Source organism: Lytechinus variegatus, chromosome 4 (genome assembly GCF_018143015.1).
Source record: "Lytechinus variegatus isolate NC3 chromosome 4, Lvar_3.0, whole genome shotgun sequence".
NCBI classification, from domain to species: Eukaryota; Metazoa; Echinodermata; class Echinoidea; order Temnopleuroida; family Toxopneustidae; genus Lytechinus; species Lytechinus variegatus.
The window spans coordinates 57,752,702-57,896,880 of record NC_054743.1 but is presented as its reverse complement, the minus strand read 5'-3'; the positions used below and the strand labels follow the sequence as shown (position 1 = coordinate 57,896,880).

Here is a 144,179-nt window from a genome sequence, read left to right as displayed (position 1 = left end):
GATTTATTTGTAGTAAGAACGGACAATTTGTTGAGTTAAAGGAAAAGTCCACCCCAACAAAAAATGATTTAAATAAAAAGAGAAAATCCAACAAGCACAACACTGAAAATTTCATCAAAATCGGAAGTAAAATAAGAAAGTTAAGACATTTTAAAATTTCGCTTAATTTCACAAAACAGTTATATGCACATCCTAATAGGTATGCAAATGAGGAGACCGATGACGTCTTCCACTCACTATTTCTTTTGTTTTATTATATGAAATATTCTAATTTTCCCTTCATTGACAAGTGAAACAGTGAATAATTCCTCCCTGACCATGTGGAATAAGCAATGTTTAATACTATTATGGTTCAGTCAAGTTGGTCCCTATGGTAAAATCTGTAAAAAATAAAATATTTTATAATTGAAACAAAAGAAAAAACAAAAGAAATAGTGAGTGATGGACATCATCAGTGGCGTACCGTGGGTCACGGCATGGGGGGGGGGGGCCGGGGCACCAGCAAAATCCTGAGTCACCAAGTGAGTTCGCGAAGCGCGCTCAGTTGCTAATTGTGCTGACCTAAGGGATATGTATGTCACTGATCACATAATGCGAGCGCGAAGCGCGAGCTGAAAATTTTTTATATTCAGACCTAAAAGGGGAAATTCTAAGCAAATTTTTGTAATCATAATATGTACCTATTTCGCTAAACAAACAATGCGAGCGCGAAGCGCGAGCTGAAAGTTTTGTATATATTGATCCCAATCAGACATTTTAAGGACTATATTTTAGGAATCTATTAAGAGTATACATATCTCACCAAAGTATTCTAATGCGAGTGCCAAGCGCTTGCTGATTTTGTTAGAATTATATGCATCCAAACACATAAAGCAATTGTCATTGTAATCATGATTAAAATGCGCATCTCACTAATCAAATATTGCGAGTGCGAATCGCGAGCTGAAATTTGTGTATATATTGACCCCAAACATGGATATTTTAAGGACTATTTTTAAAAGAATCCATTAAGAATACACATATCTCTCCATAGTCATCTAATGCGAGTGCAAAGCGCATGCTGATTTTGTTAGAACTACACCTAAAGACATACTCTTCGTAGTCATTGTAGTCATGATTATCATACGCATCTCACTAGTCAAATATTGCGAGCGCGAGCTGAAAAATTTGGAAATTCACACCTGAAGAGGGGCATTCTAGTAAGGCTTGTTTGTAGGAATTCACGTAGACCACTGACCAAATGATGCGAGCGCAAGCTGAAGTCTTTGATATTCAGATTAAAAAAATTGACATTTTAAGGACTGATTTTAGGAAATCATGAAGAGCAGACATATTATCTCACTAATCCACTAATGCGAACGTAAGCACGGACGTGGAGTGTTTTGTATTAAGACCTTAAAATGATATGTCACTACATAAAACAATAATAATTCGAAGTGCGAGGAGATATATTTGGTGTATATTGACTTGAAAACGGGAGGTTTTAGTACAACAGGATTATATATCTCGTTAAACGGACAATGCGAGTATCAGGAACTATGAAGACATAGGCCCTGAGCAAATTATATTTCATAAAGTTACACTCTAAAAAATGAAGTGCTAATTCAGCTCTTAAAGAGCGTGTATAGTGACTGCACTTCGGAGTGCTGATTTTCCTCGTTCAAATTTGAACGAGACAAAACAGCACTCCGAAGTGCAGTCACTATACACGCTCTTTAAGAGCTGAATTAGCACTTCATTTTTTAGAGTGTATATATATTTTTTTATATTTATGTAATATAACATAATTATAATATAATATAACATAATTAACAACAATTTCTTCCTTCCCACTATGTTTCTTTCACTTTCTCCCTCTTTTTTCTCTTTTTCCCCGTTTTTTTTTTGGCCAGCCGATTGGGGGGGGGGGGGGGCACGTGACCCCATGCCCCCCTGTAGTTACGCCACTGGACATCATCGACTAACTCATTTGCATGTCACTCAGTTGTGCATATCACTGTTTTGTGAAAAATAATCGAAACTTTAAAATGCCATACCTTTTTTATTTTACATCCGAATTTGATGAAATTTTCAGTGTTTTTTTTTTATTTTTCTCTATTTATTCAAATCAACATTTTGCTGGGATGGACTTGACCTTTAGATATTCAGATGTTTAATAACATTTTAGTCACAATATGAGAGTATTCGCGACTTAAAGGGATGGTCCGGGCTGAAAATATTTATATCTAATAAATAGAGTAAAATTCACAAAGCAAAATGCTGAAATTTAATCAAAATCGGAAAATAAATAACAAAGTTATTAAATTTTAAAGTTTATCAATATTTTTTAAACAGTCATAATTATGTACATCGACATGAATATTTATTAGGTGGGCTGATGATGTCACATCCCCACTTGAATTTTACTTATTTTATTACACGAAATAATAAATGTTTTATTTTTTAATACATGTGTAAATGCTGCATCTCCATTTTGATGAAATATGTATCGGCAATAAATAATTAAAGCACTTAATCAGTTGTCAATCCAATTGTTTTAGTTCTTGGTATTTTTTTTAATAAGCTAATTTCATATGAAGAGCTCACTTGCAAAAGGGGATAGGTCCATTTTTCATCCAATTTGACCTTTTTGTCTTAATGAATAGATTTTTAGTAGCTCTATATAAGATGATACCAAAGAAAGTTTAAATTCCCATTAAAATGATGTAAAATGGCAAAGAAAAATACCTTTTTTTTTCAAAAGGGGATAGGTCCATTTCAGTTTAGTTGCAAAAGAGATTAGGTCCACACAGATTTTTTTTGGAAATGAATTTTTTTCAAAAATATGAAGGCAGGTAGATTTCTTTTATACCCAATTTCATGTTCTCATGGTAGAGTATCATGAAAATTAAGTTTCGCATAAGAATATTGCAATATAGGAGAATAAAAGAAATGATTTTCTTAGAGTGGACCTAACCCCCTTTGCAAACAAACTCTCCCGAAGAGCTCATTTTGTCAAAAGGGTTTAGGTTCATTGTACATTAATTTTATTGTTTTCTGTCTCAAACCTCTAAATTTTTAGTCGCTCTAATGAAAACAAAGAAAATTTGAAATTCACATGAAAACGTGAATATAAGTGGCAAAGAAAAATCACTTTTTTAATAAAAATAGATTGGATTCATTTAAGTTTACTTGCATAATGGGTTAGGTCCACAATGACAATTTTTAAAAGAATACATAGAAAAAAAATTGAAGACGGGTAGATATCTTTTATACCCAATTTTATGTTCACATGATAGGGTATATCATGACAATTTAGTTTCTCATAAGAATATTGCAGTAAGTGAGAATAAAAAAAGTTTTTTCTCGGAATGGTCCAAAGTGGACCTAACCCCTTTTGCAACTAAACTCTTCATATATAAATACAAAAGAACAAGTTGGGATATGACATCATCAGCCCACCTAATGAATATTCATAAAGACATGCCTGGAACTGTTTATCCGGAAATTGATTGCAGTGTAAAAAGTCTTGCAAGAAAGTAATTAGAAAAATCTTTCTATTTGAAAGTGAAAATAAAGAAAATGTGTGCATGAAAACCAGAAAGAAAACGATCAAATTAGTATTTGGCGACCATTAAAAAAAAAATGCTAATTAATATGCAAATGAACCTTTAATCAAACTGTAAGCTTTATAATGCCTCATATTTATCCGGCCTTATAACTTCAAATTAAACAAATAAGGTATTTTAAACTCTCTAATGTTTTGGCGGCCATGTTAGATTTATCCAAATTATAATACTTTCCCCTTATTCAGATTGGGGGACCTTTAGTATGATCTTCTGTGGAATACAGAGAAATGTTCTTTAGTTCTTCAAATAAAAGTTGGAATTCCTTCAGTAGAATGGGGGCTCCAAAATAATAATAGAGTATTTAACGTCTCGTCTATCTGTTCGGACATGCCCAAGAAGTAAAACAAATTAGAAGCAGCTTTTCGATGTACCAGAAATGCCCTTTCTCTCATGGGGAATCCAGTACATTCCAAAATACGATAAAGGGGTTTTGGGCGTCATGTCGACATGCTGACATGAAATGAAAGAAAATAGAACGTTATAAAAAATAAAGAAAGACAGAAAAGAGGATTAACAGTAAAAAAAAATCCAAGAGTACCCATCATTAGGGAACGCCATTTAGCAAAGTAGACCTGCATGTGAATATTTTCATTATTTCCCAAAAGATAGCTAGACATGCACCTTTTTATTCAATGGTCATCTCTTTACATACATTAATTGGACATTTCCAATTTATTTTATAATCATATATTTATATACATTTCAAATTTAACGACATATTGAAATACTTTTATGAAGCTGATTTTCAATCTTTACTGTGTTATAAGCAACATGGCAATTATTGATATTTTATTTGGCAAGTCACCATAACATATTAAACAGTAGCATTAAAAAAACCCCCAGACTTGCAGAGGATGACCCACGAAAGCTCGAAAGCTTAATTCCAGTGGGGTCTTCGACATATAGAATTAAGATAATAAAATTGTAAAATTATACTCTTTACATATTGAAAAAAATGAAGAAAAAAAAATCAGAATCTACTATTACCAATAAATAAGATATAGATAGAATATAACGATGAAGAAGAAAAACAGAAGGAGGAGGAATAGAAGAAGAAAGGTGGGGTGGAGGAAAAGGAGAATTCGGAAGAAAAAGGATGAAGAAGAAAAGGAATAAGGAGAAGAACAACAGCAAAAACAGCGACAACAATAACAATACGAAAAGGAGAATAGAAGAAAGAGAGAAAAGAAATGGAAAGAATAGAAGAAAGGACATATCGAAACTTCAATCAAACTATGTAAAATAAATAATGATACCTGGTAGAGAAAAGAACGTGTTCAATATTCAGACTAAATCAATCCTTTAACATATCATTTGCATCTTCTCTTTGACTCTTGAAAGATATTCTTTCAATTTCCTCTCGAAATGCTAAAAGTTTCCTATTCCCTTTATATCATTGGGAAGAGAATTCCAATGTTTTATAGCATTGTAATAAAATGAGTTACCAATACTACCTACCCTTTCTGGTAAGCAAAACTTGAAATGCCCGTTTTTTGTATTATAGTTACGTAATTCGGTAACTAGATTAAAGTTGGCAATACAAATGATTCGATCTATTGTGATAGATTTTATGCACGTGGTGCACAATAAGCTGTTTTGATCTTTTGTTGACTTCAAGAAAACCTGTTTCAGAGAGTTCAGTTTAGTCAACATGGGTTCTGTGACCAGCCAGAACACTTAATGAATCTTACCGTTTTATTCTGTATATTTTTTAACTTCTTTTTATCGAGTTCGCTTATGCCACTAAACCAAGCAGGGTTAGCATAGTTAAATAAACTCTGAATGAGAGCAAAACAGAGAATACGCCTTGCTTTCTGATCCATACAAGTTTGATATCTGTACAGAAATTTCAAACGGGCATTCGCCTTTTTACGATTGATTCTACTAAAGATGAAAATGAAAGGGAGCTGGTCAGCTCAATGCCTAAATACTTTACAGATTCTTTCCTATGAATCATTTTATTATTGTATGTCACTTCAAATTCAAATGACGTTTTATAACTACTATAAGAACAAAACAGAATGCTCTCGGATTTGTCTAAGTGTAACGATAATCTATTATCAGTCACCCAATCGACAGTCATGTAGACAGCTGTTCACTAAGTTTTTCTTCAACAAATTTTGGGTTAGAATTTGAACAAAGTAGTACGCTATCATATGCATACAATAATAATTGACAGTCAGCTTTTATACAAATAGACATGTCATTGATATAAGTTGAAAATAGAATTGGCCTAAAATACTTCCCTGTGGAACTCCACGCGTTATAGGCATCATTTGGGAACGAATATCGCCACTACTTGATGTCGATTCGACAAGTGGATTTGAACCATACTACAGTTTCCTGGTTAAAACCCATTATTTGTCATTTTTTTTCAATAAGATGCCATGATTAACTGTATCAAATTCTTTTTGAAGATCTAAAACAGCCACATGATGTATTCACAATTAAACAATATATATTAGTGAGGTTTCCATATATAAAGGAATTTAATTTTTATCCGGTTTGTATTGGATCTCTATATATCTACATTTCCTATTCACGTAATGATAACAGGGAGCACCGAAAAGGGATCTTGAGACGAAATAGTTTTTATAACCTACACCTTTTATTTCATAATATCGTTCAAGTTACATAATCATAATGACGAAATATAACATAGGACACTTTAAACGTAATATAAGCAACTACACAACAAATACTATAATCAGAACACTACAAATAATTCTACTGCAAAATAATGCTATCCCTTATGCTATCAATTGATACATGTTTTTAATATTCTAGATAAGTACTTATACTAAGCGCAGCGATTCAAGCTCAACATGATATTTTTCAACAGTGGAATATTAATGTGCTTTTTGCATTTATTGGAATTATGCGAAAAAATCAAATTCATTTTTCCGTTCCTGCATGACATAACAATATACACAGTATAACCATCATAAAAGTAAAAGCAATCAATATTACATGAAAGACCTATTATAATTTACCATCAATGGTATAAGAACAAACATGCAGCAGTATGACACTATATGCTTGAGAAGATATCACACTTTCAAAAATATATTAATGAGAAAATGCATATAAAATCACACGTGCTAATGACAATATAGAAAAAACAAACAAACAAATCATTGTGTTCCACAGTTATAATTACAAATATGTAGAAAATACATGTATGTGAGGCAGTTACTTGAAATCATATAAATCTTTTAGCTTAAAACATATGTCCAGTACAACTATTACGGGTATGGGAGAGAATTACGTATTGATTACCACTTTCACACCGAGGTACGATCGTTGGGTATGGTCGCAGCGACCGTACCCAGCGACCAACTAGCTTGTGACGTCAAATTTCGATCGGTTACTGATTACGTTGAAATGCTTTCAAATCATGAACAAAGTAGTACGCTATCATCTGCATACAATAATAATTGAGAGTCAGCATTTATACAAATAGACATGTCATTGATATAAGTTGAAAATAGAATTGGGCCTAAAATACTTCCCTGTGGAACTCCACACGTTATAGGCATCATTTGGGAACGAATATCGCCACTACTTGATGTTGATTCGACAAGTGGATTTGAACCATACTACAATAGCCTGGTTAAAACCCATTATTTGTCATTTTTTCAATAAGATGCCATTATTAACTGTATCAAATGCTTTTTGAAGATCTAAACCAGCCACATGATGCAGGGTTGGCGGATTTAAATCACGTTGATTTAAATCGTGATTTAAATCGCGATTTAAATCACCATGATTTTTTTAAAAAATCAGTGATTTAAATCACTTCCATTGAAAAATGTACAAATCATGGACAAAGTATTTGTTCAATGCAGTTTTAATTCTTCAAGTCAACTGAAAAACTTTGAATTAACTTTATATCAATAAAAGATCAACAAAGTCTTCATATCTACTTAAAACAAATTAAAATCAAATTAATAAAATCAGGTAATTCCTTAAAAACTACAGGGGCCCGTTGCATAAAACTTTTTACCTGAGAAAACTCAGGTTGTTTTTACCTGAGTTTTTGGCCTGTGCTAAAGTCAATGGCGGAAATCAGACTAACCTTAGTTTTCAGTTTTTACCAGAGTTTTCTCAGGTAAAAAGTTTTATGCAACAGGCTTCAGATGTATGTTGTCAATAGGTACTCATTTTTGTAAATTATGTAGAGTTTTTCTTCTGAAATTTTAAATTCTTTGTCAGTTATTATTATTCAATTTCTTTCTTAACATAAAGTTTTCACATAATCCAAAGACTTTTCAGAGAGCAGTTTGTAAAAAAAAATACATAATATATAAAAGTCAATGAGAAAAGGTTTGTTGGCAGTTTTCCAGTTTTGATCCTTCGCCTACACATAACTACTTCTGTCATGTAAAATAAAAAATGATACCTGCATGTAATCAACATATTTAACATGCCTCTTATTTCGTATTGTTACATTTATCATACATTTGATGTTTTAAATAACATAATTATAAAAATCACAACATAATGTAGTACAGTCATAATTTGACTGTTGAGTAAAGCTTTCTCTTATAAACCTTTTAAGTCACTGCAGCCCATTTTATGTTCAGTGCTACAAATAATGGAAGTTTTGTATCTGCATGTAATAATGGAAAGAGCTCTATAACAACAATTTGCAAAACTCAGAATAAACATTTAACACTGCATTTTAATGTTAAGATGCAGGTACTTCAGTTACAATCATTGGCAGTTGTAAGCTGTGTCTCATTTAAAATAAAATACTTCTTTTTGTAATACATATGTTGTAATTTAAGCAGTTTTGCAGTTTTTATCCTTTAAGTTAAAAGTAGGTAGATTTTTTTTCATACTTCATGGATCAAAGAGATTTCTTGTAGAGAATATGGGAATAAAAATTGTAGATTAATGTAAAAAAAATCACAGTAACAGAATGTAGTATAGTCACCCTTTGACTAAGCTATCTCCTATATTGTTCTCCAAAACTGAGAGTTTTGCATGTATATCTGTAGCAAGAGAAGAGCTTTTTATCAAAAAGATCCTAAACATATACAGTTGTAGTCTCTCTTTGACTATTGTAAAGCTGTGACTAATTGAAAAAAATCATTGATTTGAATTATTTCTCTTACAATATACATGAATACTAGTAATTGTCAAAGGGTTTGTTGGCAGTTTTGATAAGGGATTTTTTCTCTTGGATTTTTTAAATATTTGAATGAAAAATCCCAGAGGGGAATTTTCTCTACTCACTGGGAATTCCCTATGGAATATTCCTTCATAGGCCTATGTATGATAGAATTAAGTTCAGATACCTGATTCCTCAAATTTATTTTTAATTGTCCATTTTTACTGGATTTTAATTACAAAATATGTGGTTAAGAACAATATTAGGGGGTGAAATGTATAACATCAATATTGATGTCATTGTAAGAGTAAGGGGGGAGGGATAATTACCCTTTTTTTTCGAAGGAACTTTTAAAAAATAAAAAAAATCTGATTTAAATCAGATACATGATTCCTCAAATTTATTTTTAATTGTCCATTTTTACTGGATTTTAATTACAAAATATGTGGTTAAGAACAATATTAGGGGGTGAAATGTATAACATCAATATTGATGTCATTGTAAGAGTAAGGGGGGAGGGATAATTACCCTTTTTTTTCGAAGGAACTTTTAAAAAATAAAAAAAATCTGATTTAAATCAGATACATGATTCCTCAAATTTATTTTTTAATTGTCCATTTTTACTGGATTTTAATTACAAAATATGTGGTTAAGAACAATATTAGGGGGTGAAATGTATAACATCAATATTGATGTCATTGTAAGAGTAAGGGGGGGGGGATAATTACCCTTTTTTTCGAAGGAACTTTTAAAAAATCAAAAAATAAAAAAAAATCTGATTTAAATAAAAAAAATCTGATTTAAATCAAATAAATCCGATTTTTTGGATTTTTTAAAAAAAATAAAAAAAATCGCCAACCCTGACATGATGTATTCACAATTAAACAATATATATCATTAGTGAGGTTTGAATACAGGAATTTAATCTTTATCCGGTTCGTATTGGATCTCTATATATCTACATTTCCAATCCATGTAATGATAACAGGGAGCACCGAAAAAGGATCTTGAGACGAAATAGTTTTTATAATCTATCACCTTTTATTTCATAATATCGTTCAAGGTACATAATCATAATGACGAAATATAACATAGGACACTATAAACGTAATATAAGCAACTACACAACAAATACTATAATCAGAACACTACAAATAATTCTACTGCAAAATAATGTTATCCCATATGCTATCAATCAATACATGTTTTTAACATTCTAGAGAAGTACTTATACCAAGCGCAGCGATTCAAGCTCAACATGATATATTTCAACAGTGGAATATTAATGTGCTTTTTGCATTTATTGGAAAATATGCGAAAAATCGAATTCATTTTTCAGTTCCTGCATGACATAACAATATACACAGTATGACCATCATCAAAGTAAAAGCAATCAATTTTACATGAAAAGACGTATTATAATTTACCATCAATGGTATAAGCAACAAACATGCAGCGTTATGACACTATATGCTTGAGAAGATATCACACTTTCAAAAATATAAAACAAATAAGAAAATGCCTATAGAAAATCCCACGAGCTAATGACAGTATAGAAAAAAGAAACAACCAAATCATTGTGTTCCACAGTTATAATTACAAATATGTCAAAATACATGTATGTGAGGCGGTTACTTAAAATCATATCAATATGTTTAGCTTAAAACATACGTCCAGTACAACTATTACGGTTATGGGAGAGAATTACGTATTGATTACCGCTTTCACACCGAGGTACGATCGCTGAGTATGGTCGCAGCGGCAGTACCCAGCGACCAACTAGCTTGTGACGTCACAATGGTTTAATATGGCATTTCGATCGGTTACTAATTACGTTGAAATGCTTTCAAATCATGAACAAAGTAGTACGCTATCACGATCTGCATATAATAATAATTGACAGTCAGCTTTTATACAAAGAGACATGTCATTGATATAAGTTGAAAATAGAATTGGGCCTAAAATACTTCCGTGTGGAACTCCACACGTTATAGGCATCATTTGGGAACGAATATCGCGAATAGCCACTACTTGATGTCGATTCGACAAGTGGATTTGAACCATACTACAGTAGCCAGGGGCGGTATTCTGAACATTGTCTTTTCTCCATATTTTATCTTATCTCAGAGATATGACAAAATCGGTATTCTGGTGGATGTCATAACTTTTGTCACAAAAATTGTCATAAATTTTGTCTCTTCTCTTTAGCGCGCACCAAAAATACGCGGCTTTAAATGCGCGTAATCCTTTTATACAAGCAAAAGATATGACAAAAGTTATGACAGGGGGTAGCAGTCATAAATTTTGTCATATCTTTTAGTACCAAATATCCCGATACCCTGCCGACTGAATGTCAAGCAAATAATTATATTATTTAGATTAGATTGTGGTATTAGTTTCACTCATCTTCCATGACAATTTTCAAAATTATTTTTTCATGCTACAATTAGTTAGGCCCTACATATTTATTCCTCCTTTTTTTCTCTGTTTTCCTTACTTTTCTACTTCTCCTCTATAATCCTTCACAGCTCCCTGTCTCTCTTTGTAATTAAGCGCATCAATATACGCGTAGTTGCGCGATGCCAGCAACTGTTTTGGGGATACGCCCTACCTGCCACGGGGCTTTCCTATTGGCTAGAAGGGCTCCAACTGGGAACTAACGATGATTTTGATTGGTTTGCTTCCGAAAAGATGGGTGGGAACTTTGAGAGATATGACAGGGAAAAGACAATGTTCAGAATACCGATTTGTGACAATCATAGCGGTGTCATATCTCGGAGAGAAATGACAAAATTTATGACAAAAGTTATGACAAAGTTCCAGAATACCACCCCTGGTTAAAACCCATTATTTATCGTTCTTTCAATAACATGCTATGATTAATTGTATCAAATGCTTTTTGAAGATCTAAACCAGCCACATGATGTATTCGCAATTAAATGATATATATTGTATATATATATATATATATTGATATATATATCATATCAATACGTTTAGCTTAAAGCATACAGTACAACAACTATTCCGGGTATGGGAGAGAATTATATATTCATTACTGCTTTCACACCGAGGTACGATCGCTGAGTATAATCGTAGCGACCGTACCGAGCGACCAACTCGCTTGTGACGTCACACTGGATGAATATGGCATTTTGATCGGTTACTGATTACGTTGAAATGCTTCCAAATCATGAACAAAGTAGTACGCTATTATCTGCATACAATAATAATTGACAGCTTTTATACAAATAGACATGTCATTGACATAAGCTGAAAATAGAACTGGGCCTAAAATACTTCCCTTTGGAACTCCACACGTTATAGGCATCATTTGGGAACGAATATCGCCACTACTTGATGTCGATTCGACAAGTGGATTTGAACCATATTCTACAGTAGCCTGGTTAAAACCCATTATTTATCTTTTTCAATAAGATGCCATGATTAATTGTATCAAATGCTTTTTGAAGATCTAAACCAGCCACATGATGTATTCGCAAATAAATAATATATAATTACTGAGGTTTGAATACAGGAATATATTTTTATCCGGCTCGTATTGGATCTATCTACATTTCCTATCCATGTAATGATAACAGGGAGCACCGAAAAAGGATCTTGAGACGAAATAGTTTTTATAACGGCAAAAAATCTTGTCCAGATGAAGTCTAATACTGGTCATATGTTGCAAAGGCGCCAAAAAGACGTCATAGTCGACTATCAATGACGTCATATTCACGTCATTCTGATGTCCAATACTGGTCAGGAAAAGGGCACAAAGACGTCATTAAGACATCATATTCGACCTTTTACGACGTCATGATCACGTCATTTTACGACGTCAATATGACGACATGCGTCAGTGCAAATACTCGTCTCTAAGACGACTCTTTTACAACGTTAATGTGACGTGAGACACGTCGTAAAATGACTTGAATAAGACGTCTTTTTACCCAGTTTTTGCTATCGGGAACTACATTCTATTAGATATACAATGGAGAAAACGAAATTATGTCATGCTGTTGATGTTGAATAAGTAATTGTTAACATATTTCTGCCAGTGCGCTTGCACAGTGAGAACCAATTGTAATAGCTAATTTCAGTTTTTTTCCAAAAATCTAGTTGGTTCAGGTATAAATTAACGCCTTGTAAAATGCATGAAGAGGCCATTGCTATGCAATCGCAGCCGATTAAATGTAAGCGCAAGATTTTCACGCGTTAAGTGTATGTGCGTGCCATGCAATATGTGCGACTGCATGGTAACAAGTTACGTCACAATTGCTTAGCAAAGGTTACTTCGCCAAGTTCGTAAATAATGTGTCTGCTAAATGATTATACTTGATGTCTATAAGGGCTCTCCTCAACTGTTGACGTTCTTTTGATTCAGTTGTTCCTGCCCTCCATCTACGGAGCATATTCCACGTGCCCATGTAATCTCCATCTTTGTTGGCCTGTGTATAGCGCTGTATATCTGCTGGTTCAAAGCCAAGTTTACCACCTAGATCATGAATATCACTGTCTCTGAAGATCTTTCTTGCAATTGTCTTAAGAATTTCATCGAAACCATTCTCACCTTCATCCCTTAACGATCTACAGAGAACATATGAAATAAACCCCGAATAGAATGTAAATAATGCCGTTAAATAGTAAAAAAAAACCTAACACAATGGACACGAGGGCCATAACATATGATTATTTACCAACACCGATATATGCATATCAATGAATATATCATTTAATTCTCTTTAAAATGATACCATACATGGTAAGAATAGTGTTCACATGGGGTTGCAGTGCCTTAAAAGGTGGAGCAAGGTCAACATTGCAAAATGACACAATATTGAATGTCACTGTTCTTTGTTTCCGTGGTGATGAGTGAGTTTCTCAGCGGTTTCTTTTGACTTTGATCGATAATCCCCCTCGGTTTTAGTACATATCAATGTTTATTTAAAATTAATAAATATATCGTTTCATTATCTTTAAAACGATACCCTACATGATATGATTATGGTTCACATGCAGTGCCTTGAAATGTGGGGCAAGGTCAAAGTTCAAAGGTTGCAAAATGACACAATATTGAAAGTCACTGTTCTTTTCTCTGTGGTGATGAGTTTCTCAGCGGTTTCTTTTAATTGTTTTTCGTGCACCTTAACATCAACATTAACATGGAATCAAACACACCTCTGCACAAGCAAACACGTAACAAACAAATATGCATGGTTATTTCAAACCAAGACTCAAGCCATGTTATCTCACAGAACCATTACTACATAAACCACAACAAAACATTAAAATATTAAGAAGCAGGGACTTGATTTGAATGACTTTTCATCTCTATTGACCCTTCATGACTTTTTCTACTCGTTTTGCAGCTTTTCAATTCAGACCTCATCCAACACTTTTGAATCCTGCTCTTTTCATGATGGCATGATCATAACAACCATGGTATCATTCTGAAGAAAATTAAATGATCTTTTGAATGATGTCAAATATGCATAGTGTAAAATTGTGAGCTGTGAGAAATAAATGGCCAAATTTCCATCTTTTTTTTTTTTTTTTTTTTGGGGGGGGGGGGGGGTATATGCATATTTAAATATATGTTTTGCAGCGATGGAAATGCACACCTGAGACTTGACCTCAAGTCAGGATACTTCAGGTCACCTGAACTGAAGCCTTGTTCGTTAACTTATAATTTTTTCGGGGGTACAAATTAGTGAAAATATAGATTCATGCAACTATATCCTGTTATTTGTCAAGTCTACTGTCACACCCGCCCCAGGAGCAACAACTTTTTAAAGAAAAGGAAAAGAACCAAAATGAAGCAATAATAAAAGAGCCCTCTATCGGGGTGGAACAGTGTTGCAAAAAAGATGAATCCTTCGTCATCCACCACACCCGCCCCAGCCGCCACAGAGTTTTGAAGAAAAAAGAGAGAACCAAAATGCATAAATAATGAAACACTTACTGCGCGCACGAAACGGCTTTCGAGGGGGGGGGGGGGGTACAGGGAGGGGTGTTTCCACTACTTACAGTATAAACTTACGTTGCTTAATTTCAATGACACTACTTTATCATTAACTCTACTCATTTAACGTTTATTTGTTTGGTAATTCTGCATTCTCCTTCATGATCTTGTGCATTGAATTTAACAAGATAACTCGAAATGTTATGGAAATACATTCACCTGTAACATTGAACCTTCATTATGGGCAATCTTATCTTAGCATTTTTTTTATTTAAACAGAAAAATAAGAAGAACAATAAGGTGAACGTTCTAAAGAAAAGAACGTACATTAATTTGTCACTCAAATAGAAGTGCCGGTTTAAATCAGTTTTCCTCCGGGAAGCATCTCTTCAGGCAATGGTCCTTGGGGGAGTTTTAAATGGGGAGTCGCCCTCCGGAGAAGTCCTCTCGGGGAGTTGTCCTTAAACCCATGTATGTTGTTGTTGTTACTATTGTTTTTACCATGATATCAGCAGCAGAAGTAGAAGTAGACGTCGTAGTCGTAGTAGTTGTAGTAGTCGTAGTAGTAGTAGTTGTAGAAGTTGTAGTAATCGTAGTCGTAGTAACAGGCACAGGACGTATTACGACGAGGGAGAGCAGATGAGGAACAATTCAAAGGAACGTCGGGACTTCCACGCTTCTCGCGGGGGGTACACTCCCCTCCCAGCACACCCCCCCGGAACGCGCTTCCCGTGCTCACTACTGCCCCCTAAACTGAAATTCTAGTTATGCCACTAATTCTATACGGAAATACAGGAAAATATTTGACTCCGCCACCCCCCCTCCCCCGATAACAGGCACCTGTTTCGCTGCTGTAACGACGCACCTTAAACCACTCGACCGCGGCACCCGATGAAGGGGGAAAAGTCGGTCTGGCGGGCTGTCACCGATTTGAATACTTCAAAGAAATTATTATAAGCATCATCTGCATCACCTAATGAAAATGTATGAATCCAGTCAAAAGAGAGTAACATTTTGTTGAGGCTATCAATATTTTCTTTGTTAAAGGAGAATGAAACCTTTGGACCGAGATAGCTTGTTTGAAAACAGAAAAATCAAAGAAACAGATCAACGAAAGTTTGAGAAAAATCGGACAAGTAATAAGAAAGTTATGAGCTTTTGAATATTGCAATCACTAATGCTATGGAGATCCTCACATTGGCAATGCGACAAACATGTGTGATGTCACTCTTGAACAACTCTCCCCATTACTTTAGTATATATTTCACTTAAATTGCCTCTTTTATTACATCTATCAGTAGAACATGTATTCTTTCTATAGGAGGGCATGTAATACAGATTTTTAAAGAATACATCATGGATAAAGAGTTTGTATCACCATACGAAAAAGCAAAAAGACACATTTTCAGGGTATTTCATAGTCCATCAAAGGGAAAGTTGTTCATCAGTGACATCACACATCCTTGTCGCGTTGCCAATGGGAGGATCTCCATAGCATTAGAGATTGCAATATTCAAATGCTCATAACTTTCTCATTATTTGTCCGATTTTTCTCAAACTTTCTTTGTTCTTATTCTTTGATTTTTCTGTTTCGACACAAGCCTACTTGTTCCAAAGGTTTCATTCCCCTTTAATGATTCGTTTCTTAAAAATCATGTTGACATCTGCTTTAGAAAAAGACCTTATATACACAACAAAAAAGTAAGTCTCCCCTAAATCAAATTGCTGTAACTTTTGAACGGAATTATTTTGAGATATGATATTTCGTAGGTGGTTTTTCACACTCATTAGGCAACTCCTGGAAAAATATGAGATTGATCGGTTGAGTCATGCATGAGTAATCAAAGATTGAATTAGAAATGACCATTTTTGAAAGTCACAAGAGTCGTGTTTCAGATTGTGCAAATACAATATTGGACCAAAGTTGTTTTTTAAGTGAATTTTATGGTTTTATACTGGTTTACTATCCATCATTTAGACACTCCACACACAATTTTGATATCGTATGTTCATGGTTGAGTGAGCACATTCTATTGCAGGGGCCACGGAAGCGGGGAGGGGGTTCAGCCCCCCCACATTTTTTTCAAAAAGCATGTACAAAAATGTAAAAATGACCATACGATTGTGATTTTTTGCATGGTCAGCCCCACCCTCCCACTTTTGGCTCAGCTCCCCCCCCCCCATTGAAAACTGTTCCGCGGCCCCTGTATTGTGACGTTTCATCGTAGGGGGTTATGGTAGTATCCTTTACAACTTGTTAGATCATGTTAAAATTTGAAAATGTTGATGGCTCCCCGATTATAGGCTCCTCCCCCATTTTAAAATTATGGGTCCACCACTAATTTGCCCATAAGTTAAACTGATCATGAGAAATTGTTACGAAAAGAATACATTTATGCCGTATAAAGAGTATTCATTCCTAAGTTTTCGAATGTGCTCGCTCAACCATGACAAGGTTTTAAGTTCGGAAAGTGTGTGGCGATAGAAATGCTAGATGATAAAACGGAAACATTTGAAACCGAATTTGCCCTCAATATTCACTTTATTACCCTTTAAAATGATCTTTTGACATTGAAAATACAAATTTTCCCACTTCGATGCGTGCTTACTCATCCATGAATAAACATATCGATTTCATTTTTGCACAGAATCCTGGCCATAGGTTGATAAACATTACTGCCAAATGACATTGCTAAAGACAGCCTTGAAAAAAAGTTCCACCATATTGAATGAGGGGTTACTTATTCTTAAACATATGCACCCATAATGTACACAAGTCTATGAGAGAAGAAGTCAAAATTTTCACAAATATGAAAAGAGGGTTTGTTTCATTGTCGGTTTTTGGCACTTCTGCCAACAGTTATTTCATGAAACTTCGCACATGGCTTCAGAGTAACACTATCCAAAAGGCACGCACACCAAAATAACCATTCAACACGGCACAGAGTGGGGCCAAGGCTTTGAACTTTCTTCTCATTTGCATAATTTTCGAATATTGTGTGCTCACTGATGCATTAAACATCGGGATTTTCATAAAAATCAAATCAAATGAACTATGCAAGGAGGTTTTTAACAGATATTCATAGTTACAAATTGCATTTGTTCCAATAACGTAAAAAAGAGAGCATCACATTCCACATGTTCATTCAAGCGTGAATGTTTAATTAAACGCCTTTGAATCACTGAAGCATGTTAAATGATCGTGAACATAACGAAAAAGTTGAGAAAAGATCATTTTCAGTTGCCAAAATGAAACAATACTTGCCTATGATATTTGAAAATCGTATTTTTTGTTTTATTAAATGTTCATTGAACCGTGAAACGATGAATATTGTTGAAGATACTCTTCCCAAAAATAACTGTCATCATATTCTTTCATTCTTACTGATATGAATGTGTAAAAATCCAATTATTGCAAATTTGGACTTGTGTTTATTCAACCGTGAAATTTAGCCAAAAAAGTTGTATCGTCTTTTAGAAAGTACCTTTTACAAGCCTTCTGACTATTTTTCATGATAAGAATGAGGAATTAGTTCCAGTGAAATGGAATCAAAGTCATGATATTTGGCTTGTGACTTTTGAAAAGTGACATTTTTGCCTTCTGACGGTGCTCACTGAAGCATGACGCAAAATAAGTCCACAACATTTACTCAGAGGGTAGCTTATAAAATTACCTACACGCTCATGTAAAAATATACTAAAAACTCGCATTGGTTCGGAAATTATTGATGTTTGTTTAAGGGGGACTTACTTTTTTTGTTGTGTATATAACGGGTTATTGAAAAAGTGGCAACTGGTAAGTTGTATCATCATAAAACATCCCAGAATATGTATTCTTTTCGCATACATTCGTAAAGTTATTGTCGATTAAAGTTGTTGAGCAATGTGTTATTTTCGTAGGTCGGTTAATCAATGGTCTGAGGGAATTATCATACATTATGTTAAAAAAATGATTGACATTTGCAACTGATGAGCTATTCAACATATTTATATTCCAGTCACCCTTAATATATATATTCTTGTTTTCATTTATAATTGTACTAAGGCATGTATTTAAATCGTTATTAAAATCAGCTACATTTGAACTAGGATCACGATAAATAATTCCAATGATTGTTTTTTGGTATCAGTATATTAATTTCACCATGAAAGATATCGACCACTCCCCTCGAACTGGATGAACTCCGATTTCAGCGCAACCCGGGTCATCGTCAATATCCGGAACTGATGAGCCAAAGCCACGACCAATCATCGTCAAATTGACCAGCTACAGGAAGGAAAGAGAAATCCTTCAAAATCGAAAAGAGCTGACAGGAACAAAGATTGTGATTGCCGAAGATCTTACGATGAAGAATAATTATTACGGATTATCGCTCTGATTGGGTCCACTTCCCATGGTAAAAACATTACAAAACTCATAACATAACATGACTTGTGAAGAGGATTTGAGGAGGATACCTGATACATGAACTAACTTTTTGTCTGATGAATATAACTAGGTGGTCTGTCTCGGAAAGATCACCTCATTTTCGTCCGAAATATCTTTTATTATCTCGGTCATTATTTATCTATTGTGAGCACCATTGTTTGTCGCCAACTTTTCTCCGAATTGGCAACATCAATTTTTTCGTCACATATAAAATCTATCATAGAGACGCTATACTATAAAACTTTTCAAGGTCATCAGGTTATGATGACGTCATCTAGGCGCCATTTTGTAAACTTCTTTATTTTATCATATCTAAATAACGGATAATCCATAATCATAATAAATTTTAGGTAAAAAGTCAAATGTCGAAGTCATCGAAGGTCAAATTGAAAAAAAAATGCTCAAAATCATCTATAATTAATTATGAGTGCGTTTCAGGTCATTTAAAGCATTTCCATATTTTGCGCGCGCGCACGTATGCGCGCGCGTTTTCGTGCGTAACGGCGTTATGCAGCATAAATTTGGTGTTTTTCCTACGTGTATCCATTAAATTAATATAATTCTAATCAAATTGATACCTCGATCAGCTCTCTATACGATCATTAATAAGGGAGTGAGCACCCACTAAGTTTGCAGCGCGCGTGTGCGCGAGCTCATAACATAGGCTCTACATGGGCAAAAACATGCCTATTGAAAATTCAATGTAGCTCTTCAGAATGAACGGGGACCCCCGATTTTTTGTTCATATTTCGATAGAATATGAATCAAAGATATGATGTTGTGTTTCATTTGACCCTTACTTATATTATGGCGTCATCAAAATGGCGTCGGAACTCAAAATTGCCATTTTGCGTAATAATAATAATAATAACAATAATAATGGGTATTTAGAGGCGCTAAAAACAAAAAGTACCATAGCGCGTACAAAATAGGAAACATTTAATATTTGCAATGATTACTATACAATATTCAAGATAAAAAGGAAAATATTAATTATTGAGGAAAAAGGTATGTCTTAAGGGATGATTTGAAGCCAAGAACAATGGAAACATTTCTTATTGAAAGAGGGATAGCATTCCAAGTCTTGGCAGCTGCTACGGCAAACCGTTTTTCGGCAGAGGAGAGTTTTGACAAGGGAATGCAAAGTCTGCATGTGTCAGTGATTGAACGAAGATTACGAGAGGGTGTGTATAATTTGATGGTATTATTAAGATATTCAGGTGCTAATTGATTTAGAGTTTTGTATACATATAAACAGACTTTAAACTGAATGCGTTGGAATAGAGGTAACCAGTGGAGTTCCTTAAGTAGGGGTGTAGTATGAGTTCGGGATCCAAAGCCAAAAATTAAACGAGCGGCACGATTCTGTATAACCTCAAGTTTTCTTCTATCTCTAGTTGACAAAACAGTATATAAACTATTACAGTAATCTAACCGAGAAAGGATAAGTGCTCGCACAGCATGGTGACATGTCTTAAGATCAATAAATCTACGAATCCTCCACAAATTGCTGAGATGATAATTACAATTACGGACAACCTGATTTACTTGAGCAGACAGTGTGAACATGTTATCAATGCATACTCCAAGAACAGTAGTTTTAGTGGAGATGGGGATGCATTGACCATTAACATTAAGTTGAATATGTGATACTGATTGCAGATGGCGGGCAGAAGAACAAAGAGCTATGAATTCAGTTTTGCTATTATTCAGCTGGAGATAATTAGATGACATCCACCTACTAATTTCTGAAATACAAAGATAGGTTTTCGCAAGTGTTTCATTTATATTTTCAAAAGAGCGCGGGTCAAAGGAACAATACAGTTGTATATCATCTGCATAACAAATATACTGTAGACCATGTTTATTAATAATGTCAGAGATGGGGGTGATATACAAACTAAACAGAATCGGCCCGAGAACTGACCCTTGGGGTACCCCAAACTCAGTGACCCACGGGTCAGACAACTCCCCGGCTACGCTTACCCTAGATGACCAACCAGTCAGGTAAGACTTAAACCATTTAAGAGCTAGACCAGATATGTGAAATCGAGATTTTAAGCCACTCAGTAGTATGGTATGATCCACAGTGTCAAAAGCTGCACTTAGGTCCAATGAGACTAAGAAAACACACTTATGCTGATCGAAAAATGACAGAACGTCATTCTGCAATTTCAAAAGGGCTGTCTCAGTGCTGAAATAGGATCTATATGCTGACTGCATTGGATCGTATAAGCCATTATCATTTACGTGTTCTGTTAGTTGAATTGATACTACCTTTTCTATCACTTTAGCAATATGTGAAATATGTGTATTATGACGTTATTATATTTATGCAAATTAGGCTCTTACTCCGTAAATATTGGTCAATTTTCGCCCAATTTTTGATATGTTGTAGCTTTTCATTTAGTAATAAACGAATTATCCCGAAAAATTAGAATTTTTAGAGGCATGTTAATTTTGCTCATTTTGCGTGTGAGAAAGAAATAGAAACTTGAGAAAGCGGGGGAGATTAGGATTGAGTCCATTCATTTATGTACAAGAGTGTTCTCGTCCATTCGTTCAAGTCCATGCGCCTGCACACTTCAGTTTCTTTTTAGCTCAACTTATGAATAATTCATGTATCATGACAGCGTTTCCATATACGGAAAAAAATATTCACGGCCTGGCAGGTCACAGTTGCCCTGTTTGGTAATGGCGGCCGGTTTACATGGTCGACACACGATTTGTCAAAGTTCTAGCTACGCTTTATTAAACTCTAATTTTTTAAATGTGATACATTATTATTCAATTGTTTGTATGTTTTTTTTGTGTTTCTTTTATTTGAATCTAGTCTTGTCATAATCTGTTAGTTTACCTCCATTTTGCTAATGATCCCTGAGTGTTTTGAGTCGGTTCATGGTTTCGTTGGCATGCCTACCAAATTGTGCGCGCGCATTCATTGTATGCGCGTATCGAGTGGACCTTTCTAAAAGCAAAATTACCGTGTGAGTTTAAAGCTTTATTACTCAGTCAAAACCAACGAACGTAGAGGGCAGCAACATACAAGCATGTTGCTCTAAGGAAGGTCAACTCCGCTCGAATTTTGTGACCATCCTAAAAAATAAGGTGGACTTTTCGGAAATTTGTCGAGTTGATTTTTTTTCATTTGTTAATTTTAAATATTTTTAATGAACAATTATTAGATCGATTATGCTGGGTAGAAATATTAAAAAGTTTGCGCGCGAAGCGCGAGCTGATTTTTTATATTCACACCTAAAAAGGGACATTATCAAATTTATGTAATCATGATAGGTACCTGTCTTGCTAAACAATGCGAGCGCGAAGTGCGAGCTGAAATTTTCCTCTATTTTGCCCACAAACAGCGAGATTTTAAGGAATATATTTTAGGAATCCATTAAGAGTATGCATATCTCACCATAGTCCCCTAATGCAAGTGCCAAGCGCTTGCTGATTTTATTAGAATTACATCTGAACACATGAAACACTCTTTGTAGTCATTGCAATCATGATTATCATACGCATCTCACCAATCAAATATTGCGAGCGCGAAGCGCGAGCTGAAAATTTAGATAATTCAGACCTGAAGTGGCCAGGGCATTCTAAGGTTTCTTTGTAGGAATTAACTAGGACCATATTTTAAGGACTGATTTTAGGAATTCACGAAGAGCAGACATATCTCACCAATCTACTAATGCGAACGTAATCACGGACAGGAAATGTTTATATACGGAGACCTTAACATGGGGCAATCACTTTTTGAGTCATGTAAAAGAAGCATATGTCAATATATGATAACTCAAGTGCTAGAAAATATATTTGGTTTATATGGACTTGAAAACGTGATGTTTTAGTACAACAGGATTATTGTTAAACAGACAATGCGAGCACCAGGAACAATGAGGACGTAGGCCCTGGGCAAATTATGTTCCATAAAGTTATGATAAAATGTTTCTTCTGTAATGTAACATAAATAATTATTATATAACATTATAATGAATTATATTTTCGTCTTTCCCACTTCTTCCTTTCTCTCTCATTTCTCCTTTTCCCGGTTTTTTTTGGAGGGGGGGGGGGGAGTTACGCCACTGTATGTCCATGTGGCAAATACCCCTCCGATATAGTTTTTTTACCCCATGATGGTTTAATGGTTTTTATTAGATATTACATTAAAAATGTTTTGACATTCCATCTTAATCCCCCCCAAAACCCCAACATTGATGAATTGTAAGAAAAGGGGGTTTCTCTTCAATGTTATAATAAGGACATAAGTATTTCGTTTGCAAATGGTGAACTGGCTCTTTATTTGCATTTTATGATCCAATTATATTGTTTTATTTGTTAAGCGGTATTTTAGGAAGAATTTTCACCAACAAAACAATCATCTCTTGTGATTTTTTTTCATTTCTTCCGTGAAAAGTGGGGGAGGGGATGTTTGTACAGGCCATCCCCCCTCCTCGAAAAGTGGGAGGGGATATACCCCCCATCCCCCCGGGATTTACACCAGTGCCTGGTCTGATTTGAGGTGCAATTGCTTCAGGGCTGATGTTTATCAAGGATGATTGTTCGGGGACATCCCGATAGACCGCGGGTCCGATAGACCGCGGGTCCGATAGTCCGCTGGTCCGATAGACCGCGGGTCCGTTAGACCGCGGGTCCGATAGTCCGCAGTGCGTGCAAAATTGTGATCAGATATTATCAAATGTCATCGAGAGGTCCAAAGGTCAAATGATACGAGACCATGGGATTCTATCAGGTGCGGATTCATGGGGGCCGAGGGGGAACTGCCCCATCTCCACCCCCAGCTCAAAAAAAGAGGGGGAGAAGGGAAAAGGAGAGAATAAAAAGAGAGAGGAAGATGGGAAAAGAAGATAATACAAAAAAGAGAGTAAGAGGAGGAAAGAAAAGACAAAGAAAAAGGGAGAAGAACAGGGGGAAAGAAGAGAAAAAAGAGAGGAGGGAAAAGGAAGAGAAGAAAAGAAAGGAGAAAGGAAAAGGAGGAAAAAGAAGAAGAAAAAAAAGAGGAAGGAAGAGAAGAATGTTTCAGTAGAGAGGAAGATGGGAAGAAAGATAAGAAAAAAGAGAGGAAGTGGAAGGGGAGAGAAGAAAAAAAGATTAAAAGAGAAAAAAGGGGAAGAAAAGAAAAAGGGAGAAGTAAAGGGGGAAAGAGAAAAAATAGGAAAAGGGAAAAGAAAGGAAAATGGGAAAAGAAGAAGAAAAAATAGGAAGAGAAGAATATTGAAAATAAAAGGAAGATGGGAAAAAAGAAAAGAAAAAGGGGCTAAAATTGTCCAGTTTCAGATCAGAATATCAAAGATTTTCTTCTCGCGCTTTGCGCTCGCATTATTATTGTAGAAAGATACCAAAAATTACCCATCCTTTTTCATGATTGACAAACATGAATCGAATGTCCCATTGGGGGGTTTGAAATCTCATCTTTTTAGGTTGGAATATCAAAAATGTTCGGTTTAATCGTTGAAATATGTATCGTCTTTATGGCTAACTGCAAAATATCTTTACAGGTCCCTTTTCGACCAGTCCATAACGAATATTTAACATTTCTGCTCGCGCTTCGCGCTCGTGGGAATTATCTAGTTACATACGCGTCGTGTTCAGGTTCACAAACATTGCCCAGAATGTTAAATTTTCAGGACAAATATACAAAAAATTTCATTTTTTAGCTTGCATAGGGCTTATGAGATTAAAACACATTTATGTTGCTTATAAAGTAAGTCTAGGAAATGACTGTTAGGACATGGGCGTTTGCCCCCCCCCCCACAAAAAAGAGAGAATCAAGACTAAGAAAAAATAGAGAAAAAAGGAATGGGATTAGGGTGAAATATACTCTTATATTCCAAACATTATGTCAAAATCTATCACAACCTTGTATTTTTGTAATAAAAGTGTCAACATATTTGCTTGCTCGCTTCGCTCACTGCCAACTTCTTATTAATCATATATGCGATACGCCGTACCGAGCCCCCTCGAAATTGTTGGCTCATTACGGCACTTGGACAAATCAACTTTGAGCGGCCGATCGGGGAAAATATGGGTGAAAAAATGGCCCCTCCCACTGACTTGGGCTTTCAGGATGAAATACAGGAAAATTCTTCGCGTTCTCATTATTTATTTAGGCCTTGTGTGATACCTCAATGTGTTTTTCAAGAATAAAATCTCAGATTTTTGTAACGTCTACCCCCCCCCATTTCATTTATTTTTTTTATCTTGGTGCCCTCCCCCCCCCTTCACCCATGCTGAATGAATACGCGAACGATAAGGATAATCAGTCGAGATTGCATATTCCCAAGAGGTTATCATTAATAATATTGAAGGGTATACTAAAACAACACTACAGCTCCCGTTCACAATTTTCTACTGGGGCCTACTCTGGTGAGAAGTTAAACCAAGTTGAAACCCCCAAATCGCTCGTGCTTCGCGCTCCCATAGATATTACATCATGGGCGGAAATCCCAGGGGGGACGTGTCCCACCTACTCAAAATAGTAGGGGGACACAATATCAAATGTCCCCCTACTATTTTGGTCTTTTATGATCATAGAAATACATCATTCTAAATCGAAATAAAACATGTATTTTGGGACGAGATGACCTTACTTTGGCGATGATAACCTTGTTTTTTTTTTTGCTTGTCATATTTACCCGCCCCTTTTCCCCTTAGGCGGATCCAGGGGCCGAGCTCCCCCCCCCGCCCTCTTGGCGGAGCAAAAAAAAGGAAAGAAAGAAGGAAAAATGGAGGAGAAAAGAAAAAGAAGGACGAAGAGTACATAAAATAAGATGAGGGGAAGATTTGGAAAATAAAAAGAATCTTTCGTGCCACTATATAAAACTTTCGCTCGCGCTTCGCGCTCGCATTGTCTGTTAGGTGATTTACATATTTTGTTCAATATGGAGTTCGAATATCAAGTATGGAAGTCAATATACAACACAATCATATATCACCTCGGAAATCGAACTTTCATTATTTTGTGTAATTTACAAATTGGTTTTTAAAAACTGCTCTGTAAAAATGTCAGTTTTATGGTTTGAATGTTAACATTTGCTGCTTGCGCTTCGCGCTCGCAAATTTTGATTTATCAGGTACCTATTTTCGTGTATTCCATAAAGTTTTCAAAATATCCCTTTTCTGGTCTGATTGTTAAGACGCATCAGCTAGCGCGCTGCACGTTCGCATTTTGATTGGCGAGTTATATAAATGTTTCAATAGTGTTTTATACAACAAACTACTTAAAATCCCCCTTTCATGACAGTTTATCAAAAATTATAGCTCGCGATTTGCGCTCGCATTAATGGTTAAAATATATTAACTGATGCATCCTATTCATAATCACAAAAGTGAAATGTCCAGTTTTTATGCCATGATATCAATTTAATAATTAAATTGTCCTTTTTGTATCATATCGCGCTTAGCAAGAGGAATAGGAAGATAGTCATCATTTTCATATGATGGCATGTCATAAGGATGTCCCGGTCCTATGTCAAAACTCAAAGTAATAATAATATCAGCTCTTTTTTAGTGCGATCCATATCCAGCTTACAATTTTTCTACAAAGTGCTTGAAATATAAAGCTGAAATTGCCTCTTTTTTTCAGATCGGACGATCAAAGTTTCATAATTTTTACGATTAAAGTTGTATTTAGAATGCCTAAATTCTAGGTCTAAATATGAAACACGCTCGCGCATGTTTATTCAGATACCCAACTTGTTCTCTAATTCAAATCATTATCCAGTTTCAGTTCACAATATCAAAAATTTTCTGCTCGCGCTTTGTGCTCGCATTATTAATGTGGGAAGACCCCATCCTTTTGATGATTTACAAAACAGAGTGGCCCACTTTTAGGTCTAAATCTCGATTTTTTTCTGCTCGCGCTTCGCGCTCGCATCAATCGTTAAATTACATGGCTATCCTGTTCACGATTACAAAACTTATTGAAATTTTCCATTCTTTCTTTAAAAAAGTTCAAATATGTTCAGTTCGCGCTTCGCGCTCGCATCATATAAATGAGGATTATGATATTATATATTAATTTATAAGAATAAAGCAAAAAAGTGACTAATGAGGACTAACCCGTCAAAGAAACAAACAAAAATTATCTTCGAGCTGCCGATCGGGGAAAATATGGCTGAAACAAATTTCCGCCCACCCCCCCCATTGGCGAAAGCTGGAACCGCCCCTGTGTCCCCCTTACTTTTGGTATTTATGTATTCATGGATTTTTTTTCAAGAACAAATTAAAAAGTGGTCTTTATTATTTTTAATGTGATTATAAGATAATTTAAGTTAGGCTGGCCGGGAGGGAGTGGGTGCAATTTTTCGAAAAGTACACAAAAGCGCCTAACATCAGGTCAAATTTGACCCCGGCCCCCCTCCCTCCCCACGAAATCCTGGATCAGCGCCTGGGTTCTATAACAACCCAATTAGGGCAATCACCCCCTGACAACTAGTTCAAGGAAAATATTATCCCCATATTATTTACCGCCGGGGACTGTTACCCCCCCCCCCGGAAATTTACTCTCCAGACAATTACCCCAGATAATTACCCCTAGTACGGAGCTGTGAAAATGCCATCAACGTGACGATATGGCGTGGTAATTTATTTTACCATGTCTTAATTAATCATTGGCGGCGGAAGGCAAAACATTTAGGGGGATCCACCTGAAATCTTGGGATGGACACAGGTAAAAATGTGACGAGCAAATCAACCAAAATTTGAGGAGGGACCACCAAAAATTTTTGACAAGGAAAAAAAAAGGTTATCAACCAAAATTAGGGGGGACAAAAATATTTTAGACGGGTCTACCTCAATTTACGGGGGGACGTAGAAAACAAATTGACAAGCAAAAAAAAAAGGTTCTCAACTAAAAATTTAGGGGGGGACCGTCCCCCCACCTCAAATTTAGGGGGAAAGGTCCCCCCTGCTTCCGCCGCCTAAGTAATTAATAAGGTTATTATTTCGACATCATATGTTCTATCTTGTCAAGTCGATATGTCCACATGGCGAGATATGAAGTGTACAATTCCCGGTAAGAATCCCGATATATCGCCATGTTGACATGTAACATAATTATTTAAGTCGACTTGGCAAGATAAAATATCTCGCCATGTTGACATATAACTTTTTATAAGTGGACTGACTTGGCAGGATAACGTATGGATCTCGCCATGCGGACATAATAAGCTTATTTAGTCGACATGGCAAGATAAAGTATCTCGCCATGTCGTCAAGTCGATGGCATTTTAGAGGCTCCGTATGGCGTCTAGAGGGTAAATTTCCGGGGGGGGGGTAACAGTCCCCGCCGATAAAAATATGGGGATAATATTTTCCTTGAAGTAGATGTCAGGGGGCGATTGTCCTGTGGGTCATCGTTATAGAACCCCATGGACTCGTATCATTGACCTTTTGACCTCTTGATGACATGGATTTCACTATATTGTCCTGATCATAATTTTACACACACCGCGGACTATCGGACCCGCGGTCTATCGGGCCCGCGGTCTATCGGACCCGCGGTCTATCGGACCCGCGGTCTAACGGACCCGCGGTCTATCGGACCCGCGGTCTATCGGGCTGTAACCGATTCTTCAAGGTCAGATTTCAAATTTTAAATTGCATTTGACTTTTAAGTATATAAATCTTAATACAAGGCGCTGAATCCCCGAAATCCGGGTCTAAATTTCAACTTGGAGTCCGAGACTATCTGACTATGGACGGCGAAACAAACCATGCATTGGATGCATTGCATTGGCTGCGCGCTGCGCTGCAGCTGCACAACCATGCCAGGCGCTGCGTCGCGTCGAAAGTCGATTATCATTGAGCAACCAAGCTTCCAAAACCAAATTAAAGCTTGAATAAACGACCACCTATTCACATTTTCCCTGGTTTTCTTCAATAATTTCTAAAAAAATCAGCCAATTGAGGGAAAGTTGAGTGATGTTCCAGCTGGAGCTTTTCAACATACCTACCGTGAAACCGTCAAATCATTCAAGCAGAGTGCCATCATCGTTTTGCGTTAGACTTAACCTCAGTTAGTTTATAAATTATAGTTATAGATCTAGGCCTAGACTAGAAATGGGGGCTAGAAAGATTAGACCATCTTAATTTCTGATTTTGGGCAGAAAGTAGATTTGATAGGCATTTAACGGACTAAAAAAAACCATAACTTCCTAGCGGCTAGCCCATGCAGGCTGGCCTAGGCTTAATTGAACCAAACTTAGCTTGCATGGACCAACCCTCGAATGGTCTAGATTTAGGCGTCCTATACTATAAAGACAATGTGGAATTCGTCTGTTTTGAGTTTATTATTATTTTAGTATTTTTTTAATTTTTGCATGGACTATCTATACCAACAAGTCGTGCTAGATCTATTCTAGATCTACTTAGATATCCAGTGTGGAACAACATCTTCAACAAACAGATCGAGACTGGTCAAAGCAGTGGCGTAGATAGCGGGGGGGGGGATGGGGGGATGCATCCCCCCAGAATTTTAGGTGGGGGGGATGGTGTGTACAATCATCCCCCAGGTTTCTGTGGGGGAAGAAGCAAAACTATACAGTAATAAAGCAATGAATGCTAGTTAAAATCAATCAATAATAATAGCAGTAATAATCATAACATACAGCAATGACAAACATGATCAAAATTGGACTTTTATTCAGAGTCAATCATCTTATATGCATTTACAACTTGCAAGTTTTAAGTAATAACAACTGTCTTGCGTCGTCATATACATTTAAGGATCGTTATTCAGAGTTTCACCAAGTACATTTCCTTATAATAATTATGTATTTGCAAAGGAGATAAGTTCAAAATATTTCATTACAGATTTAAGAAAGTGTCGCTTAATCACTCCCTTTCAGAGCAATTGCTTTCATAACACATTAACACTGTTCAAACGAATTAATAAGAAATTACCTATACACATACACTGACCCTTTTCCCTGCTGGCCATGTCCTTAACCCCTACTTTGCAAAGGAAAGGTGAAAATTTTCAGTCTAAACAGTTTAAACAGAGTGTGCTTATCATTTTAGTGTCCGCATATCTGCACGTGGATAAGAAATATAATGTTGAGCTTTTTTATTTTACCCCTATTACTATAATTGTAATTGATATTTTTTTAGTTATTTGGCTGTTTATTTGTTTATTCCTTTAGTTGTTGATTCATTCGTTTGATCATTAACAATATCGCTACTTTTAAAAGAGTATACTACTATACTAGTAAAATAAGGAATACTAGTTATTCTAGATCATGTTTAGCAGGACTGTCATGACCAAGATGATAACTAGACATGAAAAATGTGCAAGGAAGTTTGTTTATTACTGGATGCCCTGTTTATTGCTGAAAGCAAAGTGATTAAAAGACACACGAGATAATCCATGAGGCAGATCGTGTTATTTTGTTATCTTTAACTCGTCTGCTTTGGCCCATGATATTTTGTTTTTATCGAGTACGTTATCTCCTTCATTCTTTATATTTATATATTAATTATATATATATATATATACATATATATATATATATATATATATATATATAAAGTATGACCCAGCTAGGGATCATCCCCCCCTGGTCTAAGGACCTGTCTACGCCACTGGGTCAAAGCATTTGGCTAGTTAGAAAAATAAAGTTAGATCTTTAGACTTGGGTCTATCGATCAACTAGGCAGGAATAACCGTCGTTTCTGGGGATTTATTCAACAATTTCTGACATTTTACTATAATCGCTGAACTGAGCCAGCGCAGTTCAGCAGAACAACCAAAATACAGAGACTGTAAAGCTTTTGGTCTATCGATCAACATGATCAAGATCTAGGTTAGATGTAGACTTCACTTATAACTAATTGGAATGTATTTCTAAATTCATAAGTTTTGGGGGAAATGGTGAAAAGAAATGATAACATACGACTGATAGATACGTGAATAATTTTTTAATACCCATTTGCATTGCTGCCGGCTCTAGTAAATAAATAAATGAGTCACGGTGCCTATGGACTGCAGATAAATGCTAATCGACGCCTAGTAGAACAAGTACCAGTGCTAGACTAGGGGGTTGAAATCTAAGCAGACGACGGAGCAAAATGTAGCTTAAGCCCAGAGAAAATAAGGTGGCTATGTTCAATCCCGAAATGCTTTGCGAGTGGTCACAAAATCGTCTCGGCGCAAATCACCTAATACAGCCGTCTGGTGAAATCGCTGATAACAACAATCACCGATTTGGTAATGATTTTAGTTTCCTGAAACTTGCATTTGTAAAGTTTTAAATATCAAAATATGTTTTCATATTTATGAATATCCTTCAACATATTTTTAATGTTATCTTTGATATCGTTGTAGTCATATTCTTTCATATTCGTTTCGTGATCACTATTAATTTGTTGTTGTATTGGATCGGCATTTGATTTCGTTGTCATGAACAATAAAATATGCGCGCAGCTCAGTTGAATGCGGGTTTCGAGTTGACCTTCCTTAGAGCATCACTATTTCGGCTGGTGTGTTGCTGCCCTCTACGTTCGTTGGTCAAAACCCATGAAAATTTTAATCAAATTTCGCAATATAATTAATAATTGTATCCTTAAGATGGATAATGTACAATCATTGATGGAACTATAAATATTCAAAGTAATGTTGTGCATGAACAGTTAAGATATTCAGGTCACCACCTGGTGCCCGTTTCATAAAAGAGTTACAACTGTTGTAACTGTGTCATTATGGCAACTAACATGGCAACAGGGCTCAGCAGCCAATCATAATCAAGGTTACCATGGTTGTTGCCATAATGGCAAAGTTACAACAGTTGCAAATCTTTTATGAAACGGGTCCCTGGTGTAGTTACTGCATACATTGTAATCTTACATGTTTAAGTTGAGCTATTGAACATGCTGAATTGCACTATCGTGCTTGAGTTAAGCCACACCTAAATGTACAACATTGAATTGGACATTAAACTGTACTCAGAGAGTCAAGATTGAATCTCATTATACCTGCTGTCTACATTGGCTCTTATGTTTCTTCAACAACACTACATATTTTGGCGACGAGGATTTTGGATTTCGGATCTAGTAAACTGACTTCAAAATGTCAATTCCACCACCTTCATTCTTTTTGCCCTCACCCGGCCCTCCAGCAACTCCATGGAACTTGTGGAAACAGAAATTTGAAAACTATATGTTAGCGACAGGTAGCAATGAATTTCACCCAGAAAGAAAGAAGACACTGTTGCTACACTGTTTGGGGTCAGAAGGCCAGGGAGTGTTTTATTCTCTACACTCCTCCACAGAGTCGTCAACAGAGACGTCAACTGCATCTGGCTCGAAAACCTCGATTGATGTTTACAAAAAGGCTATGACAGACATCAAAGCGTATTTTGTTCCTAGAGTGAATGTGGTAGCTGAACGATATAGGTTCAGAAAAAGAAAACAGAGATCTGATGAAACAGTGCTGCAGTTCGTCACAGCATTACATGAACTTGTAGCACATTATTCTTTCGGGGAGCTAAAGGAGGCGATGATTCGTGATCAGGTTGTTGAAGGTGGATGTAGCAAAAGAATACGTGAGCGACTTCTAATTGAACCTGACTTAACTTTAAAGAAGGTTCTCGATCTTAGTAGCTGTATTGAGGATGCGAGAAACAAGAGCTATATCTCAGAGAAGTGAAAGCACCAGTGAAAGCGTGTACGAGCTACGGAAGCAAGAGAAGGAAGGACAAGTAAAGGAGCAGAACCGTAGTTTCAAAGATAGAAAGCAGAGTTTCAGAAATTCTGGGTCTTTTAATCACACCACTTTTGACGACAGTTGCGAAGCTACTGGAACAAAGTGCCACAATTGTGGGAAGTCAGGCCATTGGGCAAGCGAATGTCGTAGTAAGAGGTCAGTTCGTGGATCGGTCTCATCCATTAATGTTTTCAACGTGTACACTCCTACTCTTAATCGGAAGATTAGATGTGATGTAATGCTCGCAGGTCAGTCAATTTCGATGATGGTCGACACAGGATCAAGCGTTTCCATCGTACCACTGAGCTTTTACAGGAAGCATGTTGTGATGGAAGCATTACAGCCGTCAACAGTTACGCTTAGAGCATATTCTCGAGGGAATATTCCGGTGGCTGGAGTGGTGCATACCAAAGTTAAGGTCGGAACACGATCTACGGATGCAACTCTATATGTTGTCTACAAGGGGTCTGCATTGTTAGGGCTTGGTTTAATTGAAGACTTAGATCTTACAATCAAGGGTAGAAGTGCTTACGTCGATAGCGTAGATGATGTTGCTCCATCGACACCACCAGCGGAGGCTAGTGCAGGTAGATCCGTGGAGACGGAATTTCAAGATCTCTTTTCGCCGGGTCTTTGCTTCGCGAAAAACTACCAGCATCGTATCAAGGTCAAGCCTGATTATCCACCTGTTCAGCAAAAGCTGCGTCGATTGCCGTTAGCAGTGAGGGATCGGGTCTCTCAGGAGTTAAAACGTCTCGAAGAAGCGGGTGTAGTTGAGAAAATTGATGCTAGTTAGTGGGTGTCACCCATTGTCGTGAGCACAAAAAAATCTGGAGAGATTCTATTTTGCTTAGATTTACGAGAAGTAAATAAAGCAATTGTCGTAGATCGTTTTCCATTGCCAGATATCGAAGAATTGTTTTGTGAATTGGAAGGATCATCAGTTTTCTCTAAGCTGGATCTTGCATCAGCTTATCATCAGTTGGAGTTAGCTGAAGAGTCGTGATTTGACCGCATTCATTACTCACGACGGGTTGTTCAGATACAAGAGAGTTTGTTCCGGATTAGCATCCGCTCCATCGACCTTCCAGAAGATAATTACTTCTATCCTAGCAGGTTTACCTGGTGTACAGTGCTACTTGGACGATGTCACTATATATGGGAAAGTCAAGACAGATCATGCCAAATGCTTGACAGATGTTCTCACTCGGATGCAAAATGTTGGACTTCGTCTGAACAATAAGAAATGTAAGTTTCACCTAACTGAGTTAAGTTAGTTAGGTCATTCAATCAGTAGTAAGGGAATATCGCCCGATGATGACCAATTTGCTGCCATTCTGAAGGCACCAGCACCCACAGACGTGGGGGCGCTTAGATCTGCTCTAGGGTTGACAAGTTACTATGCTAAATTTGTTGAGAATTATGCCACAGTAGTAGAACCTTTGAGATATTTATTACGTAAGGATGTTCCATTTGTATGGGGTGCAGAGCAACAGAATGCATACGATAAGATTAAGGAAGTGATTGCTCAGAAAGTAGTACTCAAGTTTTTCAATCCTAACCGTCCAACTGTTGTAACAACTGAGGCTTCAGATTATGGTCTAGGAGCGGTACTGAGTCAAGTAAGGAATGGTAGAGAAATACCCGTCGCATTTGCATCAAGGTCATTGACACCTGCAGAAAGAAAATACTCTACAGGTGAGAAAGAAGCTCTTGCTTGTACCTGGGCATGTCTGAAGTGGTATACTTACCTTTGGGGTCGACATTTCACATTAATGACAGATCATAAGGCTTTAGTGACATTGTTAAATGCTAGGGGTACTGGAAAACAACTTATGCGAATAGCAGGATGGTATGCCAAATTGTTGCACTTTGACTATCATGTTGAGCATAAGATGGGCAAAGAGAACTTTGTAGCAGATGCATCGTCAAGACTGCCTCAAAATCAGGCTTCAGTAGATCATGTAGATGGGGAAGATGATGAAGAGGAGGAAGTGGTTCTTAGTTTAGATGTAGAGTGCCCAATTTCGATCTTAAAATTAAAGAAAGCTACTAAGGAGGATCCAAGTTTGGTTCAGGTTAGGAAGTTTGTAGAAGAGGGTTGGCCTGCAAAACACACCTTATCTCAGGAGTTGAGACCATTGTATGTACTCAGAGATGAATTTTCCATTGTTGATGAGGTTGTCATGAGGGGTGATAGAATAGTTGTTCCTGCCACACTACAAGGCAAACTAGTTCAATTGGCACACTCAGCCCACCGGGGCATTGTACGTACCAAGTCAAGATTACGGGATGATTATTGGTTTCAAGGAATGGATAGAGTAGTAGAAGAAGCTATCAAAACCTGTTCACTTTGTAGAGAAAATGACAAGTCACAGCGCACATATAATGCACCCATGCAATCTGTGCCATTCGCCTTGGGAAAAGATTTGTATAGACCTCACATGGCCATTTGAGAAGGCTCCTCCAGATCAAAAATTTGCAATTGTAGTGGATTATCACAGTAAATGGTCAGAAGTTGCATGTTGTAACACAGTTACAAGTAGAGTGGTTATCAGTATGTTAGAGTCACTATTTGCAAGAGAAGGGATTTCTACTCATCTTGTATCAGATAATGGTACTCAGTTTGTTTCTCATGAGTTTACTGACTTCTAGAGAAGTATGGTATCAAACACTGCCGATCATCTCTCTACTACCCCCGGGCAAATGGAGAAGTAGACAGGTTTAATCGTGTTCTGAAATCAACCATCCAAAATGCTCTGATTGCTGGGAAGAGATGTATGAAGGAAACTGTCCTAGACTTGTTGTTGGCTTACAGGGCAACTCCTCATCAAACAACAGGGTGTTCACCCTCCGAATTGTTGCATGGTAGAAAAATGAGAACTGAGTTACAGGTTCAAAACAAAATGCCAAACAAAACTGACAAACAAACTGAAGAGGTAAAAGAAAGAGTTGAAATGAAACAAAAGAAATCAAGACAGTATACCGATACAAAGAGAGGTGCAAGGCAACATCACTTTAAGGTGGGGGACTATGTCCGGGTCCGCAAACAAAGACATGTTCATAAGGGGCAAGTACACTTTGGTTCACCTATGAAGATTGTCAAACAAAAGAACAATGCAACATATCAGTTAGAAGATAGGAGTACATGGAATGCATTTCATTTGTCTCCTTGCCAAGAAATTCCAGAAAAACAAGAAGCGAGGCAAAATGCTGTAGAAGTGAAAGAGGAGGCAGTGCACCAAGAATTGAGACGTAGTTCTCGTAATAGAAGAGAACCTGAGTACTATGGAAATTATGTGAAGTATTGAAAATTGAATTGAGAAACTAGTACTCAGAAAGAAATTGCATGACGTATAATAGACATTTTAGACAACCCCTTTTTGCAAAATTGTATGAGGTATAATGTCAAGATTGTTGCTTAAAGGTAAGCGCTAGTTTTGGTAACGAGTTCGAAATGAGTTCGTACAAAATCCAATGAAATGACCACCAAAGTGTCTGTTGGTATAAATAAAACGCATGTGCCAAAGGATTCTGGAAGAAATTGTGTAATTTCTGAGAAATCCGCAAATAAGCACAGGATTCGGGTAGAGCGTCGGGCCTGACGCCCTAAAGGCGCTGTCACACCTTGGCGTTTTAGACAGCGTATGCCCGACGTATCAAAATTTCTCTAAAACGTCGGCATACGCTGAACTTTGATTTGTTATTTCAACTCTGGGCGTATACTTAGCGTATTCATAACGAGTTGGACGTATACATAACGTATTAGTAACTTATATCGAACGCTTCGTTAACTTATAAGTAACGTATTCCAACGAATGCTTAGCGTATTGCTGGCGTACACAACTTATGCCCTACGATAGCCTAACTTACGCATAGCGCGCGGCAGCGTATCGCTGACGAACACGTGTCGTAGCCTATAAAAAGGCTGCCGCTCGACTATTCAAATCATAACCGCACGATACATCACCGTATCAACACCACCGCCATGCAGAAGAAATTCCTGTGAACCCCACCTTTATATACCAATTCCTATAAACGTTGTCAATACGCCATTATACGGTAGCTGTAAGTTATAAACACGTTCAGTAAGTTTTGTGGTCGTCCGGAGCACGTCTTCATACGTCAATATACGTTGGAGTTAAGTTACACATACGTTCAAAGCACGTTACTCATAGGTTAGAAGTTTTAGGGTACGCTGTCTAAACGCCAAGGTGTGACAGCGCCTTAAGCAATAATCATACATTGTCCAACGTGCGCTTATCTGTGTTGGGGATCTTCGGTGAGAACATTTTTCAGCGTAGATTTCAAGATTTCGCAAAGTTCAGTTAATGTAACTGTACCAGATCTAGATCCTCGATGATATGCTGACAATTAAGCCTTGTTACAGACTTTCTCATGAAATCAGTGTTTACTGCAACTACTGGAATTTCTCTTTAAATGCAAATTATTAATTTCGTTCATTACAAACATTGAAAAACTACTAATTGTAGTAAGTTTGAAAGGAGTGTATTGTAAAAAGCTAAAGAACGTGTATAAATTGGAATAACCAGATGTATTAATCAGATAGGATAAATGTTATTTTTTGGAGAGATTTACATTTGGATAAATTGAAGAAAAACAAACAAACAAATGTCTAATAGTTTGGAGATATATCACAGGTATATAGAATAATCAGTTTTAAAGTTTCTTGTGTTGTTATGGTCACCACAGACTACACTCTGTTAAAGTTTGACAAGGGGGAGAATGTTGTGTATACAATCATTGATGCAACTATAATTTATTCAAAGTAATGTTGTGTATGAACAGTTAAGATATTCAGGTCACCACCTGGTGTAGTTTATTGTAATCTTACATATTTAAGTTGAGCTATTGACCATGCTGAATTGCACTATCGTGATTGAGTGAAGCCACACCTAAATGTACAACACTGAATTAGACATTAAACTGTACTCAGAGAGTCAAGATTGAATCTCACTATTCCTGCTGTCTACATTGGCTCTTGTGTTTCTTCAACAACACTACAATATTGCTATTATTGTTTGCTATTTTAAATCGAACAGAACTCTCAGTTCTTAGAAATTGTGCAAAAGATAACAAAAACCCAACCTCAAAAACGTGAAAATTCAATTAAAACTTGAGAAGTACAAGAAATGCTGCGCTTTATTCAAAACCCATGGCATTTTCACCAAAATTTGCAAAGTTGTAGAGAAAGGTATATGTAAGAGGTGTAAACATGAACAAATATTGGTTCATGTGGTTATTTTAGAACTATCAGCTCTTGCACTTTTACTAGAGCAATTGTGCTTTTTAAAACACCCCAAAACGTGTCAAAAGCCTTGTATCTATGTGAGGAAAGATTCCAAACCACTCTACTATTTATTAAAACTCGGAGTCATATTCGTCATACTTTGCAGCACTACAGAGTAAAGTATTTTGAAACTGTAGAGGAATAAAAAACGGACCATGGAATAATTCCAGTTTATGAGCTTTACATCGGACCTGTAGTTAGAGCAGATAGGGAGAAAAGTCAGCTCGTACCTACAGCTGATTAACCACCTGTTCATTTATTGTGACGTCAGCACGCAGTGTATAACTGTGGAACGTCCTTTACATTTAATTGAACCTATAGGGGGTATCTCACTGGGCTTGAAACTAGTCCGCGACTACAAATTTGGCTAGTTGCAGAGACGTCTCCGCGACATCTCTGAGACGTCTCATGAAAATTACAGAGTCTCCGAGGAGTCGCAAGAAGATTAAACATGTTTAATATTTTTGGAGACTGTTTCTAGTCTCCGCGAAGTCTCCGCGACGTCTCCGAGAAGTCTCCATCAGTTGCTGCGACGTCTCGGAGACTAATGATATCCGCGACTGCTGAGACGTCGCCGCGATGTCTCCGCGATGTCTCAGAGACGTCTCAGAGACATCGCGAAGACCTGCTGGAGACCAAAAAAGATTATAATACATTGCGGAGACGTCTCCGCGACACTTCTTCACACTGTTTGACCCACTTCAGAAACCACGTGACTTATCAACATCATTGCAGATGTCCATGGTGAGAGTTCTTGACTGTCTGGTGTCAGAAATACCGTATATATATATATATATAGCTGTAGACCTAAGTGTATATAGGCAGGAGGAAGTCTCGGATACGTCTCAGCGACGTCTCAGCAACCTTTCGGAGACCCTGGCAAACTACCAGCCAAGTCACCGCGACTGCCCGGAAACATCTCGGAGACGTTGCCGAGACTGCCTGAAACGTCTCGGAGACTCGCTTGCAATTAAGAAATATCTCAAGGACGTCGCAGCGACTACTTGAAGACTTTCCCGCAACATCGCCGTGACTGTCGGGCTAGTGCTTGTCACCTGCTCTGGAGACGTCTCTGAGACAACGCAGAGACGTCTCCTTGGTGAGAGCGCAAGCCATTTTTGTCTCCGAGACGTCTCCGCGACTGCAGCGACTGATAAGTTGGAGACTGTCGCGGCGACGTCTCCGTTGGTGAGATAGGGCCTTATACTAAAAAAGGCTTCGGTTGTGTGATTAAATTCCTTCATAAAAATGGACAAATCATTGCTTGGTTTTAAAGGATGACCTAAGCTCAATGTGGCTGCTATTATCAATCAATTCAATTTCTATCAATATTGTATTTATTTATTTATGTATTATCATTATTTTTTTTTTTTGGGGGGGGGGTGGGGTGGGTTGTTAGAACATATTCAAATTCACTCTGGAGGTAAAGACAAAGCACACTTATATAATCAATTGTAAGTCATGATGTTTTAAAATAAGGCTTGAGGTAATTGCTGCTGGTGTTTTCTGAACTTCTGCTAGTATTTTCTGAACTCGAAGTGCTATGGCTCACTAAATGGGCTTTCACGAGTAACAAGTATTACCTTATCTCACCGATCTTCTTGTTTTGATTTTGATGTTTTTTTCCTCCTTTTTTTTTGGGGGGGGGCAGTGAAATGTTCAAAAGCCGTAAAAGGAAAAGTAAGCAACGATTGCCATATGAATAAAGTCTGTCCAAAGGTCCACTTCAAGTCATAATTTGGTTTTACTATGTAGAGGTAAATATGACCAACGGATTTAATTTCCAACAATCCACCAATAATCCACGTTACATTAAAAATCGATTCGATGGATTGTAATGATATATACCTAAGCCTTAATTCAGTAAGTTTTTCCTCACTTGATATGTACTCTCTAAAAAAACACTTTCTTTCTCGTGACATCTCTAGCCCAGCGCCGCAGTCAGAGTAAAGTCCCGGGGCAGGCGGGCAGGCTGTGATGAGCAGTCGTACGTGCATGAAAGCAAGGAATTTTTTAATTTCACAACATAAATAAAAGAGGGCATAAAATATTAGAAAAAAGTGTAATATATACTCCACGAAATTAAAGCTACGGCTGCTATTACATTGCTCTGAATTCGAATTGGTCTATATATCTCACATCAATCACACGAACACTCGCACTGGTTTCATTCAAACGTACGAGCAATCGCATTGTCGTACATGTACGTCGACTTTAACGACTATGCAATCAGTCGTGCAACTATTGAGACTGATATGATACCACTCGCAATCCCTCGTGCGTCACTTGCATGTGATCGCACGCTCACAGTACGAGCATAAGCGATTTACTCGTGTAACGGGGTTTACTGGTGTTTTTTGTTGTACGACAGCTGTTTGTGAAAGCCTATGTGCGATCTTATGAGATGACTAGCGATTGATGTCTGTTGCAGCCTGTCGCACGACCAAAATGTTGCAAACTGTCGTACGTCAATTGTGAAAGGTGCTTAAAATGGAAAGAACATAAATGAAAACAAAAAGATAGGCACAGCTGACCCTTTGTAGCTGCAACAATAATTGTAAGCGGGGTATTTAAAAGAAAATACAGGTATTGTACTTATTCATTATGGACGCAAAAGGACGAGATCGTCCTGCCACTCACGTAAGAAAATAAGGAAATTAATATAAAAAAAACCACGTAATCATTATTAATCAAACATTCACTGGTCTGTGAATGAGACTCCATAAGCTATTCTGATATGTGCCAGCCGTCATGCAATTACCATGATTACGGCTGCATATTATACTGCCACACTGCGCGCACTACGTTACAAGTGCATTGCTAAATTCCGTTTAAAAAAGTGTAAGGTCGAGGTCAGGTGAGTTGAAGTGTCCTGACTTGAAGTCAACTCACAGGTGTGCTTTTCCTTTACTGCAAATATTCGTGTGTGAGAGTGGTGAGTATGTCAAGGTGTGTGTGCATAATTATCTAAGTGGATTTTACTCCTCTCTCACGGTCTATTTTATCAAGTATATAAATGTATTAAACTTGGCTTGGGTGGTAGTATGGGTTGGGGGTTGGGTACTCAGTCAGGACAACCATAGACAAGAAGTAGGGGTGGGTCAGCCATTTATTGACATCCGGGTAGATCATGCAAAAACAGGGAAAACAAACCCCTGTAAATAAGGGAACAATGAATAAAATAATTAGTCAATACAGATCCAACATCAAATGATTATCATATCATATCTTGATAAATGGTATTTCATTAATCGTTAAATTCTATTTCATTAATCAATTGCATGATTATGGATTTAATTTAATAACAATTTAACTCAAGTATCCGTAGAAATTATACAACAAAAATTGCATGTACGTATACATAATTCATTTCTTGCTCATAAGGCTATCACATACAAGAAGAATTATTGATCACTTTTCAATGAAGTCTTATGTTTATAAAAATATACTCCAATTAACCAATGATAATGATAACAATAATGCAGCACTGATTTTAAGTCATTTTTTAAGCACATTATATCATAACACCTGAACAGTTATTGCCTTAATTATTATACAGTGCGTCCCAGAAAAAACGAAACCGAGATTTATCGATGATTTATCATAACTTAATCATAAATAAAATAGGCAAATGACCTACCATTGTAAAGCTTAGAATCTCCTCTTTCATCTAGTATTACTTAGATTATTCCTCATTCACACATGAGTGAGCAAAAACAATTCGAAGAAAGGATGCCAAAAACTCATTTGGCGGGGGGTATCTGAATTTCAAAAAGAAAATCACATGACTAAAAAGTTCAATATCTGCTCTTTTCTTTGGTACCTTGATCACAGAAAATGGTCAAGAAGTAAGAAAGTTATGATCCCTCGAAACAATGCTTGTATTTCCATAATTTCATCAAATAAACGTGTTTTCACCGGTTTCTCACAGAAGCTATCGCACGGTAACAAAAGACTTAATGCATGGCTGATCGTCAACAAAACGGAGTGTCGAGTGAGTTTGAACGCTAGCCTGTAAAACCTCTTCATTTTATGAAATTATTGAAATTCAAGCCTTATTTCAATCAACCAGAACTTTGTTATTTCTTGGCCATTTTCTGTAATTGAGGTATCACATTAAAGAGCAGATATTGAACTTTTTAGAAATGTGGTTTTCTTTTTAAACCCCAGATACGGCCCGCCAAGTGACTTTTTGGTATCCCCTTTTCAAATTATTTTTGCTCACTCATGCGTGAATAAGAAATAATCTAAGTAATATCAGATGAAAGAGGAGATTCTAAGCTTTAAGATGGTAGGTCATTTGTCTATTTTATTTGTGATTAAGTTATGATAAATCATCGATAAATCTCGGTTTCGTTTTTTCTGGGACGCACTGTACATGTAAATCATAATAAAATAACCATAACTTGGCCAACCTAACTAACTCACCCTACTATAGGCCAATAGAGAACAAGGGTACATCCACCAAGTCACCCTCCGGAGATTTCACTCGGCATCACTCATATATGGTAGTACGTCAAATGAAATTCCATGCCTCCTTGTCGAACTTGACTTGGAAGAACGAACATATGTAGAACTCCCCGCTAAATGCGGGGCTCCTGGCTGAAAGCCGGGAAAACATTGCTATGTATAAAACATTGCTCTTGTTATCATGGGTGATCTGAACATTCATTTTGACACTCCTACCAAATCAGACGTGGCTCATGTGGTATCTTCTTTATCTGCAAATGGTCTTATCCAGATTGTCTCAGAGCCAACGCACAGATTGGGACACACAGTTGATCCTATTATCACTCGCATTGACAGTGGAAGCTTGATCAGCTGTAAAGTTCATGACAACCCTATTTCTGATCACCATAGTATGTGCTTTCATTAGAGCAAGTCATCCAGAGTTAGCTTCTTCATATTTAACATATAGGAACTTCAAGGACATGGACCATAAGAAATTTGCCTCTTAGCTTGTGGCTAAGTTAAGTGCTCCTGAAGATAATGATGAGGCTGGAAGTGAAATTCATGTGGATCAAGTTGTATCAAGATTTGACTCCGCAGTTCTTGCAGCTCTCGACTCTACGGCTTGTATGAGGACAGTTGATGTGAAGGCACGACGCAGGCCCCTGTGGTACAACTCAACCATTGCGGATTGTGATGATCCTGATACTGATCCAGACCAGATGATACCATCTTGTGGTATTCAGGGGGTTGCTCATCACTTTCTTGAGTTTCTTGAGTTTGCCGAAGTAAGCGAAAATGAAGGGGAGAATATTATCAAGAGTTCGTCTTCAAAGAGTTGTTCCCTTGACCCACTACCAACATGGCTGTTGAAGAAGCACCTCGGTATTGTACTTCCTGAACTTGTGCACCTTATTAACTGTGTTTTGACCAGTGGTGTGTTTCCTACTGACCTTAAAGAAGCAATAGTGTTGCCAGTCATCAAGAAGGCATCATTAGATAAGAATGCCTTGCAGAGTTATCGCCCAGTCTCTAACATACAGTTTAGGTCGAAGATTATTGAGCGGGTTATGCTCAGACAACTAACAGAGCATATTCAGGACAATGGCCTGGCTGAGCCTCTTCAGTCAGCTTACAAGGAAAATCACAGCACAGAAACAGCACTACTCAAGATCCAGACCGACATCCTTCTAGCTATTGACAACCAGAATGGGGTAATGATGGTGCTGCTTGACTTATCAGCTGCGTTCGACACAGTTGACCACATAATTCTGCTGAATCGTCTCCAGGACGACATTGGAGTTGGAGGAATTGCCCTTGAACTTGTGAAATCTTATCTGGAGAATCGAAATAGCCGCGTTCTTGTGTCGGGTCAGTTTTCTAGACCACATTCATTGCACTACGGCATTCCGCAAGGTTCCGTCATCTGGCCACTGTTGTTTACACTCTATGTTCGTCCAATTGGAGTTATCCTTCGATCTCATTATGTTTCCTTCCACATGTATGCAGATGACATTCAGATCTACACCATGTTTGTTCCAACGGATCCAGTGGCAGTTGATACTGCTATTCACAAACTTAGCTGCTGTATCACTGAAATCCATGACTGGATGAAGGCAAACAAGCTCAAACTCAATGATGCAAAGACTGAATTCTTTGTCTCTGCTTCGCCACATCATTTATTATCTGATCTCACGAATGATGTCAGACTGACAATTAACGAGAAATCTTTCCAGCCTTGTAAGTCTGTTCGCAATCTTGGTATAACATTTGAGCCTTCTGCAAATCTCAGCCATCACGTCACCTTGGTCTGCAGAAACGTCAAGTTTCATCTTCGTAACCTCTGGAGAGTGAGACGTTTTATTGACAAGCAAACATGTCATGCTGCTGTCAGGGCTCTTGTTCTTTCCAGACTGGACTACTGCAATAGTCTCTTCAGCGTTCTTAGCCAGAAGGACTTAGACCGACTTCAGAGACTACAGAACTCTGCCGCTAGGCTTGTCTTCTCTGCTCCCCTTCGGACTCGCACAGAACCTCTCCGACTGGAACTCCATTGGTTGCCTGTGAGACAGAGGATAGCCTTCAAAATTTTGCTGCTAGTCTTCAAGTCGCTCAACCACAGAAGCCCAGAGTACATCGAGAACATTCTCATTCGTCGTTCTGAAGTCCGTACTACTCGTTCATCTTCGTCAATCTGGCTCACTCAACGCCTTTCCAAGAGACGTGCGGGTGAAACTTCCTTTCCTGTGATTGCTGCAAAACTATGGAATCGCCTACCAGCTGCAGTGAAGATGGCCTCCTCTGTTGAACAATTAAAGAAGGCCATTGAATCCCATCTATTCTGCTAAGTGGACAATTAATTGCATGGACTAGACCGATCATTCCGAGGTGTAGAACAGTTGTTTTAGTGGTCAAAACAAATATGGAGTAGTGTGTGTGCAGCGCTTTGTAACCGAAATGAAAAGGCGCAATATCAAATGACTTTCGGATTGGATATGTACCCCCTAACGTACACTGTCGTCACAAATCGCTTTCTCATTTATCCTACCGCCGTAACAACATAAACGCTTATTCTTTCGCTCCACCTACACTTGAACGCTATCTGATGTAAATATCCTTCCACGACATCACAAATATTAATGACATATCACTAGATTTAGTATAAATGAAAACTAAAATGAAAACAACTATGGATTTAACATAAACATCATTCACATCATAAATTTATGAGAACAATCAGCTATAAGTCTAAGGAACTACTTTCACTTCTTTGAGTAATAACATCAGTGACGTTACGTAACAGGTGAGTAACCAACGGAACATATCGACCAAAAAGAAATACACTTTCGCTTTAAATTCTCGTACAATGTCTCTGCTAAGAAAAATGATTTTGCAATAAAATTCAATTTACCACAATCCATCCTGACAGAATAACATTTTTTCCATATTACAAATAATATTCATTCTATTAGAATTATTTTTTTCAATTCTTCAAATAGACATACAAATTTTTACAAAATTGCATCTTTAACAGATATATCATGCAAAATGCTCATATCATTAAATATTTAAATCTATACCTATACTTCAAGCAAAAAGTCCTTATCTAAGTAGTTAATATCTCCAAAATGAAAAATGTAAATATCAAACATTATGGAAAGAAAAATGACAGAAAGGAAATCGGAAAAATCATCTCACTGCCGTCCTGGGCAGGTTATAAGGGTTACAATGCATTCCCCTGGTTACTCTCGTCGAGCGTCATAGTTGCTTCTGACCTACTTCCTCCCGAGCTGGAAGTCTATCACTGAAGTTAGGGAGCATGATATGGTTTTCGTCATCTTCATCATTACTAGAGGTGTCTGACATTTCATCATCTTCTACTTGAGGCCATAATTCTGGTGGATCCCCTTCTTCTTCAGGTTCTCTCGGATACTCCAATAGATATTTCTTGTTTACTGTCTGTACTTTGCCTCCATGTAAAGGTCTGATGCTACACACATCCTCTTCAGGATTGATCCAAACTACGACGTACTTGTCTCTATGATAATGATCAGCTAGTTAATGTCTTCCCTTGAACGCGGTCCTTCGCAATAATACATGTTGCCCAATCGTGATCTTCTTTTCCTTCAGCCCAAGATCATGCCTACTCTTGTTATACTCTGCTACCTTCTTCGTGTTGCTTTCTACTATTGCATTCATCTTAGTAAGAGCATCAGCTTGAGCTGCAACATAGTCTTGATCCCAGTCCCCTTGCTGCTGAGATAAGAGTTGATCAAGAGGTATTGATGGGACCCTCCCATACATCAGTCGGTAAGGTGAGTAACCAGTAACTCGGTGTGGTGTACTATTATATATGTACACCAAATGGAATAACATCTCTGGCCAGTGTCTGCGCTCACTAGGTTCCATCGACCTAATCATAGTACACAAGGTGCGGTTGAAACGCTCAATTTGCCCGTTTCCCTCTGGGTGATAGGGGGTGGTTCTGGACTTGCTGATATTGTACAACTTACATAACTCCTGTATCAATTTCCCTTCAAAGTCCCTGCCTTGGTCAGAGTGTATTCTCTGTGGTATACCATAATGTGAGAACCATGAGTCACGGAGCACTCTTGCTACTGTCACCGCTGTTTGGTCCTTACACGCAACAGCTTGGGCGTACTTCGTGTAAACATCAGACATGACTAAGATATCTTCATAGCCTCCTCTCCCCTTGTCAACCTTCAAGAAATCTATGGCCAACACTTCCAATGGTCTGAAAGCTATAAGATGCCTCATGGGTGTCTTCACTGTTGGTGATGGAGCTTTGGCCACATTACAATTCAAGCAGTTCCTCACATGACGTCTAACATCACCATGTAGACCAGGCCAGAAGCACCGTTCTCGCAACAGGCTCAAGGTTCGTGTCACTCCCCCATCACTTGGACCTGTCGATATAGTACTCCTTTCTTCTCAGTCAAACTTGTCCACTCTTTCAGCCAACTTCGCACCTCTATTATCCTCAGAGATCACTTGACCTGGTTGCCATCCTCTCCGATAACAGTCCCAAATCACCAAGTGATTCATCCTGCTCTTGGAGTTTCTTCAGTTCTTCGAGGCTGAACAAAGGGAAGATTCCAGGGCCAATTGCTTGCAATGGCTCTCCCTGTAGCTCTTTCCTCTTGATTTGAGGTTCAGTCGACAACTCCACTGGAAGAACTGAACACCTGCTAAGTGCATCAGCACACCTATTGGAACGTCCTGACCTATATCTGATTTCCAAGTCAAAGGGAGCTAGTTGGGCGATCCACCTCTGCTCCGTTGCTCCTAACTTGGCTGTCTGTAGATGGGCTTTAGGATTGTGATCCGTAAGTATACAGTGTGGCTCCCAATCAGATAGTCCTTAAACTTCTCTGTGACTGCCCACTTTAGCCCTAACAACTCAATCTTAAAACTAGAACAATCTGAATAATTCTTCTCGGCCTTTCTCAAGCCTCTACTAGCAAATGCTAATGGGTGTAACTTCCAATCATCGCCCTGTTGAGAAAGACAGGCTCCTAAGCCCTTCAGAGAAGCGTCGATCTCTACAACAAATTCACGCCCAAATACTGGATAGCTCAAAACTGGCGTCGATGTCAACAATCTTTTGAGTGTGGCAAGTGATTTCTCTGCTTCATCTGTCCATTCAAACATTGCTGATACGTCACCTTTCTTCTTCTGATACCGCCTGGACTTCTTCGATGACTTCTGTGTCTTTCCGACTAAGGCATGTAGAGGGGAGGCAATCTGTGCAAAACCTGTGATAAATCTACGGTAATATGATGCCAAGCCCAAAAATGAACGAAGTTCCTCAGGTGAGCTGGGGGTTGGCCAGTCCCTTATTCGTTCTATCTTCCCTGGATCTACAGATATGCCTTCCGCCGTCACCACATGACACAGATGGTTCACCCTTTTCTGAAGGAACTTGCACTTCTTCCCCTTGAGCTTAAGACCATTGTTAGTCAATCTGGTGAAAACAGCTTGAAGTCTCTCAATATGTTCCTCAAACGTGATTGAATAGATAAGTATGTCATCTAAGTATATGATTACTTGTGTCATATTCAAATCTCCAAGGACCAATTCCATCACCCTCTGGAAAGTACTGGGACTATTAACTAAGCCTTGTGGCATCCTCTTGAACTCAAACAGGCCCCAAGGAACACGAAACGCCGTCTTGTCTATGGAATCCTTGTCCATGGCTACCTGAAAATATCCGTTAGCCAAATCTAGGGAGGAGAAATATGAAGCTCCTCCTAGGGCTTCAAGGGTTTCCTCTATACGTGGTAAGGAAAGGAATCCCGAATTGTACGAGCATTCAACTGTCTGTAATCTATACAAAGCCTTAGAGAGCAATCTTTCTTTCGCACTGGAACTACCGGACTTGCATACGGACTCCTGGAGCGTTGGATTATCCATTTATCTAACTTTTCTTGCAGTAACTTCTTCATCTCCGCAGCCTGATTAGGAGGAACACGACGGTATGGCAAATGGATAGGTGGACCTTCTGACGTCTGGATTTGATGCGGAATGACTGTACAGCAACCCAAGTCCATCTCCGATTCAGAAAATGCAGCCGCATTCTTGACCAAAAGTGAAGCAATAACATCGGCTTTTCCAGCTTCCAGTCCATCTAAGTTAACCCCCATAGGTAGTTTGAGATTGCGACCATCCAGGCAAGTGTGTACTCGAATATCAGTTGGGACCTTTCGCAATCATCACGGACGCTAGTATTAGGGTCCCCTATCACAAAAGATAACGCTTAATCATACACTTGATTCTTAAGATTGATTGTGCATTACAGTCAATAGAATCAAAAGTAGAAAACTGCTCTACGATCAATGCTAAGCTTTGTGTAACAGGGGGGTTACAGGCCCTACAAATCTGCTTTTCGTGTGCAAAATCCCTTTCCGCGACACCCTTACCGCATACATGCATGTATATTACGACTGATGGCTGGAGATATTCAAAATGCAGGACCTAAAATAGATTTATGACATGGATAAGAAAGTGGTTTTTCAAACAAATCGAGAACATATTGAGTGAGGAAAAACTTACTGAATGAAGGCTTAAATATAGATCATTACAGTCCATCGAATCGATATTACATTTAATGTGGATTATTGGTGGATCACTGGCAATTGATTTCATGGATAAGATCAACCTCTCCAGCCGAACATTTCGCATGCGTTGATATGTACACATATTATGCGATACCTTTGAACTCGTTTCCTTTTGTTTCTTTTGTTTACTCCTTATACACAAACGATATGCCTCTCGCACACGATGTGAGGGGCATTATGTTTTACATTCCCCAGAAATGGGGATTAGATTCAAATTCCGGGGGGACCACTTCCATTGATGAGTGGATACCAGGCACGACCATGGGGTTTCGAAAAGTACCCTAAACATGCTAAACAAGGGAAGCAATTCTTTTCCAGATTATGAAAATGCATCTCTTAACAAGTATTTGGCTTGTGAAACCCTACAAATATTGAATATATATCCCTTTTTTCAGCATTTTAAACATCGTTTTGTAACGTTACATAGGCCTATATACGTAACGTACCTGCCCACTCTGTCCCCTTTTACGGGTGGTCGCTACTGGTATCCACTAATCAATGGAAGTGGGCCCCCCGGGCGGCCTCTCGAGCTCTAGGAGGAGTCAAATGTGGCTTTGGAAAGTCGTCCTCAATCGGATAAATCGCTGTTACCATAGTAGCAACCAGAATTTTGCACACGAAACGCATGTTGAATGTTTCCGTCGCAGATGCGAAATGAAAAAAAAATCTCGTGTCACACAATTTGCATTGCAGGACTGAGTTTTATGACCATGATGACGGGCCCAAAAAGTCCCTTCCAAAGTCAACTACCGTTGTAAATAAGCGTCCGCGTCCTCAAACGAAAGGTCGGGAGTATCTGGTCCGTCAACCGCATTACTCACTGGAGCATCATTATTAACTGCGCCAGGCTCAACTTCTATATCAGTGACCATGACTTCCACTGTATTGTTCTGTTCTTGTAGTACTATTTCACTCTTTCTTTCAATCCTTGTAGCAGATGCCAGTGTCGTATTGGGCTCAATGACAAGTTGCTGCTCACTCCGATTGGCTACTGTCACATGAAGTCTTTCTCCCTTCACCTGAGTGCAACCATCAAAAAGGTCAATCAAATTCAGGTTTGAACTGTCCTCTGACTCATCGCGTATAACTCGGACGAGAACATCTCGACCATCCCACTGGGCAGCATTGTCCACGTGACACTCTAATCTCCTGACAGTGAGCGGTGTTATCACCTCATCGTTATCTCTTGTCTTCAGCACAGTTGAAGTCTCCGGGTTCAACACAGGCTTAAGAAATGCCTTTAAGACCTCCGCAACCATCTGCCAGGCAGTTTTTCCACTCTGAGACTCATCTCCCACAAAGCTGTAAAGAGCATTGGAGCCTAATAAAACTGGGTATTCCTTTCTCTTACAAGGGACTACATCCTTAATCACGAGAAATCCTACCTTGTCTGTCTTCCCATTGGCTGTAACTGGTGCCCTGAAGTAACCTACGATTGGGACGGCTCCTGAGATGCCAGTCACTCTTAAACCGCTATCAGTGCCTTCGAGATCCCCAATGATCCCCTCTAAATATCTCTCGTAGTAACTCAGTGGAACCAGACTCGATTCGGCACCTGTGTCTAGAATACATCCAGTCTCGACTCCAGCTATCTTGACTATGGCCTTTGGACTTTCTGATACCAGCGATGAAAGATAATTTGAAGGATTGGATACTGCGAGGACTTCAGCGGATCCTTCACTAGTTGATTTCCAGGATTACCCCTCACCGTTTCCATAACCTCTGGACAATCTTTCTTGAAGTGACCTGGCTTGTCACAGCCATAACATCTAGGTGGTTTAACACAATTTTTCTGTACATGGCCCTTCTGTTTGCAATTAAAGCAATGTAACTCTTTCTTCTTTGGTTTTTGTCGAAGATGAGGGGGGAGCTGTAGGGACTCAATTTCCTTGACAACTTCACTAAGTCCCTCTTTAAGAAGAGATATTTCCTCCTTCATTGTTTTTATCTCAGCTGTTTCAGAGGATGCTTCGACCCTAGCAGTCTCTACCTCACATTCTCTCACCCTAGGTCTTGGGACCGTATCTGTGTCTTGAAATAAATTCAGGACTTCTTCTCTCATCGTCAGGAATGTCCCAGATCCGCTAGAAATTAGGATCCTCCTCAGCTCTCTCTGGATCTGTTTGTCCCGCACCCCTCTCACGAATTTTTCCTTGAGGTTCATGTCTCTCAATCTTTCCAGAGCTTCCTTCTCAGGTATGGAAGCGGCTGCTTCCATCCTATCATGCAAACGGATGAGAACACTACTGAAATCCGCAAGTGATTCTCCGTCAAGTTGAACACGGTGGTGAAGTTCACTACTCAAGCTTTGGACACTCTCTCTTAAGCCAAACCGAGTCATCAGAACCCTTCTCAGGCCGGTCGGATCATCACGTAGGCTTGCCTCCATACACATGATTTCATCCTTGGCAGGACCACTTAGATGAGTCACAAGAACTTGTGCTTTCTCTCTCTCCGATAACTGGTAATATTGGCAGTATTCATCGAATTCATCAAACCATTCACGTACAGTCAAATCACCAGGCTTCTGTGGAGTGCCCTTAAACTTAGGCAACTTCATCGAGGGCATTGACCTAGCCATAGACATACTTCGAAACGCACCAGTCATAGAAGCAATCATGTCTTCGAGGCTAGTGCTAGGGGTCGCACCAGCCCCAGTCCCAACATTACCTCCAGGCATTCTGCTGGTTTATTTAGGGAAAGAAATCTATGACAATTCTGAAACAATACAACTTCTTACAGAATATAGTTACTATTTCTTAACTTTTTTCAATTATTTCCACCAAATTACCTTTCAACCTTAATATAGCTTATATCTAATTGCGTCTTATTATCCTCTTGACCTGCTGGCGTCCTCTGACGTAGTAGGGGGTTGCATCAATCTCAAACCGGTGATCCCACTCCTGATACCATTGTAGTAAACTTGGCTTGGGTGGTAATATGGGTTGGGGGTTGGGTACTCAGTCAGGACAACCATAGACAAGAAGTAAGGGTGGGTCAGCCATTTATTGACATCCGGGTAGATCATGCAAAAACAGGGAAAACAAACCCCTGTAAGTAAGGGAATGAATAAAATAATTAATCAATACAGATCCAAGATCAAATTATTATCATATCATATCTTGATAAATAGTATTTCATTACTCGTTAAATTGTATTTCATTAATCAATTGCATGATTATGGATATAATTCAATAACAATTTAATTCAATTATCCGTAGAAATTATGCAACAAAAATTCCATGTACGTATACATAATTCATTTGTTGCTCATAAGGCTATCACATACAAGAAGAATAATTGATCGCTTTTCAATGAAGTCTTATGTTTATAAAAATATACTCCAATTAACCAATGATAATGATAACAATAATGCAGCACTGATTTTAAATCATTCTTTTTAAGCACATTATATCATAATACCTGAACAGTTATTGCCTTAATTATTATACATGTAAATCATAATAAAATAACCATAACTTGGCCAACCTAACTAACTCACCCTACTATAGGCCAATAGAGAACAAGGGTACATCCACCAAGTCACCCTCCGGAGATTTCACTCGGCATCACTCATACATGGTAGTACGTCAAATGAAATTCCATGCCTCCTTGTCGATCTTGACTTGGAAGAACGAACATATGTACCCCTAACGTACGCTCTTGTCACAAATCGCTTTCTCATTTATCCTACCGCCGTAACAACATAAACGCTTATTCTTTCGCGCCACCTACACTTGAACGCTATCTGATGTAAATATCCTTCCACAACATCACAAATATTTATGACATATCACTAGATTTAGTATAAATGATAACTATAATGACAACAACTATGGATTTAACATAAACATCATTCACATCATAAATTTATGAGAACAATTAGCTATAAGTCTGAGGAACTACTTTCACTTCTTTGAGTAATAACATCATTGACGTTACGTAACAGGTGAGTAACCAACGGAACATATCGACCAAAAAGAAATACACTTTCGCTTCAAATTCTCGTACGGTGTCTCCGCTAAGAAAAATGATTTTGCAATAAAATTCAATTTAATTACCACATAAAGCATTAGATGAGTTATGACGACGTTTGAAAAGAAAAATGAAAACCCGTTAAAGCCTTTTTAAAGGACTAATATAAAAACATATTTGATTGTCATATTTTTAAGGACTCGTACCTAGCCGTTGATTGTTTTTTTTTCGACTGCCTCTTAATTCCATTCAAATATCCAATTGATAGATATACTTATATACGTTATTACGTGTTTTTCTCTCCGAGGAGGGTTTTCAAGCAATCTTATAAAAATTTAATACTTGGATGTCGGAATGTTATTAACAAAAGAGAAAAATTCAATACATTTCACGTTTTGGAAATTGATTTATGTAAGAAAAATTACAAATACTCGATCAAAATGGATTTATACGTAAAATACACAGTGTAAACTTTATCCTGCAAAGGACATTTTCATATCACATGGTGTCCACATTATCATTGTCTTTAGTGCATACTCATATTTACAGCTCGCAATTATTAACCTTCATTTCATTCTATACTGAGTTACTTTATTTCATTTTGGGTACAGTTCTTTGTTACAACGGATATTGGATTTTATATCGATATTGGATATGGAAGGATATATGCCTACATCCCTTTTTATTTGATCGTGTTCCACAATATGTAAACAGGTCAGCTCTTTTCGTTTACGTGCTTGAAATTTAAACCATTGAAATATTGCATTTGGTTAAGTTTTGCTTATTTTTCAATACGAATTTACTGTCAGAATCTCACTTTGTTTCAGAAGAACCAGAACAGATGGTTTCTTCAAGATGAGTGCCTTCTGAAAGGGGTGATATCGGTATCGTTGATGGTGAAATAGCTCCTCCCTCTGATATCACCATAGCTGCATATTATCAAGAGAATGACACATTATCAACCTTTTAACAAAATTTGACTTGCTCTGATTAAATGAATGATACATTATAAGGGCGATTCACGGTCATTCGCAATAACACATGCATGCGATTCATTGGTGCCGTCAGTTTTAGGCGGCTTTAAATGTGCATAATCCTCCTATACAAGCAAAGGATATGACACAATTTATGACAGGGGGATAGCAGTCATAAGTTTTTGTCATATCTTTAAGTATCAAATATCCCGATACCCTGGCGACTAAATGTCAAGCATATCGTCGCCGATTCCTCGAAGTGGCACACGCGACCGTTGACGCGCGAAATCACTTTTCGAGATAAACGCGATTAAAGATTTTTACATTTCCAATTGCCAGTTGCTGTATCACTGTGAAGTTTAACATAATAAAGAATGCACATACCACTAGCCAGGTATTTACTCCTGCTTCCCTTATAAAAGAAAATTTGAATGAACATCGAATCTTGACATAGCAGTGATTCAAACAGAAGCATGGCAAGTGTCGTTTTGTGGAAAATATTACTTCAGCGTGCGTAGTAATGGCGCGCAACTGCGTGCCATTTCGTGGATTATTTAACAACGGATTTTGAGGCTAGTGTCGTTTTTTCACTTTGATTATCTCATTGATTACAGAGAATTTGGTTCTAAAATTTCGGTGAAATGATAGACCATAGCCAAGGCATACTAAAGCTGAAAGACACTTGAATTTGAATACTAAAACAGAAAGATACTCAAACTATACTTTTCACATGATTTTGGGACGTTTAGCCACTTCGTGGATTCAGCGACGTCAAAGAATCCACGAAGTGGCACACGCGATAGTTGATGCGCGTAATCAATAATCGAGATAAACGCGAATAAAGATTTTCACATTTTCAACTGCCCATTGCTTTATGATTGTGAAGTTTAACAGAATGAAGAATGCACATACCAAAGCCAGGTATCTACTGCTGCATTCCATGTTAAAATGTATCAAATGAACATCAAATCTTAACGTAGCAGTGATTCAAACACAAGTGTCGTTTTGTGCGTAGAATTGGCGCGCACCTGTGTGCCACTTCGTGGATTTTTTTTCCAATAGATTTTAAGGCTTGTGTCGCCTTTTCACTTTAATTATCTCATTAATTAGAGAGAATTGGGTTCTAAATTTCGGTGAAATAATAGACCATGACTAGAGAATACTAAAATTGAAAGAAACTAAAAATTGACTTTTCACGTGATTTTGGGACGTTGTGCCACTTCGTGGATTCAGCGACGATATAATGATATTGTTTAGATTAGATTGTGGCATTAGTTTCACACATCGTCCATAACAATTTGAAGAAAAAAATCATGCTACAATTAGTTAGGCCCTATATATTAATTCCTCCTTTTTTCCCACCTGTTTTCCTTCTCTTTCTATTTCTCTTCGAAAATCGTTCACAGCTCCGTGCCGCTCTTTGTAATCAAGCGCACCAATAATGTGTGCTGCCAGCATTTGTATTGCGGATACGCCTTACCTGCCACTGGGCCCTTCCTATAGGCTAGAAGGCTTATTATAATCACTCGGGTTGCGTTCGAAATCACTCGGGTTTTGGATTTTGGGCAATTTTTTTTTATTTTGATGCGATTTTTTTTCTAACGGTGTCTTCAATTGGACAAACACGCTGGGAAAATAAAAGGAAATTGAAATTCGAGTTTCGTTTTAAGCCGGCAAGTGCCCTAAATAAAATGTACTTGACTACTATTTTAGCATAACAAACAAGCAAATTAGCCATGTGGCTCAACAAACTTAGAACAGATCCGGACTTCTACTGTGTCCTATACGAGGACTCCGAGTCGGAACTTGCCATATTTGCCACATCGATATTACATCGCATCATTCCCATAGGCGGACATGCATGCATGCAATGGCCCCAAGGCGGGACCCGGCCGCGGTCGGACACGACATGCATCGGTAGCATGGAGCAAGCTAATGTGAGTCTAGCCGAGGTAGATCCAACTTACGTTATACAGTGCCAGTCAGTCCGCAGCCAGTACGAAAGTATTTTATTCAGCGGCATAGCCATCCGTGGGTGAATGCATATACGTAATGAGCTGTGAAAACGATCTTTCCGTTCGGCGTTTTAAAATGTTTCTCTTAGAATTGTCGATTTCTCATAAAATATATCTTATTTTATAAATAAAAGGGCCATATCGTGTTTAAGCGCAGGACAAATAATGCTCTGACAACCAAACTAACTTCTCATCAGCATCAGTAAAAATGTGAATGGGCTTTTAAAACTAATACTAAAACAGACCTAAAATTGATTTCAAAATCGTAATTATACCTGTCCTAATTATTCCATAAACCCCTCTTTTCCCTCCTCTTCAAAACCACTCTGCCACTTTTAGACAGTTATAATTCTAAAATCGATTTTAAAATCGTATCTTTAATTGATTTTTAGAGCGTAAACATTTTTTTAAGACACTAGGCTAGCCACGAAAACACCTTGTCAATCCCTATTATTTTGTCCTCAAGGTTCTCCCTGTATTAAAAACCATTAAAATACCATAGACGGAGCCCTAAAGGAGGACTAAATAATAAGGATTGACAAGGCGATATCATGGCTAGCCAACTCTCTTAGAAAATGTTTGAGCTTTTAAAACCAATTTGAAATTTCGATTTCACAATCGATTGTATAATTCATAATCAATAAAAAAATAATCAACCAAATTATTCCATCAACCCCTGTTTTCCCTCCTCTTCAAAAGTACTCTGCCACTTTCAGACAGTTGGCTAGCCACGATATCGCCTTGTCAATTCATATTATTCACTCCTCCTTTAGGGCTCCGTCTATGGGATTTTAATGTTTTTTTAATACAGGGAGAGCCCTAAAGGAGGAGTAAATAATAGGGATCAATCAATCAATAAGGCGATATCATGGCTAGCCAACTGTCTTCAATATGTTTGAGCTTTTAAAATCGATTTTAAAATTATAAATGTCTAAAAGTGGCAGAGTGGTTTTGAAGATGAGGGAAAAGAGGGGTTGATGGAATAGAACAGGTACAATTACGATTTTAGAATTGATTTAAAATCGATTATTACAATCGATTTTAAATCGATCTAAGACCAATTTTAGATTAGTTTTAAAAGCCCATTCACATTTCTACTGATGCTGACGAGAAGTTAGTTTGGTTGTCAGAGCATTATTTGTCCTGCGTCTAAATAACTGTGTCCGATCGAGGGACTGTTTTAATTTCGAAAAAGGACAGAGAGAGAGAGAGACACTACCTGTTCAGCTCAACGTATACTTTTCGCACGCGAGCACAAAGAAGATCAGTCAAGCACATCACCAAATGCAATGTCTCGAGAATATAGGTAGGGGATTTGTTAGGTCTCCAGTTACTTAAAACACGATATGGCCCTTATATATATACACAACAAAAAAGTAAGCCCCCCTAAATCAAATTGCTGTAACTTTTGAACCGAATTAGTTTGATATATTATATTTCATAGGTGGTTTTCTGCACTCATTCAGCAACTCCTGGAGAAATCGATCAGTTGAGTCATGCATGAGTAATTAAAGATTGAATTAAAAATGACGCTTTTTAAAAGTTACAAGAGTCGTTTTTCAGTTTGTTCAAATACAAAGTTGGGCAAAAGTTGTTTTCAGGTGAATTTTATGGTGTTATGCTGTTTTACTATCTATCAATCAACCACTTCAGACCAGATTTTGATATCGTATGTTCATGGTTGAGTGAGCACAATGCATTGCAGGGGCGGCGGAAGCGGGGGGGGGGGGTGGGCTTCAGCCTCAACTTTCTTTCCAAAAGCATGCATGTACAAAAATGTAAAAATGACCATACGATTTTGATTTTTTTTGCATGATCAACCTCCCCCCCTCACGTTTGGCTCAGTCTCCGCCCCCCACTTTGAAAACCGTTCCGCGGCCCCTGAATTGTGACGTATCATCAGTGGTTTATGGTAGTATCCTCTACAACTTGTTAGATCATGTTAAGATTTGAAAATGTTGGTGGCTCCCCCGAATATAGGCCCCTCCCCCATTTTAAAATTCTGGATCCACCACTGATTTGTACATACTGATCCTGAGAAATCGTTACGAAAATTGTTAGGAAAAGAATACACGAATGCAGTATAAAGAGTATTCATTCCTAAGTTTTCCATCGTGCTCGCTCAACCATGAAATGTTTAAAGTTCGGAAAGTGTGTGGTGACAGAAATGACGGATGATAAAACAACAGCAATTAGAGTCACATTTGAAACCAAATTTCCCCCAAATAATCTCTTTATTACCCTTTAAAATGCGTCTGTGACATTGAAAATACAAATTTTCCCACTTTGATGCGTGCTCACTCATCCATATATAAACAAATCGATTCCAGTTTTGCACAGAATTTTGCCCGTAGATTGATAAACATTACTACCGAACGACATTGCTAAAGACAGCCTTGAAAAAAAAGTTCTACCATATTGAATAAGAGGTTACTTATTCGTAAACTTATGCACCCATAATATACACAAGTCTTTGAGAGAGGAAGTCAAAATTTTGAAATGAGGGTTTGTTTCATGGAAGGTTTTTGTTACTTCTGCCAACAGTTATTTCATGAAACTTCGCACATGGCTTTAGAGTAACACTATCCAAAAGGTGCACACACCAAAATAACCATTCGATACGGCACAGAGTGGGGCCAAGGCCATGAAATTTCTTCTCATTTGCATAATTTTCAAATAATGTGTGCTCACTGATTCATTAAACATCGAGATTTTAACAAAAATAAAATCAAATGAACTATGCAAGGAGGTTTCTGACAGATATCCATAGTTACAAATTGCATTTTTTCCAATAACGTAAAAAAGAGCTAATCACATCCCACATGTTCATTCAAGTATTAATGTTTAATTAAACGCCTTTGAATCATTGAAGCATATTAATTGGTCATGCACACAACGAAAAAGTTGAGAAAAGATCATTTTCAGTTACCGAAATGAAACAAAACTTGCCTATGATATTTGAAAATCGTATTTTTGTTTTCAATAAATGTTCATTGAACCGTGAAACGATGAATACTGTTGAAGAAACTCTTCACAAAAATAACTGTCATCATATTCTATTATTTTTATTAATAGAAACGTGTAAAATATCCAATTATAGCAAATTTGGACTTGTGTTTATTCAACCGTGAAATTTAGCCAAAAAAGTTGTATCGTCTTTTAGTAAGTACCTTTTATAAGCCTTCTGACTATTTTTCATGATGAGAATGTGTAATAAGTTCCAATAAAATGGAATCAAAGTCATGATATTTGGCTTGTGACTTTTGAAAAGTGACATTTTTGCCTTCTGACGGTGCTCACTGAAGCATGACGTAAAATACGTCCATAACATTTACCCAAAGGGGAGCTTATAAAATTATCTAGACGCTCATGTAAAAATACATTAAAAACTCACATTGGTTTGGAAATTATTGATGTTTGTTTAAGGGGGGACTTACGTTTTTTGTTGTGTATATATAAAATAAGACCAATCTTATGAGAAATGGACAATAATTAAGAACAAAATTTTAAAAGGCCGATCGTCCTCACAGCTCATTATGTATTAGACAGCTGGCAGCCGTCTGGTTCGAGGAGTTTTTAAACAGTTTTATTTCTCCTCATACACAGACGGCTCGCTATCGTGCATCCCCCATTAGGGGGTTAACAATGCAAAATCCCCCAGACGGGGCTCATCGATTTTCGTCTTTGTTTCATAAAATATATGAAAAGAACTGTACAAAAACAAAGATCATTATTCCGTTTTGTCCTGAAATGCACCCAAAAACGGGAAAAAATAAACTTAAAAGAGGAAAAAACATTGACTTATTACTGTCGCGCAATGCATTAAACCATGCACGGATGGATGGCTGAATAAAATACTTTCGGACGAGCTGCGGACTGACTGGCACTGTAACTTGGAATCTAACTTGGCTCGACTCACGTTAGCTTGCTCCATGCTACCGATGCACGTCGAATGACGATGTAATATCGATGTGGCATATATCGCAAGTTCCGACTCGGATTCCTTGTATAAGACACAGAAGTCCGGATGTAGTTGAGCCACATGGCTGATTTGCTTGTTTGTTATATTAAAACAGTAGTCGAGTACATTTTATTTAAGGCACTTGCCGGCTTGAAACGAAACTCAAATTTCAATTTTATTTTATTTCCCAGCGTGTTTGTCCCATTGAAGACCCCGTTAGAAAAAAAAATCGCATCAAAATAAAAAAAAATGCAAAACATCAACAACAACAAATTATTATAATTATTATAATAAGCCGGCTATAAGGGCTCCCACTGGGCAGGGGCGTCGATCCATTTTCAGATGGGGGGGGGGGGCAAATCATGATTCAATATTCCAAAGGCACTCGATTGCACAAATAAACAAACTCTCACACATATGCACATATACATATAAATATATTTACATAATTATAGCAATGTTTGTGATCCTGAACAAGATGCGTATATGATTAAATAATTAATGCGAGCGCAAAGCGCGTGCTGAAAAATGTTGTCACCCCGGAAACTGGAAATGCTAGCCACTTTTTGTAATTCTGGACAGGATAGGTATATGACTATACAATTGATTCGAGCGCAAAGCGCGAACGGGAAATATTAGATTTAGACCAAAAACATTGGATAATTATTCATGATTTGTAAATTATGAAAATGATGGGTAATTGGGTATTTTCCTACATAAATAATGGGAGCGCCCAAGTGAATAATTCAAGCGCGTTTTAGATGAAAAAACAAGCTGTGCATCTCAATAAACATACTTCCGGGTATCTTTAGATTTAGACCTATAATCTGGACATTCTAAATACGTTTCTTCTATTATGAAAATCAATCATGTGAGCGCGAAGCGCGAACTGAAAAAAAGGTAATATTTCGATCTGAAGAAGGGTCAACTTAAGCATTATTTCACACACTGTGTAGGTTAAAGCTAAGTGGTTAGGGTGTGAGCGCGAAGGACGAGCTGAATTTCCTATTTATTCCTTTTTTTCTAGAATCGTGACTTTTAAAGGACATCTTATCATAATATAGAACAAAAAATGACTACCGTCCTATTTCTCTTCCAAAACTCGAAATAAACTCGTCGATATTTCATTCTGAAAAAAAGTCCAATGTAATTATAAGGAATTCATTGATATGTTATCTTATTCATATATCTAATAAGCCTGATGAAATCGCGAAATTTGATATTAAGACTGAAAAATGGAAACTTTAAGCGCTTTTAAAATCATGAATAGGATGCGTGGATACAAATTTTTTTTAACAATGCGAACGGAAATAGGGAGCCGAAATTTATGATAAAACTGTCATGAGAAGGGAAATTTTAAGTAGTTTTTGTCAACTTACAAGAGGTATACATAATTCACCTGGATCCACCTATAAAAAAGCGTTTGCCATTTTCTTGTTTATTCATTGGCAACATGAATGCCTTTATATTAAAATTTCAAAAGTTCAAATGATAGATTGAATCTTTTCTTGCGCGGAGCGCGCGGAAAATCATAATCTGGTATTGTACTAAAGATGTAAAAAAAAATTACCCTGTATTTGGCTATGTTGCCAATTTTTGTGTAACTCTATAGTTTTGTTGTCTTTTTGCACTCAAGGAATTAAAGGGGATGGGGCGAAACACTTTCCTCCCCCCCGGCTGGACGCCTCTGCCACTGGGAACTAACAGTGGTTTTTATTGGTTTGCTTCCTCAAAAAACTTAGAGATATATGACACGGAAAAGACAATCATGGCGGTGTCACATCTCGGAGAAAATTTCTAACTTTATTACAAAAGTCATGAAAGTGTTCCAGAATACCACCCAAGGGCTTTAACAAATATATAGAGAAATATTGCAGGCTGCATATTGTGATCGCCAGGATAAAAAAAAAATCGGTTAGTCGCATTACCAAGTAATATGAAACAAGTGACTGATTACTTTTTATAGTTCTTTTAAATCAAAACACTACCAATACTCCATTACTTGCAAATCATGACTTAAGTAGAAAAGTCTTAAATATGACATTTGAACTTGGTAAGTAACTTCGAGGTTCTGTTGTGGATAGAAAAACTTCGGTTTGTCGCACTGCACTGTGTACACCATCATAAATATGACGTTGTTCAACTTTTCCCGCAAATTATGTTTGCATTGTATTTTCTTTTGATATAATTTCAAATGATGACCTTCACTTTATTCAACATTTTTTTTTACATTCCAAATAATAGACGCCGCTCTCATTGCGCTTTCTAAAACTAGTTTGATGAAAACCGGTTTAGGAAACCAGTTTGGAAGATCGCTTTGCTAGCATTCTCATTTGATCACACGTAAGATGTTTTCGAAATCACTTAACGTAAATTAATTACAACAAATTAATTACAGTATAGCCATTGAAAAATTAATTATAAGTCTTTAAGTGAAAGGAGGTAGTAATGATGTACAGATTAATAGGATATGCTTAGGTAAATACATTGCCTATGATGCGATTATTACACAACTTATTCCAGACCCGGTCAATTCAAAAATGATAATGCGAGTTCAGTATTTTTTTTCAGATCCGGTTGTTTCAAAAATTATGATACAAGTCAAAAGTAATTCTTCCAGACTCGATTGTTTAAAAAATTATAACATACGTCCAAAGTCTTTTGTCCAGACCCGGTTGTTTCAAAAATTATTATATAAGTCCAAACTAAGATACGATAATGATATTCTAGTGGAATAAAAATGAGAATCGAGCTAAGTCTTTTCTCCAGACCCAGTTAATTAAAACTGGTCAAAAGTAAGAAATACCCCAACTCTCTTTTTACTGTTAAATATAATGGAAATATAGCGTAGTCTTTCATCCAGACCCAGATCTTTCAAATAGCAAATGAATCATAATAATAATAAATTAGTAATGATAAAAAGGCAAACAAAGTCCCACGATCCTATTTATGTTGAAAAACATGGAAATACAGCCTAGTCTTTCCTCCAGACCCAGTTATAAAAGTAATTTAAAATAAAACAACAACACCAACAAAAAAGACCCTGCAATCTTATCAACATTGAATGACATGGAAATATGGTGTAGTCTTTCCTCCAGACCCAGTTATTTCAAAATAACCAAAATCATTACAACAGAATAACAGAATCTAAGGCCCAACTATCCTTCAAACTAAGAACCTTCAATTAATAAAAGTTTAGAACTTTCTTATTCCAGGCCTTGTCATTTTAAAAAATGAGATAAATGAAATCCTCATTACTAAGACTCAATCATATTCGTGTGCCTTTTCAACATAAGATGATTGGGGGAGTATTTCATCAACATTTATGTCCGACAAGTTGTCAGATCTGACAAATGTCCTTGATGTTGATTGGCTAAGAAGCAGTGCTACCATGGTAAGTGTCGGATAAAACGTCAGACAACTCCTTTCATGAAATGCTCCCTGGGCTATATTAGTTTTGATGTTGTTTTTTATAAATTTCTTTGCCTGGAAGAAAAAGTGAATGTTTAATTACATCATTTATTACAGGATGTTAGACTGGAAGAGAGTTAAATGTTTTTTTTTTGTTCTTTTTTAAAAAAAAATGGTCTGGTCAAATTAAGTATGCGTTATTCAAAAAAGGTTTTATAGTTTTGAAGACGCTGGGGTGTAAGTTTTAAGATGTTTCGCTTAATTTGTATTTTTAAGAGAACAGCGTGAGAGTAAACACAGCACTCTAAGCCCAAGCATTTTAAGTGGGTTTGATTTGGAAGATTGGTCTTAGCTGTGATTTTTTTCAATATTTGTTTATCTTTTAAGTAACCGGGTCTAGACGAAAGACTAAGCAAAATACTCGTGTTATTCTACAAGAATAAGAATATGACAAAGTCTTTTTGTTTTTAAGATTGTTAAAATCATTTTTAAATTACTGGGTTTGGAATAAAGACAAAGCTCTAAACGTACTTTTCTACATGCATGGTCTTAATTTGGAGGATTGTTGGTTCTCAGATTCGTTGTTGGGGGTGGCGTTTTATTAATTTTTAATCTTGAAATAATTGTGTCTGGAGGAAAGTCGATCTTTGACAATCGGCCTTCATATTATTTTGGAAACTTTGGAAAATTGGTTGTAGATTTGAAGTTTTTTAATTCATTTTTTTAATAGCCGGGCCTGAAGGAATAAGTACGCTTGATTCTCAATTTACCCTAAGCGCATATATTCACAAAATACGCCGTATAAGTTGAAACAACAAGGACATTAATTCCACCAGTTTTAATTAACTGGGTCTGGAGAAAAGACTCGATTCTCATTTTTTGTCCCACTGGAATATCATTATTGTATCTTATTTTGGACTCATCTTATATTTTTTTTAAATAACCGGGTCTTGAAAAAGACTTTGGATTTATATTAAGATTTTTGAAACAGTCGGGTCTGGAAAAAAGACTTCGGATTTAATATTATAATTTATAAAACCGGGTCTGGAACAAAGACTTTGGACTTATAATTTTTTACACAACCTAGTCTGAAAAAAAGACTTTGGACTGGTTACTTTTGGAACAACCGGGTCTGGAAAAAAAGACTTTGGACTTATATTATTATTTTTTTAACAACCGGGTCTGGAAAAAAGACTTTGGACTTATAATTTTTTACACAACCTAGTCTGAAAAAGAGACTTTGGACTGGTTACTTTTGGAACAACCGGGTCTGGAAAAAAAGACTTTGGACTTATATTATTATTTTTTTAACAACCGGGTCTGGAAAAAAGACTTTGGACTTATATTATAATTTTTTTAACAACCGGGTCTGGAAAAAGACTTTGGACTTGTATTAAAATTTTTGAAACTACCGGGTCTGGAAAAGAGACTTTGGATTTATATTACAATTTTTGAAACAACCGGGTCTGGAAAAAAGACTTCGGACTTGCATTATATTTTTTTTAATTAACTGGGTCTGGAAAAAAGACTTTGGACGTAAATTATAATTTTGAAACAATCGGGTCTGGAAACAGACTTTGGATTTGTACTATAATGTTTTATCAACCATGTCTGGAAAAAAGACTGCACTTTTGTGCTTTATGAACGCATTACTATAGAATTTTAGTTTAGAAGGGATTCACCAAAAATCCCTTCAAATTTATCACATTTGTGGGTAAAGTCATTATTACATTTGTGGGAGATCAAAAATGATTACATTTGTGGGTAAAATGCATTATTACATTTGTGGGTGAAATTATTACATTTGTTGCTAAAGTGTTATTAAATTTGTGGGTAAAGTGTTATTACATTTGTGGGTGCAACACCCCCCCCCCCTCCCTCACACTGCTCCGACCAGATTTACGCAAGTGTGTAAAGAGTAAGAATGGGGAAAAGGATTTCAAATGGACACCCGCTCAAAGAGGGTTCTCTTTCCCTTCCGAAGAATTTGCATCAAATTTGCTTTAGTAAGCAGCACTTATTATTTACGCAGAATTATTTCCATTAGCAAAAATAATTAGCAAATCTAGCAAGTAAAATAGCATATGTTTTTGAAAATGAATTTGTGATCAATAGCATACATATTTTATGGGAAAGATGCAGGCTTTCGTCCAAATTTCAATGAGACTCTTTTCACTGTAATATACTTAGTCATTGGAATACAACTTCATTCATACATTATTGTTAATTTACATAAGTTAACAAACTTTTGAATGGAAACGGGATTTCCAATAGCATGCTGTCCTGGTAAAATCAAAGCTATCGATCGGATAGAGATTTTACCAAAGTTGGTTTCTTTTTATTCCTTTTTACTAGCCAATACCTTTATAATGACATATATATTCATGCATTAATCACTGCTAATTTACATAAATTAACATATTTTTGCATGAAGACACAATTTTCAACACCATGTTTAACATAGAAAATTAAAGCTATCGACCTGATAGAGACTTTCCTAACTTTTGGTATCTTTTTATTAAATCATTTTAATTAATTCCTAATGGCATATGGCTTCATGTATAAATTATTGCTAATTTATATAAATTAGCTATTTTTGCATTAAGATGCATTTTCAACACCATGTTCTGTGGGGAAAAAAATGAACCTATTGACCTTAAAGTGACATAGGGAAATTTGGTGCTTTTGCAAACTCTGTCCCCAAAACCTCAAATTATGGACCTAAGGCACCTGATTATTTATTCTAACACCAGTTTAACGAGGCAAAGCGATCTTGAAAACTACATTGCGAGGTGTTTTTAAGAACCGGTTTGGAAGATCGCTTCCAAGATCGCTTCGACCGCTCTCACCTGACGTCAAACTAGTTTCCAGTAAACTTGTTTTCGGAAGGTAGTGAGAACAGATTGACGTTTTTCAAGTTGAAATGAAAATATATTAACAAAATATATGTATATATAATTTTTGTCTGATGTGGATTCCCCTATATCTAGGTAAGCAAGGCATATTCATTTTTTCCTCATTGTGATATCCCTTTGTATTTTTGAACTTCCATACAGGTTTTCGTCCACAATTATGCTCTAGATTTTATTTGAAATAAAGTAAATATTTTTTTAAATATCTCCTTTGCTTGGAATCGCCAATAAACATATTCAATAAATTTCCATTTTGCTCTAATTAAAAAAATGACACAATAGAAATAAACATGTCAAATTCGCAAGGTATTCTTGTTTTTGGATGAGTATTTCTCTTGCATTCTTGACGCAGTTAAGCATTTTCTGCATCCGTGAGTTATCCCGATTCCTTGATAGGCCCCTTTTAAATCTGTCATTCATGGTACCCTCATCGGTCTTAAAATTAATCGCATCATGCTAACATTAACAAATACATATACAAGTAAATTGTAAATATGATTTCCCTTCTAAGTTAAAATCTACAAAACAGCATAAGAACGCCATGAGAATATTCATAAAAAATGGATCTTCGTTTTATTATTAATATTTTTGAAGCTAAATTGAAAATTTAAATAAATTAGATGAAACAATTAGCTATTGGATATTTTGAATTGAATATAATCACTTAATGATGCAATTCTGATATATCGTTAATATTATATTTGTATGCGAGATTTAGTATTAAATGTAAGAAGACACACTCAGACTATTCAGCGAGATACTCTAACGAGCTCGCCTCCTATAAAGAGCATCTTTCTTCACTTAGCTCATGTGAAATCGTGTACCATTACACTCGTGCCTATTTGCTATTTGCATACCATTCAACATTGGAATTATGAGCTTCTTCGTTGTACTCTGTTCTAGGGTGATGTGTAGGTTGACTTCATTCTGAGTAATGTTTTGTGTATCCACCTCGAACATTACTTTGTGCACAGTAAGGTGACGAAATTCACTTTCCTGGATAATCTACAATAAAATAATACATGTTTTAAAAAAAATCAATAGTACACTCCCTAAATTAAGAAGTAGCTCTAGAGCACTTTCGGCGAGTGACTTTTTTAATTTGACAGATAATTAAATGATTGTTTGGATACTTGGAAGAAAAATTTGCGCAAAATTGCCTGGTATACAAATATGCGATATTCAAATAGAATAAAGGAACCCGCCATAGATCAGGTGATATGACTGGTAGTTGCAAGTTACGTTGCTTCACATTTGGGCTAACTTATGTTTCAGTGTATAACATCCCCCCCCCCCCCGAATCATGGAAATGATATTACCTCGGCTTCGTCTTTCAATGTACTTTCTTTACAAGATATCTTTAATCCCCCTGATTTCCACCTAACTAAGAACTGCACTCCGGGAATCGGGGCCTTATGTCCTTCTGGAATCTTTGAAACACAAAATGAAAATTCCAATGCAGAAGAATATTAATACTTGAATTTTAAGACAAACTGATGAAAAAGTAAAAACAATTTAAGAAAAAAATTCCAAGAAAGTAGAAAATTCTCTTTGATTTTATATAAAAGACTCGTAACCTGCAGCAAAAGTTTGCTTTATTTAGAATGTAGTAGATCTGGTGCTCAAGAGAAACTGTTAAAGTATTTGAAAATTGGTTTTTATATGAACTGTAATGTTGTAATTCGGGTTATTTTTATTATATATCTATGAAAGAAAGAACAAACATTATAAGATATCTACATTATAAAAGATGTTATCGTTATAACGAAAAATCTGTTTTTCAGTGATTTATACACCCACATATATATAAATGTTACTTAAATATGCATATCGGCATCAACAAACAGTAATTATTGACATTAGAATTATGTATTTTAGTCCATTAATTTTATTAAGCATTAAAAAATTGTGCATTTGTCTAAATGCATGTTTTCAATCGTACCGTCAATTTAATGCAGAATATGAGTGTGATCTTTAAAAGTAAACAACAAATTGAAAATACACTGCTGGTATACGTTTTCCATATAAAGTAGGCCTAGTAATTATTTTTTTCTGATTATTTTGAAGAAATGTTTCAGTTAAGGACGAACGTAGAAGACAAAAACAAAATCACCATTAAAAATGTGAAATACACTTTATAACAACAGAACAACAAACAAAATATTAAGTACAAAAAGAGAGTAATGACAATAATGCAATAAGAAAATAAGAATAACGTTATAAATCAGAGAATGAAAGAAAAAGCACAAAAAAAATAGTTTGAGAAGAAAGGGTGTAAAGTAATATGACGAAAAAAAACACCAAAGATACCAAATGAGGGGGGGGGGTGGTAATACAGTGTATATGACAAAAGCTTACACTTATAATAATCCTGTATAATTTTAATGAAGCTTTTCCACGTTCAAACATTGATACAGATCACTTTAAGCAAATGACGAAATAACTGTCGAAAAATCTTTCCGCTTGAGTGAGCACCACTTATTTTTGAAAAGTTCGTAAAATCGATTCGCTCAGAACTTGGAAATAGTTATAAAAGTAAACGATAATCATGAAGAAACATGGATTTTCGCTTGGATGGTTGACTTTAAGATATATTTTACTGTTTTGTTTCCTTGCCCAAAAACAAATCATAGACAGGGGCCGCAGAACCGTTTCAAAAGTGATGGGGGGGCTGAGGTAAATGCAGGGGCTGACCAAGCAAAACATCATATTCAGGTGGTCATTTGTACGCCTTTGTACACGATTTAGGAAACAAGTGCGGGTGCTGACCCCCCCCCCCCATTCCCGCGGCCCTTGATACGGACCATTGCGCTCACTCCCCTCCCCACAGACTTAGGTCTTGGTGATGACATCTGCTTAGGCTAAGGTCAAAACGCCAAAAATTAGCCTGCTCGGGCGTCGAGTATTTAGTCAGTTTCGCCCAGACACCGAGCGGCGGCCATCTGGGCAATACTGGTTAGGGGCACCTTCAGTCGCTGCTTAAGATTTAGTGCGGAGTTAAAATTCTGGTTGCGCCTGCTGACTTTTTACTCGCTGTCCTTAATACGCTTGGTGCCCGTTGGGTGGCGTCCGGGCACCGACGTTATCAACCGAATTATTTATGTCAAAAATTGAACTCGCTTGACCAAAGGCTGTCGGGTGGTCACCAGCCGGTGTAGCGACGGATTTGGTTCCAGCGGCGGATACCGTATTCGCCGGTGGATATCGTTCTTAACGGCAGATATAGTTCAATTGGAACCATATTCGCCGACACCCTAGCCGTTCTAACATGTAATCCTATTTCTTGATACCAAGAATTCAATTCGTTGATATGAAGAATTACCATTGCTTAATACACAAAAGCAACTTTGTGATTATAGCAGCAAAAGATCTCAGTTTAGTTTTTTTTCTGAAAAGAATATTGTATGCTTGAATTCAGATACTGTTAGTCCTACTGAACTATGTTAGGAGTGCAGATTCAAAAGCTTCTCGCCCAATATTTATTAATAAGAAATATCATCCTACCTTTGTTTACACTTTAAATTCAAATGGTATTTGTTCTGGGAGTAACGAAATTAAAAATATTGGAGGATATTTGTTGGAAACATTCCACCAACCTGTTCTGCAACGTTGTGGTCCCTTACATTGACATACACAACAGGCATGCAATGTCTAGGTGCTGCCAAAGGAATTATTGGCGTACAAATAACACGTTTGCCTATAAACATCTCTTTTAATGTAGCAACGATCCGAAATTTTGAGAAGTGGTTGAGGTATATATCAAGATCGCGGTCTCTCATAACACATCTTGGGCTACTCAAACTGGTAGAACGAATCGCTGTAAACTTTGTAGAATCTGCAAAATAACAATGATAATAAATTTAAGTATGTTCTTCCTCTTTATACTAAGCCACTTGGAAAAGAATATCACTCTTTGTTAAAGATACGTACTGTTAAAAAGGGTCAAACGTCCTAATTATATTGTTTCGGTGGTCTTTTTCGAACAACATTTCGGAAGCGGGAAATAGATTTGATAAATTAAACAGAAGCGGAAGGAATTAGTCTAATCTGAAAATTTGCTTTTAATTAATTTTCATATGTGACTCTCTTGACGTCATCTTAATGTGGAGAAAATTGTGATTACCTGCGTTTGATGTAATCAATTTATTACTATTTTCTAGAAAATTGATTTCAAATAAAATGACATTTCAATCGATTTTCGAATCCTGGCACTTAATCTACAAAATTAACCGCTCTATATCTTATTCACGATTTTTTTTACTCTCTTTTTGGTCACATTTTCTGTATCAGCCAAAGGTCCTATACATGCATAGCATCTGATTGATTGTACATGGTTAAAAAATAATAATGTTTATTCGTAATCAAAAAAAAAAGACTAATTTTTTTTAAACGATCGGCTGACGCCGTCACAAAGTTCAGGCAATGAAAAACATAATAAGCCTGATAAAGCGATGTTTATGGCAAAAAGAAAACATGAATGAAACTTAGTAGTGCTGTAATCTACTCCTTTATATCTTTCAAAATGATGGTTTGGTCATTAGTATGAACTTATAACATGTATTATTTTCAAATTGTCTGCAATTACTTCAGAATTGTGATTAGGGGAAAGCTGGGTGGAAGGGCAATGATCAAAAAGAAAGTAAAAAGAGAATACCGTTCTTGCGATAACAGATGAAGACTTCTGCATCCTGTGGCTCTGTGAATGCACCGCAGTGGGGCATTGTTACTCTCACGGGACTGTCAAACATAGCATCAGATGGTGACATCTTCAATCCAACCGAAATAATGGCTTCTGTCTCCTTCAGCTCTAGCTCAGTTGGGACGTCTTCAATCACTTCGGGGATGATATCCTTCGCGCTGTACGTTTCATTTTTCGAAATTCTGACCGTAATACCATGTTTCTTAAGTATAATCAAATCATATCCTTCATCATCAGTATGATCCTCCTCGCCTTCCGCCGTTTGGGTTTGAGTTTCGATCTGCATAATACTCTGTTCCTTCTCATCTCCTGGTCTTTGAGCTTCCTTGGGCTTCGTGAAACCATCTGAAATTGCTTCATTGTGACGTTCTGTATCCGTGCTTTCTGTGCATGTTTTGAAGATGAGTGAATAAAAAAGATCATGCATAAATAGCATTCACCAAGTGACACAAGTAATTGACCTTTACAGACAGGTGCTCAAAACAGGATGGCTGGAATTCACAAAGTTTGTTTTCAAAACCACCTTTGTAAATTCGGCTTTTTGCTTGCAGATAAACAATGCTCACCCACGCGCACATCCACACACGCACACCCGCGCACCTGCACGCCCATACCCTCATACAGACAAACACAAATCATTTGTCTCGCTTATAAAGGATATAAAAACACATACTACGACTAATAATAATGAAAAAAGTAATAATTTTATTTACCAACGGTGGCCACTATAGCTCTTATGAACTATTCTCCCAGCGAGCCCTGCATAGCAATGTATTAGTTTTATCCTCATCCTCTAATTAATGAGGCGGACAATCTGCTACCTAGCCACAAGTTTCGGTTATGAGGCATTCCGTGCATATAAATGTCTTACCTTGATAATAATGGTCCTCTTCGAGAAGATACTTTCTGAAAAATCAATCAAGCATCAATTTAGTTTAAAAAAATACAAGGTATCGAGACATACAATAACAATAAAAACGCACTTCCCCATATTTTTGATGCCATGTTCCCTAAAAATCATTTTTATAACTACCCCACAAGACACTGACGAAAATAATTTACCATTTAACAGAACTTCACTGGCAAAAATCCATTTATGTTCAACGGTCCCAAATTCTGGAACTCTTCCTAATAATGTTAAAGAAAGTGTCTCTTTAAATGGATTGAAACGTAAACTCAATCCTATCCTTCTTCATCCTTATAATTCTTCGCAACGGAGCTAACATTTCACTATTATCTTCTTTATCATCCTTACATTTTTATTTTGTTTTTGTTTTATCTCTTTTATCTTTGTTGTCCAGTTATATCATCTTGTGTTATTTAACCAGATCAATCTGGACTGTGGTCAGCCTTTCCCCCATTCTAAGTTTCCCTTCTTTTTTTATATACTTATTATGTTCTTCTTATCTTGTCTTGTCCTGGCCTGTCTCTTGTTTTGTCCTGTCTTCAATGCTTGTCGCTCCCCCTCTCTCTCACTCTCTCTTTTCTGTGTAATACGCAATTATATCTTTCATAGCGGAGACATCTTTGTGTGACTAGCTTTACAATTGGTCACTTATTTTAAATATTTTCACATCAATTTTTTTTCACATTTTTTTCTTTTCTTATGTATGATTAAGTTTACAATTAACTATTTTTTTTCATTTCCAAGGGGGGTCCACACTTTACAAGCTATATTTTGTGGACTCCCTCATTTCCATCTGTGTTCAATTTCATATACTGTTATTTATTACGATATAAAAATGTAAGAATGTGTAAAATTGTATCTTCTTTATATTACTTCGTATTATGTTTTGAACGGAATTAGGATAAAAGAATTGAATTGAATTCACATAATACACTCTAAAAATGAAGTGCTAATTAAGCACTTAATGTCCTTGTATAGTACTGCACTTTGAGTGCTGATTTAGTCATTCAATTTTGAACTAGAAAATCAGCACTCAACGTGCAGTCACTAATACAAGGACATAAAGTGCGAAATTAGCACTTCACTTTTTATAGTACTTTGTTACAAGTCTGTTTTAGCTTAAGTGAAGATAGGGGAAATTTAATAATACGGAAATAAGACATCTACGAAATGTAAATCCTTGAATATCACTATTCACGAACGATTAAATCAATTTAAGAACTATTCCTTTTCAAATTATTGCTCGATCGGTACTCTTAACTTTTGAACTATAAAGATAAACCAAGAATTTCAAATATAATGCATTATTCTTATATGATTGAATATAACGGAGAACTACCATGGGTGCTAGCAAATCTAGTATAGGAAAATGTTTAAGAAAGGGAGAAAGAACTTTTATTGCATATGAGCAACAACAGGGAATTACGTCATGGAAAAAAAATAATACGACTGGAGACGGAATCCGAATACTTGGAAAAATATACAGAAAACTTTAATCAATGGGGATGACTTTGAAAGTAACTTTGGAAAAGAAAGGTGAAAGAATCACAATGGATCAGAAGGATTAATACATTAGAAAATAGAGCCTCGAGATATACATTGGGTCAGGTGGATAAAAGTAGCAATTGTTGGCGAGCAATTGCTCTGAGCGCAAGCAAGTGCTAGCCAAGCAAGATATCTTGCCTCAGCAATTGCATGATTTCATATTCATAACCCTTTGCTAGTGCTTATAGTCTAGGAGATAGGGGCTTTATTCATAAGTTTTGGTGGTGAAGGTTTGACAAGCCTATCCGGGGTAAAATTGTGCGCTGGTTCCAAAAATGTCACTCTTATTAATTGTACTCACGCCATTTTTACCATTTTAGCCATTTTTAAACCAAAAATGAAAAATTTGACCACTCTTTGGAAAATGGTCCCTTAAAAAAAGATTTTGTATCAACAAGCAATTAAAAGGGTCTATCTTAGGTAAAAATGCACCCAGATTCCAGATAAAGTAGTTTCATTCGCCAAATCACATTAGAAGTGGTCATTTTGGCCACATTTTAGCCAAAAATGACAATTTTCATGATTCTTTTGTCCGAAAAGTGTTACAAATATTGATCAGAGCTACAATTGGATGTCTTTAGAAATCCCTATTTTTATTTTCAAAATGTGCGCCGGATCATAACAATCAACCTCATGTAATTTATTCCATCAGTTTTGACCTATGAGCTTCAATTTGGGTACTTCAGACATAACTGACCGTTCACGCAGTTTTAAATTATTAACTGTTCAAATAGGCAGGAAATTGAGGTCTTCAGCATGTTTTATCTTGTTCTCTTATAAAATGAGAGTGCATTCAAAAGTCCTTCTTGTGTAGAATTTTATGCTGATTCCAAATACATCAGTATAAATGACCCTATTCAATAGCTTATGGTCATTTTGGCAACTTATGGCCCTCAAAATGACCAATGACATCAGATCACTTTATCCAAAAATACTTTGAATGTTACCAGAATCGTTACAAGGGTGTGCTGTGACACCTAACATTGGTGTATTAATCCCTTAAATTGAACATCTCAAAATTATTTTGACCTCATGTAATTCAATTTGACCTATTTTAGGGTAGTTCAGACATAACTGACCATTCACGCAGTTTTGCATAATAAACAGCACATAGGCAGGAATTTGAGGCCTTCAGCGTGTTTTATCTTCTTCCCATATAAAATGGGAATGCATTTAAAGGTCCATCATGTGTAGAATATTTTGCTGATCCCAAACATATCAGTCTTAATGACCCTATTTAACACTTTACGGTCATTTTTGCCATTTTGGCAAATTTTTTACCAAAAATGACAATTTTGACCACTCTTTGGGAAATGGTCCCTTAACCCTGTTAACAGAACGCTTTTGTAGCCACAACTAATTAAAATGGTCTATCTTTAGTAAAATAACATGCACCTACATTCCAGATAAAGTGGTTTCATTTTCCAAATCACAATGGCAGTGGTCATATGGCCATGTTTTTGGCCAAAATGACAATTTTCATGATTTTTTCCGATATGTGTTACAAATATGTAAAAAACTGAGGTGTTAAAGCTGACATCAGTTTGTGTTAGTAGAGGACCACACACTGATGTGTTAAAATTGAACCCTAGGGATTGAACCCTAGGGATTGAACATAACACCAAAGAGTGTTGATTTGACAACCAAAGGTGTTGTAATAGCACCTATATGTGTTAAACTAACACTGTCAATTTAACACCGGTGTAAAATAACTGGTGTGGTCCTCTATGTACACCGGTTAACACCTCAGTTTTTGCTGTGCAGGAATTTGAGGTCTTCAGCGTGTTTTATCTTCTTCCCATATAAAACATTGTAAAATGCGAATGCATTCAAAAATCCATCTAGAGTAGAATTTCATGCTGATCCCAAATATGTCGTCAGTCTTAATGACCCAATTTAACAGATTATGGTCATTTGGCCACTTTTTCAATCGGCCCCCAAATGACCAATACCATCTGTTCAATACTGCAGTTTATCCCAAGATACTTTGAATGTTACTAGAATAGTTACAAGGGAGTGCTGTGACACCTAACACAGGTGTATTAATTATTTAAATTGAGGTTCCAAAAAATATTTTGACCACCTTGGTCATTTTGGCCACGTTGTCCCCTACCCAATGTGTATACTTAATCAGCCTATAGCGACCATGGTGAGGAGATAATTCAGGATTGTGTTAATATTAGCATCAATTATTGTTAAAAGGGAAAAGTTGAAAGCCTTTGGGTGAAAATCAATGTAATAGTTCCCTATAAACCAGTGTTATTGGCCGAACTATTGGGCCCTGTGGTCATTTTGATAACTTTTCCTCAATAATGACTAGTGACCACACATTATTTGATTTACAAAGGGCTCAAATTTGCTCAATATCATTATGAGCGTGAGCTATGACACAAATAATCGAGAGTTTAATGAATGTGATAAAAACCTTTACATGAAGTATACATAAGGTTGTTTGACCATGCAATTTGGTCATTTTCTTGATTTTAAAGGGGAATCCAACCCAAATAAAATTATAAGGAAAAGAAAAATCAGACAAGTTGATAGGTGAAAGTTTGAACAATATTGGACAAACAAAAAGAAAGATATGAATTTTTAAAAGTTGTAAATATTGGTAATCACTATACCCATGTAGATTTCAAATTGGCCGCATATGGGGTGTCATAGTGATGTAAGGCAAGGACTACTCTTCCGTGTACTCCAATACATATTATGGCTAAAATATCATTTTCCCAAAAGTTTTATTTCAAATTATATTTTTCTTTCATGAGGACATAAAACAATATACTACATGGGTTATATTTAGATTACTGCACCAGGGGAATGGGTACTTAGGAGAAAACCACAATTCCCTGATAATAAAGTACATGGCCTATGGGAAAGTTGTCCTTGCCCCTTGTCATAATTTACTTACCCAGTTGCCAATTTGAAATCTACATAGTATTAGTGATCTCAATTTTAAAACAGCTATAACTTTCTTATTGCTTGTCCAATTTCTTTCAAACTTTCAACATTCTGTTTAATTTATTTTTCTCCTTCCCAACACAACATTTTATGGCCAAGGCTGGATTCCCATTTAAGCACATTGACCATTTTCTAAATGTTTATGGAAGCAAATTCAAGAATGAGATATTATTAGCATCATTTTATGTTAGATAGGACATATTGCAAAAACTTTCTGAATCAGCTTAATACAATGATTTAACATGTATATTAGTCTTAATGACTATTTAGTGGTCATTTTGGTCACTTTTGCTTCCTACAGTTCGCAATGACAATTGCATGTATAAAAAGTATTCCAATGTTGTTGCTCTGTATTTTTGTAAGATTTTTTGTATTAATCATAATCAGTGACAAATCATTTAATCCAATATGATATTACCAATAGCACATAATCAAAATGTGACCATTTGGGCTACTTTCACCGTTTATCCAATGTGCGAAATTTGAAATTAACATGACTGAGCAGCAATTGTAGGTCTAAGGTGAAATGCATTCAATCCCGTTAATGAGAAATATAAATGGCTCGCCTTGACTAAGAATTGTGCCAAATATCTTGTGACTGTCTACTGTGGCCCCTTTGGTCACTGTATGGTCCTTACTAGCCAGCATAATTTTCCTTCTTTAAAGTCGAATAGAACTGATAATTTACAAAGCGAAATAAGTCACAGTGAAGTTCACTAAGAGTTTTGACTATCATTAATTTTGACCATCTTTGGTTTTTTTTTGTACAATGCTTCGCAAACCTCACATTGGTATGATTGGTGAGCAGCAAATTTGCCCTTAATTCTTTTGAAGAAGTACTGAGTAATAAAACACATTCTGTATAAGAAATTATTCTCTATGCCGATTTTTGGTCACTCTTTAATAATTAAGGGCAAGTTTTCCACTTTCAACTTTACCAATCAAGCCAATGTGAGGCTTGTGAAACATTATTCAAAGTGGCAAAAGTACTAAAAATGCATCATGGTCAAATCTATTCGTGAAATTCACTTTGACCAATTGCGTTGTTATGACGCACCTTTGAAATGAGGATTAGTGCCTTACTCTAAAACATACATGTAGTTCTCTGTATAATTTAAATTGAAAAGGAGGAAATGATGTTATTCAAGGACCATACAATGACCAATTGGGCCGTATTAGACAGTGGTGAGGTATTTGGTAAAAGTTTTTACTCAAGGTGAGCTTGTAATATTTCCGATCGAAAGGGACTGAATGCATTTCCACAATTGTTCCTCAGTCATGTTTATTTCAAAAGTCAAACTTGGGATAACTGGTCAAAATGGCCAAAATGGTTACAACATTTTGATTATGTACTATCAACAATACATCTTATTAACAATACGGAGCGACAACAACATTTTAATCCTTTTTGATACATACAAATGTGATTGGTCATTGTCGGGACCAAAAGCTACAAAAATGACCACTAGCTCATAAATGGTCATTAGGACTGATATAATTGAAATCATTAATCTACATTAATCTAGAAAAAATGTCCTAACATTATATGTAAATGATGCTAAAAATGTCTCATTCCTGAATTTGCTGCCCCATATAAGTGAGGTTTCCATAAACATTTACTGTGTGGTCAATTTCGCTACAATCATGTACATGACCACAGTGCATGGTCAAACGACCTTATGTATGCTCGATGTAAAGGATTTTTCACATATATCAACACTTCACCGATTAATGGTAGCTCATGCTGATAATGATACTGACCAACATTTGAGCCCTTTTTGAATCATCAAAGCATGTGTGGTCATATTGAGGGAAACGTGGTCAAAATGACCTTAGGGTCCAATAGTTAGGCCAATAACACTGGTTTGTGTGGAATCATTACATTGATTTCCACCCAGAAGCTTTCAAACTTCCCCCTTTAACAATAATTGATGCTAATATTAACGCAATCTTAAATTTATCCTCATCATGTTCGATATAGCCTGAATAAACAAATACAATGAGCAGGGCTCAATCCCGGGGGTCAAGGTGGCCAAAATGACCAAAGTAGTCAACTTGGGGGATGCTCAATTTTAAGGATTCATTCACCAGTGTTAAGTGTCACAGCACACCCTTGTTACGATTCTGGTAACATTCGAAGTATTTTTGGATAAATCGAAATGATGTTATTGACCTTAAGCTGTTAAATATGGTCATTAAAGCTGATATGTTTGGAATCAGCATCAAATTGTACACAAGATGGACTTTTGAATGCATTTCCATTTTGTATGGGAAGAAGATAAAACACACCGAAGACCTCTAATTCCTGCATATGTGCAGTTTATTATGCAAAACTGCGTGAATGGTCAGTTGTGTCTGAAGTACCCCAAATGATCCTCATAGGTCAAAACTGATGGAATAAATTGCATGAGGTCTAAAAAAAATACTTTTGAGGTGTTCAATTTAAAAGATTAATACACCAATGTTTGGTGTCACAGCACACCCTTGTAACGATTCGGGAAACATTCAAAGTATTTTTGGATAAATTGATCTGATGTCATTGGTCATTTTGAGGGCCATAAGTAGCCAAAATGACCATAAAATATTGAATAGGGTAATTTATACTGATATATTTGGAATCAGCATAAAGAAGGACTTTTGAAAGCATTCTCATTTTATAAGGGAAGAAAATAAAACATGCTGAAGACCTTAATTTCCTGCCTATTTGAGCAGTTAATAATGCAAAACTGCGCGAATGATCAGTTATGTCTAAAGTACCCAAAATGACCCTTACATGTCAAAACTGACGGAATAAATTACATGAGGTTGATTGTTATGATCCAGCGCACATTTTGAAAATAAATGTGGATTTCTAAAGACATCCAATCGTAGCTCTGATCAATGTTTGTAACACATTTCGGACAAAAAAAATCATGAAAATTGTCATTTTGGCCAAAATATAGCCAAAATGACCACGTCTATTGTGATTTGGCAAATGAAACCACTTTATCTGGAATATGGGTGCATTTTTACTTAAGATAGACCCTTTAAATTGCATGTGGCTCCAAAAACATTCTGTTAACGGACCATTTTCCAAAGAGTGGTCAAAATTGTCATTTTTGGTCAAAAATTGGCCAAAATGGCGTGAGTACGGTCAATAAGAGTGACATTTTTTTTAGTCAGCGCACAATTTTACCCCGGATAAGTCTCTTAAACCTTCCCCACCAAAAATTCTGAATTAAACCCCCTATCCCATAGAATATCAAGCCCTTGTCTTGCTTTCAGAAGGCTAGTGGCCTAACCCTCTTTAGGCCGGGTTATTTTGGGAGACCATAATTATGGCCCCCCTTAAATAAAATCTTGGTCGTTGGTCGTGCGATCCTGCCAAAAATTGTCTCGCAGGTTGCCTGGAACATAATCTTTGAAATTCTATATTAATATATTTAATGCGAATTGCAGATAATTGATTATGCTAATTTATGCGTAATTAGGAAGCAAAATGTTGTTTCTCTTACTCCATTAATAAAGCTCTAAATGTTTTATTTGTTGGTGTAGAAACTGTGTTTTTTTGCAAATTAACTTAAAAAAAAAACAAGTTCACACCTAGTTACCAATAATGCACATAGCATTTCCATTTATTTGAAAGCAGGATTTTTTTTTATTTTACTTATTTCTACAACGTCTTTTTTTACATCCGTTGTGCATTTGAAAGCCTCCCCCCCTGAGTATTACGCAGGGCCTGCGTATCCGGGGCGGCGGGGAGGGGCGGGGCTTCAACACCTAACTTATTTCCGGCAAATCCGTGCACAAAACGTAAAAATTACCATTTGATTGTGATTTTGTGCATGGTGAGCCCACCCCTCCCCCCACACACTTTCAAAATCATTCAAATTTTACTGAATATCATTCTCTTCATATGTTTTCTTCTTTCATCCTACCGTGTTCCGCCGTCAATTCAGCCTTGAGGTGAAAGAAGCAGTTCATGATAAGACACTGATATTGCACGCATTGCATGCGCAGAAGATGATAAGTCACTTAAATCCTAAAAGAAATCGATGTACAGTTCTGATTTACCTTATGCATATTTCAAGAGAGAGGCAATAATGTGATTAATTGCCTTATATCTATATTCCCTTTTTTATTGTTCTCCTAATATTCAAGATATGCATGGCTCATATCATGTAAAGAGCGTTTATCTCTTAATTTTATTGAGGTCATTATGTGCGTACGGAAGTGTGCACATAAAGATTATAATATATTTTATTCACAAAATCGGCTGCTTCCTAATTTTTCCTACTTCAAATCTAAAGCATGTTGAATGAAAAGCATTCTCTAACACAAGGCATCAGCCAACATAACTAAAACCAGGAATGCTGTGCTTTGAAATAATGAGATACGCTTGGTAGTCGCAATTGTCAAAATACCTGTATGTTCTCATTAAGATGGACATTACCATTAGGCGGCGGATCCCGTTCGATCAAAGAAATGATAGCGTTGGATGTCCTTCTCTAATAGGTCCATGTTTTAACTGACACATTAAAAATGGGTGAGGTGTGGGAGCTTCTTTATCAGTAAATCTGTTACAATTACGGTACTCTGAAATGAAATAACTCATGGCTTCTTGCTGGCTGCCATATCAGATTTAAAGGGGAATGAAACCTTTGGAACAAGTAGGCTTGTGTCAAAACAGAAAAGTCAAAGAATAAGAACAAAGAAAGTTTGAGAAAATTCGGACAAATAATGAGAAAGTTGTGAGCATTTGAGTACTGCAATCACTAATGCCATGGAGATCCGCCCATTGGCAATGTGACAAGGACGTGTGATGTCACCTGTGAACATCTTTCCCTTTGATGGACTATAAAATACCCCCAAAATGTATCTTTTTTGCTTTTTCTTATGGTGATGCAAACTCTTTATCCATGATGTATTCTTTAAGAATCTATATTACATGCCCTCCTATAGAAAGAAAACATGATCTACTGTTGGATATGATAAAAAGAGGCAGTTTAAGTGAAAGATAAAATTATACTAAAGTAATGGGGAGAGTTGTTCAAAAGTGACATTACACATCTTTGTCGCATTGCCAATGTGATGATCTATCTAGCATTAGTGATCGCAATATTTAAATGCTCATAACTTTCTCATTACTTGTCTCACGATTTGTCACACATTTTCGTTGATCTTTTTATTTGTTTTTTGTTTTCGCACAAGCTATCTTGTCCCAAATGTTTAATTCTCCTTTAAATGTTAGGATCGTCTGATTCGTCATGACCTTGATTCCACAACCATCCTCTAAAGGTCTTACTGTGTAGTGGTGTGTGAGAAAAGAGAGTGAAATATACACATATTAATTAGGATGCTGTGTATTGGGAATAAAAAAAAATAATATAAAAATGAGAGAATTAAGAAAGAGAAGTTAACGAGTAATACAAAGAGAGATTCGCATATAATAGAGTCTGGCTAGAAAGTGGGGGGGGGGGGGGATAGAAATGGAGGGGGCATTTCCGCTAAAAGGGGGGGGGGTATTAAACAGTGATCGTAATAATCAATTCAATTGAGTATATGAATATAAAAAAGGCATTGGAAGTTATTTCGAGAAATTCGGAAAACATGACTGGATTATTTTTTATTTGGGCAATTAATGCATATTTGGCGAAAAGACATCACAGATAAAACAAAATAAAGTTTATATTCATATGAACATTAATATTCACGTTACTTGTGGGCGGGGCCTTTGTCTGGTTGTCTTGGGTCGCTTTAACAATCATATGGGTTTGGGTCTTTCTTACATTCATATACATGGTAGACTTCTGTAGTAAGTAGTAAAGGAATGAGAGAGCTCGCCAGGATATGAATGTAAGAAAAGTTCCCAAGTCCTCGAATTGGGCTTTTCTTACACTCATACCAGATTTTCCTCCTTTACTTAAGACATTTCTGAGATGATTTCAGATTTATCACGTGTACACAAATGAGTCATTGTATAAGGAACGATTTCACATTTGTAACTCAATTTCGCATTTTTTTTTACATTGGTGGCCGTTTTTTTATATATGCAGATACTCAATTCAATTCTTTATTCCACTTCAATTCAAAATATAAAACAAAGTAATATAAATGAGAACCAATTTAACAGATGAACATTCTTACTTCGTTAAAAGAAAGTATGAAATAAAGCATGAATATAATTTTCTATCCCCTTTTCTTTCGAGGCCTCCATCACTTTCAAGCTCCATGCTTAAGATGGAGGTCTCCCGCATTTATATATATATGTGTGTTCAGTAATTAAAGAAAATGTATATATGGATATAATTTTAACTGTACAGTGGATATTTTATGATTTATGTACATTATTCATTATGTTTCAAAAATATTTGCTTATCATTTAATATTAAAAAAAATTATTATACTTGTATACATTTTTTTTTGTTTTGAAATGTGGAAATAAAATAAATCAAATCAAATCAAATCAAAAAGTTCACAACGTGATCGGATAAATATATTTCATCACTGACGTACAAAATCATGTTCGATTTTATATTGATTTTACGATGTATTCTTTGCATCATCAGATGGTCTCATTATCCTTATGTTCATGTAGTCAAGTTCTTTTTTGAATAGTCATTTAGGTTCATGAAAATGTCAACTATGTCTAAATAACCATGATAATGTAAGAAAATAGCAGTAGCCAGGGGTGAAAGAATTTGTTTTCTTTAGCTGATTTTCAGTTCATATTTTTATTCCTGTCTAAAAAAAATTATATGAGATCATCTTAATTTCAACCCTTTTAAACACTCTGAACTTTAGTCAGCTTGTGTTATTTTTTACTACCCCCCCGAATGCAGATTTACAATGTGATTTCTCTGCTTAAGACTACGCGACCCAAAACACATATATTGCTTCATTATAAATATTCGAGTTCATACTTTCTATCAGAATATCTAATATATATCATAAGGACATAAGATGGAAGAGCACAATGCAAGAAAAAGATTTATTTTGCATACTATATGGTTGTATATCTGAAAAGTAAGCAATGATGCTCACCATATATCACGACCAAGTGTAAATGGAGACAGAAAATTCGTACATGAGAAACAAACAAGAAAAAAAAAAAAAGATACCTAGCTAATAAGAAACTTGAATTAAATATGTTGAAAAGGGAAATTGTTTGATAAAACGAGGTCTTATGACTTACCCAACAGGTTTGCCATGTTCTATCTGCACAGTAATCTTATGTTCATCATTGGAGTCAATACAAGAAGAATCGAAGCTCTTATCAGTCCCACATCTTATGAATCTAATAGTATTAACGTGTAGAGAAGAAATATTTTGTGTATCTTATATGGGGGAAGGCTGGTGTTTGGTGGGTCTGCTCTGGGGAACGAAAAGTAAAAACACCGGCAAAGGCGGAGACAAAACTGATTAGTTTAATCATTTGTTGCAGTGTTAAGGTATACGAGATTAGATTGTAACTACAAGGAAACTAGATTTACATCAAATGAAATAAAATCAAACAGAAATAAAATGGAAGAGCAAGGTATTATCGTCCTCAACCAGAAGCGCATTACCCCCATGCATGCCCATTGCCCATGAACATAAAGTGAAATGTAAGACAACATATCATTTCGGTAATTCATGTATGAAAACATTTGGTAGGATCTAAACTATGTCACATTATAATAATCATGTCAATACGTGGGGTTGCACATTTTAAACAGACATGCCACAGAGGGATTTAATCTTAAAGTATAGCTTTTTTTTTCTCTATGATGAACTTTTATTTTACGATATACTTGCACTGTATATGCATGATGTATATTCAAAAGTACATGTTCAACATTGTCACGGAGTTCCAAAAAGAGGTTCTTATTTTATCATTTCAGCAAAACACCTATTCTCCACAATAAAGAACCACACCTTGGAAAATTGAAAATAGTGTACCTATCAACCGATAAACGCTCGTCATGGACCAACAGAGTACATGTACTAAATGTATCATACCTTAGAATCCTCAGATGTTTGAGATCGTATGTTGATCTGAAAGCTTGAATGATGCGTTCGGTCTGATTGTTACCAATGTCGAGATTTCTGAATGTAACCTTGACAAGCTGAGATGAGACCTTGTGGAGAGCATTGGGTAGTGAAGTGCGATCATCGTGGAGAGAAGCCGGTTCATCAGCAAAGTCATCTGTTTGAATGGCGAGTTCTGTCACTGCTGGTTGATGGATCCTCTGGATGAAGTCACATCTGATCATGTCCCATACCTGTATGGTAATCCTCTTCACATTGTCAAAAATCGACCCACAATCCTGCCATCTTTCTAGTGTCTTAGATATAACGGTCAGATCAGTCACATTTGAGCTCGCGTTGCAGTCATCCTACAATTGATGAACAACAATGATAAAATGCAGCAAGAGATGACAAGTCATCATACTAGTGGAAACTTATTTTTTTAATTCCTTAAACATCGACTTACAAAATTTAAGAATGAATATGAAGTTTAAGACTACATTAATTTATTGTCCATAAATGGAAATTCTTCTTGCTAGGCTGTCGTGTATATACAAGTAATAAAGACAATATATTAATAATTTATAAACAAAGTCATGTAACGTGTACGAGATCATCTACAAAATGGAGGAGAGAATGAAGAGAGAGAGTATGTAATATGCTAAAGAAGAAAGAGCATTAACAAAATCTTAAAGAAATTACACATCATCAATGAAGTGTTTTCTTTAATACAATTGTATTTGTGTGATTTTATCATAGTTTAAAAAAGACCAAGACTGCACCCATATATGCTTTCAAATGTGTAGGCTAAATTTACTTAAACCGACATGTTCTTGCAAACACTTAGTTTCATAAATACGAACAGATGATCAATATTTGCACATAAAATAAAATGAGGCCAATAAAAGAAAAAGGATAGCACTAAAGGTTTCATCAAAATTTGAGAAAGTTATGGCACTAAAAATTTGTTTATTTTTTCACAAAATAGATTGAACATAGCACGAACTGAGCGAAATCACGTGATGCAGAGGGGCATTCACTGAGATTTTCATCGTGCCGAAGAAATTCAATCTGATATCACAGTAGCAGAAACATGAAGCCAAAATTACTCGACGTTGCTTATACAACAATGTACACTGACATCATATATCATTTATTTTATCCACAAATCCGGTTATGATAGTATTCATGGTGTGCAAACCGATATCATGTAGAAGATCATTCAATTTAAATGTTGATCATTGCATTAACATGTTTCCGAAAATGTCACGCATCATATTTTGGACAAATACATCCTGCCAAGAAAATCCGATAAAAGAACATCTTTTGAAAATCTGGTATATATGGTTAATTTTACCCTGCATCACATTCAAGGTAAAAATGTTATAAACCTTGAATAAATTGAAAAAAAAAACTACTTGGGTTAAAATATACAGGCCTAAAGGTCATGTGAAACATAATTATCATGATTATAATGCAAAAGATTAATGGGTCAATCAGTTGCAACATTTAAAGGGTTTTAAAGAATTTTAGACTTTACTAATTGAGTTGATTTATTGATATTTCATCTTCCGAAAAAATGAAAGTGTTTCAATACACAAAAAACATTCTAAAAAACACGATACGATTCCATAATGAAAATAAAAAATACATTTCTGATTCCATGTTTTTCATGATATATCATTCGATAAAATTCAAGCAGTTATTATTCCCATAGTACTATCTCTTAGATTCCTAAATCAAAAATGAAAAGGGACAAAATGGCCGAAAGATTTATGAAATTGCTTGGTTCACGATTACCATTGACGACTAATTGTCAGTTGATATAATAACAATTCAGTAAGACAATTTCTCTTTATATCAGGCATCAAAGCCTCATTAGATAACTTAGATATTAGAACTTAGAACTGAGGGATATTAAAAATCTGAACTTATATGGTTTGTTTGTATTACTGTTCTACATGTAAAAACATCCTAATAGATATGACCTTTGTAGTTGATGCCATCGACGATAATGTTGAGTAGAAGTCATCATGATAGCTACCACCAAGTGTGAGGTTCTTCAGATGATTCATCTTACAGATGAACTGAGCAAAATCACGTGATGCAGAGGGGCGTTCACTGAGGTTCTCACACCGGTCATCAAGAGTCTCAATCTGATATCACAGTAACATAAAAATGAAGCCAAAATTACTTGACGTTTCTTGTATAATAATGTACACTGAAATCATTATAAGATTAGTTTCATCCACAAATTAATAAACAAATCCGGTTGTGATAATAATCTTGGTATGCAAAACGATATCATGTAAAAGATCACGCAATTTAAATGTTTCCCAAACAGTCACTTATTATACTTTGTAAAAAGTACATCCTGCCAATGAAAATCCGGATAAAAGGACATCTTTTTAAAATCTGCTATAAATGGTTAAATTAACTCCCCAGCAGAAGGTAAAAATGTTATATATCTTAAAATAAATTTTGATAACAACTTGGGTTTTAATATACAGGCCTATTCGTCATGTGAAACATAATTATCATGATTATAATGCAAAAGATTAATGGGTCAATCAATTGCAACATTCAAAGGATTTTCAAGAATTTTAGATTTGGGTAATTGAGTTGATTTGTTGATATTCAATCCTTCAAAATTGTACGTGTATCTTTACATAAAAAGCATTCCAGAAAAACGATACGATTCGATAATTAAAACAAAAAAACATATTTCTGATTGCATGATGTATCATTCGGTAGAGCTCAACAATCAAATGATAAGGGGGTATTAATCATATGCTAATTTTCCTTGATTCCTAAATCAAAATGAAAAGGGAAATAGTAGCCGAAAGATTTATGAAATTTCTAAGCACATATGGTTACAATTGACAGTTGATATAAATGACAATTCAGTAAAGACAATTTCTCTTTATATGAGACATCAAAGCCTCATAAGATAACTTGACGTCAATACAATGACGGGTATTAAAAATCCGAACTTATATGGTCTGCTTGTATTACTGTTCTTCATGTAAAAACATCCTAATAGATTAGACCTTTGTAGTTAATGCCATTGACGATGATGTTGAGTAGAAGTCATCATGATAGCTACCACCAAGTGTGAGGTTCTTCAGATGATTCATCTTACAGATGAACTGAGCAAAATCACGTGATGCAGAGGGGCGTTCACTGATATTCGTAAACCGGTCATCAAGAGTCTCGATCTGATATCACAGTAACGTAAAAAATGAAGCCAAAATTACTTGACGTCTCTTATACAACAATGTACGCGGAAATCATTATAAGATTAGTTTTATTCACAAATTAATAAACAAATCCGGTTGTGATAGTAATACTGGTATGCAAAACGATATCATGTAGGAAATCACGCAATTTAAATGGTTCCCAAACAGTCACTTATTATAATTTGGAAAAAATACATCCTGCCAATGAAAATCCGGATAAAAGGACATCTTTTTAAAATCTGCTATAAATGATTAAATTAACTCCCCAGCAGGAGGTAAAAATGTTATATATCTTAAAATAAATTTTGATAACAACTTGGGTTTTAATATACAGGCCTATTCGTCATGTGAAACATGATTATCATGATTATAATGCAAAAGAATAATGGGTCAATCAATTGCAACATTCAAAGGATTTTAAGAATTTTAGATTTGGGTAATTGAGTTGATTTATTGAAATTCAAGCCTTCAAAAATTGTAAGTGTATCATTACATAAAAAGCATTCAAGAAAACACGATTCGATAATTAAAAGAACAAAATTCTGGTTGTATAATGTATCATTCGGTAGAGCCCAAGAATAAAATTATAATTGGGAACTAATCCTATGCTAATTTTTCACGATTCCTATGTCGAAATGAATAGGGGAAAAGTATTTGAAAGATTCATAAAATTTCTTGGTTCATGGTTACAACTGACTATTAATCATGCTAATTGTGGGTTGATATAAAAGACAATTCAGTAAAGACAATTTCTCTTTATAGGAAGCATCATAGCCTCGATAGATAACTTGACATCAATATAATAAGGAGTATCAAAAATCTGGATTATATGCTTTGCCTGTATTATTGTTTTACATGTAAAAACATCCTAATAGATAAGACCTTTGTAGCTGATGCCATCGATGATGATGTTGAGTAGAAGTCATCATGATAGCTACCAGCGAGTGTCAGGTTCTTCAGACGATTCATCTTACAGATGAACTGAGCGAAATCACGTGATGCAGAGGGGCGTTCACTGAGATCCTCATTGTGCCCAAGAGTCTCAATCTGATATCACAGTAACATAACCATGAAGCCAAAATTACTTGACGTTTATTATACAACACTGTACACTGACATCATATATGACTTGTTTTATCCGGAAATTAATTTTTAAAAATCCGGTAATGATAGAATTCATGGTATGCAAATCGATATAATGTAGAAGACCACTCATTTTAAATGTTGATCATTGCATTTGCGCGTTTCCGAAAATGTCACTTATAATACTTTAGGAAAATAGATCCTGCCAAAGAAAATCCTAATAAACAACATCATTCTAAAATCTGCTATAAATGGTAATTTTACTCTTCTTCAAAAGGTAAAAATGTTATATATCCTAAAAGAAATTTTGATAACAACTTGGGTTTTAATATACAGACCTATTCGTCGTATGAAACATACTTATTATGATTATAATGGAAGATGTTAATGGGTCAATCAGTTGCATCATTCAAAGGATTTTCAAAAATTTTAGAGTTGGGTAATTGAGTTGATTTATTGATATCCGAACCTCCGAAAATGGTAAGTGTATCATTACATAAAAAAATTCTACAAAACAAGATATGATTCCATCAGTAAAAGAAAAAAAAATATTTATAATTGCATAGTGTTTGTTTCATGATTTATCATTCGGTAGAAATCAAGAATCGAATAAAAAGGGGGTATCAATCCTATGCTAATTTTTCCTTGATTTCTAAATCAAAATGAAATGAGGAAAAATAGCCGAAAGATTTATGAAATTTCTTAGTTCATATGGTTACAATTGACTATTAATTGACAGTTGATATAAATGACAATTCAGTAAAGACGATTTCTCTTTATATGAGGCATCAAAGCTTCATGAGATAACTTGACGTCAATAGAACGAGGGGTATTAAAAATCTGAATTTATATGGCTTGCTTGTAATACTGTTTTACATGTAAAAACATCCTAAAAGATATGACCTGTTTAGTTGATGCCATCGACAGTGATGTTGAGTAGAAGTCATCATGATAGCTACCATCGAGTGTCAGCGTCTTAAGATGATTCATCTTATATATGAACTGAGCGAAATCACGTGATGCAGAGGGGCGTTCACTGAGATCCTCATCGTGCTCAAGAGTCTCAATCTGATATCACAGTAACGTAAAAATTAAGCCAAAATTACTTGACGTTTATTATACAACAACGAACACTGACATCATATATGACCTGTTTTATCCATAAATTAATAATTTATCCATAAATCCGGTACATTTAGTATTTCTGGTATGCAAATCGATATTATGAAGAAGATTACTCATTTTAAATGTTGATCATTGCATTTGCACGTTTCCGAAAATGTCACTTATAATACTTTAGGTAAATACATTCTGCCAAAGAAAATCCGGATAAAACAACATCTTTTTAAAATCTGCTATAAATTGTAGTTTTACTCTTCTTCAAAAGGTAAAAATGTTATATATCCTAAAAGAAATTTTGATAACAACTTGGGTTTTAATATACAGACCTATTTGTCATATGAAACATACTTATTATGATTATAATGGAAGATGTTAATGGGTCAATCAGTTGCCTCATTCCAAGGATTTTCAAGTATTTTAGAGTTGGGTAATTGAGTTGATTTATTGATATCCGAACCTCCGAAAATGGTAAGTGTATCATTACATAAAAAACATTCTACAAAACACAATATGATTCCATAATCAAAAGAAAAAAAATGCTTCTGGTTGCATGTTGTTTATTTCATGATATATCATTTGGTAGAGCTCAAGAATTAAATAAGGGGTATTACCCTTTGCATATTTTCCTTGATCCCTTTTTCGGAATAAAAAGGGGAAAATTAGCCGAAAGATTTAAAACAATTTCTTGGTTCATGGTTACAATTGACTATTAATTGACAGTTGATAAAAAAGACAATTCAGTAAAGACAATTTCCATTTATATGAGACATCATAGCCTCATTAGATAACTTGACAATAATAATGAAAATAATAATAGGCATTTATATAGCGCCATCTATCTAGAAATATTCTATTCCGAGGCGCGTTGTTAGTATCATTATTACCTCGGCTTTAGCACGAGCTGCCTCTCAGTACTCATGCATTCAAGGAATTAATCCTGCCGTGTACCCATTTACCTTACCTGGGTCGAGTGCAGCACAATGTGGATAAATTTCTTGCTGAAGGAAACTACGCCATGGCTGGGATTCGAACCCACGACCCTCTGTTTCAAAGTCAGAAGACTTACCCACTGGGCCACAACACTCCACACAATGACGTCAATATTATGGGGGGGGGGGTATTAAAAATCTGAACTGTTTTATCCACAAATTAATAAACGAATCCGGTTATGATAGTATTATGGTATGCCAATCGATATCATGTAGAAGATCACTCATTTTAAATGTTGATCATTGCATTTGCACGTTTCTGAAAATGTCACTTATAATACTTTGGGATAATACATCCTGCCAAAGAAAATCCGGATAAAACAACATCTTTCTAAAATCTGCTATAAATGGTAATTTTATTCTTCTTCAAAAGGTAAAAATGTTATATATCCTAAAAGAAATTTTGATAACAACTTGGGTTTTAATATATAGACCTATTTGTCGTATGAAACATACTTATTATGATTATAATGGAAGATGTTAATGGGTCAATCAGTTGCATCATTCAAAGGATTTTCAAAAATTTTAGAGTTGGGTAATATAGTTGATTTATTGATATCCGAACCTCCGAAAATGGTTACTGTATCATTACATAAAAAAAATTCTACAAAAGAAGATATGATTCCATCATTAAAAGAAAAAAAACATATTTCTAATTGCATAATAATTGTTTCATGATGTATCATTCGGTAGAAATCAAGAATCACAAAAAAGGGGGTATCAATCCTAAGCTAATTTTTCCTTGATTCCTAAATCAAAAAGAAATGAGAAAAAATAGCCGAAAGATTTATGAAATTTCTTAGTTCATATGCCTTGGTTGCAATTGTCTATTAATTGACAGTTGATATAAATGACAATTCAGTAAAGACAATTTCTCCTTATATGAGGCATCAAACCCTCATGAGATAACTTGACGTCAATAGAACGAGGGGTATTAAAAATCTGAATTTATATGGCTTGCTTGTAATACTGTTTTACATGTAAAAACATCCTAAAAGATATGACCTGTTTAGTTGATGCCATCGACGATGATGTTGAGTAGAAGTCATCATGATAGCTACCACTGAGTGTCAGGTTCTTAAGATGATTCATCTTACAGATGAACTGAGCGAAATCACGTGATGCAGAGGGGCGTTCATTGAGATTCTTACACCCGTCATGAAGAGTCTCAATCTGATATCACAGTAATATAAAAATGAAGCCAAAATTACTTGACGCTTCTTATATAACAGCGAACACTGACATCATATATGACTTGTTTTATCCACAAATTAATAAACAAATCCGGTAGTGATAGTATTCATGGTATCCAAAACGATATTATGTAGCAGATCACTCATTTTAAATGTTGATCATTGCATTTGCGCGTTTCCGAAAATGTCACTTATAATACTTTGGGAAAATAGATCCTGCCAAAGAAAATCCGGAAAAAACAACATCTTTTTAAAATCTGCTATAAATGGTAATTTTATTCTTCTTCAAAAGGTAAAAATGTTATATATCCTAAAAGAAATTTTGATAACAACTTGGGTTTTAATATACAGACCTATTTGTCGTATGAAACATACTTATTATGATTATAATGGAAGATGTTAATGGGTCAATCAGTTGCATCATTCAAAGGATTTTCAAAAATTTTAGAGTTGGGTAATTGAGTTGATTTATTGATATCTGAACCTCCGAAAATGGTAAGTGTATCATTACATAAAACATTCTACAAAACAAGATATGATTCCATCATTAAAAAAAAACATATTTCTAATTGCAAAACGTTTGTTTCATGATGTATCATTCGGTAGAAATCAAGAATCACAAAAAAGGGGGTATCAATCCTAAGCTAATTTTTCCTTGATTCCTAAATCAAAAAGAAATGAGAAAAAATAGCCGAAAGATTTATGAAATTTCTTAGTTCATATGGTTACAATTGTCTATTAATTGACAGTTGATATAAATGACAATCCAGTAAAGACAATTTCTCCTTATATGAGGCATTAAACCCTCATGAGATAACTTGACGTCAATAGAACGAGGGGTATTAAAAATCTGAATTTATATGGCTTGCTTGTAATACTGTTTTACATGTAAAAACATCCTAAAAGATATGACCTGTTTAGTTGATGCCATCGACGATGATGTTGAGTAGAAGTCATCACGATAGCTACCACTGAGTGTCAGGTTCTCAAGATGAATCATCTTACAGATGAACTGAGCGAAATCACGTGATGCATAGGGGCGTTCATTGAGATTCTTACACCTGTCATGAAGAGTCTCAATCTGATATCACAGTAATATAAAAATGAAGCCAAAATTACTTGACGCTTCTTATATAACAGCGAACACTGACATCATATATGACTTGTTTTATCCACAAATTAATAAACAAATCCGGTAATGATAGTATTCATGGTATGCAAATCGATATTATGTAGAAGATCACTCATTTTAAATGTTGATCATTGCATTTGCGCGTTTCCGAAAATGTCACTTATAATACTTTGGGAAAATAGATCCTGCCAAAGAAAATCCGGATAAAACAACATCTTTTTAAAATCTGCTATAAATGGTAATTTTATTCTTCTTCAAAAGGTAAAAGTGTTATATATCCTAAAAGAAATTTTGATAACAACTTGGGTTTTAATATATAGACCTATTTGTCGTATGAAACATACTTATTATGATTATAATGGAAGATGTTAATGGGTCAATCAGTTGCATCATTCAAAGGGTTTTCAAAAATTTTAGAGTTGGGTAATTGAGTTGATTTATTGATATCAGAACCTCCGAAAATGGTAAGTGTATCATTACATAAAAAAATTCTACAAAACAAGATATGATTCCATCAGTAAACGAAAAAAAAATATTTCTAATTGCATAATGTTTGTTTCATGATTTATCATTCGGTAGAAATCAAGAATCAAATAAAAAGGGGGTCTCAATCCTAAGCTAATTTGTCCTTGATTCCTAAATCAAAATGAAATGAGGAAAAATAGCCGAAAGATTTATGAAAGTTCTTAGTTCATATGGTTACAATTGTCTATTAATTGACAGTTGATATAAATGACAATTCAGTAAAGACAATTTCTCTTTATATGAGGCATCAAACCCTCATGAGATAACTTGACGTCAACAGAATGAGGTGTATTAAAAATCTGAATTTATATCTTTTGCTTGTATTACTGTCTTACATGTAAAATATTGTAATACATATGACCTTTGTAATTGATGCCATCGACGATGATGTTAAGTAGAAGTCATCATGATAGCTACCATCGAGTGTCAGGTACTTCAGATGATTCATCTTACAGATGAACTGAGCAAAAACACGTGATGCAGAGGGGCGTTTACTGAGATCCTCATCGTGCCAAAGAGCGTAAATCTGATATCACAGTAACAAAACCATGAAGCCAATATTACTTGACGTTTATTATACAACAATGTACACTGACATCATATAGGATTTGTTTTATCCACAAATTAATAAACAAATTCGGTTATGAAAATATTCATGGTATGCCAATCGATATCATGTAGAAGACCACCCATTTTAAATGTTGATCATTGCATTTGCACGTTTCTGAAAATGTCACTTATAATACTTTGGGAACATAAATCTTGCCAAAGAGAATCCGGATTAAACAACATCTTTTTAAAATCTGCTATAAATGGTAATTTTACTCTTCTTCAAAAGGTAAAAACGTTATGTATCCTAGAGGAAATTTTGATAACAACTTGGGTTTTAACATACAGGCCTATTCATCGTATGAAACATACTCATTATGATTATAATGGAAGATTTTAAAGGGTCAATCAGTTACCTCATTCAAAGGATTTTCAAGAATTTTAGAGTTGGGTAATTGACTTGATTTATTGATCCGAACCTCCGAAAATGGTTAGTGTATCATTACATAAAAAAATCTACAAAACAAGATTTGATTCCATCATTAAAAGAAAAAAAAAACATATTTCTAATTGCAAAACGTTTGTTTCATGATGTATCATTCGGTAGAGCTCAAGAATCAAATAAGGGGGTATTACCCTTTTCCATATTTTCCTTGATCCCTTTTTCGGAATAAAAAGGGGAAAATTAGCCGAAAGATTTATAACAATTTCTTGGTTCATGGTTACAATTGACTATTAATTGACAGTTCATAAAAAAGACAATTCAGTAAAGACAATTTCCATTTATATGAGACATCATAGCCTCATTAGATAACTCGACAATGATTATAATAATAATGATAATAATAGGCATTTATATAGCGCCATCTATATAGAAATATTCTATTCCGAGGCGCGTTGTTATTATCATTATTACCCCGGCTTTAGCTCGAGCTGCCTCTCAGTGCTCATGCATTCAAGGAATTAATCCTGCCGGGTACCCATTCACCTCAACTGGGTCGAGTGCAGCACAATGTAGATAAATTTCTTGCTGAAGGAAACTACGCCATGGCTAGGATTCGAACCCACGACCCTCTGTTTCAAAGTCAGAAGACTTATCCACTGGGCCACAACACTCCACACAATGACGTCAATAGAATGAGGGGTATTAAAAATCCGAATTTATATGATTTGCTTGTATTACTGTTTCAGATGTAAAAACATCCTAAAAGATATGACCTGTGTAGTTGATGCCATCGACAGTGATGTTGAGTAGAAGTCATCATGATAGCTACCACTGAGTGTCAGGTTCTTAAGATGATTCATCTTACAGATGAACTGAGCGAAATCACGTGATGCAGAGGGGCGTTCACTGAGATTCTCATCGTGCCGAAGAGTCTCAATCTGATATCACAGTAACGTAAAAATGAAGCCACAATTACTTGACGTTTATTATACAACAATGTACACTGACATCATATATGATTTGTTTTATCCACAAATTAATAAACAAATCCGGTAATGATAGTATTCATGGTAGTCAATTCGATATCATGTAGAAGATCACTCAATTTAAATGTTGATCATTGCATTTGCATGTTCCAAAAATGTCACTTATCATACTTTGGAAAAATACATCCTGCCAAAAAAATCCGATAAAACAAATACTTTTTAAAATCTGCTATAAATGGTTTATTTTACTCTGCATCACAAGGTAAAAATTTTATAAATCCTAAAAGAAATTTTGATAACAACTTGGGTTTTAACATACAGGCCTATTCGTCGTATCAAACATACTTATTATGATTATAATAGAAGATGCTAATTGGTCAATCGGTTGCATCATTCAAAGGATTTTCAAGAATTTTAGAGTTGGGTAATTGAGTTGATTTGTTGATATCCGAACCTCGAAAAATTGTAAGTGTATCATTACATAAAAAAAATACAAAACAAGATATGATTCCATCATTAAAAGAAAAAAAAAACATATTTCTAATTGCATAATGTTTGTTTCATGAGGTATCATTCGGTAGAAATCAAGAATCAAATAAAATGGGGGTATCAATCCTATGCTAATGTTTCCTTGATTCCTAAATCAAAATGAAATGAGGAAAAATAGCCGAAAGATTTATGAAATTTCTTAGATCATATGGCTACAATTGACTATTAATTGAAAGTTGATATAAATGACAATTCAGTTAAGACAATTGTTCTTTATATGAGGCATCAAAGCCTCATGAGATAACTTGACGTCAACAGAATGAGGTGTATTAAAAATCTGAATTTATATCTTTTGCTTGTATTACTGTTTTACATGTAAAATATTCTAGTAGATATGACCTTTGTAGTTGATGCCATCGACGATGATATTGAGTAGAAGTCATCATGATAGCTACCACTGAGTGTCAGGTCCTTAAGATGATTCATCTTACGGATGAACTGAGCGAAATCACGTGATGCAAATGGGCGTTCACGGAGATCCTCATTTTGCCAAAGAGTCTCAATCTGATATCACAGTAACACAAAAATGAAGCCAAAATTACTTGACGCTTCTTATATAACAGCGAACACTGACATCATATATGACTTGTTTTATCCACAAATTAATAAACGAATCCGGTAGTGATAGTATTCATGGTATGCAAATCGATATCATGTAGAAGATCACTCATTTTAAATGTTGATCATTGCATTTGCTTGTTTCCGAAAATGTCACTTATAATACTTTGGGAAAATAGATCCTGCCAAAGAAAATCCAGATGAAACAACATCTTTTTAAACTCTGCTATAAATGGTAATTTTACTCTTCTTCAAAAGGTAAAAATGTTATATATCCTAAAAGAAATTTTGATAACAACTTGGGTTTTAACATACAGGCCTATTCGTCGTATGAAACATACTTATTATGATTATAATAGAAGATGCTAATTGGTCAATCGGTTGCATCATTGAAAGGATTTTCAAGAATTTTAGAGTTGGGTAATTGAGTTGATTTATTGATATCCGAACCTCGAAAATTGTAAGTGTATCATTACATAAAAAATATACAAAACAAGATATGATTCCATCATTAAAAGAAAAAAAAACATATTTCTAATTGCATAATGTTTGTTTCATGAGGTATCATTCGGTAGAAATCAAGAATCAAATAAAATGGGGGTATCAATCCTATGCTAATTTTTCCTTGATTCCTAAATCAAAATGAAATGAGGTAAAATAGCCGAAAGATTTATGAAATTTCTTAGATCATATGGTTACAATTGACTATTAATTGACAGTTGATATAAATGACAATTCAGTTAAGACAATTTCTCTTTATATGAGGCATCAAAGCCTCATGAGATAACTTGACGTCAACAGAATGAGGTGTATTAAAAATCTGAATTTATATCTTTTGCTTGTATTACTGTTTTACATGTAAAATATTCTAGTAGATATGACCTTTGTAGTTGATGCCATCGACGATGATATTGAGTAGAAGTCATCATGATAGCTACCACTGAGTGTCAGGTTCTTAAGATGATTCATCTTACAGATGAACTGAGCGAAATCACGTGATGCAGAGGGGCGTTCACTGAGATCCGTATCGTGCCAAAGAGTCTCAATCTGATATCACAGTAACATAACCATGAAGCCAAAATTACTTGACGTTTATTATACAAAAATGTACACTGACATCATATAAGATTTGTTTTATCCACAAATTAATAAATAAATCCGGTTATGAAAGCATTCATGGTATGCAAATCGATATCATGTAGAAGATCACTCATTTTAAATGTTGATCATTGCATTTGCACGTTTCCGAAAATGTCACTTATAATAGTTTGGGAACATAGATCTTGCCAAAGAGAATCCAGATGAAACAACATCTTTTTAAAATCTGCTATAAATGGTAATTTTACTCTTCTTCAAAAGGTAAAAATGTTATATATCCTAAAAGAAATTTTCATAATAACTTGGGTTTTAACATACAGGCCTATTCGTCGTATGAAACATATTCATTATGATTATAATGGAAGATGTCAATGGGTCAATCGGTTGCATCATTCAAAGGATTTTCAAGAATTTTAGAGTTGGGTAATTGAGTTGATTTATTGATATCCGACCTCCGAAAATGGTAAGTGTATCATTACATGAAATACATTCTACAAAACACAATATGATTCCATAATCAAAAGAAAAAAAAATACTTCTGGTTGCATGATGTTTATTTCATGATATATTATTCAGTAGAGCTCAAGAATCAAATAAGGGGGTATTACACTTTGCATATTTTCCTCGATCCCTTTTTTGGAATAAAAAGGGGAAAATTAGCCGAAAGATTTATGATATTTCTTAGTTCATATGGTTCCAATTGACTATTAATTGACAGTTGATAAAAAAGACAATTCAGTTAAGACAATTTCCATTTATATGAGACATCATAGCCTCATTAGATAACTTGACAATAATAATAATAATAATAGGCATTTATATAGCGCCATCTATCTAGAAATATTCTATTCCGAGGCGCGTTGTTATTATTATTATTACCCCGGCTTTAGCTCGAGCTGCCTCTCAGTGCTCTTGCATTCAAGGAATTAATCCTGCCGTGTACCCATTCACCTCACCTGGGTCGAGTGCAGCACAATGTGGAAAAATTTCTTGCTGAAGGAAACTACGCCATGGCTGGGATTCGAACCCCTGACCCTCTGTTTTAAAGTCAGAAGACTTATCCACTGGGCCACAACACTCCACACAATGACGTCAATATAATGAGGGGTATCAAAAAATCTGAACTTATATGGTTTGCTTGTATTACTGTTTTACATGTAAAACATCCTAAAAGATATGACCTGTGTAGTTGATGCCATCGACAGTGATGTTGAGTAGAAGTCATTATGATAGCTACCACTGAGTGTCAGGTTCTTAAGATGATTCATCTTACAGATGAACTGAGCAAAATCACGTGATGCAGAGGGGCGTTCATTGAGATTCTCACACCGGTCATCAAGAGTCTCAATCTGATATCACAGTAATATAAAAATGAAGCCAAAATTACTTGACGCTTCTTATATAACAGCGAACACTGACATCATATATTACTTGTTTTATCCACAAATTAATAAACGAATCCGGTAATGATAGTATTCATGGTATGGAAATCGATATCATGTAGAAGATCACGCATTTTAAATGTTGATCATTGCATTTGCACGTTTCCGAAAATGTCACTTTTAATACTGTTGAAAAATACATCCTGCCAAAGAAAATCCGGATAAAACAACATCTTTTTAAAATCTGCTATAAATGGTTAATTTTACCCTGCATCGCAGGGTTAAAATATACAGGCCTACACGTCATGTGAAATTTAATTATCATGATTATTATACAGAAGATTAATGGGTCAATCAGTTGCAACATTCAAAGGATCTTCATATTTTTAGATTTAGGTAATTGAGTTGATTTATTGATATCTGAACCTCCGAAAATTGTAAGTGTTTCATTACATAAAAAGCATTCCACAAAGCATGATACGATTCGATAATCAAAAGAAAAAATATATATTTCTGATTCCATGTTTTTTCATGATATATTATTCGGTAGTGTTCAAGCGGTTATTATTCCCATAGTACTTTCTCTCAGATTCCTAAATCAAAAATGAAAAGGGACATAACGGACGAAAGATTTTGAAATTGCTTGGTTCATGGTTACCATTGACTATTGATGTAATAACAATTCAGTAAAGACAATTTCTCTTTATATGAGGCATCACAGCCACATTAGATAACTTGACGTCAATACAATGAGGGGTATTAAAATCTGAACTTATATGGTTTGCTTGTATTACTGTTTTACATGTAAAAACATCCTAAAAGATATGACCTGTGTAGTTGATGCCATCGACGATGATGTTGAGTAGAAGTCATCATGATACCGACCGTCGAGTGTCAGGTTCTTTAGATGATTCATCTTACAGATGAACTGAGCGAAATCACGTGATGCAGAGGGGCGTTCACTGAGATTCTCATCGTGCCGAAGAGTCTCAATCTGATATCACAGTAACGTAAAAATGAAGCCACAATTACTTGACGTTTATTATACAACAATGTACACTGACATCATATATGATTTGTTTTATCCACAAATTAATAAACAAATCCGGTAATGATAGTATTCATGGTAGTCAATTCGATATCATGTAGAAGATCACTCAATTTAAATGTTGATCATTGCATTTGCATGTTCCAAAAATGTCACTTATCATACTTTGGAAAAATATATCCTGCCAAAAAAATCCGATAAAACAAATACTTTTTAAAATCTGCTATAAATGGTTTATTTTACTCTGCATCACAAGGTAAAAATTTTATAAATCTTAAAGTAAATTTTGATAACAACGTGGGATATAATTATCGTGATTATAATGCAAGAAGTTAATGAGTCAGTCAGTTGCAACATTCAAAGTGTTTAAAAAGCAATTTAGATTTAGGTAATCGAGTTGATTTATTGCTATCCGAATCTCCGAAAATTGTGTTTCATTATATAAAAAGCATTCCACAAAACTTGATACGATTTCATAACTAAAAGAAGAAAACATGTTTTTGATTGCATAATGTTTATTTGATGATGTATCATTCGGTAGAGCTCAAGAATCAAATAATAAGGGGATATTAATCCTATGCTCATTTTTCCTTGATTCCCAAATCAAAATGAAATGAGGAAAAATAGCCGAAATATTTATGAAATTTCTTAGTTCGTATGGTTACAATTGACTATTAATTGACAGTTGATATAAATGACAATTCAATAAAGACAATTTCTCTTTATATGAGGCGTCAAAGCCTCATGAGATAACTTGACGTCAATAGAATGAGAGGTTTTAAAATCTGAACTTATATGGTTTGCTTGTATTACTGTTTTACATGTAAAAACATCCTAAAAGATATGACCTGTGTAGTTGATGCCATCGACGATGATGTTGAGTAGAAGTCATCATGATACCGACCGTCGAGTGTCAGGTTCTTTAGATGATTCATCTTACAGATGAACTGAGCGAAATCACGTGATGCAGAGGGGCGTTCACTGAGATTCTCATCGTGCCGAAGAGTCTCAATCTGATATCACAGTAACGTAAAAATGAAGCCACAATTACTTGACGTTTATTTTACAACAATGTACACTGACATCATATATGATTTGTTTTATCCACAAATTAATAAAAAAATCCGGTAATGATAGTATTCATGGTAGTCAATTCGATATCATGTAGAAGATCACTCAATTTAAATGTTGATCATTGCATTTGCATGTTCCAAAAATGTCACTTATCATACTTTGGAAAAATATATCCTGCCAAAAAAATCCGATAAAACAAATACTTTTTAAAATCTGCTATAAATGGTTTATTTTACTCTGCATCACAAGGTAAAAATTTTATAAATCTTAAAGTAAATTTTGATAACAACGTGGGATATAATTATCGTGATTATAATGCAAGAAGTTAATGAGTCAGTCAGTTGCAACATTCAAAGTGTTTAAAAAGCAATTTAGATTTAGGTAATCGAGTTGATTTATTGCTATCCGAATCTCCGAAAATTGTGTTTCATTATATAAAAAGCATTCCACAAAACTTGATACGATTTCATAACTAAAAGAAGAAAACATGTTTTTGATTGCATAATGTTTATTTGATGATGTATCATTCGGTAGAGCTCAAGAATCAAATAATAAGGGGATATTAATCCTATGCTCATTTTTCCTTGATTCCCAAATCAAAATGAAATGAGGAAAAATAGCCGAAATATTTATGAAATTTCTTAGTTCATATGGTTACAATTGACTATTAATTGACAGTTGATATAAATGACAATTCAATAAAGACAATTTCTCTTTATATGAGGCGTCAAAGCCTCATGAGATAACTTGACGTCAATAGAATGAGAGGTATTAAAAATCCGAACTTATACATGTATGGTTCGCTTGTATTACCGTTTTACATGTAAAAAAAATCCTAATAGATATTACCTTTGTAGTTGATGCCATCGATAATGTTGAGTAGAAGTCATCATGATAGCTACCATCGAGTGCCAGTTTCTTCAGATGATTCATCTTACATATGAACTGAGCGAAATCACGTGATGCAGAGGGGCGTTCACAGAGATTCTCATCGTGCCGAAGAGTCTCAATCTGATATCACAGTAACGTAAAAATGAAGCCACAATTACTTGACGTTTATTATACAACAATGTACACTGACATCATATATGATTTGTTTTATCCACAAATTAATAAAAAAATCCGGTAATGATAGTATTCATGGTAGTCAATTCGATATCATGTAGAAGATCACTCAATTTAAATGTTGATCATTGCATTTGCATGTTCCAAAAATGTCACTTATCATACTTTGGAAAAATATATCCTGCCAAAAAAATCCGATAAAACAAATACTTTTTAAAATCTGCTATAAATGGTTTATTTTACTCTGCATCACAAGGTAAAAATTTTATAAATCTTAAAGTAAATTTTGATAACAACGTGGGATATAATTATCGTGATTATAATGCAAGAAGTTAATGAGTCAGTCAGTTGCAACATTCAAAGTGTTTAAAAAGCAATTTAGATTTAGGTAATCGAGTTGATTTATTGCTATCCGAATCTCCGAAAATTGTGTTTCATTATATAAAAAGCATTCCACAAAACTTGATACGATTTCATAACTAAAAGAAGAAAACATGTTTTTGATTGCATAATGTTTATTTGATGATGTATCATTCGGTAGAGCTCAAGAATCAAATAATAAGGGGATATTAATCCTATGCTCATTTTTCCTTGATTCCCAAATCAAAATGAAATGAGGAAAAATAGCCGAAATATTTATGAAATTTCTTAGTTCATATGGTTACAATTGACTATTAATTGACAGTTGATATAAATGACAATTCAATAAAGACAATTTCTCTTTATATGAGGCGTCAAAGCCTCATGAGATAACTTGACGTCAATAGAATGAGAGGTATTAAAAATCCGAACTTATACATGTATGGTTCGCTTGTATTACCGTTTTACATGTAAAAAAAATCCTAATAGATATTACCTTTGTAGTTGATGCCATCGATAATGTTGAGTAGAAGTCATCATGATAGCTACCATCGAGTGCCAGTTTCTTCAGATGATTCATCTTACATATGAACTGAGCGAAATCACGTGATGCAGAGGGGCGTTCACTGAGATCATCACTGTGTCGAAGAGTCTCAATCTGATATCACAGTAACGTAAAAATGAAGCCAAAATTACTTGACGTTTCCTATACCTCAATGTACACTGACATCACATAAGATTGGTCTAAATCCAAAATTAATAAAATAATCCGGTTATGATCATATTTGATGGTATGCAAATTGACATAATGTAGAAAATAGCTCAGTTTAAATGTTTCTCATTGCATTTGCATGTTTCCGAAAAGTCAAGCCCCATATTTTGGAAAAAAAAATCATCCTGCTAAAGAAAATCCGAACAAAACGTCTTTTTTTAAATCTGCTTTTAATGGTTAATCTCTCGCTGCATCACAATGTATAAATGTTATATATCCTTATGTAACTTGGGTTAAAATCTGCACCCTATTCGTTATGTGAAACATAATTATCATGATTATAATGCAAGAGGTTAATGGATCAATCGATTGCAACATTAAAGGGTTTTCAAGAATTTTGAATTTGGATAATTGAGTTCATTTATTGATATTCGAACCTCCGAAAATTTTAAATGTTTCATTACGTAAAAAGCATTCTAAAAAATATAATGCGATTCGATAATCAAAAGAAAAAAAAAATCTGATTCCATGTTTATTTCAAGACATATCATTCGGTAAACTTCAAGAATCAAAGCGGTTATTAATCACACACTCTAAGAAATTCGGGTTCAATTTTCCACCGCTTGGAGCGCAGAGGCCTGTCGCTGAACGGGTACCCCTAGAGGTGTACAACACACACGGACTCTCACATAAGAGCTAACTCGCACCTCGATGTACGCACGTATCGTACACCCCATTTGCACCGGGATTTCTTAAGCCAGGCTGACACTTGCACGACTTTTGGCCACGATTGTGTCGTGGCAAGTCGTGCAATTTTGGGGCACGAACTGGGAGGCTCCCGCACTGTTTACGACTTGTTCACACATAGTTCACGACAAGTTCACGACGAGTTCACGAATAGTTCACGAATGCGTGCCCGTCAGTGTCCACATTGACACGAAATGGCACGACGAGTTCACATATAGCTTGCGCATAGTTTACTCACTTCCCGCATTGGCACGACCAGTTTGCGCAATTCGGACGGTGTCGTGCTGAACTATTCGTGAACACGACGTGAGCTGTTCGTGAACTATTCGTGACAGTCGTGGCATGGCGCGCACTGCCACGCACTGGCACGCATCCTCCCGCATCGTCCCGACGAGTTCACGACGAGTTCACGAACAGTTTGCGCATATTTCACAACCAGGTCGCTAAATTTTGTCGTGACCAAAATTTTGAACATTTCAAAATTCTCGTTCCGACATGGCACGCAGTCACGACGTGTCATGACGTGTTAACGCACATTTCACGCCAGTTCACGACTAGTTTGCGCACTGGCACGACTTGAGTCGCGCCAATGCGTGACACAAAATCGTGCAAGTGTCAGGCTGGCATCAATGTGCATTACCCTAAATTCCTTAATCAAAAATGAAAAGGGACATAACGGCCGAAAGATTCATGAAATTGCTTGGTTCATGGTTTACCATTGACTATTAATTGACAATTTAATAATAAGATTCATCATAGCCTTATTAGATAACTTGACGTCAAAAGAATGAGGGGTATCAAAAAATCTGAACTTACATGGTTTATTTTTCATGTAAAAACATTTTAATAGATGTGACATTTGTTGTTTGCAGTTGATTGATTTTATTCGTCAATAATATCACAGGTGATTACAATGAATTTGAGGAATACCTTGTCAGAATAGCCCATGAAAGCCAAAAGGCTTATTTCGAATAGTATTGTTAGTATAAAGCATTAATGTATTGTAACAACAAAAGGTATACACTACGACAAGTACTAGAATATGGTAAAAAGAAATACATATCCATCAGTCAAATAATTTGCAATCACCTGAAGCAAAGAAAAAATCTACCTAATATATGAAGAAATATTAAAGCAATATTGACTGGCCTCGGGGCGATACGACATATATCGCCCAAACTAGATTTATATCGCCCGAGTCGCAGACGAGGGTGATATCAATTTAGTGAGGGCGATATATGTCCTTTCGCCCCCAGGCCAGTCAATATTGCTATTATTAACCAAATCAGGCATCTAGAGCAAAAATCGTTAAAATCTAGATAATTGAAAGTTTTAGAATGAGAATCTAGTTTATCATGTTGAGCAGACTGGGCCTCTGAACTTTACCATTGTGACGTAATTGAAATGACGCGTCCCTGGCCTGGGGACGCAGTATCCAGCGTTGTCTTAACTTGATTACCATTATGACGTATAGCACTGCGCGGTTCAAAGACGCGTGCAAAAACGCGTAGAATACCCGGATATTAGCGCTGCTTTTTATTGCCCGCTACATTTCCACGCACTTTCTCATTGACTTTCCTGAGCGGGCAATAAATTGGGCCCGTGGATAAACAATTGGAATTTTATTGACCGGCAATTTGATCCCAACAACAATGTTTCAAAGTTGCCCTGCTCAGATGTCTGATACGGTTAATAATATATTTTATCATACTCTTCATTATCTACAATACTAAACACCAACTGTACAAAATGGTGATTTGTAATGGTAATACTGTTCTCGAGTAGATTCAGTTTTAGGTTCTTCTTAATTTAAAAATTTAACAGCTTTTTTTTTAGGAAGAGCATTCCAAAATTAGACGCCATTAAAATAAAAAGTGTTCACGATATAACCTTCAAGATTTAGTAATAAATACTTCGAGTATCGTACTTATGGATATTTGATACACGGGTGAAATGATTTGCTATGAATTGATTAATGTATCCGTATAGAATATCTCATGTACGTGGTGTAATACTAATTGTTTAGATCTTTGTTCTACATGAAGTAATCCTGCCTTTTCAAGGTCATTACATCCGACATGTGCTCTTGGTCCTAAAACATTTAAAAATCTTACAATCTTATTTTGAATTATTCTTAGCTTTTTCTTCTCCGTTGCAGCCAGACAACCTTACCAAGCCGCATTTCAAATAGACACTGTTTTAAACCTGTTAAAACAAAGCATAAAATACGGCTAGACTTCATATTCAAACAGGTTTGATATCTATACAAAATTTTTAAGCGTGAATTTGCTCTTTTGGCGATTGAGACTACCAAACCTGTCCATGATAGATCACTTTTTTTAATCAATTCCCAAATATTTTACTGAATCTGTTCAATTACATGATTATTATGGAACCGTGAAATCGTGAGTATATCTAACTTTCGTTCGAACAAAATAAAATGCTTTCCATTTCCCCAACATGTAAACTATGCTTGTTGTCAGACATCTATTCGTTGCAATTTGCCAAATCTGCACTAAGTTCAAGGCACTATCATCAGCATATAAAATCAATTTAGATTCGTTAATACAAGTACATATGTTATTAATGTAAGACGTAAAGAGAATGGAGCATAAAATGCTTCCTTGAGGGACACCGCATTTAATAGGCGATGAATCAGAAAGAACCATTTGCAAGGTAACTTGATGACGATTAGGTAAGTATATGATCTAAACCATGTCACACATGCAGAGTCTAAACCAATCGCTTCTAATTTATTTAAAAGTTTGTTATGATTTACAGTATCAAAAGCTTTTTGTAAGTCTAGGAGAACCATTCAAACCATGCGGCCATGTGAAATGTCATTCCTGATAAAATCTGTTAAATGTATCCAATAAGATTCAGTGGAATATCCAATACGAAAGCCGGATTGAAATTTACATACTAGCTTACCTATTTGAAAGTATTTCTCCCCTTGAGCATGAACAGATTTTCCGAAATTTGCGACACCACACACTAAAAAAATATTTTGATACTTTTTGTAAAATTTACTTAATAAATTAAGGCAAGACGGTTGCCTTAATTTTATAAGTTTTGTTTAAAATGTGGCATTTCGAGTTTCAAATAGTGTCTGAATGATTGTTTCTACATCTCAGAATAACTGGCTCCAGTAACTTAATTCTCTTGATGAATATAACTTTTCTCCAAATTTGAGTTTTTACAATGTAAAAGAAATTTGTTTAAAGAACTGAATTTTCATGAATGAAAAATAATGGCATCAATTTTCAAGATAATTTAGTAATTTTTTGTTAAGCATATTTAAATTTGAATCATGTTTTTGCCGAATTTACTTAATAACTTTTAAGCAAGATAAATGACTTAATTTTTTGAAGTTATCAACAGTGATAAAGCTTTTTACATGCAACTTAAAAGAAAAAAAAAGAAAAACAAATTATATATTTCCCAATTTTAAGTCACAGCAATTTGTGAATATATTTTCAATCTACTTCAAAATTTAACTCATTTTGAAAAGTAATATTTTTTTTTAAGTTATTGTTACTCAGAAAATTTGGTTTCATACACTATTCAATTGTCTGAAGTTTCACATTTTTTTAAGTGTTCACAGTGCAAATCTTTTTTGTTCCATGTACTTAATTTTATAAATTTGAAAGTATTTTTTAACCTTAATAACATGAGTATATTTACTGTCGTGTTTATGCCCCGTTTGTAGCAATTAAAGTATTTGCTTTAGTTGTGAATACTTTATGTTAAAAGTAGAATTTACATTAATAGACAAGTGTATTGTTATCATCACTCGATAAATGCAAGTTTGATATCTGTCATTAGTAAAATCCGATAAAGAATTTTGAGTAAATGTTACACATTTTTTTAAAGTTCATGGTTAAAGCAGTGTTTTAAGTTGCATGTACTCAACGGTTGTAACTTCAGATGACAAAGTATTCTTCTTGGTATGTACACACAGCTAAAATTAATCAATAACAAAGTAAATGCAATTTAATCACAGAACTGTACTTTATTAAGTAGAATAAGCAAAGCATAAACATGTAGCATCAAAAGATAACTAGATTAAATTGTGAAAAATTGGTGAAAACAACACAAATTGTAATATTTCCTTGTACCTACACCCCATTTTTTACTACACTTCTTCTTACCACATCTTTCCTGCATAGGTCTAATTTTTTTGTTCCCCCATATGCCATGATTTTTTCAACATTTCGTGTTGGTACAGGTAACTGGAATTTACATGTCTGTGAGAGCTAGAAAATGGCCTGAAAGATCTAAAAATTCTGAAATGCTCAATACTATAACACAAATAAATGTATTATATTTGTACAGTTAAAGATTAAAAAATGATGCTTCGTGAAGAGTAAAAAAAAATGCATTATTAGGTCTTATTAGTGACAGGCAGAATTTGTGTGTTTTTTTTAAAGTACAATGATAATGATAATAATCATCTGTTTACTTGACCAACAAATGATCAATGGGGAAAATTTGAAAAGCCTTCCTATTAGCTGCCAAAAATGCCAAAGAATGTCAAAAAAGTCATGCTCCCCGTACAGGTGCAAAACAGAGAGTTCTTTCAATTTATCACAGAAGTAGAAAAAATAATTTGATACATACACAAAGAAAAATCTGCTCCAAAACCAAACTGTGGTTCCAATTTCAGACTTTCAATTATTTTGTTTTGACAGTTTTATCCGGGAGTTTTATTCCACCTAAATATTGACATTAGGTTTCACCATTATATCATCTGCTGGCAGAAAAAAACAGAAGTGGCTTGCAAACATAAGAACATAGATGAACTCAATAAACACTAAAACTGTACTGGGTTTCCCCTAACTAACTGCAGACACACTTCTGGTTTGATATGGGCAATAATTTTCAAATTTCTACACCAATTTTTAAATCCTTTGAAAATAACAGCTCTAAATGGACAAATGACGGGCAAAGTTTCATTACCAATAAGTAGTTTTTGTTTTATCACAGTTTTGCAAAGCTTTACCATAATTGGAATCAATCACTTTTGCAAAAAAAACACAACTGTGTAATTAAAAATCTATTCGGCCTGGATTTTACTGCTTGCAAGACTTTGCTAAACTACAGAATAAAATCTTATTATTTAGATACATTTTAAGGAAGAGTTGCTGTTTCAAGTGGTGTAAATTTTTTTTTACCCTTTTCAGACTGGAAGTGTGCCATACGCCCTGAACAACAACTACAAATCTAGTTCTTCATAGCTAACACAATTCCAAACTCACTTGAATATCAATGTTAAAACTGTTTTAAAACCTTAACTGATTACATTACAAAGTATGCCAAAAAGAAGTCTACAAGCACTGCCATCTTAACACACTCCTTCAAGCAGGTTCACTGCTGATGTTTAATTTAAAAACTGTAGGGCACCTGTGAAATAACATAGAATCATTGCCAGTACTGGAGTGTAACAAATTGTAATAGCATTAGCAACAGTCTACCTGCTTCAAGAAAAGTTTCTACAATAAAATGTGCTGGCCATATTTTGTGTGTTATCTATTTTTTTTCTGGGACGCCTAGTATTTGAAACTATTTTAAAGAAAATTAAAGGGGAAGTCCAGCCCCAAAACAATTTTCTTTCGAGAGAAGCGGAAAAATCAGACAACAAAACAAAATAAATTTTGAGGAAAATCTCACAACTAAAATGAAACTTATAAATTTTAATGACATGAAAATCTGGGGAAAACAATGAAAATAACTACACAAATTTGCAAGTTGATGACATCATGGGTACACTTCTCATGATTTACTCTATAAATATTAATACTATAAAATTTAATTTTTTGTTCAAAAATATGATTACCTCAAAACTTTACCCAAGATATCTTTATAGTAAACATTTTTTTTGCATCTTTTCAATAATACAGAATAGTTTTCTGTAAAAATCTGTTTGTCTGATTTTTCTGCCTCTCTTGAAAGCAAGTTATTTGAGGGCTGGACTTTCCCTTTAAACTACCATTTGCACGCTCATGATCTGATTAAATGCAAAATAGTATTGCATACACAGCTTAATTCCACATACATAAAATTATGTAAAATGCTAATGAAAAGCACCAACCCATAGCAAGCATTAATTTCATGATGGGAAACATATTTTTTTAGAATGGGAAGAACAAGCATCACGACCACATAACCCATATGCGACTTGCGATTCTGTTCTTGTAATCTTGCGTGTCCATCTTGATTGTTCATCCCATCAGCAAGGGAAAGGGGAAAGTTCGAGTGAATACAAAAATCCAAAACACATTATTAGAGATACTGTATATCATTATACCTTCTGATTTTTTTCTCATAAGTAGTGAAATAAACTTTCGTAGTCTGTGTATAAAGTAACAAAATGCCAAACTTGAGATCGTACCACAGTAGTTTGTCGTCTTAAGGCATCAGATTTTTTGTACTGACTCAATATTTCAACTTCTTCGGATAGCTAAGGTTGAGGGCGTAGGTGAGTCCAAAGAGGATTACTATACCGTGGGTCACATGCAGACAGTATCTCATCGATCACAACATTGCCTTCAACCACAATGTGCACACAAGTGTCAGGATTCCCTACCACTCCCAAAGTGAGATCCTTTTCTTCATCCTATGATATATATTTTAAAAGAGATAAATAAGGTCAGAGAAGTGCATTCAAACAGTGATGGTATGATTAACTTAGAAAAGACAACATGAACCATCGATGTTTAATGGGTATACTTTTTAAATGTAAATTAACTAGAAGGTTCAAAATCTATTGCAGCAATTTCCTCCACAAATCACATGTGCAAAACACTGTTGGCATATTCATTTGCATTATTGCTGTGTAGGTCATACCAAACATACAATTCCATGCACAGTTTTGTGAAAATCTGGTGTAGGGTCTAAAGGCAATCAAGCATTTATCCCTCAAAACAAGAGAAAATAGACTAAACATTGCCAACCTTATCTCACCACACAAGTCACAAGGGTTACCCTCGGGACAAGGTTAGTCCTTGTACACATTGGATAACTAGACCCTGGCCTAAGTGCTCCTAACCATGCCCTCCATTCCCTGTTTGCACTTTGACTTTGTCTTTGCCTAAAATGAGGTCCAATCTGCCAATATGAGACTCTGAACTTAGCCTGGCTGTGAATGTGATCCCCGGCTGTGATCGGTAAAAAAAATAGTAAGCAGCCTCCCCACAACGAACCGGCTTCGACAATTGTCCAGGACCAAGGCATCCGCGATGACGAGGTCTTCGCCGGCCGCGGGCTTGCGTGTGCATGGCTGAGTATACCGTTAGTTCGGAATGTGGCCAACGCGATGCCTCATCAAATGACGAGAGACAGATCCACAGTAACAATTCTACTTATTGTTCATGACTTCATGAAAATAAAATCATTTAAAAACTTATGTACTAATTAATTCTTACCTTTCGTAATGACATGAAAACGACGACCCACCAAATCACCACTGCCTCCAGTCAAATTTCGTGGTACATGTAGGTATAAGCGACGAGTGCGCGTGCGCAGTTCAGGAATTTTTAAGTCGAACTTGAAATTATTCAGTAACGCGCGTAACAATAAATGTCTAACACTGGTAACACGTCGTGAATACAATTAAGTAGATCTAATTTCTTAAATTTTATTGCTAAAATTACGAGACGAGGTGTTGGTGCAACTTGAATAAATTTGTTACAGTCGTCATATTACATAGGCGGATCCAGCTTTTGGCGAAAGGGGGGGGGCGCACTGCCGAGCGGCGCACATATTTTTGCACTTCACCGGCGCCATAAAAGAAAATGTTGAAAAAGAAAAAGGGGTAATGCCTGACCCTGTCAAAACACGCACACGCACACACACACACACACACATGCATATATATATATATGACTCATACCATATAGATATACATGACTCATGAGATAGAGACACATATTTCACCGACAAATTAATGCGAGCGCGAAGCGCGAGCTGAAATTTTTACAGTATACTGACCTGAAAACAGGAAAAAGGTGCCTGTTTAGGACTGTTTGTAGTAACTCATGAGGAGGATACATATCTCACTACACAGATAATGCGAGTGCCGAGAGCGAGCTGAAATTTACTTATATTCTGACCAGAAAGCTTGATATTCTAAGCATTCTTGGTACCAATGATTAAGATGGGTATCTAAAAAAAATGCGAGCGCGAAGCGCGAGCTTAAAATTTTGATATTTCGATCTGAAAACATTACAGTTTAATGTACGTTTTAATAAAGAACAAGATTATATCCAACAAAAGGTTAGTGAAAATCGAAGCGGGAGTTCTTTTGAGGTTCAGAACTAAGAACGGGACATTCTATTCACCTATTTAATCATGAAAAGTATGGGGTTTTGCTACAGAAATGATGCGAGCGCGAAGCGCGAGCTGAAAATTTTTATGTTCCAATCTGATAATTTGAGCACGATTTTTAATAAAGAACGAGTTGTGTAGCTCAATCTCGTTTGCTGATTTCTGTGTAACATTACCATCTTATTGTTTTTGCACATGCGGAATTATTGGGGGAGGGCAAAACGATCATTCTTGACCGCGGCGCCGATCTAGATTTGGTTAGCAATAGGCCCTTCTTCATTATTCTACCGGCGCTTATTTATTGAAATCAGGGGACGCTGATCATTCTTGACCGGCGCCGATTTAAATTTAGGTGGCGCCGGTTAAGACAAATGCAGCGCCGATTTGTCTTGACCGGCGCCGATTTAAACAAGTAGTAGTGATTATTTTTACCGACGTTACGTAAGATTCAGGCAGCGGCAATCCATAATCGACTGGCGCCGATCTAGAACCAGGAGGCGCCGATTATTCTTGACTGGCGCCGATTTTTAACCAGGTGGTGCTGATTATTCTTGACCAGCCCCGATTTAGATATAGGTGGCACTGATTATCCTTGATCGGCGCCGGTTAAGAACTCAGGCAGCGCCGATTTTTCTTTACCGGCGCCGATTTATAACCAGATGACGCCGATTGTTCTTGTCCAGCGTCGATTTAGATTTAGGTGGCGCTAATATTATCCTTGATCGGCGCCGGTTAAGACTCTGGCAGTGCCGATTTTTCTTGACTGGCGCCGATTTATAACTAAATAGCGCTGATTATTCTTGTCCGGCGCCGATTTAGATTAAGGTGGCGCTGATTATTCTTGATTGGCGCCAGTTATATGCAGGCAGCGCACTGCTACCGGCGAAGTTGTTGGGAAAAGGGTAGTTAAAAGAAAAAATAAGGAAGATGATATGATTACGCTTTGCTGGGGATAGTCTTTCCTTTACTGTTGCTAATGTTATATCAGTGTATAATTTTTTTTAAGCAGCGCCTTTTCCCTTTCTTTCCTTTATTTTTGATTTTTCAAGCGATGCCTTTTCTTTCTTTTACTTTTTTTTAATTTTCTTTATTTTGAGCGGCGCCTTCGGCGCCGCTCAAATATTAGGGGGGGCGCGCGCACCCTGCGCACCCCCCTGGATCCGCCGATGTATTAGACGTGCTCCGACTTAATCGTTTCAAGATGCCGTAGGTAATACCATCCGGGCCTGGTGAGGATTTCGACCTCCTACTCTGTAGTGTAACTTTGACTTCCTTTGGCCTGATGGGTCTACGGTCGAAAGGAAATTCAATCTCACTAGCTATTTTTTTTCACCCAATCTAAATCGCGTTCATCAATGGAGGGTGGCTCTGTGCCATATTTTGATGAAAAAGTGCTCATTTGCGGTGTCAAGGGAGAAGGAAGGGGTCTGGGTTCCTGAGTAAAGAGTGCCGTCGACTGCGTGCTTGCTAAAGCTCTAAAAATTCTTTCTGAAGCGTGATTCCTCATGTTTAGTAGATCGTTCTCTCATCTTTGAATAGTGACTCTTGCGTAGGTAGTTGTAAGTGTGAAGCGCATCGTAGAACTGTGATCGGTCATTGGGGGTTGAATTTTCACCGAAGGCCTTTTTCTGGAGAGAGTTTTTTAATTTCTTCATTTGATCGAGAGATTTACTTGGCTGTCTCCGAAACCCTTGTAGGTTGGTCGATTCTTTCACAGAAATGAAGAGTGGATTAGATCTCAAGAAGTCTTGCATGATGACACCAAGACAGTCACCCGCTTCGTTGGGAAGTATTGCACCACTTGCAAGATCATGGTGAAGGGAGTGTATCGTAGCTTTTAGGTCCTCGTTCACCGATTCCATTGTTCATATGTTAATTGCGGACATTCGAATCTTGTAGATAACGTGGAACGGGCTATAATGCACAGTATGTACAGCAAGGACCAAAAAATGGCGTCTCTGTCCGAAGTAATACTCGGCGACAGTTTCATTCCAATAGTGTGGTTATAGACCAACAAATGAGGTTAAAAATTGTGCAGAAGTAGGCTCAAAACTTGATTAAATAATATGGTGCAAGTAAAAGATGGCGTTCGAAGGCGGAAAATAATGAAAATAATGCACAATTGGCAGAGGCTTTTTACTGACCTTCCTTTTCCGTCTGCGAGCGCCCTCTATTGACCTGTATTATGGTCAGAAGTGTGTCTAGGTCACCTCAGTCAGTGGGTCATCACAGAATTTCATAGGTTTCTCAACTGCTCTGAGTCTTGGTGCTGTTATCTTTGACACGTCCTCAGGTATGTGTCATGTCGATAGTTCAAGCCTGCCTTATGTAATTGTTGGAGAGACGCAGCTTGTACTTAAAAGGGATGATAATGAATTCATCTTTGAAGGCTTAGTCGTCGAGGCTGATACCGAATTAGCCCGAACTGGTATCCATTTCTTAGAGGTGAACGATATCTCTGTTCGTCCTTCTTGGCGTTCGGTCACGATTGCTAATGGGTCCTCTTACACCTATGGGCCAGCGCCGGTCCCTGCTCATTTCGATACAGCGCTCTCAGTTGTCGTCTCGTCAGTCGTTCCTCCCATGATCGCTCGTACTCGGCCAGGTCTCCCTTTCAGCTTGAGACCCCCTCATGGACGCCCCCCGGACAACATCTATAACCGCTACCCATGATTAATTCTCTAGACTTTTTGGACCATGTTATTCCCATGTACCATGATGGATGAACTATGGACTCTTAGCCTTTACCCAGGATGCTTCTGTTTTTGCGAATACTGGACGGCTTAATTCAGGGTGACCAGATTTCTCAAAATGAAATACGGGACAATTGACAAACGAAGATCAACAAAGAAGCCCGCACAAAGTGTTAGACTTGGGAAAAAATATAGAGAATTGGAAGAGAAGGTGAACGAAAGAATAAAGGAGAGAAAGAAAAGAAATGATTGAGAAGGAAAGAAAATAAAGGAAAACAGAAAAAATAACAGAAAGTTAGAATAAAAGAAGGATGAAAGAAATAATAAAAGAGATAAAAAAAGGTTTCCGTCATTGTTTGAAATGGAACAAATAAATAAATTATAAAAAAATATAGAAAGAAAGATTGAAAGAAAGAAAGAAAAAATGAAAGAGGAAGGGAAGATGAATAAAATGTCTGAAAGACAAAATAAAGGAGAGAATTAAAGGGGGAAAGGGTGAGAAAAAGAAGGAGCAAAGAAATAATGAAGAAAATATTCAAGTTTCCTTCATTCTTTGAAAGAAAGAAAGAATAACGGAAAAGAATAAGAATGGAAAAAATAAAGAAAGGAAGAAAGAAAGAGCGGTTCAAGGGAAGAATGAAGGGAGGAGAGAACGCAAAAAAGGAAAATAATGGGAGAATAGAAAGACCGAAAAGAAACATGAGACGAAGAGAAAAGGAAGCCAAGGTAAGAAAGAATGAAGGAAATAAAAAAAGGATATTTGATAAAGAAGGAAAGTAAGAGAAAGAAGGAAAGAAAGAAAAATGAACAGAGAGAGGGAAAATAAAATGTCTATAGGAAAGAAAGAGAGGAAATAAAGATAGATGGAACAAAATAGGGCAAGCATAAAGGTTAGGGTATATATAAAAGAAAGAAAAGGGAAAAGTTCAAACCTCAAGTAAACAAAAAAATCAAATCATCTTATAAAAATCATAATTTTATTTGGTGTTTTTTTTAATGTATTATTGAAATTTAAGAAATACAATGTTTTGGAAATGAATAAAATTTCAAAGTGAAACATATTGTCAAACTTAAAAATTAGGTGAAACATCGCGGCATCGTACACACCAAGACTCGAAACGAAAGCTGAAACAACTAGATCTATGAAAAGTCAATAACTTGTTCCTCTGATTACATCTCTAAATCATTAATCTGAAATCAGTAGTATAATTATAATAATTTCCCGCCGATTTTGTGATTATTTTGGTGGAAAAACTGTTTATGTGAGATTGTTTGCACAATTGAGAATTTGCTTCGATCCTATACATGCCTAGCTAGTAGCCTGCCATAACAGGCAGGAGGCCAGTTCGTTTGCAATAATTGGGTTAGCAAGAAATCGCCGAAGAACTTGCAAAAGTTTACAGTTATCGATTTAATTGTTGTCCCTGCTTCGTCAGCTGTTGATTATTTAATGAAAATTCGTCATTTTTAAATGTCTTAACTACATTTTGTTCAATATTCTGAAATACGGGACAAATAGGCGTCCCGGGAAGGTTTGTCGGGACACCGGGACACAGGAGCAAAATACGGGACGTCTGGTCACCCTGGCTTAATTTGTTTCTCGTAAATTTTGATGTCATCATTTTTTTTTTCATCTCATTGATATTAGCGTATAATTGATGGCCTTAAGTATTTTTTAAAATGTTTTTATACTCTTGTTTGTATGGACTACTTGTTTGGGGCTTAGAATAACCCTGCTAATTAAACGTCGTTATATGAATATGGTTTTCTTATTCATATATTATTGTATATTTAGTATTTCGTGTTGTGATGTACTACTTAAACTGATTTGATTGCTCCGTGTAATTATGAGACATGTGTCTGATCTCGTATGTAGTGTGATTTTTAACAGGTGCTTGCTATTAATGGGTATGAGTGTGTTTTGATAAATGTCTGTTTTTCCTTTGTTTTTGCTGAAATTTTTGGTGCATATGATTGTTTCATTTATTTGAATTTGACATGTATATAGCATGACAATGACATTGTTGCATGAAACATGTATTTTGCATTGATCAGCTTTTATTGTCGTACCCCCCCCCAAGTTTATTGCCCTTAATTTGTTTTGGTATGGTCAGTATTGCTATTTTTACAGCTATATGATGCTCGCTATTTATGCATTGTTTATTGTGAATTGCTTGGACTATAGTCTTAAATATTTTTCTTTTGGCTGATGGTTTATTGAGTGGCCATTTTGCATATTACTCTATCAGTTAATAACTATTTTATGTAATTTATCAGCTGTCCAAGTTAGATAGACTTTTGTCTTATTACTTATCTGTGTATTTTTTTCATGTTGCAGGTAGGGAGTTATGTACATATGTGTGTATGTTTTGGTGATTTATACTTATTTATCATTTTTATATACATGTGAAACGTTGCAGTCCATTCATGATTTTATGGATGATTTCATTTGATTTGTATATATGTTACGGCATTTGGTAAGTTTTAGACTTATTACTATAATTATGTTTAGAGATTGATAGAAAGCAGTTTGCATGCCACTTGCACAGTTTTTATTCCAAGGATTTATATCAAGGAAATGCTTATTTTCTTGATTTTAGTTCATGGTATCGAGACACTTATATTTTGCCTTGTGCGTTTTACAAACAACTTAGGCTGATTTATATGGGTAATGTTTTGCATTGGTGGAAATTGATTTTTATCATAGTTGCTGTATTAACATAGCTTGTCCATTGTTTAAAGAAGTAGGCTTTTATGTAGTTCCCTATTATGTTAAAGAGAAAGATAAAAGGTTGCCATGGTAAGCTGTTATCTGTCTATGACATGTGTATTTTGATGGGATAATTATACTAGTAGGTGGAGAAAGTAATTATGGTGTTATTTCAATTGAGTTGTATGTAGTGTATGTTGGTGAACTTGTATGTACATTGTAGTTGATGATAGTTACAGTTAATTTGTATTAGTGATAAGACAATGATTATTTATAGTGATACATGTACTTTGAATTATCAATAAGACAGTCATTATTTATGCAAGTGAACTGGTATGTACACTATGTACAGTTAGTAATAGTGTTACAGGCACTTTGAGTAATTGATAAGACAATGATTATTAGCAGAGTCAAAATGTTTACTGTTGAGCATTTTTCTTTTAAATTTAGTGGAATTTGTATGAAGGTCAGTTTGCATTACTGTTACTGTTATTGTTTAAATAGTTGTATTGCTTTATATTTTAACAGTTGAGTTGTGTTTTTCATTGCTTAACCCTAAAAAGACTGGGCTATTTTGGAGGCTAGAAAAACTGGGGGGGGGGGGGCCTTTTGGGCCCCCCCCCTAAGATCTCGGCCGTTGGTCGTCCGATCGCAACCAAATTTGGCACACACATCCTTTGTGATGTCCTCTAAAAGAAAACATAGTCAAAATACTGATATTCATTGTATTTTTTAATATATGCATAATTAATTATGCGAATATGCAATTTTTTATCAAAAAAATGAATTTTTCATACTTTGGTACCTATTGCGGTCCATAAATTCCCGTTTCAAGGTTTTCAGCTGTAAGAAGATGTTGTTTATCATGGAATTATGTTATTTCGTGCTTGAATTATTAAATATGCTTATGCAAATTAGTAATTACTAAATATGTAAATAAGTACTCTGCACGCGTTATGTAGAGAAATACAACATTTGGCATGTTTTATTGCATTACACTCTCTTGCAATGAGCCAAAGCAATCTTGGAAGATAAACAAGTGATGTGTTACATGTACACTAGCTGGTGAAAACAAAGCATAAGAGATATCACATAATTTATACAAATTATATTCATAATTAATTATGTGAATATGCAAATTTTTATCAAAAGTGAAATTTTCATATTTTGGTACTTATTGCGGTCCATAAATTCCTGTTTCAAGGTTTTCAGCTGTAAGAAGAGGTTGTTTATCATGGAATTGTGTTGTTTCATGCTTGAATTATTAGATATGCTTATGCAAATTAGTAATTACTAAATATGCAAATAAGTACTCTGCATGCGTTATGTAGAGAAATACAATAATTGGCATGTTTTATTGCATTACTTTTCTTATGTTTTTCTTTGATTTTAATTTCTTATGTATTTCTTTATTTTTTATGCAATGTTTTTCATTATTTTCATATCCTAGAACTGCTACTTGAATTCACAAGTGACATAATATAGAAAGAAACAAATAAAAATGTAGTTAGAAAACAATGTGTATAACATTCATTCAAATACCATACACTTTACACACAAACGAATACAAATTTCAATTTCTTACGTGACATGTGATACGAAAATGTTACGTAACTCCGCAACCGCGGCATGGGGGTATACAAATTTGGTATCAAAAGTTGCGCAAAACTCAAGAGAAAAAAGTCATGAAATGGCGGCGCGAACGCTTCATGCGCAAAAAAGTTATCGCGGTTATGTACAGGAGGGGGGGGGGGGCCTAAAAGGCCCCCCCAGTCTTTTTAGGGTTAAATGTGATTATATGGTTTAAACGTGATTTTGCAGTTAACAAGCTACTTGGATGTCAGATGAGTAATTGCAGTAATTTAGAAAGTTAAAGAAGTTAGTATAGAGGGAAAGAAAAAGTGGTCACGCCATTGTGGATTGCTGCCCTCTGTCGGGCAATGTTGTATATGTTACACATGCGAATCGTTGTCATCGGCCCTTATCCGGCCAGCTCTGTGTAGAGGTACATTGTCATTAAAATATGAACCATAAAGATTAGTGATTGACGCTTTATCATTTAATGGTGCATATTATTTGTTATGTGAAACCAAAAAAAAATCATCGTTAAACGTAGTGCAGGGTATTTAGGCATTTATAATAAAAATAGAAATTTATCTTCGTCAAGACAATTCTCCGTTGTCATTAAAATATGAACCATAAAGATTATTATGATTGACGCTTTATCATTTAATGGTGCATATTATTTGTTATGTGAAACAAAAAAAAATCATCGTTAAACGTAGTGCAGGGTATTTAGGCATAAATAATAAAAATAGAAATTTATCTTCGTCAAGACAATTCTCCATAAAGGGCAGATAGCCGCAGTGGTGATTACTATTATTCTTGGTTAAAATAAGTAATTATTTTTTATAATGATGATAACATAAACTTTGATTGACATCACTTCTTATCTGTTATATGAAGAAGAAATCATCGTTCTACGTACCCTTGTATTAGTGGCATTAAGAGCAAGCACCGAGTAAAACACATCATGCATATGTCCATCCTCAAGGTAGTGATGCATATAGATCCTCACATATCTCAGGGTGTTTGAAGAGCACATAAATTCAGCCAGGTCCTCTGAAGCATTCCGTCCACACGGCTTTTCAATTTCCAGATATTCCTAGTATGCACAGTATTTATGAGAAAACTTAAAGTTATATATGTAGAGACAATCAAAGATAAATTTCATTTGATAGTTCAATATCATATATCGTTCTTATTTATCTCATTGTATCGCGTGTCCTTCATGAATATTTTACCAAAACCAATGCGAATGAAATATATTCAAAAACTATCAGTGGTTATAAGGACAAAGTAATAACAATGATAATAGTAATAATAATCTAAACATCCCCAAATCCTCGAATGATTATTATTTGAAATATTTTCTTTTCCCAGTTCTCCTGATAAAGTGGTAAAATAGGAGATCAAAGATGAAAATTTTGAAACCTAATGCAGCAACGAACCTATTTGTTTGAAATTTTATTTTTCTAGTAACTCTTGGGATTTTTGTAGACAAAATGGCGCCCTTTCACACGGTGCAAAAATTGTAATTTGATTGATGATTCCTGTTGAAAAGAAATGTAATGACGATTTTTTAGCATGTATGAAACCAAACTAGAATCACAAACGATAATCACAACCACAAATTCAAATTCTACTCCGGAGGTGAATTCCAGTTAAGTTCACTCAAATTACTTTACGAATTTTACGTCTGAACGGGTCTTGAGGGCGGACTGTTACACCCACAAATGTAATAATCGCCCATAAATGTAATAACACTTTACCCACAAATGTAATAATTTCGCCCACAAATGTAATAATGCACTTTACCCACAAATGTAATAATTTTTGATCGCCCACAAATGTATTAATGACTTTACCCACAAATGTAATAAATTTGAAGGGATTGTTGACCAATCCGTTCTAAACTAAAATCCTATAGGAATACATTCATAAAGCACAAAAGTGCAAAGTCTTTCTTGGAGATAAGTGCAAGGTTTTTTTCCAGACCCGATTAATTAAAAAAAATATTATATAAGTCCAAAGTCTTTTTTTCCAGACCCGGTTGTTTCAAAAACTAGTATATAAGTCCAAAGTCTTTTTTCCGGACCGATTTTTTTTTATTGTTATAAGAGTCCAAAGTCTTTTTTCCAGACCCTGTTGATTAAAAAAATTATTGTATAAGTCCAAAGTCTTTTTTTCCAGACCCGGTTGATTAAAAAAATTATAATATCAGTCCAAAGTCTTTTTTTCCAGACCCAGTTAATTCAAAAATTATAATATCAGTCCAAAGTCTTTTTTTCCAGACCCAGTTAATTAAAAAATTATTATATAAGTCCAAAGTCTTTTTTTCCAGACCCAGTTAATTAAAAAATTATTATATAAGTCCAAAGTCTTTTTTCCAGACCCGGTTAATTCAAAAATTATAATATCAGTCCAAAGTCTTTTTTCCAGACCCGGTTAATTCAAAAATTACAATATCAGTCCAAAGTCTTCCAGACCCAGTTGTTTCAAAAATCATTATGTAAGTCCAGTCTTTTTTCCAGACCTGTTTATTTCAAAAATTATAATATGGGTCCAAACTAACATACGATAATGATATTCTAGTGGAATAAAAATGAGAATCGAGCATAGTCTTTTCTCCAGACCCAGTTATTTAAAACTGGTGGAATCAGGCAAAAAGTAACCCAACCCTCTTATTAATGTTTAATAACATGGAAATATAGCATAGTCTTTCATCCAGACCCAGATCTTTCAAATAACACATGATGAATAATAATAATAAAATAGTAATAAATTATGAAAAAAGAAAAGAAAACAAAGACCCACAATCCTATTCATGTTGAGTAACATGGAAATATAGCATGGTCTTTCCTCCAGACCCATTTATAAAAATCATAAAATCACAACAGCAACCAAAAACAAAACAAAGACACTGTAATTTTATCAACATTGAAAAGCATGGAAATATGGTGTAGTTTTTCTCCAGACTCAATTATTTCAAAATAACAAAATTATTTAGAACAACAGAATCTAAAACCCAACTATCCTTCAAACTAATAACCTTCAATAAATAAAAGTTTAGAGAGTTTTCTTTATTCCAGACCTTGTCATTTTCAAATATAAGATAAATGAAATCTTCATAACTAAGACTCAATGTTATTCTCGTGCCTGTTCAACATGAATAAGATGATTGTGGGAGTATTTCATCAACATTTATGTCCGACCTTGATGTTGATTGGCTAAGATGCAGTGCTTCCATGGTTAGTGTTGGATAAAATGGGACTTGTCGGATTAAACGTCAGACAACTCCTTGCATGAAATGCGCCCCGGGCTCTAAGTTTTGATGGTTTTTATTAACTATCAATTTCTTTGCCTGGAAGAAAAAGTGAATGTTTAAATACATTATATATTACAGGATCTTAGGCCGGAAGAGGGTTTTAATTTTAAATGTTTGTTTTGTTGTTTTTTTTTTTTAATAAGCTGGTCTGGTCAAATTAAGTATGAGTTATCACAAAGGTTTTATAGTTTAGAAGATGTTGGGGTCAGGGTGACCAGATTTCACAAAATGAAATACGGGACAATTGACAAACAATTAAAGATCAAGAAAGAAGCCCACACACAGTGTTAGACTTGTGGAAAATAAAAAAAAAGAATTGGAAGGGAGGGTGAACTAAAGAAAAAAGAAGAGAAAGAAAAGAGAGAGAGTGAAGGAAAGAAATATGTTTCCTTCATTCTTTGAAAGAAAGAAGAAAACAGAAAGGGAGGGAGGAAGGAAGGAATGGAAAGAAAGAAAGGAAGAGAGAAGGAACCCATGGTAATTTAAGGAAAGAAAGAATGAAGGAAATAAAAAAGGAAATTTGATAAAGAAGTAAAGTAAGAGAAAGAAGTAAAGAAAGAAAAGTGAACAGAGACAGAGAAAAAAGGAAGGATAGGATAGAAAAGAAAGAAAACGGAAAAACGTTCAAACTTCAAGCAAAGATAAATAAATCCAATCATCTAATAAAAATCATAATGTTATTGGTTGTTTTTTATGCATTTTAAAAATTTCAAAAAGTAGAATGTCTTAGAAATGAATAAATTTCAAAGTGAAACATATTGTCAAACTTAAATAAATTAGAGGAAACATCGCGGCATCGTACACACCAAGACTAAAAACGAGAGCTGAAACAACTAGATCTATGGAAAGTCAAGCTGTTCCTTCGATTACATCTCAAAATAGTTAATCTGAGAATCCATAATATAATTATAAGAATTTCCCGCCGATTTTGTGATTATTTTGGTGGACAAACTTTTTATCATGCGATTGTTTGCACCATTGAGAATTTGCTCCGATCCTACATGCATACCTATAGTAGCCTGCCACACACAGGCAGGAGGCCAGTTCATTTGCAATGCATTGGGTTAGCAAGAAAATCACCGCAGAACTTGCAAAAGTTTACAGTTACCGATTTAATTGTTGTCTCTGCTTCGTGATCTAATGGTTATTGAATGAAAATTTGTCACTTTTTAATGTATTAACTACATTTTGTGCAATAATCTGAAATACGGGACAAATAGGCGTCCCGGGAAGGGTTTGTCGGGACACCGGGACAAAGGAGCAAAATACGGGACAATCCCGTGAAATACGGGACGTCTGGTCACCCTGGTTGGGGTCAAAGTTTTAAGATTAATGTTTCGCTTAATTTGTATTTTTAAGAGAACTGGGTGAGGGGTAAAGACATTACTCTAAGCCCAAGCATTTATACTGGGTTTAATTTTGAAGATTGGTCTGAGCTGTGATTTCTTTTCAATATTTGTTTATCTTTTTTAAATAACCGGGTCTTGAAGAAAGACTAAGCATAATACTCGTCTTATTCCACAAGAATAAGAATATGACAAAGTCTTATGTTTTTAAGATTGTTTAAATCATTTAAAAATGACTGGGTCTGGAATAAAGACAACGCTCTAAACGTGCTTTTCTACATGCATGGTCTCAATTTGGAGGATTGTTGGTTCCTAGATTCGTTGTTCGGGGTTGGGTTTTATTGATTTTTTTTATTTTTCACATAATTGTGTCTGGAGGAAAGTCGATCTTCGACAATTGGTCTACGTTTTAATATTCCACAGTAATCAGATTATTGGGTCTTCGTTTTGGAATATTTGTAAAAACTATTTCATTTTTTTTTTAAATAATAACCAAGTCTGGAGGAAGGATGTTTGCTTTACCCATGCATTATTGCAATGTTTTGTTGGGGTCTTAGTATTATTAAAAAAACTGGGTGTGGGGTAAAGGCATATTTCTTTACTGGGTGTAACTTTGGAAGATTGGTCTTAAATCTGAAGTTTTGTAAATTCATTTTTTAAATAGCCGGGTCTGGAGAAAAGAGTACGTTTTAAAACTCGCGTTATTCCACAAGAATAAGAATATGATAAGGTCTTATGTTAGAAGATTTTTTTGCGCATTTGTCTGGAATAAAGACAACGCTCTAAACTTCTTTTAAAAACATTTCTTAGGTTGAAGGATTGTTTGGTCTTAGGTTTTGATTTTTTTTATTATTACTATTAGCGTAATTTTGAAAAATAAAACTGGGTCGGGCTGAAAGACTACGCTACATGTATACGTCCATGTTTTCCAGCATTAATATGATTATGGGGCCTTTATACTGTTTTGAAAATGTACATGTAATTCATAATTTTGAATAACTGGGTTTGGAGGAAAGACTATGCTATATTTTCATGGAATTCAACATTACCAAGAGTGGAGGATCTTTTTTATTTTCAATCATTTCTTAATTTGAAATAATCTGGTCTGGATGAATGCCTACACTTTATTTTCATGTTATTCAACTTCAATAGATTGTGTGGTCTTTTTTTAAAAGATTTGATGAATGTTTTAAATGACCCGGAGAAATGTTGTTGCGCTATGAATGCATTAATATAGGGTTTAATTTTTAGTTTTAAGTAACCGGGTCGAGAGAAAAGACTTTGCATCTTTGTGCTACATGAACGTTTACTATAGGGTTTAGTTTTTAGTTTTAAGTAACCAGGTCAAGATTACGCTTGATTCTCAATTTACTCTTAGCGCATATATTCACAAAAATACACCAAATAAGTTGAAACAACTACAGACATTAATTCCACCAGTCTTCACTAACTGGGTCTGGAAAAAAGACTAAGCTCGATTCTCATTTTTAATCCACTGGAATATCATTATCGTATCTTAGTTTTGACTTATATCATAATTTTTGAACAACCCGGGTCTGAAAAAAGACTTTGGACATATCGTATAATTTGTTTAACAACTGGGTCTGGAAAAAAGACTTTGGACTTATATTTCAATTTTTTAATTAACCGGGTCTGGAAAAAAGATTACGCTTGATTCTCAATTTACTCTTAGCGCATGTATTCACAATAATACACCAAATAAGTTGAAACAACTACAGACATTAATTCCACCAGTCTTCATTAACTGGGTCTGGAGAAAAGACTAAGCTCGATTCTCATTTTTATTCCACTGGAATATCGTTATCGTATCTTAGTTTAGACTTATATTGTAATTTTTTAATTAACCGGCTCTGGAAAAAAGACTACGCTTGATTCTCGATTTACTCTTATCGCATATATTCACAATATAAGCCATATAAGTTGAAACAACAACAAAGACATTAATTCTACCGGTCTTAATTAACTGGGTCTGAAGAAAAGACTACGCTCGATTCTCATTTTTATTCCACTGGAATATCATTATCGTATCATAGTTTGGACTTATATTATAATTTTTGAAATAACCGGGTCTGGAAAAAGACTTTGGACTTATATAATATTTCAAACAACCGGTTCTGGAAAAAAGACTTTGGACTTATATAATAATTTTTGAAACAACCGGGTCTGGAAAAAAGACTTTGGACTTATATAATAGTTTTTTAAACAACCTGGTCTGGAAAAAGACTTTGGACTTATCTCCAACAAAGACTTTGCACTTTGTGCTATATGAACGCATACTATAGGATTTTAGTTTAGAACGGATTCGCCAAAAATCCCTTCAAATTTATTACATTTGTGGGTAAAGTCATTATTACATTTGTGGGCTATCAAAAATTATTACATTTGTGGGTGAAATTATTACATTTGTGGGTAAAGTGTTATTACATTTGTGGGTGCAACACGGACCTTGCGCCGACCTTGCGTGACCTTTCAAGCACCGATTCTCGTTTAAAAAGGCCCATGGATATACTCCCTTGGCAATAAGACATTTAACCGATTCACTCTATTATTATAAACCTTACATATTCTATGAAAGCTCAGAGGTGACAATAGACGGGTCAATATATACGACAAAAAATCCGGGGGGGGGGGCACTCGACCAAAATAGCATTAGGTCTGTGGCGCGCAGGCGAGACAAATAAACGGGGTCCTTGGAGCGGGCTTATTGTAAAAAAGAGGGTCCTCGGAACGGGCTTCGGAACGACAAATGTTTGTGAAAACGGGAGTCTTGAACGGGTCACCTGCTTGTGAGTGCGTATTAATCCCAATGGAACGGGCATACGTGCACGCAGCTATAGCCCGGCGGCACGGGCGCCGGGTGGCGCGCTAGCGCAGGGGCGATGGTAGGACAGCGCTTTGCGGCCGCTTTTCACCAAAATTGTGGCTCATTTTAGCAGATCGATACGGCCGGAACGGCGTAACGGAAAATATGCGAAGCTCTGGAGTGGATTTCTTTCCTATTTTTCCTCGATAAGAAGAAACGCTATGCTTTGGAGCGGCTTTCTTTGTTCTTTTCTTAATAAGACAAAAATGCTTTGCCTTGGAACGGAAATTTTAGTGTAAAAATGGGGTCCCCTCCGCGGCACATACCCACTATGCATTATATACTGAGTCCCCCCCCCCGGGCCAAAAATACCCTTACCCGGAAAAAATTGCAACAAATGATTTTTCAACTGTTTCTGGTAGTATGGTAGTATTTGACATCAGGAATAACATACTAAAAATCTAGCAAAATCCGCATACGGGGAAAGTAGTTATTTTCACTGATTTCTTTACTATAGACCCCCTGGGCAGTTTAAAATATACGCATCCAAACATTTTTTCGATTCTTTTAATGTACTCAATCACTCGTTCATCAATGGGATCTTTATTTAGAAAAAAAAATCCACTTGAGCAAGACTTAACCCTAAATCTCCCGAGGTATTTTGGTTCTTGTCATTTCCGGGGGGGGGGGCATTATGGCCCTCCTCAAGATTTCAGCCGCGGATTGCGCGTTCGCAACGAAAATTTTCATGATGGTAGAGAATGACGTAATCTTCGCAGTTGCATTGGTAAATTTAACTGATTTTTTTTTCATGAATTAATTATGCTAATTTATTCACGAAATCATACTTTGCTCCTAGAATGCTATTTTTGGTGAAAGTATTCTTTATAGCATTCCTAACAATTATAAGTATAAAAATTCTGGTACCAGACCGATATCTTATGTATTTTATTGCTTTTTAAATTTTTTTTAAATGTATTTCTTTGTTTGTTTACTTTTTTATGGAAATCGTTCCACAGACTTAATTCTGATCATAAACAAAGCAAAATTAATTAAATTTAATCAGTAAAGTAGAAATAATGATACATTTATGAATTTTGGCTAATCACACAATTTGCATTGCATTTGTACATGAAATAACGTTCATGAGCAATTTTGGGTTTGACAATAATGTTGCATAATGTCGTAACCGCGTACCCGAGCTTCACAAATTTGGTCTCAAAGTTTGCGCGAGACTTGAAAGTAAAAAGTCAGTGAGCGACGAGGTCAACATATTTTCCGCAGCAGATATGTCGCGAAAATTGTCGAGGGGGGGGGGCATTATGGCCCCCGGGGGAATTAGGGTTAAGCATGAGTTAACTCATCCAGTGGCCATATAAATTGTATTGTATTTACCAGTTGTGAGAATGTTTTCTATTGGCAATTGTCTGATTCCCTCTCTTTCTTGTCATCTTATACCTTGTTTACCTGTGACTACTTTTTTTTATTTATTTGATTCCCACTGCTCTCTTACATTCTCTCTTCAGACTCCTCCTTCTTTTATCTCTCCTGACTACCGCACTCTCTCTCTTAATTCTATTAAATTTCTCCCGACTCTCTTTCTCGGTCATTGCTTTGTGTTTTTCTTTTTCTATTTTTCTTTTGTAAAGTGCTCATTCTATTCAATTTAATATTTAATTGTAATACGTATTTGGAATTGTTGCAGGCCACCTATTGTGTAAACATTGTTACTTAATTTCAGAATTTCTGCTATCGTAATAATGTTTTGTATTTCAATCATTTTATATACATGTAGTACTCTGTAAATCATTTTGTATCTGCTTGCTTGAGATTACGATGATGAATAGCGTTATTAAGATGGCTGCCAGTAACTGAAAATTGGATATGACTCACCCATTATCAACCCTAGAATCTTACTGCGGGTCATACTCCATGGTCCATTGGGTAAACAAATTCATTGATAGAAGTTAAAGTAAATATTAGCACTTCAGGGTACCAGAAAAATCCGAGATGGCGCCCAAAATGGCTGCCGAAGGCTAAAAAAATCCACAATTCATCTGTTACTTAAGTGGACTTAATTTGATATAAATTCAATGGTTCTAATGGTGAAGAAGTACATCGGGACAAGTTACAAGGACAGCTAGTGGTCTGGGTGTGTCCAAAAATACAAGATGGCTTCCAAAAATTGAGTTTCAAATGGCTGTTAATACTTAAAAAAGAAATAGCTCATATCATATCCACCTGGAAGATGTGATTTTGGTGTCTAAACCATGGTTTCAATGGTCAAATAATACATTGGGACAAGTTACAAGGACGGTCAGTGGTCCCGTATATTAAAAAATCCAAGATGGCTTCCAAAAATGGCGTAAAAAATGCTTGCTATTTAAAAACCCCCAACATATAAAGTTTTTCAATATTCGGGAATATGATTTTTGCGCCTATACCATGGTTAAATGGGTCAAATAATACATTGTGATAAGTAACAAGGACGTTGGGTGGTCAAGTATGTCCTAAAGTCCACGGTGGCTTAAAATAATAGTATAAATTAGCAGCTGGTATTTACAAATGTCCGTCAAGGGCATGTGATTTTGATATCTATACCATGGTTTTAAAAGTCAGAGAATTAGTAACAAGGACTGTAAGTGGTCCAGTATGTCGAAAATCCAAGATGGCCTCCAAAAATTATTGCTGTTACTTTACAAAATAGACATTATTTATACAAAATCCAAAGAGATGTGATTTCGGTGTTCACCCTATGGTTTCATGATTAAGATAATACGTTTGAACTGGTTACATTGATATGCAGTTGTCCAGTTTGCCTAAGGATCCGAGAGGGTTTTCAAAAAAGGCATCTAAAAGGACTCATATCACTCAAAATGGTCAGAGTTCTACAATAGCTATCAGTAAGAAATATTGTTGGTGTCTAAATTGTGGTATGAAGGGTCAAGTAATACATTCGGACAAGTAACAAGGATGGTTAGTATTACATTTTGTCAAAAAAAAAAATATATGGTGGATTAAAAAAATTCATCAAAATAGGTGCTGTTACCAACTCATGAAACATGATAGCTTATCACCATGCATTTAATACCTTGGTTACATTTGTTCTACGGCGTCCGTATGGCGAGTCGAAAACAGCCGTTTTAACATTTTTGGTACCAGCTTCATATAGGTGGTCTGAATAAAAATGAATAAAACGACTCGCCGTACGGCCGCCGTAGAAGAAATGTGACCAAGGTATAAGTGTAGGCACCAAGATTATTTCTCACAGGTGGATATTGTTTGAACTGCATATCATGGTAACCAGTCCCAAAGTACTTTTTGACCATTTTTTGACCATTGAAACCCTGGTGTAGATACCAAAATAATGGGGTCCACCCGCCAGTCATAAGGACCACTGGTCATAATACCCGCTAGTTATAAGGACCGCTAGTCATAATAGTCATAAGGGTCGCTATTCATAAGGGGCTTTGTTCATAGAGGTCGCTAGTCATAATCAACGATGGGGGTCGCCATTCATAATCAAACATGAGGGTCGCTAGTCATAATAAAGGAAGAGGGTCGCCAGTCATAAGGAGGAAAAAGGTTCGTTGATCATAAGGGTCGCCATTCATAATAGTGGATGAGGGTCGCCAGTCATAATAGTAGAAGGGGTTCGCCAGTCATAATAATGGATGAGGGTCGCCAGTCATAATAGTAGAAGGGGTTCGCCAGTCATAATAATGGATGAGGGTCGCCAGTCATAATAGTAGAAGGGGTTCGCCAGTCATAATAATGGATGAGGGTCGCCAGTCATAATAATGGATGAGGGTCGCCAGTCATAATAGTGGATGAGGGTCGCCAGTCATAATAATGGATGAGGGTCGCCAGTCATAATAGTGGATGAGGGTCGCCAGTCATAATAGTAGAAGGGGTTCGCCAGTCATAATAATAGATGAGGGTCGCTATTCATAATAATGGATAAGGGTCGCCAGTCATAATAACGGATGAGGGTCGCTATTCATAATAATGGATGGGGATCGCCAGTCATAATAGTGGATGAGGGTCGCCAGTCATAATAGTAGAAGGGGTTCGCCAGTCATAATAATGGATGAGGGTCGCCAGTCATAATAGTAGAAGGGGTTCGCCAGTCATAATAATGGATGAGGGTCGCCAGTCATAATAGTAGAAGGGGTTCGCCAGTCATAATAATGGATGAGGGTCGCCAGTCATAATAGTAGAAGGGGTTCGCCAGTCATAATAATGGATGAGGGTCGCCAGTCATAATAGTAGAAGGGGTTCGCCAGTCATAATAATGGATGAGGGTCGCCAGTCATAAAAGTAGAAGGGGTTCGCCAGTCATAATAATGGATGAGGGTCGCCAGTCATAATAGTGGATGAGGGTCGCCAGTCATAATAGTAGAAAGGGTTCGCCGGTCATAATAATGGATGAGGGTCGCTATTCATAATAATGGATGAGGGTCGCTATTCATAATAATGGATGAGGGTCGCCAGTAATAATAATGGATGAGGGTCGCTATTCATAATAATGGATGGGGATCGCCAGTCATAATAGTAGAAGGGGTTCGCCAGTCATAATAATGGATGAGGGTCGCCAGTCATAATAATGGATGAGGGTCGCTATTCATAATAATGGATGAGGGTCGCCAGTCATAATAATGGATAAGGGTCGCTATTCATAATAATGGATGGGGATCGCCAGTCATAATAGTGGATGAGGGTCACCAGTCATAATAGTAGAAGGGGTTCGCCAGTCATAATAATGGATGAGGGTCGCTATTCATAATAATGGATGAGGGTCGCCAGTCATAATAATGGATGAGGGTCGCTATTCATAATAATGGATGGGGATCGCCAGTCATAATAGTGGATGAGGGTCGCCAGTCATAATAGTAGAAGGGGTTCGCCAGTCATAATAATGGATGAGGGTCGCCAGTCATAATAGTAGAAGGGGTTCGCCAGTCATAATAATGGATGAGGGTCGCCAGTCATAATAGTAGAAGGGGTTCGCCAGTCATAATAATGGATGAGGGTCGCCAGTCATAATAGTAGAAGGGGTTCGCCAGTCATAATAATGGATGAGGGTTGCCAGTCATAATAGTAGAAGGGGTTCGCCAGTCATAATAATGGATGAGGGTCGCCAGTCATAATAGTAGAAAGGGTTCGCCAGTCATAATAATGGATGAGGGTCGCTATTCATAATAATGGATGGGGTTCGCCAGTCATAATAATGGATGAGTGTCGCTATTCATAATAATGGATGGGGATCGCCAGTCATAATAGTAGAAGGGGTTCGCCAGTCATAATAATGGATGAGGGTCGCCAGTCATAATAGTAGAAGGGGTTCGCCAGTCATAATAATGGATGAGGGTCGCCAGTCATAATAGTAGAAGGGGTTCGCCAGTCATAATAATGGATGAGGGTCGCCAGTCATAATAGTAGAAGGGGTTCGCCAGTCATAATAATGGATGAGGGTCGCTATTCATAGTAATGGATGAGGGTCGCCAGTCATAATAGTAGAAGGGGTTCGCCAGTCATAATAATGGATGAGGGTCGCTATTCATAATAATGGATGGGGATCGCCAGTCATAATAATGGATGAGGGTCGCCAGTCATAATAGTAGAAGGGGATCGCCAGTCATAATAGTGGATGAGGGTCGCCAGTCATAATAGTAGAAGGGGTTCGCCAGTCATAATAGTGGATGAGGGTCACCAGTCATAATAGTAGAAGGGGTTCGCCAGTCATAATAATGGATGAGGGTCGCCAGTCATAATAGTAGAAGGGGTTCGCCAGTCATAATAATGGATGAGGGTCGCTATTCATAGTAATGGATGAGGGTCGCCAGTCATAATAGTAGAAGGGGTTCGCCAGTCATAATAATGGATGAGGGTCGCTATTCATAATAATGGATGGGGATCGCCAGTCATAATAATGGATGAGGGTCGCCAGTCATAATAGTAGAAGGGGATCGCCAGTCATAATAGTGGATGAGGGTCGCCAGTCATAATAGTAGAAGGGGTTCGCCAGTCATAATAGTGGATGAGGGTCACCAGTCATAATAGTAGAAGGGGTTCGCCAGTCATAATAATGGATGAGGGTCGCCAGTCATAATAGTAGAAGGGGTTCGCCAGTCATAATAATAGATGAGGGTCGCTATTCATAATAATGGATAAGGGTCGCCAGTCATAATAATGGATGAGGGTCGCCAGTCATAATAGTGGATGAGGACAATGGTTTGATAACTTTCACAGTGGCGTACCGTGGGTCACAGCATGGGGGGGGGGCGCCAGCAAAATATTTGAATCACTGAGTGATTGCCAGTTATCATGGTTATACTGACCACAATTAGACCACAAACAGCGAGATTTTAAGAAATATATTTTAGGAATCCACTTAGAGTATGCATATCTCACCATAGTCATCTTATGCAAGTGCTAAGCGCTTGCTGATTTTATTAGAATTACATCTGAACACATGAAACACTTTTTGCAGTCATTGCAATTTTGATTATCAAACGCATCTGACAAATATTGCGAGCGCGAAGCGCGAGCTGAAAATTTAAATAATATAGACCTATAGTGGGGCATTCTAAGGTTTCTTTGTAGGAATTAACTAGGACCATATACGTATTTCATTAACCAAATCATGCGAGCGAGAGCTGAATTTTTTTGTTATTCAGATTAGGAGAAGGGATATTTTAAAGACAGATTTTAGAAATTCATGAAGAGCTGTCATATCTCACCAATCCACTAAAGCGAACGTAATAATGGAAGGAAATGTTTCATAGATACGAAGACCTTAACATGGGGCAATCACTTTTTGAGTCATGAAAAAGAAGCTATGTCACTAAATAAAACAGTGATAACTCAAGTGCTAGGAAATATATTTGGTTTATATTGACTTGAAAACGGGATGTTTTAGTACAACAGGATTATATATCTCGTGAAACAGACAATGCGAGCACCAGGAACAATGAAGACGTAGGCCCTGGGCAAATTATGTTTCATAAAGGTATGATTACAATGTTTCTTATGTAATGTAACAATTATCATATAATATAACATTATAATGAATAATATTTTCCTCTTCACCGCTACGTTTCTCTTCCATTCTCCCTCTTTTCTCATTTTCCCCGTTTGTTTTTTTGTTCAGCTGATTGGAGGGGGGGGGGGCTGCCCCCCATGCCCCCCTTAGTTACGCCACTGTGTGTCCATACGGCAACCCCCTCCAATATTATCTTTTTTATCCCATCATGATGATGGTTTAATGGATTTATTATATGTTTCAATTTTTTTGACATTCCATCTTAATCCCTTCCCAAAGACCCAACATTGATGAATTTGAAGAAACCGGGGTTTCTCTTCAATGACATAAGTATTTCGTTTGGAAATGGTGAACTGGCTCTTTATTTGCATTTTATGATTAAATAATATTGTTTTATTTGTTTAGCGGTATTTTAGGAAGAATTTTCACCAATAGAACAATTATCTCTTGTGACACTTTTTTCATTTCTTTCGTAGAAAGTGTGTGTATGTGTGTGTGCGTGTGGGGGGTGTTTGTTCGGGCCATCTCCCCCTCCTTGAAGGGGGGGGGGGGTATATCCCCATCCCCCGGGATTTACGCCAGTGCTGCTGCATGTTTGTAATATTTTTGCTGATTATGTAATTGTGTACATTTCCGATTCTCTATCTGGATGAGCGTGGGTCTAGTATTCTTCTGTATTCTATTCTTCAATAATCAAGCAGTCTTATTTATATCATTAGTTTTGGGGTGTAACAATTCAAGGTGGGGGATGTTAACTTGTTCTGATTGGTCTATAGGTAACTGTCTATCAAACTTTCTCTGGTATAAGGGGTGTGGTGATGCTCTGTGCAAGTGACTCGGGCTGGAAGTGTGAGTCCTACTTCTTCCTTGAAGTTAGCTGACATCACTGGAGGTTGGTCATTAATGGTCAAGGTTTAGGATTTAAATGGCATTGGGGTTTTTGGATTCTTAGATGACATTGGGGGAGTTTGTAAACAAGTGAATGTGAATGACTGAAAGGATAACAGGAACTTAAATACATACTACATAAAATACTACATAACAATTCAATGCGATTTACAGGTATGTTTACATGAAATTGATAAGTGGTATATAAACAATTGTTTAAAGATCAATGTTACTAGAATAAGTATTATGCTTATTTCAACTCGTTATTAAAAAAACAAAGGAAAATTTTATATAAAGCTTAATGGCAACTCAAACAAGTTAATTCTGTAAGATATTTAGGTGTTGAAGTTAATAATAATCTCATATGAAATGTTCATGTCAAACATCTATGTAGATCAATAAGTTAAATGCTTTACGACATTTAAGTAAAACTCTTAAACCAGACTTAAATAATACTTTATTGAAAAAAATAATCAGTCATGTATAGATCATGCTCGTTCCGTTTGGGGTAATTGTTCATTGAAAAACAGGGAACTTAATAGACTGCAAAGGCGAGCGGCACGTATTGTAATGAAAGAATATGATTTTCTATTAGTTGTACAGATTTAACTGAAATTATGACAATCTTTTGATACAAGGAGGGATTTTTTAATGTATTCTAGCTTCTACCAATGTATATATGGACTTGCCCCTATTAGACTCTGTAATGATATTGAACTATTTACTGATAGACATGGATACACGTAATGCTGATTCACTGAATGCTGTATTACCTATAAGCCAAATATTGAAAGTTTCAAGCAATCCTTTAAATTTAGTGCAATAAAGACATGGAACTCCTTGTCAAATGAACTCCAGAATATTTCTAACCTCCTACATTTCAAGAGGTCGTACAAAAACAAGTATTTTTAAATTAACAGTAGACTGACCTTTTATCCATATTTTATTGTATACTTAACTGTCTAGTTAATTCTGTATTATGCTGTTGTACTCCTTTCTTTCCCCTCTCTCTCTCTCTTTCTCTCTCTCTCTCTCTACTTCTGCCATATACTAAACCACACTATTTCTCTTCCTGCTCTCTCTATTTTTTGCAACTTTTATTTTAAATTAAGCATATTCAGTATTTTAACTTAATTAAGTTTGTATGCATTTTTATTGTTATTTCATATTCTTGATATAACAGGACCGTGTTGAAAAACAGTGTTTTATTTGAACATTTTATCCTGTATAAAGATGTTTTAATAAATGATTAAATAAATAAATCTATAAGAAATTTTTAACGTTAAGTCAACATTTTTCTTGCGACTTGACCTTCAATATCTTGAAATGTATTATTACTTTTCCTTGATATTCTGACTGGCCCAGGAAACCGGGACCATGAGAGGCTCAATCCCTCCCCTTGCCGTCCTTTTCAATAAACCAGTACAATGTTAACCCCCCCCCCCACAAACACACACAAACATTTCGAACTTACCTAACCCGAGTCCCCCCTCCCCCTCCCAATTCGAAACCATACCGCAGTCAATTTCAAAACAGCAAGTCGCCAAAGGAGAATGCATAATCATTATGGCTGGATAGGCCTATCTCATCTTATCCCAAATAATTTGATATCATAATTAATTGAGATATAATATGTTAACGTTTGGATTTGAATAATCTGCAGGGAGTCTTTTCCTTGCAGTGATACATTTTGAGATTGCGCCAAAGTTATTAAGAAATGTTTCCAATAAATAAATCCTATTATATCTGGCGACCCTCATCCATTATTATGACTTGCAACCCTCATCTATTATTATGACTGGCGAACCCTTTCTACTATTATGAATAGCGACCCTTATCTACCATTATGACTGGCGAACCCCTGCTACTATTATGAATAGCGACCCTCATCCACTATTATGACTGGCGAACCTCATCTATTATTATGACTAGCGACCCTCATCCATTGTTATGACTGGCGAACCCCTTCTACTATTATGAATAGCGACCCTCATCCACTATTATGACTGGCGACCCTCATCTATTATTATGACTAGCGACCCTCATCCATTATTATGACTGGCGAACCCCTTCTACTATTATGACTGGCGACCCTCATCCATATTATGACTGGCGAACCCTTTCTACTATTATGAATAGCGACCCTCATCTACCATTATGACTGGCGAACCCCTTCTGCTATTATGACTGGCGACCCTCATCTATCATTATGACTGGCGAACCCTTTCTAATATTATGAATAGCGACCCTTATCTACCATTATGACTGGCGAACCCCTTCTACTATTATGACTGGCGACCCTCATCCATTATTATGACTGGCGAACCCTTTGTTCTATTATGAATAGCGACCTTCATCCACTATTATGACTGGCGAACCCCTTCTACCATTATGACTGGCGACCCTCATCCATTGTTATGACAGGCGACCCTCATCCATTATTATGACTGACGACCCTCATCCATTATTATGACTGGCGAACCCCTTCTACTATTATGACTGGCGACCCTCTTCCACTATTATGACTGGCGACCCTCATCCATTATTATGAATAGCGACCCTCACCCATTATTATGACTGGCGAACCCCTTCTACTATTATGACTGGCGACCCTCATCCATTATTATGACTGGCGAACCCTTTGTTCTATTATGAATAGCGACCTTCATCCACTATTATGACTGGCGAACCCCTTCTACCATTATGACTGGCGACCCTCATCCATTGTTATGACAGGCGACCCTCATCCATTATTATGACTGACGACCCTCATCCATTATTATGACTGGCGAACCCCTTCTACTATTATGACTGGCGACCCTCTTCCACTATTATGACTGGCGACCCTCATCCATTATTATGAATAGCGACCCTCACCCATTATTATGACTGGCGAACCCCTTCTACTATTATGACTGGCGACCCTCATCCATTATTATGACTGGCGAACCCTTTGTTCTATTATGAATAGCGACCTTCATCCACTATTATGACTGGCGAACCCCTTCTACCATTATGACTGGCGACCCTCATCTATCATTATGACTGGCGAACCCTTTCTACTATTATGAATAGGGACCCTCATCTACCATTATGACTGGCGAACCCCTTCTACTATTATGACTGGCGACCCTCATCCACTATTATGACTGGCGACCCTCATCTATCATTATGACTGGCGAACCCTTTCTACTATTATGAATAGCGACCCTCATCTACCATTATGACTGGCGAACCCCTTCTGCTATTATGACTGGCGACCCTCATCTATCATTATGACTGGCGAACCCTTTCTACTATTATGAATAGCGACCCTTATCTACCATTATGACTGGTGAACCCCTTCTACTATTATGACTGGCGACCCTCATCTATTATTATGACTAGCGACCCTCATCCATTATTATGACTGGCGAACCCCTTCTACTATTATGAATAGCGACCCTCATCCACTATTATGACTGGCGACCCTCATCTATCATTATGACTGGCGAACCCTTTCTACTATTATGAATAGGGACCCTCATCTACCATTATGACTGGCGAACCCCTTCTACTATTATGACTGGCGACCCTCATCCACTATTATGACTGGCGACCCTCATCTATCATTATGACTGGCGAACCCTTTCTACTATTATGAATAGCGACCCTCATCTACCATTATGACTGGCGAACCCCTTCTGCTATTATGACTGGCGACCCTCATCTATCATTATGACTGGCGAACCCTTTCTACTATTATGAATAGCGACCCTTATCTACCATTATGACTGGTGAACCCCTTCTACTATTATGACTGGCGACCCTCATCTATTATTATGACTAGCGACCCTCATCCATTATTATGACTGGCGAACCCCTTCTACTATTATGAATAGCGACCCTCATCCATTATTATGACTGGCGACCCTCATCCATTATTATGACTGGCGAACCCCTTCTACTATTATGACTGGCGACCCTCTTCCACTATTATGACTGGCGACCCTCATCCATTATTATGAATAGCGACCCTCACCCATTATTATGACTGGCGAACCCCTTCTACTATTATGACTGGCGACCCTCATCCATTATTATGACTGGCGAACCCTTTGTTCTATTATGAATAGCGACCTTCATCCACTATTATGACTGGCGAACCCCTTCTACCATTATGACTGGCGACCCTCATCTATCATTATGACTGGCGAACCCTTTCTACTATTATGAATAGGGACCCTCATCTACCATTATGACTGGCGAACCCCTTCTACTATTATGACTGGCGACCCTCATCCACTATTATGACTGGCGACCCTCATCTATCATTATGACTGGCGAACCCTTTCTACTATTATGAATAGCGACCCTCATCTACCATTATGACTGGCGAACCCCTTCTGCTATTATGACTGGCGACCCTCATCTATCATTATGACTGGCGAACCCTTTCTACTATTATGAATAGCGACCCTTATCTACCATTATGACTGGTGAACCCCTTCTACTATTATGACTGGCGACCCTCATCTATTATTATGACTAGCGACCCTCATCCATTATTATGACTGGCGAACCCCTTCTACTATTATGAATAGCGACCCTCATCCACTATTATGACTGGCGACCCTCATCTATCATTATGACTGGCGAACCCTTTCTACTATTATGAATAGCGACCCTTATCTACCATTATGACTGGCGAACCCCTTCTACTATTATGACTGGCGACCCTCATCCATTATTATGACTGGCGAACCCTTTGTTCTATTATGAATAGCGACCTTCATCCACTATTATGACTGGCGAACCCCTTCTACCATTATGACTGGCGACCCTCATCCATTGTTATGACTGGCGACCCTCATCCATTATTATGACTGGCGACCCTCATCCATTATTATGACTGGCGAACCCCTTCTACTATTATGACTGGCGACCCTCTTCCACTATTATGACTGGCGACCCTCATCCATTATTATGAATAGCGACCCTCACCCATTATTATGACTGGCGAACCCCTTCTACTATTATGACTGGCGACCCTCATCCAGTATTATGACTGGCGAACCCCATCTACTATTATGACTGGCGACCCTCATCCATTATTATGACTGGCGAACCCCTTCTACTATTATGACTGGCGACCCTCATCTATCATTATGACTGGCGAACCCTTGCTACTATTATGAATAGCGACCCTCATCCACTATTATGACTGGCGAACCTCATCTATTATTATGACTAGCGACCCTCATCCATTGTTATGACTGGCGAACCCCTTCTACTATTATGAATAGCGACCCTCATCCACTATTATGACTGGCGACCCTCATCTATCATTATGACTGGCGAACCCTTTCTACTATTATGAATAGCGACCCTTATCTACCATTATGACTAGCGAACCCCTTCTACTATTATGACTGGCGACCCTCATCCATTGTTATGACTGGCGACCCTCATCCATTATTATGACTGACGACCCTCATCCATTATTATGACTGGCGAACCCCTTCTACTATTATGACTGGCGACCCTCTTCCACTATTATGACTGGCGACCCTCATCCATTATTATGAATAGCGACCCTCACCCATTATTATGACTGGCGAACCCCTTCTACTATTATGACTGGCGACCCTCATCCAGTATTATGACTGGCGAACCCCATCTACTATTATGACTGGCGACCCTCATCCATTATTATGACTGGCGAACCCCTTCTACTATTATGACTGGCGACCCTCATCTATCATTATGACTGGCGAACCCTTTCTACTATTATGAATAGGGACCCTCATCTACCATTATGACTGGCGAACCCCTTCTACTATTATGACTGGCGACCCTCATCTATCATTATGACTGGCGAACCCCTGCTACTATTATGAATAGCGACCCTCATCAACTATTATGACTGGCGAACCTCATCTATTATTATGACTAGCGACCCTCATCCATTATTATGACTGGCGAACCCCTTCTACTATTATGAATAGCGACCCTCATCCACTATTATGACTGGCGACCCTCATCTATCATTATGACTGGCGAACCCTTTCTACTATTATGAATAGCGACCCTTATCTACCATTATGACTAGCGAACCCCTTCTACTATTATGACTGGCGACCCTCATCTATCATTATGACTGGCGAACCCCTTCTCCTATTATGACTGGCGACCCTCATCCATTATTATGACTGGCGACCCTCATCCATTATTATGACTGGCGAACCCCTTCTACCATTATGACTGGCGACCCTCATCCCCTATTATGACCGGCGACCCTTATGATCAATGTAGCCTCTTCCTTTTTATGACTAGCGACCCTCATCTAGTATTATGAATTCCGACCCTCATTGTTGATTATGACTGGCGATCCTTATGATCAATTACCCTTATGGTCCATTATGAATAGCAACCCTTATCTTGCATTATGAAAATCGGACCTTATGACCCATGGTCCTTATGACCTTATGACTAGCGACCCCTTTTGCCTATTATGACTAGCGAGCTTTTGGGTATAGGATTTTACACGTTATGACTAGCGGTCCTTATGACCAGTTAGTATTATGACTTATGGTCCTTATGACTGACGGGCTTATCCCAAAATAATATCCCCAAGTAACAACAATCATTTTAAAACCCCAATTTTTAAACGCCATCTTCGATTTTTGGATTGTCATTTTTTTCAAGCAATCTGCTTATGATGACAATCCTTCTCCTGCTAATTGTGAATATCATATAGTTAATCATTTTTGTGTGGAATTTTCTTTTTTAAGTACTCTTTATTTATGATTCATGCTAAAAATGCTAACATATTATGTTTATTATGTTATGAAAAATGTATTATATGAATGCTATGGATGCAGAAGAAAACAATAAATCAAATCATACCTGACACCTGACTGTCCTTTCAACTGTACCCAATATATTATTTGACCCTTTAAACTCTAGTGTATACACCAAAATCATACCTGTGTGTATTTCAAAGAAACTATTATACTTTTAAGCAACAACGGTCAATCTACACCCCATTTTTGTTTTGCCTGTCTAAAGCCAGGGTTACACCAAAACCAAATTCTCCAGAGTAAATTCGGACCGATTCTAGCCGAATCCGGCCTAATTTGGATGGTTTCGGTGGATTCGGTCTATTTGTCTCTGATAAGGGGGGGGGGGGGGGGGTGATTAGGGCAGCTCCCCGACTGGAGACGAATGAGTCCCGAACAAGTCCTGATTCAGAGCAGAATCACAATGAATTGACCAGAATTAAATTTGGCCATCCCGAATAGTGGTAAGAATCGAGAGAAAGATGGCCAGGTTCAAGCCGAATGTCATCCAAATACATCCTGTATGTGACTCGAATGAACTTTGTTGTGGCCCCATTCGTGAACATTTTGGAGGGTAGTCGGCTGGTTTTGAACAACATTTCAAAATGAGCCGAATTCCTCGGGGAATGTTCCCGAATTTTCTCGCATTAGCAGAGGAAAAAAAAAGAATAGTCCAGAACCCTCCCGAATATTCGGATGGATTCGCAGCTGATTCGGTTTCGGTGTAACCTTAACTTTACTGGAATAGCTATCCACATGACCAACATTGGCTAAGAGGCAATGTTTATCATCATTGGCCGAAATGTTTGTGTCCAGTGTATTTTCTACGGTTTTTCTTAGTACAACAGTGTATAAAACTAGCCATTGTCTACAATTCTGGTTTCAAAATGCATTGTTATTGGTAAATGAAGGCAGTAATGACAGGACATGTCATAGCATAGATTTTTTTTTTTTTGGGGGGGGGTTGTTACACCCACAAATGTAATAATCGCCCACAAATGTAATTACACTTTACCCACAAATGTAATAACGCCCACAAATGTAATAACACTTTACCCACAAATGTAATAATTTCACCCACAAATGTAATAATGCACTTTACCCACAAATGTAATAATTTTTGATCGCCCACAAATTTAATAATGACTTTACCCCCAAATGTAATAAATTTGAAGGGATTTTTGGCAAATCCGTTCTAAGCTAAAATCATATAGTAATGCGTTCATTTAACACAAAAGTGCAAAGTCTCATTCCTGACCCGGTTAATTAACAAATTATAATATAAGTCCAAAGTCTTTATTCCAGACCCTGTTTTTTCAAAAATTATAATATAAATCCAAAGTCTTTATTCCAGACCCGGTTGTTTCAAAAATAATATGAGCCCAAAGTCTTTATTCCAGACCCGGTTGTTTAAAAAATTATAATATAAATCAAAAGTCTTTATTCGAGACCTGGTATTTTCGAAAATAATAATATTAGCCCAAAGAGTTTATTCCAGACCCGGTTGTTTCAAAAATAATAATATGAGCCCAAAGTCTTTATTCCAGACCCGGTTGTTTCAAAAATTATAATATAAATCAAAAGTCTTTATTCCAGACCCGGTTGTTTAGAAAATAATAATATAAGTCCAAAGTCTTTATTCCAGACCCGGTTGTTTAAAAAATAATCATATGATCCAAAAGTCTTTATTCCAGACCCGATTGTTTAAAAAATTATAATATAAATCAAAAGTCTTTATTCGAGACCTGGTATTTTCGAAAATAATAATATTAGCCCAAAGAGTTTATTCCAGACCCGGTTGTTTCAAAAATTATAATATAAGTCCAAAGTCTTTTCTCCAGACCCTATTGTTTCAAAAATTATAATATAAATCAAAAGTCTTTATTCCAGACCCGGTTGTTTAAAAAATAATCATATGAGCCAAAAGTCTTTATTCCAGATCCTATTGTTTAAAAAATGATAATATAAGTCCAAAGTCAGACCCGGTTGTTTAAAAAATAATAATGCAAGTCCAAAGTCTTTTTCCAGACCCTATTGTTTCAAAAATCATGATATGAATCCAAAATCTGTTTTCTGGCCCCGGTTGTTTAAAAAAATCATGATATAAATCCAAAGTCTTTTTTCCAGACCCGGTTATTTCAAAAATTATAATTTTAGTCCCAAATGAGATACATTAATGATATTCCAGT

At 36.1% G+C, this 144,179-nt stretch overlaps 3 protein-coding genes across 3 annotated transcripts; all 3 read right to left on the bottom strand.

Annotated features, from left to right (window-relative positions):
- Positions 1-47,108: 47,108 nt before the first annotated feature.
- On the bottom strand, positions 47,109-51,925 carry LOC121413107 (uncharacterized protein K02A2.6-like). Its single transcript, XM_041605870.1, has 4 exons — positions 50,947-51,925; positions 50,063-50,860; positions 47,696-48,399; positions 47,109-47,426 (listed from the first exon to the last, which is right to left on the bottom strand). The coding sequence occupies exons 1-4, from the start codon at positions 51,923-51,925 to the stop codon at positions 47,109-47,111; spliced, it is 2,799 nt and encodes a 932-aa protein (XP_041461804.1).
- Positions 51,926-52,075: 150 nt separating this feature from the next.
- LOC121413106 lies at positions 52,076-73,950 on the bottom strand. The gene is made up of 7 exons (XM_041605869.1): positions 73,946-73,950; positions 72,064-72,098; positions 71,148-71,576; positions 70,090-70,328; positions 67,813-67,923; positions 67,351-67,498; positions 52,076-52,296 (listed from the first exon to the last, which is right to left on the bottom strand). The coding sequence occupies exons 1-7, from the start codon at positions 73,948-73,950 to the stop codon at positions 52,076-52,078; spliced, it is 1,188 nt and encodes a 395-aa protein (XP_041461803.1).
- Positions 73,951-83,775: 9,825 nt separating this feature from the next.
- Positions 83,776-101,498, bottom strand: LOC121412760. The gene is made up of 11 exons (XM_041605523.1): positions 101,341-101,498; positions 100,274-100,438; positions 97,847-98,011; positions 95,645-95,809; positions 92,033-92,200; positions 89,820-89,984; positions 88,716-88,880; positions 87,645-87,812; positions 86,583-86,750; positions 84,586-84,962; positions 83,776-83,881 (listed from the first exon to the last, which is right to left on the bottom strand). Exons 1-11 carry the CDS (start codon positions 101,425-101,427, stop codon positions 83,776-83,778), a joined length of 1,899 nt encoding a protein of 632 aa, XP_041461457.1. The 5' UTR covers positions 101,428-101,498.
- Between the last annotated feature and the right edge of the window lie 42,681 nt (positions 101,499-144,179).

Excerpts from the sequence above, each read along its gene's own strand:
- LOC121413107 (XM_041605870.1), bottom strand. The coding sequence starts at position 51,925 with ATGCCTGGAGGTAATGTTGGGACTGGGGCTGGTGCGACCCCTAGCACT. Across the intron at positions 50,861-50,946 it reads GGTTATGGAAACGGTGAGGG|AAAGTCCAAAGGCCATAGTC; the intron begins GTAATCCTGGAA and ends CGCTGGTATCAG. Across the intron at positions 48,400-50,062 it reads TAATAATGATGCTCCAGTGA|AGGAAACCCTTGAAGCCCTA; the intron begins GTAATGCGGTTG and ends TACCACGTATAG.
- LOC121413106 (XM_041605869.1), bottom strand. Across the intron at positions 71,577-72,063 it reads AGAGGACCATTATTATCAAG|AAAGCACGGATACAGAACGT; the intron begins GTAAGACATTTA and ends AAACATGCACAG. Across the intron at positions 52,297-67,350 it reads CATAATTCCAATGTTGAATG|GGGTTTGTTTTCCCTGTTTT; the intron begins GTATGCAAATAG and ends CCTTACTTACAG.
- LOC121412760 (XM_041605523.1), bottom strand. The coding sequence starts at position 101,427 with ATGAATCATCTAAAGAACCTGACACTCGACGGTCGGTATCATGATGAC. Across the intron at positions 87,813-88,715 it reads CGATGGCATCAGCTACAAAG|ATCGAGACTCTTGATGACCG; the intron begins GTCTTATCTATT and ends CTGTGATATCAG. Across the intron at positions 84,963-86,582 it reads CGATGGCATCAACTACAAAG|GATGACTGCAACGCGAGCTC; the intron begins GTCATATCTATT and ends CATCAATTGTAG.